This window comes from Eurosta solidaginis, unplaced genomic scaffold, assembly GCF_040869045.1.
Source record: "Eurosta solidaginis isolate ZX-2024a unplaced genomic scaffold, ASM4086904v1 ctg00001086.1, whole genome shotgun sequence".
In the NCBI taxonomy this organism is placed as follows: domain Eukaryota; kingdom Metazoa; phylum Arthropoda; class Insecta; order Diptera; family Tephritidae; genus Eurosta; species Eurosta solidaginis.
Genome location: NW_027136923.1, coordinates 246767 through 390945, shown reverse-complemented (window position 1 = coordinate 390945; position 144179 = coordinate 246767). Strand labels below are relative to the sequence as shown.

General features: G+C 40.2%; 1 pseudogene; it reads right to left on the bottom strand.

Moving 5' to 3' along the window:
• Window positions 1–49371: 49371 nt before the first annotated feature.
• LOC137235809 (methionine--tRNA ligase, mitochondrial-like) lies at window positions 49372–131253 on the bottom strand (annotated as a pseudogene).
• Window positions 131254–144179: the final 12926 nt, after the last annotated feature.

The following is a 144179-nucleotide window of genomic DNA, read 5'->3' as shown; positions in this document are numbered from 1 at the left end:
GATTACTCCCTTTTAAAATACTCATTACCACCTTTCATTTGATACCCATATCGTACAAACACATTCTAGAGTCACCCTGGCCCACCCTAATGGCGATAACTCGAAAAGGCGTCCACCTATAGACCTAATGTCCACTCCCTCTTAAAATGCTCAGTAACACCTTTCGTTTGATACCCATATCGTACAAACATTCTAGAGTCACCCCTGACCCACCCTAATGGCGATATCTCGAAAAGGCGTCCACCTATAGACCTAATGTACACTCCCTCTTAAAATGCTCAGTAACACCTTTCGTTTGATACCCATATCATACAAACATTCTAGAGTCACCCCTGTCCCACCCTAATGGCGATATCTCGAAAAGGCGTCCACCTATAGACCTAATGCCCACTCCCTCTTAAAATGCTCAGTAACACCTTTCGTTTGATACCCATACCGTACAAACATTCTAGAGTCACCCTTGGTCCAGCTTTATGGCGATATCTCGAAAAGGCGTCCACCTATAGAACTAAGGATTACTCCCTTTTAAAATACTCATTACCACCTTTCATTTGATACCCATATCGTACAAACACGTTCTAGAGTCACCCTGGCCCACCCTAATGGCGATATCTCGAAAAGGCGTCCACCTATAGACCTAAAGCCCACTCCCTCTTAAAATGCTCAGTAACACCTTTCGTTTGATACCCATACCGTACAAACATTCTAGAGTCACCCTTGGTCCAGCTTTATGGCGATATCTCGAAAAGGCGTCCACCTATAGAACTAAGGATTACTCCCTTTTAAAATACTCATTACCACCTTTCATTTGATACCCATATCGTACAAACTCATTCTAGAGTCACCCTGGCCCACCCTAATGGCGATATCTCGAAAAGGCGTCCACCTATAGACCTAATGCCCACTCCCTCTTAAAATGCTCAGTAACACCTTTCGTTTGATACCCATATCGTACAAACATTCTAGAGTCACCCTTGGTCCACCTTTATGGCGATATCTCGAAAAGGCGTCCACCTATAGAACTAAGGATTACTCCCTTTTAAAATACTCCTTACCACCTTTCATTTGATACCCATATCGTACAAACACATTCTAGAGTCACCCCTGGCCCACCCTAATGACGATATCTCGAAAAGGCGTCCACCTATAGAACTAAGGATTACTCCCTTTTAAAATACTCCTTACCACCTTTCATTTGATACCCATATCGTACAAACACATTCTAGAGTCACCCCTGGCCCACCCTAATGACGATATCTCGAAAAGGCGTCCACCTATAGACCTCATGCCCACTCCCTCTTAAAATGCTCAGTAACACCTTTCGTTTGCTACCCATACCGTACAAACACTCTAGAGTCACCCCTGGCCCACCCTAATGGCGATATCTCGAAAAGGCGTCCACCTATAGACCTAATGCCCACTCCCTCTTAAAATGCTCAGTAACACCTTTCATTTGATTCCCATATCGTACAAACACATTCTAGAGACACCCCTGGTCCACCTTTATGGCGATATCTCGAAACGGCGTCCACCTATGGAACTAAGGATCACTCCTTTTCAAAATACTCATTAACAGCTTTCATTTGATACCCATATCGTACAAACACATTATAGAATCACCCCTGGTCCACCTTAATGGGGACATCTCGAAAAGGCGTCCACCGATAGACCTAAGGCCCACTCCCTCTTAAAATGCTCAGTAACACCTTTCATTTGATACCCATATCGTACAAACAAATTCTAGAGTCAGCCCTGGTCTACCTTTATGGCGATATCCCTAAATGGCGTTCATCCATAGAACTATGGCCTATTCTCTCTTAAAATACTCTTTAGTACCTTTCATTTGATACACATGTTATACAACCACATTCCAGGGTTACCCCAGATTGATTTTCCTTATTTTGTCTCCATAGCTCTCAACTGAGTATGTTATGTTCGGTTACACCCGAACTTAGCCTTCCTTACTTGTTTTTACCTTGGTATTATTATTTATTTATTATTTTTTTTTTTGTTCTGCGGAATTTTCGTTTGGTGCAAAATATTGAAATTGGAAAAACGCAACTCGTACATACTCATGAAATTTTAACCGAAGTATATATTCTGTACGTAGGTGTGGATAGGTATAAAACTGCAGCATTATCTCCATAGAAAATCTAATGAATACTTACACTGAATTAACCCTATATTGCTTTTAAATTTTCTAAACCTATATATATATATGAATTTCAATTTTATTCAATAATTATTTATTAATATATACCGTTTAATAAACCTATAAAGAATTCCCATATTTTGCAAACAACAAACTTTTTTGAATTTTTGAATTTTTTTATACTCAGTTGAGCAGAGCTCACAGAGTATATTAACTTTGATTGCATAACGGTTGGTTGTACAGGTATAAAGGAATCGAGATAGATATAGACTTCCATATATCAAAATCATCAGTATCGAAAAAAAATTCGATTGAGCCATGTCCGTCCGTCCGTCCGTCGGTCCGTCTGGCCGTTAACACGATAACTTGAGTAAATTTTGAGGTATCTTGATCAAATTTGGTATGTAGGTTCCTGGGCACTCATCTCAGATCGCTATTTAAAATGAACGATATCGGACAATAACCACGCCCACTTTTTCGATATCGAAAATTTCGAAAAATGGAAAAAGTGCGGTAATTCATTACCAAATACCCATTAAGCGATGAAACTTGGTAGGTGAGTTGAGCTTATGACGCAGAATAGAAAACTAGTAAAATTTTGGACAATGGGCGTGGCACCGCCCACTTTTAAATGAAGGTAATTTAGAAGTTTTGCAAGCTGTAATTTGGAAGCCGTTGAAGATATCATGATGAAGTTTGGCAGGAACGTTTCTCTTATTACTTTATGTCTGCTTAATAAAAATAAGCAAAATCGGAGAACGACCACGCCCATTTTTTAAAAAATTTTTTTTTAATTCAAATTTTAAAAGAAAAGTTAATATCTTTACAGCATATAAGTAAATTATGCCAAAATTCAACTCCAATAATGATATGGTGCAACAAAATACAAAAATAAAAGAAAATTTCAAAATGGGCGTGGCTCCGCCCTTTTTCATTTAATTTGTCTAGGATGCTTTTAATGCCATAAGTCGAACAAAAATTAACCAATCATTGTGAAATTTGGTAGAGGCTTAGCTCCTGGGACGATAACTGTTTTCTGTGAAAAAGGGCGAAATCGGTTGAAGCCACGCCCAGTTTTTATACACAGTCGGCCGTCTGTCCTTCCGCTCGGCCTTTAACACGATAACTTGAGCAAAAATCGATATATCTTTACTAAACTCAGTTCACGTACTTATCTGAGCTCACTTTGTATTGGTGTAAAAAATGGCCGAAATCCGGCTATGACCACGCCCACTTTTTCGATATCGAAAATTACGAAAAATGAAAAAAATGCCATAATTATATACCAAATACGAAAAAGGGAACGAAACATGGTAATTGTATTGGTCTATTGACGCAAAATATAACTTTAGAAAAAACTTGGTAAAATGGGTGTGACACCTACCATATTAAGTAGAATAAAATGAAAAAGTTTTGCAGGGCGAAATCAAAAGCCCTTGGAATCTTGGAAGGAATACTGTACTTGGTATTACATATATAAATAAATTAGCGGTACCCGACAGATGATGTTCTGGATCACACTGGGCCACATTTTGGTAGATATCTCGAAAACGCCTTCACATATACAACTAAGGGCCACTCCCTTTTAAAACCCTCCTTAATACCTTTAATTTGATACCCATATCGTACAAACGCATTCTAGAGTCACCCCTGGTCCACGTTTATGGCGATATCTCGAAAAGGCGTCCACATATAGAACCAAGGCCCACTCCTTTTTAAAATACTCATTAACACCTTTCATTTGATACCCATATCGTACGAAAAAATTCTAGAGTCACCCCTGGCCCACCTTTATGGCGATATTTCGAAAAGGCGTCCATTTGATACCCATATCGTACAAACAAATTCTAGAGTCACCCTTGGTCCTCGTTTATGGTGATATCTCGAAAAGGCGTCCACACATAGAACTAAGGCCCACTTCTTTTTAAAATACTCATTAACACCTTTCATTTGATACCCATATCGTACAAACTAATTCTAGAGTCGCCCCTGATCCACCTTTATGGCGATATTTCGAAAAGGCGTCCACCTATAGAACTAAGGCCCACGCCCTTTTAAAATACTCATTAACACCTTGCATTTGATACCCATATTGTACAAACGCATTCTAGAGTCACCCCTGGTCCACTTTTATAACGATATTCCGAAAAGGCGTCCACCTATAGAACTAAGGCCCACTCCCTTTTAAAACACTTATTAACACCTTTCGTTTGATACCCATATTGTACAAACGCATTCTACAGTCAACCCTGGTCCACTTTTATAACGATATTCCGAAAAGGCGTACACCTATAGAACTAAGGCCCACTCCCTTTTAAAATACTCATTAACACCTTTCATTTGATACCCATATAGTACAAACAAATTCTAGAGTTACCCCTGGTCCACCTTTATGGCGATATTTCGATAAGGCGTCCACCTATAGAACTAAGGCCCACTCCTTTTTAAAATACTCATTAACACCTTTCATTTGATACCCATATCATACAAACAAATTCTAGAGTCGCCCCTGGTCCACCTTTATGGCGATATTTCGAAAAGGCGTCCACCTATAGAACTAAGGCCCTCGTCCTTTTAAGATACTCATTAACACCTTTCATTTGATACCCATATCGTACAAACAAATTCTAGAGTCGCCCCTGGTCCACCTTTATGGCGATATTTCGAAAAGGCGTCCACCTATAGAACTAAGGCCCACGTCCTTTTAAGATACTCATTAACACCTTTCATTTGATACCCATATCGTCAAACAAATTCTAGAGTCACCCCTGGTCCACGTTTATGGCGATATCTCGAAAAGGCATCCACCTATAGAACTAAGGCCTACGGCCTTTTAAAATACTCATTAACACCTTTCATTTGATACCCATATCGTACAAACAAATTCTAGAGTCACCCCTGGTCCACGTTTATGGCGATATCTCGAAAAGGCATCCACCTATAGAACTAAGACCCACTCCCTTTTAAAATACTCATTAACACCTTTCATTTGATACCCATATCGTAAAACAAATTCTAGAGTCACCCCTGGTCCACGTTTATGGCGATATCTCGAAAAGGCATCCACCTATAGAACTAAGACCCACTCCCTTTTAAAATACTCATTAACACCTTTCACTTGATACCCATATTGTACAAACGCATTCTAGAGTGACCCCTGGTCCACTTTTATAACGATATTCCGAAAAGGGTCCACCTATAGAACTAAGACCCACTCCCTTTTAAAACACTTATTAACACCTTTCGTTTGATACCCATATTGTACAAACGCATTCTAGAGTCACCCCTGGTCCACTTTTATAACGATATTCCGAAAAGGCGTCCACCTATAGAACTAAGGCCCACTCCCTTTTAAAACACTTATTAACACCTTTCGTTTGATACCCATATTGTACAAACGCATTCTACAGTCAACCCTGGTCCACTTTTATAACGATATTCCGAAAAGGCGTACACCTATAGAACTAAGGCCCACTCCCTTTTAAAATACTCATTAACACCTTTCATTTGATACCCATATCGTACAAACAAATTCTACAGTCGCCCCTGGTCCACCTTTATGGCGATATTTCGAAAAGGCGTCCACCTATAGAACTAAGGCCCACGCCCTTTTAAAATACTCATTAACACCTTTCATTTGATACCCATATTGTACAAACGCATTCTAGAGTCACCCCTGGTCCACTTTTATAACGATATTCCGAAAAGGCGTCCACCTATAGAACTAAGGCCCACTCCCTTTTAAAACACTTATTAACACCTTTCGTTTGATACCCATATTGTACAAACGCATTCTACAGTCAACCCTGGTCCACTTTTATAACGATATTCCGAAAAGGCGGCCACCTATAGAACTAAGGCCCACGTCCTTTTAAGATACTCATTAACACCTTTCATTTGATACCCATATCGTACAAACAAATTCTAGAGTCACCCCTGGTCCACGTTTATGGCGATATCTCGAAAAGTCATCCACCTATAGAACTAAGGCCTACGCCCTTTTAAAATACTCATTAACACCTTTCATTTGATACCCATATCGTACAAACAAATTCTAGAGTCGCCCCTGGTCCACCTTTATGGCGATATTTCGAAAAGGCGTCCACCTATAGAACTAAGGCCCACGTCCTTTTAAGATACTCATTAACACCTTTCATTTGATACCCATATCGTACAAACAAATTCTAGAGTCACCCCTGGTCCACGTTTATGGCGATATCTCGAAAAGTCATCCACCTATAGAACTAAGGCCTACGCCCTTTTAAAATACTCATTAACACCTTTCATTTGATACCCATATCGTACAAACAAATTCTAGAGTCACCCCTGGTCCACGTTTATGGCGATATCTCGAAAAGGCATCCACCTATAGAACTAAGACCCACTCCCTTTTAAAATACTCATTAACACCTTTCACTTGATACCCATATTGTACAAACGCATTCTAGAGTGACCCCTGGTCCACTTTTATAACGATATTCCGAAAAGGGTCCACCTATAGAACTAAGACCCACTCCCTTTTAAAACACTTATTAACACCTTTCGTTTGATACCCATATTGTACAAACAAATTCTAGAGTCACCCCTGGTCCATCTTTATGGCGATATCTCGAAACGGCGTCCATCTATAGAACTAAGGCCCATTCCCTTTTAAAATAGTCATTACCACCTTTCATTTGATACCCATATCGTACAAAATAAATTCTAGAGTCACCCTTGGTCCACCTTTATGGCGATATCTCGAAATGCGTCCACCTATAGAACTTAGGTCCACTCCCTTTTAAAATTATCATTAACACATTTAATTTGATACCCATATCGTACAAACAAATTCTAGAGTCAGGCCTGGTCCACCTTTATGGCGATATCCCTAAATAGCGTCCATCTATAGAACTATGGCCCACTTCCTCTTAAAATACTCTTTAATACCTTCCATTTGATACACATGTCATACAAACACATTCCAGGGTTACCCTAGGTTCTTTTTACAACATGGTGATTTTCCCTTACTTTGTCTCCACAGCTCTCAACTGAGTATGTAATGTTCGGTTACACCCGAACTTAGCCTTCCTTACTTGTTTGGAGTTTTTTTTTGCAAAGTTTACGATTTTCGTCGCGGTCGTGTATGGATGCACAGGAAGGTCGCGAGGAAGAATTGAGGTTGGGATTAGGAATTATTTCTGGGGATAAAAGAGTTACCAGGAGTAGAACCAGAGCCCTCGAAAATCAAGTAGTAGGGTCAATACTCACCCAAATAGATACCGGGATTAGGTACCCGGTAGATTTTGTTCCTACCAATTATTTCAGTCGTTGTGCTAATAGAATTTTTGGTGTAGCGGAGACAGCAGCAGATCTTCCTTTAGGTTTCAATATAACGAACCAGTTGGGCATTAACACCTCTGATAGCACGTTAAGTTTTTCAAAAAAACTAGATAAGGCTTTGGAAATGTCAACAGACGCACATACCGAGGAATTAGGAGGGGCTACAGGTAGCACTCCGCCAGTAAACAATCAAGAGACCGTACCGCCACCCGCAGCACCGGCCTCCCAATCCGAGCGCATAGAGCAGTTGACGCGAATCATGCAAACCATGATCCAGCATGACAAAGTGATAGCGGAAGGAATGGAGGAGCTAAGGAAGATGAGGGCGGATATGTCACATCTGAGCAACAGAGTTGCTGATATGGAACAATCCATGCGTTTACCCGCAGCTCCAGCAGCGCTAGCCTCAACGTCAACGCCCGGTCATCACAAGCAGCATACAAACGAGGATAATCATAGGGACCAGTCAAATAGATCAGGCGGTTTTAGTTACAGAAAAAAAATTGATTTAGAAAAATGGCATCTAAAATTCGATGGCACTAACAAAACCATGACAGTCGAAAGTTTTATTTTCCTCGTTGAAAGGATACGAGCCCAATACCAGCTTTCATACGAGCAGTTGTTAGCTGATTTTCATTGCTTAGTAAGCGGGGTAGCACTAAAATGGTATTGGCAAATATTAGAAGTAATGCAGATAATGTGAATTTCGGATATGAAAATCTGAAGGCAGAACTTTTGACGCAGTTCAAATCTTCAGAATCGGATTACGAGGTAATAAAAGAAATTATGGAAAGAAAACAGGCGCATCAAGAAACATTTGAAGATTTTTATGTGGATGTTCACGATCTGACTTTCAGGTTAAAGAAGAAACTCCCGGAAGAAGAGCTAGTACAAATCATCAAGGGAAATTTAAAACCTTATTTGGCCAATTTGACATTTTCTTCTAGGATAAATACCTTAGCCGAACTCAAATCCGAATGTAAGCGCGCGGAAAAACTAATAAAGGAAAATCGGGCTAGAAGTAAAATAGTTAGTGAGGTAGAAGTTTACGGGGCGAGCGGTGATATCGTTCAAAACTTAGAGGTAGAGGCTTTAGGCAGAGAGAATAGGAGCAAGCCAGTCACATCCCCACCAGTGCCTGGTGCCGGAGCTCAATATGTGTCACCCAAACCTCATCCCACTCCTGTTAACCCCAACCCTCAAATGTCTCACTCCCCTAGTGATAGTGACAGTCGAGTGTTTTGTCCGTCCCCTTTCCACCTGATGTTGTGTTTTGTTTGCGGAATGCCGGTGGATTTCTTTGTAAAAAATCCGGAAAGCGACAAAAGATACTAGATGTAAGTCTTCATTTCATAATATGAAATGTTTTGTTTGTGGTCGTGACGAGTCCTTTTGTGTTATTAAATCTGAGACGGGAAACCAGGCGCTGGCATGGAGAATCGGCAACCCTGGCCAGGAGCAAAAGTACCCGGAAATGTGAATAGTGTAAGAGAAATTATCACTGGGGTCAAGATTTTGAAGTGGGTGCATATAAAGAAGATATATTTGAAAGGGCGAAAACAAGTAGAAGTACAGGGAGAAGTTTATATGAACGAAAACCATTATATGAAGAAGCAAGAAAACGGATTTTTTGGAAGAAATAGAAACTAAGAGAAAGAATAGGAATTTTAGAAAAATAAAGGAAATGCGAGAAAAACAACGTACGTTGAAAAGAATACGTAAAAAGGTCATTGCAACCATAGTCACATTGAAAGGCACCAACAGATTTTTTGCTAGAGCTGTTATCGGAAGTCAGGAAGCACTAGCTCTATTAAACTCAGGGCGCTGTGCAAGCTATCTTGGGAAAGGCGGGATGAAATTCCTGGATGGAAAAGAAACTGATTGTTGTTCCTTTATCCGGTCAGAATGTTTGTACAGTCAATGGTGGTGTAACGGAGGTAGTGGGTGCAATCACCCTGCCAGTAACGTGGGATGGCACAACGGAAAACTTAGAGTTTCTTATAGTACCAGAGTTGACCCAAGAAGTTTACCTAGGAATTGATATCTGGCCGAAAATGGCGTCAGACATGCAGAAATGTGTTAAGGAATGTAGCGTTTGCAAAACCACCAAAACACAAAACAACTTTCGTAAGCCACCAATGGGAAAGCAACAGATAACTGAGCGACCTTTCCAACGTCTATATGTCGGTTTTATGGGACCATATCCTCGTACAAAGGATGGAAATGTGTTTGTTTTTGTATGTTTAGATCACTTTAGTAAATTTGTGTTCCTTAAACCCATGCAACGTGCCACTGCTGGTAAGGTAGTGCAGTATCTTGAAAGGGAGGTGTTCCACATATTCGGAGTACCCGAATTTGTGCACTCCGATAATGGGAAACAATTTGTGTCTAGCTCTTCAGCACTTTCCTTGAAAAATACGGCACAAAGCACATACGTACGGCGTTCTACGCCCCTCAAGCGAATGCAGCAGAGCGCGTTAACCGGTCGGTGCTACAGATGATTAGGGCGTACATAGGGGAAAATCAGAAAAACTAGGATCAGCATGTAAGTGACGCGGCTTTTGCACTAAGAAGTGCGAAACATGCAGCCATAGATGAATCTCCGTATTATGCAGGTTTTTTTTGTAAAGGACATAGAATGCGATGTAAAAATAGGACCAGACAGAAACCAACTGATAAGAGATAAGGTGTTTTATGAACTAAAGAGAGCACACCAGGCCGGTGAAAAGGTCTGCAACACTCGTGCGAAAGATGTTAAGTTCAATGTCGGACAAGTGGTATAAAGACGCAACTTCAAACAGAGCTGTCAAGCTGATAACTATAACGCTAAGTTAGCGCCAAAGCACGTACAGTGCGTCGTCCTGCGAATAATCGTTATACGAATTAGGAGACCGCTCTGGGAAAAAGTTGGGGGTATACCATGCGAAGGATATATTTGTAGCTTAGTATTTTCTTTTTTTTAGAACGTTTTTAGCAATTGTCTGGCCTGTTGCTAATGGACCATTTGGATACATGATATTACACTTGGCAACTATTACTAGTTTATTGTTGGTAAATTGGCATGTTACATTTCAACAGGTTGATTACTTGTGGTTGTTGTTTGTTGTTGCTATATGTGTGTGTGTGTTTAGCATTAGAGCAAACCCAGTTATAGTCTAAGAAACGTATACCAAAAGAGAGGTTCAGTCAGAGAGTAGACTAAACAATTATCCAATTTTGTTTTTTTTTTGATGCCCGGCTTGGGGTCGTGGGACGAAGCTACACGTTGGGCAAGGTATTTTCAATTAAGAGGCTGCTAATATTTTTCACAAATGCTCCATGGGACGAGCACCATCGGTATTCGAGTATTTAGCCCATCAAAGGATGATACAAATATCTACAGATATCTGTATTGCCAGAAAAGAGTGTGAATGTGTGAGTGATGTTCGACCCAATTCGTGCCAAATTACGCGAGTTGGTTTATGCCAAATACTCGGTGATCATTGCGGGCAAGCTTACGGTCGCTAGTTGGGTCGCTTGCAGTCTGCGAAAGCAGAAAAATTCAGTTGAAAAATTATTGCAAGTGTGTGAAGTGGTAACCAATTCAATTTATTTAAGTGCGGGTGTATATAAAAGCGAGTGCGAAGTTCGCCAAAATAATTATAATTTTGTTAATATCTAATTTAATTAAAAACTTTATGCGACGGGTGTAAACCGAATAAATGTCGCAAACCCCAGTACCTAGTTTCGAAGAAAATATAAGATCTAGTTCCCGCCATAACTGAGGTAAGTCCGTGCTTTTATTATATCTATAAAGCCCTTAAGATATATGTATGTGAGTATGTATGCTTATAGCTATATATATACTCATGTACATACTTGGGCATAGCAAATTACTTATAAATTAAACAAGATGTAGGAAGAAAAGAAATTTGTAAAAGAATATTTTTGAGTGTACGCAGGCAGTGATGTGCATGGGTATATATACATATGTGCTATACCCAAGAAATTATTGTGGCCCATAAGTACATGTGGGTTTACAATTCTGTTGGGTATGGCTATATGCCTAAAGATATATGCAACGAGGTACATACAAAACAAAGAAAAAATGCTACATATACATATGTAATACATACATATTATGTATGCATTTACACTAGGTAAAAAAAAAAATTATATATATATATTGAAAACTTTACTTTATTTGGTCTTTTTCACCTTATATACCCATGTGTAATATATATACGCATGTAGGTATATATGTGTATAAAAGAAAAAATTTATGTCCAATATACGAAAAAAAAAAAATATATATATAATTATATACTTATACCTATATGTGTTCTAATGACCAACTACCCTTATTACATATTTTGCTTTTATTTTAATTTCAATTTTTCAAATTCGGAATTTATGATTGTTTAAAGGAAATCGCATTCCTAGGTTACGTTCCCATAATAACTAGGGTTGCTTTATTAATATCTTTTTTTTAATTCAAACCAACAAATGTTCAGGTTTACTTTTTTTACGTGCACCTGAGTATAACTTCAAATATTAAAAAAATATTCTCCTTAGCGCCTCTCTTTCTTCGCAATTGGTACCAGCTGGCGGAGGGACAAGGTAAGTGAGAAAGTTTTGTTTGTAACTTCTTTGTACTTTACATACATTTTTGTAGATGTTGATGACCTATGCACATGCATATGCATTATTGGTATTGAACCTTTTGCCTTTTTGTTGAAAACATTTTGTTTTTTTTTTCTCTTGCAATGTTTTTTTTTGCTTTGATCGTCAACAAAGTGAAAGCTGAGCAACTCGCAGGAGCGCGGTTAGCTAAACTCAAACACACATATTTGTGTACATCATAACATTTTTCTTATTAACGAGATAGTTTAGCTATATTAGCAAAGATACGTTAGGGTGTCTCGAAATTTTACAACTATGAAATTTTGTTCTGTAGAGTTATGATAATACTTTGATTGGGGATTAAGCATTTTAATGATTGATTAAATTGTAAATGAATATTAGTTGGGTCGATTTATTTATTAGGGTGGGTTGAAGATAGGAACTTGGCTAGCCAAAGTCATGGCTGAGTAGATTCCATTAGAGTTGGTGGTAGGTATTGGTTTTGGAGGATGAGATGGCGGTGAGGGCTGTGATAACGCTTTGACGGACGATTGACATGATAGGGAGTGCTACCTAAATTACCGGAGCCTAGTAGCACTCATGGATTCTATGCGGTTTGCAAGAAATGGGGTGGGCGGCTCCATCCGACAGGACGGTCCTCTTCCGCTCTATCTATAATTCTTTACCTTTTCTATTTTAGTCACAATTTTCTCCTTTCTTTTTGTTGTGTGGTAGGAAACAGGGCGGGTGGTCATGTGCTTCTCTGCTGCGTGTACGTACATATGTGTAGACATAATGATTGAATTATTGATGTGCATTCACGTCACTGCTTAGCATCGGCTTAGAGATGACAGTACCGTTAGTGTTGTTAATATTCGTTACACTGCCCTCCACCTAAGTCTGATCGTCCCGATCAGACAAATCTCTCGATCTAAACGCTGCCAGCCTTTCCAAATGGACCACTTTCATTTTGGTTCGTGGTTTACCGATGTTTTGTATCCGGTACACTACATCGTTGATCAGTTTTATAACTTTGTATGGGCCTTCCCAATTACACTGCAATTTTGGGGACAAACCTTTCTTTCGTTGTGGGTTGTACAACAGCACCAAATATCCTTCCTGAAAACCTTCCGAATTAATTGCTTTATCGTATCGGGCCTTCATCTTGTCACTCATAATCTTTGCTCGTTGTTGTTGTTGTTGTTGTAGCGATAAGGTTGCTCCCCGAAGGCTTTGGGGAGTGTTATCGATGTGATGGTCCTTTGCCGGATAAAGATGCGGTACGCTCCGGTACCACAACACCATTAAGGTGCTAGCCCGACCATCTCGGGAACGATATATGTGGCCACATTAAACCTTCAGGCCATTCCCCCCTCCCCACCCCCAAGTTCCATGAGGAACTTGTGGTCGCCAGAGCCTCGTCTGTTAGTGAAACAGGATTCGCCCCGGATAGGTGAGGTCGACAATTGGGTTCGGAGAAGCTATATATTGCGCTGGCAACCTGAAGGGTTGCGTTACACAACCCCTTGAATCTGGTATTTTAGTCGCCTCTTACGACAGGCATATCTACCGCGGGTATATTCTGATCCCCTAACCCGCTTGGGCTCGTTGTCTTATAAGATCGTGTATCTCTCTCATTTCTCTTAACATTTCTTTCCGCATCGGCATCTATCCCAAACTTCTAATCAGCAGGCAGTCGAAGTTCATTGCCAAAAATTACTTTTTCAGGGGTTTGGCCCGTTGTCTCATGCACTGCTGATCGGTAAGCCATCAAGAATAATGGTGTGCGGGTATCCCACTCCTTATGGTACTTGTCCACTACTTTCCTTAAGTGCTCCTCCAATGTTCTACCATACCATCAGACTGAGGATGCAATGCAGTTGTCCGTATTTTTCGAATGAACAATGATTTACGCATTTCCTGGAATACAGCTGATTCGACATTCCTGCCTTGGTCAAAATGTAACTCCATGGGTACACCATACCTTGCAACCCAATTGTTTATAAACACTTCGGCTATTGTTTCCGCTTCTTGATTTGGGATTGGGTATACCTCTGGTCAATGGCTGAAATAATCCATAACTACCAGTACATATTTGTTTACGCAGTTGCTAGTAGGAAATGTACCTGCGACATCCATAGCGATCCTTTCAAATGGCGCACCTGAGATATATGGCTTCATCTGACCATGACTTTGGGTTTTGGGCCCTTTCGTTCTGATGCAAACCGCGAGGTTCGCAATCCACTCAGTGACCGACTGACGGCAACCAATCCAATAGAATCTCTGTTTAATCTTTTCGAGCGTATTCGTGATTCCAAGATGACCTCCGCTTGGACCATTATACAGCTCGCTGTGCACGTCAGGAATCCTCTTTCTGGGAACAACTATCAGTTTCTTCTTGCATTGACCAGCCTCACTCTCCCATACTCGATGCAAGCAACCTGATATCAATTCTAAACTGTTCCACTGTGCCCAATATGACTTCGCAATGGGACTCTCTATTGACATCTCCTCTCTATTTGGTCTTTCGTTTCGTTCGAGCCCTTGCATAACATGTGACAGATCTGTATCTTCTAGCTGACACTTCCTTAGCTGTTCCTTGTCCCATTCCTCTGTACATGTTAAATTCATTAGCCGGACATCTATAATGTCTTCTTTAGCCTCGGCCTTTGAACAGTGCTTGCATTCCAAATTACATGGTCTTCGTGACATTGCATCGGCATTCCCATGGGTACTACATTTCCGATGCTCAATGGAAAAGCCATAGCTTTGTAGCCGCTCGATCCACCGTGCCAATTGTCCTTCTGGATTTCGGAACTGCAGAAGCCATTTCAACGCTGCGTGATCTGTCCTGACGCGGAATTGCTGGCCGTAGAGATATTTGTGAAAATGTTTAATGCACTCTACCAATGCCAACAGCTCTCTCCGTGTAACGCAATTGTTCCTCTCGGGTCTTCCAATCGAACGGCTGTAATATGCAACTACCTTCTCCTGTCCATCGACCAGTTGTGATAAAACGCCTCCTATAGCATATCCACTCGCATCTGTATCTAGAATAAAGGTTGCTCCTGGAATCGGATATGCCAACATTGGGGCAGTGCACAAACGCTCTTTCAATGTTTGGAAAGCCACTTCTTGCTCCTTCTTCCATTAAAAAGCTTTATTTTTTCTTGTAAGCTCATGGAGGTTATGGGTTATGCTGGAAAAGTTTGGTACAAATTGCCGGTAATATGTGCACAGCCCAAGGAAACTTCTTAATTCATGCAGGTTCTGTGGTCTAGGCCAATCCTTTACTGCCTCTATCTTTCCATTTGCTGTACGGGTTACGCTTGAAAAGTTTGGTACAAATCGCCGGAAATATGTGCACAGCCCAAAGAAACTTCTTAATTCATGCAAGTTCTGTGGTCTTGGCCAATACTTTACTGCCTCTATCTTTTCATTTGCTGTACGGATACCTTCTGTCGTTACCTTGTGACCCAAATAATTTACTTCCTTTTTAAACAGCGCACACGTTTTGGGACTTAGTTTTAGACCAGCGACAGCTATTCTCTGGAAAACTTCCTCCAAGTTTTTAAAATGTTCATCGAAGTTCTTGCCCAATACGATGATGTCGTCCAGGTATACCAAGCATGTTTTCCAGTGCGTCCTTTCAATACCTGATCCATGAGTCTCTCAAAAGTAGCTGGTGCATTACATAGTCCAAAAGACATTACTCTAAATTGGCAAAGACCATCTCCGATGCTGAAAGCTGTTTTTTCTTTGTCTTCCACATTCACCTCCACTTGCCAGTTGCCACTGTTCAAGTCCAGTGTGGAAAACCATTTCGTACCAGAGAGCGAGACCAGAGTGTCGTCAATTCTTGGCACTGGGTAGCTATCCTTTTTCGTGACGTTGTTCATCTTGCGGTAGTCCACGCAAAACCTCATTTTCCAATCCTTCTTCTTCACAAGTACCACAGGTGAGTTCTATGGACTAGCTAATGGTTCGACGACGCCGCTGTCGCTCATTTATTGTACGATTTTACTCACAACTTCCCGTTTTGCCAGTGGAACACTACGAGGAGCTTGATGTATCGGCCTCGTGTCTCCAGTGTCAATTTGATGTTTCGCAACATTGGTGCGGCCCGGTTTGGAACTATCCTGATCAAATATGTTTGCGTACTTTAGGAGCAGTTGCTTTGCATAATTTTCCTCTAGACCCTCCGTCCTTGCCGTGATGTCATTTGAAAGATCAGTATTACTAGATGAAACGTTTTTCTGGAGCTGTTCACAGTTAATAACTACTTCAGCCTCTTGAAATCTTCCCAAAATAGCTCCTTTGGTCAGTTTGAGTGGTGACTTGAACTCATTGAGTACTCTTACCGGAATACGTCCATCTTGTTTTGTCACAGCCAGGGTTTTTCCTACAAGTATGTTCGGTGCAGATTTGTTTGCTGCTTCGACAACCCACAATTTGTTTGTCCCGCAATCTCGATCAACCTTTGCCCAGATTACTGCTTCGGATTTTGGTGGTATTTGCTGACTCTCTTCCACCAGCACTCGTTTACTGCTGTAGCCTCTCTCGTAGCCGAAATTAAGTGGCACATCCAGGTTCTTATATCGCATCATCTTGCTTTGCATATCGATCTTGATGCCTTGGTCGATTAAGAAGTCCACTCCAATTATGATTTCATCAACAATCTCTGCCACTATAAAATTGTGTAGTACCGTGACGTTCCCGATTGCTACTTCTCCAATTACCTGGGTGTCCTCTCCCGTGGCTGTGCGTAATCTTGCTCCAAGCAATGGTCTTATCTTCTTGTTGACTAAATCTGATCGAATGATGGAATGGGATGCACCCGTATCTACAGTCAGTAAATGTTCCTTTCCATCCACATGCCCTCCTATAGTAAGATTGCTTGACCTTCTTCCAATTTGCGAGATAGAGATTATGGGGCATTCAATTGAGGGCGCCAGCTGTCGCCCCTTGCGGCTGACTCGCCTTAGTTTAACGAATGAGTGGATTTGGATATCTGCTCATCTCCTTCAGCTCTGCGTTTACGGCCACCCACATTGCTGGAACTGTTAGGATTGGTACTGCAATAACGTGCAATGTGTCCTGGCTTTCCACATTTAAAGCATTTGACGGCACCATCGTTTTTCTGCTGCGTTCCTTTTAATGCTTCCAAAATTGTGTCTACCCAGTCTGGCCTTTCTACTTCCACACGATGGGCTTTGTACGCTGGCATACTCAAAAGTGAGGCAGTTTACTAAGTCAGTGCTTGGGATACCGTCTCTGCGAATGTGGATTTTTGGTTTGCATATGTCGTTCGCTTCGTTTCTACGTCCCGTATGCCATTTATAAAACTCTGGATTTTTACCCTCTCGGTGTATTCCACGGGTGCGTCCGCATTTGCCAAATGAGCCAACCTTTCAACATCCGAAGTAAACCCTTGGAAAGTCTCATTAGCTTTTTGGTAACCGTTTTGCAACTCTATTTGGTGTATCTGCTTCCTGTGTTCGCTTCCGTATCGCCTCTCTTCAGCACTCATCAATGTTTCGTAGTTGTTCCGCTCCTCCTCGGGAATAGTCTGTAGGATTTCAGCAGCAGATCCTTTCAATGCCTCGAATAGTGCAGCAACTTTATCTTCAGCACTCCAGTTGCTCACTGCTGCGGGCTTCTCAAACTGAATCTTAAACACCTGGAAAGGAACAGAGCCGTCAAAAGATGGAGTTTTTACCTTCGTATTGCTTGCTGAAAGAACTGGACGATTCAGTTGCAACACCCGTATACAACCTCTCAAAGCTTCTATCTCGGCATCCATTTTGTCCTCGAGCTGTACAATTTTTGTATTCTGTGCTTCTAACTGCGAAGACATTTGTGCCACCTGCAAAGATAAGCGCTCCTCTTGTGCTTCCATCTTGGATGTAATCTGTGTCGACATTTTTTAAATACGCGTTTCTTGTGCTTCAATCTTAGATGTTATATCTGACGAAATTTCTGCAATACGACATTTCTGCAATACGTGTCTTCTGTTCTTCCATTTGTGATGTTATATTTGTCTTTTGTTCTGCCAGTTGAGATATTATATTTGTCTTTTATTCTTCCGGTTGGGATGATATTTGCGACGACATTGATGTTACTGTCGATGTTTGTGCAGATATTGCAGCCAATATCATGTTCAAGTCTGTGCTAGTAACTGTCTGCGATGTTTCATTTTTCTATTCAATTTTTGTTGTCTCCTCGCCATCAAGAGGAAAGACATACTCTCCCACGTTAATTCCTTCTGCTTCCATTGCCTCTCGTAGTCGTGCTTGAAGTTCATTTTAATGCCGCTTGTATTCAATCCACAGCTCTCCAACTCCTTCTCCAGCTGCTGGATCATCAATTCACTCCACTTTGCCATGTCCAAGTTGTATTCGAAGAATTTATTCAACAATTCCCCTTCTGACACATTTACTTGCAAATCCTCTTATTTGCAACCTTCTGCCAAGTTCGAATCACTAAACTGTAGAATAAATAACTCCAATATTTAATAATGCAAAATGGCCTTTATTAAAGTACTTCACAATAAATAACTCTACTATTGCCCGACAGATTGCGTGCTTAATCAAAACTGATTGTAGCGCCTCTATTGTTGAGGCCTTTTATACTCTTTGATTTCCTCGTTGCATCTTCTAGGCGCTTCTGTTCTAGAATCTACTAGTTGGTTATCTGTTATAATTATAACTACAGATGTACGTGTATAGCTCTCGTATGCGCGTGTGTTTGTGAGCGACACTTCCACAATTAGAATTGCATATCTCAGATAATATATCTGCATGTGTTTATGCGCTGCTTCTCTGCTGTGTGTACGTACATATGTGTAGACATAATGATTGAATTATTGATGTGCATTCACGTCACTGCTTAGCATCGGCTTAGAGATGACAGTACCCTTAGTGTTGCTAATATTCGTTACAATACTATATATGTAGCGAATGATCCAGAGCCAAAGCTCAATTTATTTATTGTTAACATTGGTATCCCAATACATTTCAGTAGCAATGCAAAAACTATGAATGAGCGACCTAGCGGTAAATAAAATCGTATGATTTCTATCATTGCTTAGTTATAACACATTTACATACATTGTGATACATTATGATTTCTACTCCCGCTCAGTGGCCGTAATTTATATACAACATATAATCATTTCCAATATGTGAAAGGGTTGCCACATGTCTCCCCTTGTGTTTTTTTTTTTTTAATTCTAAAAAATTACATTTCATGCTTAGGAAATAAGATATCATTATTTAAAAAAAAAGTATGCATTATCAGCGAAATGTACACGCCTCGTGGGTTAAACTGTTCTTGTTGATGTGTCTGGCTCGTCCGTCGATACCTCATATACGGGCTTAAGTCTGTTCACTGAGACTGGGGTTCGCTGTCCTTGCACTTCAATATAAAAATGTTTATCGTGGCGTGATAGGACACGATACGGGCCGTTATATGGTGCGCTTAATGATGGGCCTATTTGTCCTTGACGTACCAGAACATGTGTGCAGGTATTTAGCTCTCTGAAACGAAAAATTGACCTCTTGCCGTGGTGCGACATTTCGGTCGGGGTTAAATTACGAAAATGTTGTTGTAAGTTATGAATTAAACCATGTATTGATTGATTTGTCCCAGTTTTCAGAAATTCCCCTGGAATTCGAATTGGTTGACCATACACTAATTCGGCCGGTGTTGTTGAAATATCATTTTTCCATGAGGCTCTTAGTTCCATGAGAACTATTGGAAGCGAATAATACCAAGAATCTTGGTGACACAGCAGCGCTGAGTTAAGCTGCCTGTGCAAGCGCTCAACGAGCCCATTGCCTTGTGGGTGGTACGGAGTGGTCCTGGGGGATGGATGCAGAAAAACTGAGCAAGCTATTTGAACAAAGCCGATTCGAATAGGCCTCCACCATCTGAGGTGATTCGAAGAGGAACCCCATATCTCGCAATCCAGTGGTAAAATAAGGCGCGTACAATTGTTTCTGTGTTTCCGTTCTCGAGTGGAATTGCTTCGGGGAAATGAGTGAAACGGTCTAAGATCGTAAGACACTGGCGGAATCCTTTGGAAGGGGGTAATGAAATTAGGTCAATATGGATATGCTCGAAACGCTGTGTTGGCAGTTGGATTTTGTTTCGCTGGCAATCGATGCATATCCGCGCCCACATGCGGCAATCTTTATTGACAGCAGGCCAAACGTATCTACTTGTGACTAGCTTTTGTGAACAGCGTACTCCAGGGTGAGCAAGAAATGGTAGTGAGTCGAACACTGCCCTTCTTAGCGATGCAGAAACGAATGGGCGCACTGTACCCCAAGAATTGTCGCAGCACATGCTTGACTTTGTGTTCCGGAAATGTAAGTTTCTGAAGACGGAGCGCAGAGCTTGGCGAATTACTGAGCTGTTGAAGCTCTGTGTCGCTGACTTGAGCTGCTGCTAGTTGCTGAGGCGTAACTGGTGTTGAAATGGCATCAACGCGTGAGAGGGCATCTGCCACAATGTTATTTTGTCCACTTACGTGTTTTATTTCTGTTGTTAATTGGCTTATCCACTCAATTTTTCGAAACTGTCATGGCGACGTACGTTCAGGTCGCTGTTTGAATATATGCTGGAGTGGCTTGTGGTCCGTGTAGATGCTAATATGCCTACCTTCAAACATATGTCTAAAATACTTCACTGCTTCGTATATCGCGTGAAGCTCCCTATCGTAGGTGGAAAGCTTGCATATGGATTCGGGCAGCATTCGACTAAAAAATGCAAGGGGCTGCCAACAATTATTAATACGCTGCTGTAAAACTGCCCCTATTGCGGAGTTGGATGTGTCTGTGAAAATGGCTATGTCTGCTTCCATACTAGGGTGAGCTAGTTCAGCGCACGTCGCTAAGGCTTGTTTAGAACGTTCGAAGGCATCTACGAGCTCTTTTGTCCATTGGATTTAGTGTGTACTTCTGATATTGGGACCGGAAAGTTATTTATTAAGTGGATCAAGAAGCTCAGTGGCATTCTCTATAAATTTTCGGTAAAAATTTACCATACCGATATAACCACGAAGTTTCCTAACCGTCACTGGTGCGAAAGGTCTCTTATGGCGCTGGTCTTTTCAGGCAATGGCTTAATTCCCCGGCTTGTTATATAGTGACCGAGAAACCTTACTTCGTTTGCGCCGAATACTGACTTTGAGGTGTTAGTTACTAAACCGTAATATTGGAGACGTTGAAATAGCACTTTAAGGTGCTCAAAGTGCTGACGTTCATCTACTGAAGCGATTAAAAGATCGTCGATATACACAAACACGAATGGAAGATCACGGGTGACTTTGTCAATGAAACGCCGGAAACTTTGCGCGGAATTCCTTATACCAAATGTCATAAAAGGAAATTTGTATAATCCAAACGGAGTGATTATAGCAGTTTTCTTAATGACATCGCCAGCGACAGGTATTTGGTTAATGCTCGCACTAAGTCTATAGTGGAAAAAAATTTTGTTTCACACAGATTGGCTGCGAAGTCTTCGAGGTATCTCACGGGATATCGATCGGCGATTTTGCGGTCATTGATACGACGATAGTCTCCGCAAGGTCGTGACTCTCCCAACATTTTGTGGCTAAGTGCAGTGGTGAGGACCAAGGGCTGTCTGAAGGACGCGCGATACCTAATTGCACCATCTTGGCGAACTCTTCCTTAGCAATCTTTAGTTTATGCGGCGCGAGTCGTCGCGCTTTTCTCGACACCGGAGGATCATTTGTAGTCCTGATATGATGCACTGTTTTATGCTTCGCTAATTTAAAAGCTCCGTCTGGCTTGGTTATAGAAGGGAATTGTTGTTGAAGTGACAGGTATGGTGATTCGCCACAAATCTCTTTAATATAAGTGCTCTGCGAGGCGCGCTTCATTTGACCATTGGAAATGATTCCCGAATTTTCGTCACTAATTCGACTATGTTTCAAGTCAACTACTATGCCGAAATGGCTAACGAAATCGGCCCCAATTATAGGCTTTGAAACGTCAGCGATAATAAAACGCCAGGTGAAATAGCGGCGCAAACCAAAATCGAGCGGGAGCATGTGGTGGCCATATGTTTCTATGTTTGATCCTGACGCTGAGTACAACTGATAGCCAACTGGGGATAGATTAGGTTTAATACGATACCGTGGAAATATCGAAACATCCGCACCGGTATCTACTAGAAATTTTGTCCCGGAGATGCGATCTATAACAAAAAGGCGGCGCCATGTTATGGCCGGAGAGTCTTTTACCGCCTCTAATGACTCCCCTGAGCGTTTCCCGAATACCTACATCCTGGTGTGCAGCGCTGTGCTTCGTTGCCAAACTTTTTGTGGTATCTGCAGATTCGGTCGACTAAGCAACGCGTACGGCTACGCGATGAATCACGTTTGTTGTTGAAATATGTATTTTGCCGCATGTGTTTGCTTGGCCTTCGGATGTTTAAAGCTTCAATCTGTTTACGCAATTCGTCGATTTCTGTCCGCAATGATTGTTCTTCGGATATGTTCGCAATAGTGTGGTTGACATTCGGCATCACCTCATTTATTTTGTCAGCTAGTCGGCTGAGATCTTCCAACGAGGCGTTGGGCTGTGCTGCTAGACATGCGCGCATTTGAGTGGGGAGCTGTGACTGCTACCTTGCTTTAAGAACATTGTCGGCAATGTCCGGACAAGTCTACGCAAGTGGCGTAGAAATTGCGAGGGAGTGCGATATCCGATTTCTTCACCATTCACTTGGCATCTTTGGACTTTGTTAAACGTTCGATGAGATTTTGTTTTAAAGTTGTGTATGGCGTGGTTGGTGGTGGTCGAAAAATGATGTCTTCAACCTCTGTTGCCGATTGTGTGTCACTAAGCGAAACCGCATGAAGAAATTGGTCATCTTCGCTGGTTATAGATCGAATTCGAAATTGGGATTCTAGTTGTGCGAACCACAATGCTGGGTGCTTCGATGAAAATGGAGGTGTGCGTATGATAGTACTTCCAGAAATGTGTTAAGATGTTGGTGTTTGTGGTGGAGCACATGTGACAGGAGACTCGTTATCGTTCGCCATTATGTGTGACTTTGTGTCTTAAATTAGCTACACAATTATTAAAACGCCCAAGATAAACGCCGATAATTATAAAATTTTATATAACGATTTTATTTAATTATTATTGAAAAGAGCAAAATAATTGCATTTATTTATAAAATTTTATATAGCGATGTTTAACTTTTATTGCGGAGTTGTGAACGTGTACAACTTAACTCGGGGTCAACAATGTAGCGAATGATCCAGAGCCAAAGCTCAATTTATTTATTGTTAACACTGGTATTCCAATACATTTCAGTAGCAATGCAAAAACTATGACTGATCGACCTAGCGGTAAATAAAATCGAATGATTTCTATCATTGCTTAGTTATAATACATTTACATACATTGTGATAAATTATGATTTCTACTCCCGCTCAGTAGCCGTAATTTATATACTACATATAATCATTTCTCATATGTGAAAGGGTTGCAAGATATATACCACCGATCTCTATGATTTTTTCACACAACAATAAATGCTATATACGTAAGCAACTGATGAAATTTGAAGCTTATAGCTATTAAAATGGGGCAGATATTGCGAAAAGTTTCTTATATGAACAATCGGTTGTATGAGATATATACTGTATATACCACCGATCTCTATAATTTTTTTAGAAAACAATGTATGCTATATACGTAAGCATTTGGTGAAATTTGGAGCTTCTAGCTCTTAAAATGGGGCAGTAATTACGAAAAGTTTCTTATCTGAACAAATGGGGCTGAAATTGCGAATATATATATATATGTATATATATTATATATATACCACCATATATATACTATATATACCACCGATCTCTGTGATTTCTTTAGACAACAATATATGCTATATACGCAAGCATTCGTTGAAATTTGAAGCCTCTAGCTCTTAAAACGGGGCAGTAATTATGAAAAGTTTCTTATCTGAACAATCAGTTGTGGGGGATATATACTATATATAGACCGACCTCATCCATTTTTTCAGACAACAATGTGTGCAATATACGAAAGCATATGGTGATGTTTGAAGCTTCAATCTGATAAATTGAGGAAGATATGACAAAAATCCTTTTTTTCTGAAAAATCGGTTGTATGGAGGATATATGATATAGTGGTCCGATCCGGCCTGTTCCGACAAATGTCTAATCGGACACCTAAATACACCCGCTGATGTTTGAAGCTTCAATCTGATAAATTGAGGAAGATATGACAAAAATCGGAACCTAAATACACCCGCTCACCAAATTTTATCAAGATATCTCAAAAATTGAGGGACTAGTTTGCATACAAACAGACAGACGGACAGACGGACATGGCTAAATCAAATCAGCTCTTCATCCTGATTATTTCGGTATACTTAGTGGTGGGTCTATCTATTTCCCTTTAAGGACTTACAATTTTGGGATTAGACTTTTGTCGGAACCGGCTGGATCGGACCACTATAGCATACATCCTCCATACAACCGATTTTTCAGAAAAAGAGGATTTTTGTCATATCTTCCTCAATTTATCAGAGACTGGGACTGGAGTAAAATACATACCACCCTCTGGGACAGGCAATAAGGGATGCAGAGGAATGAGAAGGAATTGAGAGAAGAGAAAAGGGAGAAGGAGATTGAGAAAGAGATAGAATGAGACGAAGATGGAGATAGATGAAGCGAAAAAGACGGAGGGAGGAGTGAATAAATGACTATGAAAAGTGAAGGGGGGGTGAGGGCAGAGTCAGATGGAAAAAGCTTATTAAAATGTATGCAGGTTGGCCAAGTTTAAGGCAGGACAACGTCTGCCGGGTCTTCTTGTATATATATTACTTACTTACTTAATTGGCGCTTAACCGCCTAAATGGTTATGGCCGTCCAACAAGGAGCGCCAGTCGCTCCTTCGCTCCGCCAACTGGTTACACCAAGGGAGTTTAAATCTTTTCCCACCTGGTCCTTCCAACGGAGTGGGGGCCGTCCTCTACCTCTGCTTCCATAGGCGGGTTCCGATAGAAACACTTTCTTGGCCGGAGCATCATCTTTCATTCGCATAACATGGCCTAGCCAGCGCAACCGCTGCGCTTTAATTCGCTGGCATATGTTGATGTCTGCGTATAGCTCGTACAGCTCATCATTATATCTTCTTCGGTACTCGCCATCGCCAACGCGTAGAGGTCCATAAATCTTTCGAAGAACTTTTCTCGCAAACACTCCCAAAGCCGCTTCATCTGCTGTTGTCATAGTCCATGCTTCTGCCCCATATAGCAGGACGGGTATGATAAGTGACTTGTAGAGTATGATTTTCGTTCGCCGAGAGAGGACTTTACTTTTCAATTTCCTACCTATACCAAAGTAGCATTTATTGGCAAGATTGATTCTTCGCTGGATTTCAGTGCTGATTTTGTTGCTAGTGTTGATGCTGGTTCCCAAATAAACGAAGTCTTTTACTATTTCGAAATTATGGCTGCCAAAAGTAGCGTGGTTGCCAAGGCGCATATGCGCTGACTCTTTGCTCGATGACAGCTGGTACTTCGTTTTGTCCTCATTCACCATCAAACCCATCTTTACCGCTTCATTTCCAGTTTGGAGTAAGCTTAACTTACAGCGCGGGTGTTTAGGCCGATGATATCAATTTCATCAGCATATGCCAGTAATGCACGCTTTTATAGTATATTGTTCCAGTGCGGTCAAGTTCTGCAGCTAGTATAATTTTCTCCAGCATCAAATTAAAGAAATCGCACGATAGGGGGTCACCCTGTCTTAAACCTCGTTTAGTTTCGAACGGCTCGGAGAGCTCCTTCCCAATTCTGACTGAGCTGATGGTCTTGCTCAACGTCGTTTTGCACAGCCGTATCATTGCACATTGCCTTAAGTTCTGCTTTCCTTTCACTCTACGAATAATGATTTCATCATAACTAGTCAGTGTATACAGTCTTATAACATAAATGGCGCCCAAGCGTGGGGCCTGATAGAAGAAAGGCAACCCTTGTTTGCTTTTAGTTATTCTTGGCTCCACATGTATGAATTCTCCCTTAGAATCAATTAGTCTGCCCTCTTTACATTTTTTATATTTCAACACTTTTTTTATTTTTTTTATTTTTGCTTATAGTTGTGTTTAAGTAATTCTTTTTTAATGGATGTGAGGACTTCTTGATGGAATTAATGATCCTACTGGCTATAAGCCAAAAGATGCGTACCTCATTAAAGAACCGTATTCAGAAAATTATTTAAGCACTGCTTTTCTTTTGGACTAGTACAAAATTACGCAATATACTTCTTGGAAATTTGATCATTAAGGCTTTATTATGCCAGTTGACTTACCAGAGGTTCACGTGCTACTTACCAAAAGAAATTGAAAGACAATTTTTCGAATATTAAGTACATCTCGAACTCGTTGGAGAGATGCCAGTCCTGATTATAACATTTTTAGATTTCTCTTTTTTTATACATACGTTCAGAAAATGTTCTGGAGCATGTGATTTTAAATAAAATAAACCACAACCGATTTTTTTAAAATTTTTTTTTTGAAACGTTGCATGCCACAACACAATATGATTCCGATTCCAAACTAAACTTCATGCCACGTTACCACCACAGGGACTCCCACGGTCTCAAACCGAATTATTTTGAAGAATTTTTTTTTTCGCTACATTAAATAAGAAAATTTATGATTTGTAAATAATTTTTGTTTGTGAATGCGAATATAATCTTTATAATATTATATTAATATGCCATTACGTCATAGCGCCGAACACGTACCCCTGCATGCTGGTTGTTTTGTTTGTCGAAAGTCGTTTGCCAATCGGGACAACGTTCTCACTACCGCGTGTGATCACCGTTTCCATAGGAGGTGCTTGTTGTCGTGGCTTAAAAATAATTCTTCCTGCCCACTGTGTAGAGCTCCTTGCCGCAGTAGGGAGTTTAGCCAGAATACAGGAGTTAATACTAGGTCAGTGACTATGTTTCAGGGGAGCTCGGGTAATACTAGTGGGAGTGGAAACCTCCAAAAGTCCAATAGGGAAGAGCAGCATGAGCTGCAACAAAGAGCTGAAAATGCCAGTAGCTTGTCAATTGAAGGAGCACATGGTGATGACGTCCCACCAGCAAATGATGACGAATCTCGGATTAGAAACATGGTTTCAGCTATTATATCAGCTAGATCAGAGACTGTCCTTGAAGGCTTAGAAAATCGTGTAGCTCAAATCATAGAGTGAAGGATAGAAAGCTCTCTGTCCTCCCTTTTAGAAAGAATGAACTTTAATCCTGTACCACCTGTAGTTAACGACCTTAATCAGCCGGCTAATGTTTCTACGGCTCAACACCCTGCAAATAGGTCTACACCAGTCTGGCCTAGAGATGCACCCCATCGCTAAACCAAAGTAACACATATTTTCATAACCCGATTGATCAAATGCGACTGAGTGAACCGTCACTGTTCCTTACACAGGTAGGATATCACAGTTAATATCTAGTTGGGATGTGAAGTTTGATGGCACATCAAGATAACCAGTAGATAGCTTTTTATCCCGAATAGAGTTACTAGTGATCGACACTCTGAACGGCAATTTTAATGTCCTTTGCGAACATGTGCAAAGTTTATTTATTAATGAGGCCAAAGATTGGTATTGGCGCTATCGTAGGTCAGTTGAACGCGTGACCTGGCCAGCGCTATGCCAAGCTTTGAGGACAAATTTTCAACTCCATAAAAGTGATTTCGAGATAAAAGAATTAGTCCGCGCTCGAAAGCAAGGTCAGCACGAATGCTTCGACGATTATCGCAATGCCATTTTAAAAATTGCGGAACCCCTCGAAACCCCGCTTACAGAGGCAGAATTACTTGAAATTATGAAGCACAATTTGCGACCACGTATTAGGCAACAACTTTTATTGATCCCCATTCACTCTGTAGCAGAATTGCGAAAACTTTGTTTAAAAGGTGAGAGCCTGGCAAATGAGATTGCTAAAGTTACGCCTTTGTCCCAAAATAATAGCTCAAGACCGATGCCAAGACGACAAGTTCATGAAGCTTATCTTGAGCAAGATTATAATAACGGTGAGGTAGAAAAAAATGATTTTGCTGAAGTAGATGTAGTTTCTCAGGCAGCTATGAAGCTAAAACCTGGTTGTTGGAACTGTAATAAAGAGGGTCATAGGTACTTTGACTGCCTTGAGGAACGTACGGTGTTTTGCTACGGTTGTGGCGCCCCAAATACATACCGCCCTAAATGCCCGAAATGTAGTCCGGGAAACTACAAACCGAGCGAAGAATCCCGACAGATACCTCGCAACGACAACAAACGAGAGACAACAACAATAAAACAAAGATAAGTATTCAACATCGAACTAGCTGCGTAGCATCAAGTATGCACACTGGTGATACCAAATCTTACGTAGATCCTGTGAGAAAGCAAATTATTCCTTATGAAGAACGTTTAAAAAGATACAATGAGGTGAGAAATAGAATATTTAATTCCGACCATGATCGATATGAAAGTCCTAGCCGCTCGTCATTGCGTATGAAAAATTGTTGGAAAAAAGTAAAAACGAATCAAAGAAAACTTAGAACATTTATTTGTTCACTCCAGCAGAAAGAAAATGATTTGCCACCGTATGCAAAAGTAAGGCTGTTAGAAAGCGACCAATTAGGCCTTTTAGGTAGCGGGGCGCAAGTCTCTTGCTTAGGAGGTTTGTTAGCCGAAGAAATTTCCAAGCAACCACTTCGAAATCACAAAATTTCAATATGCACATCTGATGGAAAACAACAATTAGTTTTCGGTACCATAGACCTCTCAGTGAAGTACAAAAATAAAACAGAGATTATAACATTTTTCGTTGTGCCCAGTATGTCACAAGATTTGATATTGGGAATCGACTTTTGGCTTAAATTCCAAATCGCCCCCCATATTATATCTGAAATTTCACTTAACCAAAATTGTAATATTGACGAAAATGCAGTTTCTTTGAATATTGAACAACAGTAGCAATTAAATTTAATCAAAACCAGATTTCCTAGTTTCGAAAAAGAAGGCTTAGGAAAAAAGTCCTTAATAGAATATGAGATACAACTCGAACCCAATGTCCGTCCGATAAAGCAGCGCTATTTTCCGATTTCACAAGCTGTCGAGAAGCTCGTACATGCTGAAATTGATGAAATGATTAAGTTAGGTGTAATCGAAGAAGCTCCAAACAGTCAGTGGTCCAGTCCGGTCGTGCTTGTGAAAAAGCCAGGAAAAGTCCGTCTGTGTCTAGATTCAAGAAAAGTTAACAGCGTTACCGTTAAGGACGCATATCCCCTCCCACACATTGATGGGATTCTTAGTAGAATACCCAAGGCAGAATTTATAAGTTCACTAGACTTACGGCGTGCCTTTTGGCAAATTCCCCTTGCCGAACAGTCCCGAGATTACACCTGTTTCACAGTCCCAAATCGCCCGCTTTACCGATACCGCGACATGCCTTTCGGTCCTTGTAATTCCCCACAAGCACTTTGTCGCTTGATGGATCGCGTAATCCCACCCAAGTTAAGAAACCAAGTTTTCGTCTACTTAGACGACCTACTAATTGTGTCCGAAAGTTTTGAAACACACATGTCCATTTTAGCTGAAATTGCTCTATGTCTAAGGAAAGCTGGCATGACTATTAACGTCAACAAAAGCAAGTTCTGTATTGAGGAAGTGAAATATTTGGGATATATTGTGGGCAATGGAACAATGCGTACTGACCCCGAAAAGATTGCAGCTGTTATTGAATACCCGGTTCCTGCAAATGTCAAACAAGTTAGGAGATTTTTAGGAATGGCGGGCTGGTATCGCCGTTTTATAGATAAATTTGCTGCATTGGCAAGCCCACTTACAAATTTATTAAAGAAAGGGAAAGGATTTAACTGAAACAGCGAAGCCCAGCAAGCTTTCGACACACTGAAAAAACAGCTTTGCGCAGCACCAGTATTGGCTAGCCCAGATTATAATAAACCGTTTATAATTCAGTGCGACGCGAGTAAGTTAGGAGTTGGAGCAGTGCTGATCCAAAAGAATGATGAAAATGTTGAGGTACCAATAGCATATTACTCTCAAAAGTTGAATAAAGCCCAAAGTAACTATAGTGCTACTGAGCTCGAATGTCTAGCAGCTCTGCTTAGTTTAAAGAAATTTAGAGCTTATGTTGAAGGGCAAAAGTTCACTATAGTTACTGACCATGCTAGCTTGCAGTGGCTTATGCGACAAACAGATCTATCCAGCCTACTAGCACGTTGGTCTTTGAAACTGCAAGGATTCAAATTCAATATCGAACATAGGAAAGGTTCCCTTAATGTAGTGCCCGATTGCCTGTCACGACAAAATTTTGAGGAAGTAGCTGAAGTCTGTGAGATTGAGGTCCGTCCGTTAGTTGATTTACAGTCGTCCGAGTTTTTGTCCGGAGACTACCAAAAGTTGTTAAGTCAAGTCCGTCAAAATGAGAGCCGTTTGCCTGATGTACAGGTAATCGACAACCTGGTTTATAAAAGAACCGAACACCCCGATGGCAATCTTGAAAGGGAATCATTTAATTGGAAGCTTTGGATTCCCAAATCCCTAGTTCCAGGTGTCATCGAAAACGCACATTGTCCACCAAATAAATGTCATGGTGGGATTGCGAAAACATTGGAGCGATTACGCAATAATTTGTATTGGCCAAATATGAAAGTTGATGTCAAAGATTATGTTAGCCGATGCGAAACATGTAAGCAAAGCAAATCGCCCAATTTTACGCTAAGACCACCAATGTCCGCACAGTACACGGTACAAAGACCCTTTCAGAAGTTATATGTTGACTTTCTTGGACCTTACCCAAGATCCAAGCAGGGAAACATAGGCATATTCATAGTTTTAGACCATTTAACAAAGTTTCCCCTCTTAAAAACTGTCAAAAAGTTCAATACTTCCTCCATTTGTGACTATTTGCGTGATAATGTTTTTAATATTTTCGGAACTCCCGAAACTGTAATGAGTGATAATTGAAAGCAATTTAGATCCTCGCAATTTAACACCTTGTTGTCGGCCCGTGGAATTAGACATGTTTATACCGCTTTGTATAGTCCGCAAGCCAATGCAAGCGAGCATGTAACCCGCTCTATAATCTTACCTCAAAAACGATCAAACACACTGGGATAGAAATATTTCAGAAATTGCTGAAGCTCTCATCACCAAACTATTAGAGTATCCCCTTATTTTGCACTGTTTGGACAGCAGATGATATCGCACGCTGGCGACTATGCGCTACTACGGAAATTGGAGACTTTGGACGATACCATACTCGAAAGAAGCGATAATCTCAAATTAATACAGAAGAAAGTTACAGAAAATATTTCAAAAGCGTTTGAGGATTCTTCGAAACGTTACAATCTTCGTAGCAACGATAAAATCTTTGAGATCGGTGACCATGTTTTCAGGCGAAATTTCATCTTAAGCGATGCATCGAAGAAGTTTTCGGCCAAACTAGCTCCAAAGTTTATCAAATGTAAAGTTCTTGCGCGAAAAGGTAATTGTATGTACGAGTTGGAAGATATTGGTACGGGTAGAAGGAAAATTTATCATCGTAAAGATATTAGAGACAACAATTAGACCACACCGTACCAGCAATCTAGGTGGGGGGATGTGTACCGTCGTATATGGCCAAAAACAGCTTATGCTTTTCTGTTTGTTGCTGCGGTTAAAAACATGTTTTTTGATACTTTTTTTCTCCTGCCACCACTGTCTGTAGCTCAATATCTGCAGTAACCCATAAACGTCAAAATAAGAAAAAAAACATATGATAACGTACTACGTTATCGACACACCTGGTTGTCATGCTGGCGTGGTTCCATTTCCGCCAGCAAATATCTTCCTTTTCCCTTGGAGATTTCAGATGGACAACACCGAAAAACAAAGTGCTGCTTTAATACGAAAAGTAAGTTCGGTCGGGTGATATTTCTATGTAAAGTGATTTTCTTTAATAATACAAGAAAATATTAAAATCAGTGCGCGTTTTTTTTTACAACATAGTAAAGCAAAATTCATCATTCAACTTTACTTTGGGCTGGAGCCCACTAGCGTACATAGGTACATACAGTTTAACTTGGTGGGTGCTTTAGTTTTTTTTAAATAAAGATCCCTAAATTCATTAAAATAAATAAGTTAAAGTCCATATCCCCTTTTCTAAAACCGCGTTGTGCGTGTTTTCTTTATTTCTTCAGATTTCAATAGCAATTTTTCATACGACATACATTTGTCATAAATCCACGTGGGTTGCTTGTGCGAATCACAAGCACCCCTTAATACACCTCGTTAAATAATCATCCAAGAGAAATAAGATAAATACCCACAAAAATGCAATAAAAGCCCGCCTAAACCCACAGAAATCTTCACCAAGACGGTACTAGCAAAGAACCTGTACACTTTATCAACAGTGATGGTTGGAATCTCCTAAGTATTCAAAATTTTACTTCAACTTAAAATATAAACATATATGTATATGGAATTTTAAATATGCGAAATCATAAATTTATGATAACCTAAAATATCCACCCATATGTATATGAATACATAAATATGCAAACCACTAAAACTTAGCTTCACCTAAAATATAAACGTAGTTCCTAATCACATGGATTTATAAATATTCGATACCTTAAAGTTTAACTTAACCTAAAATATAACCTTGATTCGTAATCATATCAACACTTAAAATTTGCAAAATTTTAAAATTTTCTTAACTCAAAATATTTATTTAGAAATAATTTATGCATATGCATGCATAAATAGGTATGTATACATATAAACGTTCTTTTTTTGATAAGAGAAAAGAAAATAAAAGAGAATACTTACATTGAGTGTAGGCGAAACAAAAACAAGAAAAGGAATAGAAGCTTTAAAACTATATTGAATTATAACTAGTAAACTTAATAATATTTAATCGAGGATTAGTTATAAATAGTTGGTAAGGGCGATTCAATTTCATACGCACTGTACAAATTCCTTAAATAGAAATTTTCATTCATAGAAAGTATTACTATTAAATAGTAAATGTAACTTACCTACCTCAATATTGTTGCTGTTAGTGTCAAAAGAATAAAAAAAAAAAAAAACATATGATCTAAAACATGTGCCAATCAAAAGTGGGTCAAATCTTAAGCATACATGTTTGAGAGATTATGGTGCAACTTGGTTTGATCCTGATATTGAGAGTAGGTTTTGTTTCCTGTAAGTACACATTTATATACCTACAATTCCAATACATCAAGTAAGGGTTACCTTCATTTGCAAAAAAAACAAAAAAAAGAACAAAAAAATATATGAGTAATGTTTAAGCTATTAGCATACATGTTTGAGAGATTATGGTGCAACTTGGTTTGATCCTGATATTGAGAGTAGGTTTTGTTTCCTGTAAGTACACATTTATATACCTACAATTCCAATACATCAAGTAAGGGTTACCTTCATTTGCAAAAAAAAAAAACAAAAAAAAGAACAAAAAAATATATGAGTAATGTTTAAGCTATTAGTTTAAAACTTTGTTTGTTTATTTGGCTATAGAATGAAGCCAAAATTAGGGAATCTCCGAATTTATAGATTTTCCATTATATGAATGGAGCAGGGACCACAAGTTAGAAGGCCTTCGACACTATGTAGGTTCATATAAAACTGCGAAATAAATTAAACCTTTTTGATTCCCTAATTTTCTTCCTTGTAACCAAATAAGTGATTTGGCTACATGAATTTTTGGTAATTATAATCTTTTTATTATAATCTTAAAAGAAATCATAACTATAAAAATGTACATACATAAGCACGTACATATGTGTATAAGTATACGCAGTTGATAATTATTTCTTTATTTTCATTAGTTTTTTTTTTACCTTTTCGTTACTCCTTATACACATTCTTGTGTGCACATATTTACGCGCATATATACATATATTTATGTAACGTTGCTTGTAATTCACAAAATCGTCAAGTTAAAGAGAGAGTAACTCAGGTTCTACTTAAATTTAAATTAATAGAAATTTTATATGTATGCAAATTAAATTGTTTTGATTTTCAGACTCCCTATAAAAATAGTTAAGATTAGAGTGAATAAGGCTAAGGATGTAAACTTTTGATTTAAATAATAATTTGTTCGAATGGGTAACTGATTATTTTATATTTGGTTTGAGGCAAACGGGATGTCGGTGGTAACGCGTTGGTGCATGGTGTGACTTAAGTGCACTTTATGGGCTGGGGCCTTAGCAACAACAAAAAGGCCATTGGTAGGGTGGGTGTGGAGGCAGCCAGCAAACGTGTGTAAACGAGCTGCCAGGCATGAATGGTACGTTTGGGTAAGTCATATTGGCGAATTGTGGCAAACACGATGGTTCTGTTTTTATTTCAGTTTGATAGTAATCCCAGTGTGCAAATATAATTATTGTTGTATATGGACACTGACTGGGAAAAGCAGGGCTGTGTAGTGATCGCGTTTTCGAATACCACGGAACTGAAGCTCCGGGCCTAAACGCCAGTGCACACATCGTGATCATTGCACATTGCCTTAAGTTCTGCTTTCCTTTCACTGTACGAATTATGATTTAATCATAACTAGTCAGTGTATACAGTCTTATAACACTTTCTTTGTTTCTTCTTGAATTTTAATATTTCTCTCTTCACTTACGTTAATGGAATGTACCATATCATTAATCCCTTCAATTTCGTCTTCTGGTTTATTTTGCTTTGAATAGCTTTGAGAAAACCTATCAGCTAAGTATAAATATTTACCTGGTAGAAAGTTAAAGTTTAGGTTGTACTTTTCTAACTTCAGCTTCATTCTTTGTAACTTAGCTGAGGGTATTTTTGAATAATCTTTTTTCATAATTCCTAGTAAGGGCTTATGGTCTGTGATCACTTCAATGTGACGACCATATACATATATATGAATGAAATTTCTGGCATGCAAATACAACTGCCAACATTTCCTTTTCTATCTGTGCATATCGTGTTTCTGCATCTGTGAGACTCCTAGAAGCGAAGCAGATAGGTATTCTGTTCTGCATAAGAACGCTGTCTATACCATCTTTTGATGCGTCCGTTTGTATAATTATTTATATTTTGTCTCTAATATTAAAGGGCTTTAATGTTGGAGCATTCAAGATAAATTTTTTTATTATATCTAAACATATATCATGTACCGGCATCCATTGAAAAACTACGTCCTTTTTCATAAGCGCTCTTAGTGGACTACTTACTTCAGACAAGTTGGGTATAACTCTCTCAAATAATTTATAAAACCATTAGTCTTTGTAAATTTTTTTGGTTTTCGGCGTTCAAAAATCCTCAATGCCTTTCAATCTTTTAGCATCATGGCTGATACGATCAGTGGATATGAGGTGCCCTAAAAATCTAACTTACTTTTGTTTGTATTGGAGCTTTTCTTTATTAAATTTAACACTTCTTTCTCGAGCCCTTTGCAAAACTAACTGAAGAGTTTTATCATCTTATTCCTCATTCTCTGCGGATCTGAGGATATCATCGATATAAACGATCACATTCAGCAAAAAAGAAATCCCTACTTTAAAGAAGAAATCCTTAGATTTCAAGGAAACTTATGTAAATGACGAAGTTCTGAACCTCTAGAATACTATGAGCAAGGCCTAGAAGTGTAATAAAATAAGGTAAAGTAAGTTTCGAGTGATGCCGTTATTCGGCATCAAGAAAATAAATGAATGTCTTTATTAAAATGTTTTCGGTCTATTTATACTGAAACATTACAAACAAATTCTTATGTATTACTTATTTACTATGTTGCTTATTTACTTTGATTCTAAGCCTAACAGCAGCAAGTAGCCAAACTTGTGCATGCACATTCACAAACATATGCATATAGTTGCGAAGCGTGAGAACTTGCTGGTGCACCCGAATAAGCAAACTCAACAACAAGTTTAGTTGGTTGCATTTTGTTTACGTTATCAGTAGACAGCTCAAAAGCCACGCGTGCTAATTGTTTTGTAAGTATACTTGTATGTATGAATGCATTTATTTGGCTACATTACATCGCCGTTTTCAAAAATAAACACGTTAGGGATTCTATTACATTTAATTGCTTTTGAGTTTATGACTTATATTTCTTTTTTCTTTTTGTTCCTTGGTGTCAAGTGATTTCAAAATTTTGAGTTTGTTTACTTCATTTTCAAGTGAACTATTAAATATTTTACTTTTGTCAAATTTATGTTTGTACATTCATTCATGCGGTGCATTTTTCTTTTTATTACTTTGCTGTGGTACATTTAGCTTGAGGATTAGGTTAATGATTTTATTCCAATGGATAAACTTATTTATATTACTTATAATTTTCTGAATTATTGGTTTGTATAATAAAAATTTATGAGTGAGTAGAACAAACATTTAGTAAGAATGAAATGATTTAAGTATATTTTTGTGTATTAATATTTTCTTATTTTCATTGCTTATAGTGTACTTATTATTTTTATCTGTATTTTCTACCTTATAAAGAATTATACTAACATTATTGTTTTTATCTATATTTATTACTCTAAGGGGCCCTTTATACCTACTATCTAACTTATGACCTGCTTCATTTCTGACTAACACTAAATCTCCTATATTTATTTCCTTATATTGAATATTTCTATGGTAGTTAATTTTTTGTTTTTCGTTAGATTCCTGTACTAATTTCCTAGCTTTTTGCTGTGCTAACTGTAACCTATACTTAATTTCCTTATCATAAGCCTCATGATTATATACTGGGCTGATTACGTTTTCTTTTAAAAATTCGTAAGTCAGAGGTGTCTTTCCAAAGACCAATTCAAAAGGACAATAGCTGTGGACTGTTGAAGGTGTTGTATTGTAACAATACGAAAAATATTTAAGGTAGGTACTCATCCCAATCGTCTTTGTCAAGGGATATGTAGGAAAGCACATATTCATTGAATGTTCTATGGTTGCGTTCGACAGTACCTAAAGTTTGATGGTGGTAAGGTGGTGAGGTTTTATGCTCTATTTTTAGGAGATTGCATAATTCCTCAAATAAACTATTTTTGTATTCGGTTCCAATATCCGTTATAACTGTTTCCATACAACCATAAATCAGAATGAAATATTCGAATACAGCCTTAGCAACTGCTACAGCATGTTTGCTTTGGACGGGCACTGTGTCCAAATATTTGGTTAGATCACATATAATAGTAACCGCATATTCATTTCCATGTTTCGATTTTGGTAATGGTCCTATTTTATCAATTTGTACTATATCGACAGCCTTTGGTGTTGTCTCCGTTATAGTCATTCGTTCTTTCAGGTGTTTATTGGTTTTACTTTTATTGCAATGAATGCAATTTTTGATATACTTTCTTATATAATTTTTCGTATTATTTCAGTAATATTTTTGTCTTATTTTGCTTGAAGTACGATTTATTCCTGGGTGGCCGCCAAAAATAGGATCGTTGTGATATTTATGAAGAATTTCTTTAATTTCTTTGTTATTTGTCACATGCCTAACCTCCGGAGTTAATGCTATAATTAAATTTTTGAGAACTTTGGTACCAATTTCTTATTATGTGTCTACCCGGGTATAATTATTCTTAAACAATTCTTCTCCTAAGGACAACTGTATTTTTCCAATTCTCAAATTGCCGGCTTCTTTCATAAGCCTGGAGAATTGACCTAAGTCAATCTTCGCCTCAAAAATTTGATTTTTTATATTAATTTCGCTACAAATTTTCTTTTTTGAAACATAATTTCGGAGGATTGAAAACGAGCTGGACTAGTCTGTTTACTTCACATTTATTTAGCGCTTCATATATTATTGGGTTCTCTTCGTGACTTTTATTTCTTCATTTTTACTACTGGAATCTTTATTGTTATAATTTTTATCAGTTTCCGATCTTGTCGTAACTTTTAATATTTTATACGCTTCTACCGATATTTGTTTTAGGTCTTTAATATTTATGCGTGGTAATGCATCGGCTACATAGTTTTTTTTACCTGCGATATACTCCACCTCGAAATCATATTCTTCCAAATCTATTCTCATTCTAGTCAATTTTGATGAAGGGTTTTACATTGAAAATAAAAATGATAAGGGTCTGTGGCCTGTTTGACCAACAACTTTCTACCGTAGACGTATGGTCTGAAATATGTTATAGCCCAATGAATGGCCGCTAATTCTTTCTTAATTATTGCCTTATTAGTTTCTCCTTTAACTTCTCCTTTGATCTTGATGCAAAGGCAATTGCCAATTGTTTTCCTTCATAATCTTCGCTTAATACTGCTCCGCAAGCATCAGTTGTTATACAAAACTGTTTATTGAAATCGGGATATTGAAGGTTATTAACGCAGCCTTCAAATAGTCAAAGGATTTTATGTAATCTTCTGTCCAGTCGAAAACTACATTTTTCTTGCAAATTCTTGTTATTATTCTAGAGTATTCTGCAAAATTTGGAATAAATCTTCTGTAATAATTGCAAAATGCGACGAATCTTTTCGCCTCATCCGCATTTTAAGGGGTTGGGAAATTTTTAACAGTTTCAAATTTATTGGCGTCTGGCAAAATTCCTTTGCGTGTGCACTTATGAACAAGGTAACTTACTTCTTGGTTGAAAAATAAACATTTATCTGGATGTAATTTTAAATTATATCTTCTACAACTTGCGAAAACATCTCGTAAGTTTTTAATCAAATGATTTTCGGAGCATCCCGATACGACTAAATCGTCCATGTATAGAAATGCTTGTGAAGGTTTTAAGCCTGCAAATGCTAATGTCATCATTCTCTGGAATGATTTCGATGCTACTTTAGGGCCATACTGTAATATTTTAAAACGATAAGTACCGCTATCTTCTGTAAATAATGTGATGTCTCTTGATTCTTCGTTGAGTTCAATCTGGTGAAATCCACACATTAAATCTAAGCATGAAAAGTATTTAGCTCTTCCTAATTGATCTAGTATGTCGTCAGTTCATGGCAATGTGAATTTATCTGCCGTTAGTTTTTTATTTACCTGTCTGTAATCTACAACCATTCTCCATCTTTTTTCTCGGTTATTCGGTAGTGATTTTTTCGGTACTAATAAAATTGGACTATTGAATTCCGAAATTGAGGTTTCTATTATGTCGTCTTTAATTAATTTGCTTACTTGTTTGCTAATTTCACTTTTATGAGCTTCCGGTATTCTATAATTTTTTACGTAAACCGGATTATTGTCCTTCATATGAAGTTTTTGTTTGTAAAAATTATTGGTTGTAATTGGTTCTGTTTCCAACGAAAAAATGTCAATGAATTCTGCACATAATGCATTAAGTGATTTATTTGCAAATTGTGGAAAATTTTTATTCAATCTTTCTAATTTTTTTTTACTGTTCTGCTCATTTTCTATATTATTTTTAACTATTGTATAATCATTTACATTTTCTGTATGGATATTAAAATCTCGAAGTGTTGCATTTTTATCTGTTGTATTTATAATTCTAACAAATGTTTGTTGTGAATTTGCTAGTGTGTTTGCGATAAAAATGCCTTCGGCTAGTTCTTGTTGTGGAATTAGTAAATCGGAATTGTTATTTTCTATGTGAAGTTGTCGAACTACTTCTGATCTTGCGGGAATTGAAATACTATTGATTGTTGGTTTATTAGTCATCTGAATTATTATATTTTCTGGATAATCATATGGTCTCAATATTAGAATGTCTCATTCTTTGTGATAATCTAAACTGCAATTATATTTTTTAATGAAATCTAAGCCTAATATTCCATCACATGGAATCGGAAAATTGTCTTCCACTACATGAAATTTGTGTTTAATCAATAGATAATCATCCCTTAAGTCTGCTTTAACCGTGCCAATAGTGCTTGTTATACCTTGACCAATTCCTCTTAAATCGGTTGTTTGAGATTTATTAATTGTGACATTATTGTCAATTTGACCTTTTTTTATAATTGAAATATCCGCTCCTGTATCTATTAGGAGGGTTGAAATAGAATTATCCAGTGTTGTTTTGGAAGATATGTAGCTATTAAGGTGTAAATTGAAGATATATAATTTTTTATTTATTGAGGTGGAGTTTGTTGGTTTTCCAGCTGTGTACTATTTCGGACATTTCTGGTATTATTGCGGGCATTTCCTCGCGATCCGAAATTTCGACCAGACCTTTGGTTATTTTGTCTGTTATTATTATTATTTTTATAGGTGTTGAAAGAACGTCTATAATTTCCTCTATAATAATTGTTTTCGTAACTCCTGCGGAAGTTGCCTCGGAAATGATTTTGTTGGCAAATATGTAGCAGTGATTTTGGATTTCCAGTTACTTCTGTGCAACTGTTAGTACATTTTGATACCGCTTCTTTCATTGAGGTGAATGTTCCAGCTTGCATAATTGTTTTTACCTTGTCGTTGGACCAGTTTTTACACATAGCTTTCACAGCTGATTGTGTAGCATACTTGGTTGCCCACTCTGGTGTTATTCCGTCAGATATGTAAGCGCCTTCCCACGATTTTGTGAGCTTTTCAATTTCAGCAGTGTATTGATTTTCAGTTTTACTGCGTTGTTGGATGTTAAGGAGCTTTACTGTTAAAACTTATACTGATTCACCCTTGATTTTTGACATCAATCTTTGTTTTATTTCCTGAATGGAATATTCAGTGCTTATTATATTTCTAGCTGTCCCTATTAGTTTTGTGTTTATCATGGATACCGCGATAGCCTCGTGATTATCCTTGATTTGCTCGAGGATATCAAGGGCATCCAGAAAACTGGATAAGTTTTCAGATTTTCCATCGAAATCTGGTAAGATCGATGATGCAGTTTTAATGAATTCTACGTTTGTCTGTGGCATTTTGTCGCTTTCTGTTTGCGAATCTTTATCAGTAATTTAAATTTTTAGGGTTTCCCCTAAATTGGGTAATAGGCAATAGGACAGCAAAATTTATTTCTATTTCTTTTTCAAATGACGTTGGGACCAATGCCTCAACGTTGTATCTACTCAGTGAGGATACCAATTTATCCCTGATACTGGAAAACATTTGTTGTGCTTCTAGCTGATGTTTAGCTGTCAACTTCCTATACACCCTTTGTGTGGTCTTTCCTATATTGTTCAACGACTGTAATATTGTCGTGAGGTGTTTCAACACAGTAAATCTTAGTATGGTTGTATTTTTATTAATACACTTATAAGATTTTTCCGCCAAAGTCTTCTCTTCCACAAGTGTGTCCAGAATGGTTTCCCATTTGTCCATTGAGGTATATATTTGTCCCTTAGATCCAGACCTTGTCTAGACCATCTGCTCGGCTCATGTATTTTTTCTTTAAAAATTTTTTATGAGCTGAGTATAATTTTAGAAACAAATTGAGGCAAGTGCAAATTGTTAATATTACCAACAAGATTTTGATAAATTATAATGCCTCACTATGGTCAACTACCTGAATGGAATTAATTACATTCGTATTAGGCTCTTCCACTTTGGATTCTTTACTTCCCATTTCAAAATAACAATTGCAAAAATTTTCTTTTATTTGTTTATTTATGGTGCCTTTTATGGGGGTGTTTGCGCCTTGCACTCACCGGCGTCACCCCAAACCGTCGACTCGTAGGTGTTTTTACACCCTCCCTCCCTCATGTAGGGGCGGAGTCTCCTCGCGGTGGCACCTGGTAACGCTTCAGCGGCTAATTCGAGCGGCGACCTCTTTTCTCACTCCCCTTAAAACCTTTTTCCCTTCTTCCTTTTCCTTTTTCTCTCTCCCTTCTCCTTAAATAGGCTGGATCAAGGTGTTATACGACCCGTGTCGAGGATCAGCCTGGCTGGGGGCCCATAAATAGCCCAGTCGTTAACGGAGTGCATCGAATACCGGGCGACCTTCGATGCTATTAAGCCTTACCCGGACATCGCGGATCTCTGTCCGGGTGGACCTTTCCCCTTCTCCGCTACTCGTGGGTTTATAGTATGGAGGACAAATTTTTAAAAAATTGTAAGGAGGGCGACTCTCCAAAGAAGAAGTCGTTAGGAGCTTGCTCCGCAAAGGCTACGGCTCAGCCGGGCCTAGAATTAGCTGAGAGAACTCCTCAGAGGTTCGCTGCTGCAGCGGCAGATAGGCAGAAAAGGGCCGAGAGTTTATCCGGTTCGAGCAGTCCGATGGCCAGTACCTCTCATGGAGAGGGTACTGACCGGGAGGTCATCAGTGCCACTACCGCCCCTCCCTTGAGCCCCACCAGCAAGCCCTCCACCCAGCCACAAGCGTCTGGTGGGTCAACTGCTGGGGGCCTCAGGGTGAGGGGAGAGGTCAGCTATAGGGCCGGGGGCCAATCTAGGCAGGAAAGGGCTGAGGTAAAATCCAAAGTCGGTACCTCTCGGGGAGGGGCCACCGATCGGGAGGCCCTTGGGGCGGCTGCCGCCCATCTCGTAGCCACCAGCACGGCTGCCACTCAGCGTCAAGCGTCTGGCGGGTTGGCTGCTGGGGGCTTCAGGGGTGTGGGGGGCCGGCTCCAGGGTCAAGGGAGTCAAAAAGCCCAGTCATCAGGACAAGCGCTGGGCTGCCCGGATCCTGCGTAGGAATACCTCCTCGCCGGTTAGGGAGGGGGAAGTTTCAACGGAGGACTGGGCGAAGGTTAAGCGTGATCTTGCTTGGGCGAAGCAAATATTGCCGGAGTTCAGGTCGGACTGGGTCGAGAGCGATGAAGCCTCGAAGCGCCAGCGGTCTTTAGATGAAACCAACCCTACGGCGCCGAAAAGGGCCAAGGTGCAGGGAGGCTGGACTCGGTCTTTCGCCGAAATAGCCAAGGATCGGCAGATCATTGGTGTTATGGACGAGAGCAGCGAAGATGGCAGGATCCCGAAACAGCAGTGGAAATGGATTGAGGCAGCGCTCGCTACTGTGGCCGTTAAGGTCAAAAAAGATAACCCTGGTCCGCCGCCTTCTTATACCGATGCGGGGTGGTTCCAGGGCAATATAAAACTAATTGCGTGTGACGACGCCAGGTCGGCGAAGCTTTATAAAGCCGCCGTTTCGCTGATAGGGGAGGTGTATCCGGGCGCGCGCCTCAAGGTAGTGGAGGCGTGTGACATCCCCTCACGACCAAGGGTGCGAGCCTGGGTTCTAGTGACGCCAACGGACCCCGATGATATCCTGGAACTGCTCCAGGAGTACAACCCGGGTCTACCGACCCAAAACTGGAAGGTGGTTAACGTGGAGAAGACTGAACAGGCCACGATGCAGATAGTCCTGCTGCTCGACAGCGCAAGCGTCGAAGCGTTGAAAAGGCGGGATTTCATGGTAAGCTACGGCTTCAAAAATATAAGCCTTAAGGTTTATAAGGCTGACGTCGAAGCCTTGGTAAACCTTGCATCTCGTACGGAGGTGGCTGAACTCCCCCCATTGAAGACGAGATGGTGGTAGACGAGGGCGAAGAAGCTGGTGGCTATGCTTCGGCAAGTTCGAGCGGAAGCTTGGCTCTCAGAGGGTTGTACTCTGAGGGTCAGCTTCTGGAGGATGGCGATTCCGACGCGACGCTCACGGAGGAGAGCACAATCTAGCAGTGATCCGGGTCCTCCAAATAAACCTGCATCACTGCAAAGCAGCATCAGCTGCACTCCTACTGCACCTGTCTTCAGGTGTGGTAGACATCGTTCTAGTCCAGGAGCCGTGGATCACTGGCAATATGATCTGTGGCCTGCGGACACCAGCGTGTGAGCTTTATAGCGCTCAGGAAAAGGGTAAGCCTCGCACATGTATATTTGCTAAGTCTACTCTTAATGTTTTTCTTCTACCCAACTATAGCGATGGGGATTTGACAGGGGTCAGCGTCGAGGGGCTAGGGAGGAGCTTTTAACTTGCCTCCTTCTACCTAGCGCACGATCACCAAAGCTCATTACCACCGGATAATTTCAAGGAGTTAGTGAGAGCGGCAAATCCACGAAACGACTTTATGTTGCTCGAAGGCGGCGCCAATGCTTATCACGCCCAGTGGGGCAGCAGAGATACAAATGACCGAGGTGAGTCTTTATTCAACTATCTGTTAGGCACTAACCTGAGTATATGTAATAGGGGAAATGATCCCACTTTTATTACGAGGAACCGCAAAGAGGTCCTTGACATAACACTGGTCACAGACTCTTTCAGTGACCTTATCGTTTCATGGAGGGTTCTAAAGGAGCACTCCTTTTCTGACCATAGATATATAAGTTTTTCTATATCGCAGGCGCACGCAAGTCCTAAGTATATACAAAATATTAGAAGAACTAACTGGGGCTACTATAAGAAGATTGTAGGTAAAAAGCTATCTGAGGAGGTAGGAGTCCCAGAAAGCGAGGAGGAGCTGGACGTGTTTGTAAACAATGTCAGTCAAAATTGCAGGAATGCTTTAGATAGGGCTTGCCCGGCTAAAAAGGTTTTGGAAACTCACAAACCACCATGATGGTCGTCTGATCTTGATAAACTTAGAAAGTCATGTAGGGCGGCCTTTAATAAAGCAAAGCATGATGGACATGAATCCTCATGGGCTGCTTATAAAGCGAAGATAAATATATATAAAAAAGCAATCCGGAATGGAAAGCGATCCTCCTGGAGGGATTTCTGCGGCAGGATTGAATCCGCATCGGCGGCCTCCCGGTTAAGGAAGGTGCTATCGAAATCTCCAACTCAGCTAAGTTACGTCCAAAAGCCGGATGGGCACTGGACGGACTCCAGCGCTAATGGATACGCACTTCCCAGCAGGAACGGGCGTGTCTTCAAGTATTTTCAGCGGAGGGTCACCTAATGATCAGCTGATAAGCGAACTCACAGATGATAAAAGGATAGATTGGGCTTTACAGACCTTCAAGCCCTACAAATCGCCGGGGCCGGATGGAATTTTTCCGGCTCAGCTCCAGTATACTGCCGAACTTATATGGCCCTGGATTAAAGGAATGTTTATAGGCTGTCTTAGGCAAAATTACGTACCAGTATCGTGGAGGGAAGTCAACGTGGTCTTTATCCCCAAGGCAGGGAAACCCTCCCACTCTAAACCAAATGATTATAGGCCTATAAGCTTATCTTCTTTTCTGCTTAAAGCGCTTGAAAGACTTCTAGAGGACCACATCAGGAGGAGGATTGAGCCTTCGCTTCTTTCGCAAACACAGCATGCCTATACTAAGGGCAGGTCAACTGACACGGCCTTGCACTCACTGATATCCGCTATCGAAAGGTCACTAGACCTCAAAGAATACAAATTGGTGGCATTTCTAGATATAGCGGGTCCTTTCAACAACGTTCTCCCTGAGTCCATCACCTCGGCGCTGACCGATCTGGGGGTGGACGCGTGCCAGGTGGAGTTTATATACAATCTGCTTACGCGTAGGCAGATTAGAACTGAGCTAGGTAGATGAGTGATCCGCAGACCGGTCGGCAGAGGCACTCCGCAGGGAGGTGTTCTCTTCCCGCTACTTTGGGTGTTTACCGTCAACCAACTACTCCGCCTCATGGAATCGGAAGGTCACCAAGTGATCGCGTATGCAGATGACATCTGCGTCACCATGCGGGGGAAATTTCCGCAAACTCTTTGCAACCTAATGGAATGGGCACTATCCAAAATCTCGCACTGGGACACAGCCACAGGCTTGGAAGTCAACCCGGACAAAACCGAGCTTGTCCTCTTCACGAGGAGGTATAAGGTGCCAAATCTAATACCGCCAAGAATTGGGGGTACGTTTTTAGCGTTTAGCGATCGAGTCAAGTATTTGGGAATAATTCTGGATAGGAAGCTATTATGGAGTGACCATATAGTGGAGCGATGCAAGAAGGCAGAAGCAGCGCTGTTCACCTGCAAGAGGGTAATTGGCACCTCCTGGGGATTTTCCCCCAAGGTGACATACTGGATTTATACAGCCATTGTGCGCCCGATTCTTCTTTATGGTGCCTTGGTCTGGTGGCCTGCACTAGCTAAAACTACCTATCTTAAGACGCTTCAAAAGGTGCAACGGAGAAGGTGGGAGCAGGCTTTTTTTCGCCGGATCTGGGTCTAGAGGTCTGTTTTCGCCTACCAAATCACTGCAGTGTTTACCAAGCGGAAATGCTGGCAATACACAGGGCTGTGAACCATCTCGGGTCTATGCCTAAGGATGGTAAACGGGTGTTTATTTTCTCTGACAGCCAGGCCGCATTAAAGGCCCTGGACTCATTCGTCGACAACGCAAAGTCGGTCACTGAATGCCGCAGATCTCTTAATGAGATGGCTCAGCACTTCAGTATCGGCCTTATATGGGTACCTGGGCACAGGGATATTGAAGGCAATTGCAGAGCAGACGAGCTGGCCAGAAGAGGCACCACCGACCATATCCTTCGGGGAAATGATTCGGTAGGCATACCCATAGCCACTTTCAGGCTTCGTGTGAGCACAAGCACTTTAAGAATCGCAAATGGACTATGGTCAGCCATATCTTCGTGTGAGACATCCAGGCAAACCTGGCCCTCATATGACAAGGGGCGCACAGAACCGCTTCTGATTTTAAACAAATCAGCTCTATCTTCCCTGATAAGGGTTCTAACAGGGCATTGCTTAATAGGCACGCACGGTGCTAGAATGGGGGTAGCGACCTTCGGCTATTGTCGCAGCTGCAGATGTACAGAAGAGGAAGAGAGCGTCCAGCACCTTCTCTGTCACTGTCTAGCGCTTAGTAGGCGTAGGATGGCTATCCTCGGTAAACCTTTTCTACATGACCTGGCTGAGGTCTCTTACTATGAAGTAAAGGCTCTGGAAAAATTTATAATTTCCACGAGGTGGTTTGACCCGCTTTAGGCAGGGTAGGGGTCCTTTTTTGAGACCGTACAGGGTATTACAATGGGCCCATTGGTGGCCTAAGGAGGGAGCTTGTTACCATAGTGTTCAGCTCAGCCCTTGCAACCTAACCTAACCTATGCTTTATACTGAGATGGGTTGGTTCGTCCCCTGAATTTAACTTCGAACCTCCACATTTCTTCACCTGTGGTTAGTATTGGTACTATTACATTTTCTAAGGTGGGTTCCGTAGGCATGTCAATCAGTTTCCACCATTTCTTAAGCCAAACTAATGAATTCTCCGCTTCTTGTAATTTCCTTAATGATACAAGACCTTTCTCAAAACTCTTACTCTCGTACTCTAAATTATCAAAGGGGCGGTTGATGATAGAAAAAACTGTTTTTTTTTTTTTTGTATGCCTTTGATTTTTCTTATCTCGTGTTTCAAACGAATTTTTTCCTCCGTCTTTGTAGTTAAATTAATTTTCTGACACAAGATCGTTACTGCTTTTCTAAGGCTGAATCTTTTCTTCCCCTCTTTCTTTTGCTCCTAGTAGGCTTGGGAATCTTAGGTTCCTCTACCTTTGGTTTTATTCTGGGCCTATATTCCTCTATTGTAATTGCCTTAGGGCCCCGTTTTATTTTCTCTGCAGATTCTATTCCTACCGCCTCTTTTTCTTCTAATATTACTAACTTGTTTTCTTCTTCTATTAATCTACCACAATTCAAGAATATTGTGTCAAATTCCTCCTGATTACTAATGATGGTCATTTAAAAAAAATGTTCTTTAATTTATTGGCAAAAATCTACTTTTTGCCCTTAAACTTGCAGCCGTTAGGTATTAAAAATACTTAAATAAAAAATAACTTAACTAATGACAAATTTTTTCTTAGCTGGTCCTCGTTCTCTGGCTTCTTATGCCACGATCTTGTTTTATTCCACTCCGTTTTTTGCGGTTTCTCAGTTGTCTGCGATGTCTTTAGCTCTATTCACAGTTTTCAACTCTTATTAACTCCTCTTATAACTCCTTGTTTGCAAGATCCTGTTTTCCTGTCCTCCGTTATGCGTATTTTTGGGGTTTCATAGATGTCTGCGATGTCTTGCTCGCAGTTTTCAGTCCTTATTGGTTCTGCCTATTCATACCTTCATATTTTCACGGCTTTCGCGTAGCGTTTACGTCTAGGAGTCTTGTGTTACATGAATTTTCGCTGCTTTGCGCGAGCTTCCCTTACGTCATCGTAGTTGTTACGGTTTTTTACCGTTTCACTGAAGTTTTCATTCCACTTTTAATACTAGAATGTTTGCCTATATTTCAAGCAGCAGAAGAAGGATTTATAATGAATCTGCCGGTTTAATTCAGCAGCTCAAGATTGGCAGGATTGCCCTTTTAATACTAGGATATCTGCCTATATTTCAAGCAGCTGACGAAGGATTTATTATGAGTGTGCCGGTTTAATTCAGCAGCTCAAAACTGGCAGGATCGCCATGTAATAAAATAAGGTAAAGTAAGTTTCGAGTGATGCCGTTATTCGGCATCAAGAAAATAAATGAATGCCTTTATTAAAATATTTTCGTTCTATTTATACTGAAATATTACAAACAAATTCTTATATATTATTTATTTACTATGTTGCTTATTTACTTTGATTCTAAGCCTAACAAGAGCATGTAGCCAAACGTGCGCATGCACATTCACACACACATGCATATAGTTGCGAAGCGTGAGAACTTGCTGATGCACCCGAATACGCAAGCTCAGCAACAATTTTAGTTGGTTGAATTTTGTTTACGTTATCAGTGAGCAGCCCAAAAGCCACGCGTGCTAAGTGTTTTGTAATTATACATGTATGTATGAATGCATTTATTCTGGCTACATTACAGGAGCTCCACTAAGAGTAGTTCCTTTCTTCTATGAAATACTTATTTATGTGTTATTGTTTTTAAGGTACTCTTTGATCATTCATCTAATATTATGGTCTCGACCTAGTATCTTCGAAGCTCAGGAAGATTATACTTAGGGATTCTGCTCTATGAGGACCCCGATAGATGTGAATGGAAGCTGGTCGAAAAGCATTACGGAATCTTTTACGGGTCTATTGGACTATCATTATCTAGATATTCCTGTGTTAAGAAAGCCACCTCCCTGTTGGTTTCATTAACTTTTTTAAGTCCTTCAATTCTCCGGGTCTCAACAACATAATGTCAGCAGGCCACTGAGCCGAAAAACGATCACGGTGGAGTGAAGGACACATTTGGGACGTCCATGTTGTAAATAAGGTCGCCGATAATGTCAGGTTTCGCGAGACGAAAAAACTGGAGAGGCAGTTCTATTCGTCCTCCACCAGCCAAATAACCTCCGTGTAATTCTCAGCCTTATCTTCCTCCCCTTTCCCCTCTCGAATACTCACAGAGAAACAATGTATATGCTCGGTTTATATTTTTATTGTGTTACGAATATATTAAAAACATGCTTTATTTTTATTAAAATTTTTATTTTAAACAGAATTAAGTTCCGCATCTTCAGTAACCGCAACACAATCACCACCACTGACATCTACCCCTTCTACACCGCAGCCCTCGTCCAACCCACCGTCGCCACTACTAGGCTCGTCTGCGATCGAACCTGAAAAAAAAATATTGTAAGTGTTCACACGAAAGTCAATGAGATATTTGAGGCGGTGTCAGTGGAAATAACTAATTACATGAAAAAAAGTGAAGAAAACGAAAACAAATTCATGAAAATTGAGGAAGAGAAGGCCAACGCATTGAAAGAAATAGGCCAAGACAATAAAGAACTCAAAAACGGCATATTAGCATTTTTAAATAAAAAAATTGAATATCACATACATTTCTGAATATTAATGTCATCAACATACAGCACAAAAAAATAATAAATAAAATATGTACGTACTAAAATAATTGCATAGTCATCGTCTTATTTGTTCCGCAGATGGATCATTGTCGCCCATCACAACATTAACCGCGGTCTTTCATAACTTCCTCCTACTTCTTGGAACCTCTCCAGCTACAAGTCATTTATTTTATCGTTCATTTCATTTAAGAAGTTATGAATGACGCAGTATGCCCTAATGATAATAGCTGTTGTACCAATTCTTTTGTCTAAACCTTTTCCAATTCGACGGAATCGTCCTTTTAGCTGGCCAAAGCCATTTTCAGACACCCTTCTACATTTTTAAAGATTATAATTAAAAAGCTTTTGCGTTTCAGTTAGCGCCATGGAAAAAGAGTACGGCTTCATCAGAGAGGAGGAAAATCGGAACGCAGAGTCTCCAATGATGCCTATTGGCATATTTACGGCACTTATTTCCTTTTTACTTGCGGCCAGTAGTTCATTTTCTTCCATTACTTTCTTCATTAAAGAGGCATTATAAATATGTGAGAGAACCGATGTTCACATATAAAAAACGATATCTAAATTTAAATATAACATAATTAGCACCAATTCATGGCAAGAACTATAGCATAATGTACCTACCTGTAATCCACTACAGCTAATAATATAATGGAATACCATTCTTAGTAGTTGTAATAATTGACTGCATCTTCTGGATTTGGTTTTATTTCGATGTGACACCCATCTGGGTAAAAATGGTTATTCCCGCAACCCGTTTCGAAAGTGGTATCGCAGTTCGCCAATTTGTGTCCGACTTCTGCAAATTTTTTAGGAAGCTGCAGAGGGTTTCGAAGCTGGTACGATGCATGCGGAAGTGTGTCTTAAAAAAATTGTCGTCGTTGCAGTCACAAGTGACTTCCTAGAAAGATGAGGGCCGTCCCTATAATAAAAAGAATTACCTATAGCGGGACAGTGTGTTATAAACTATTAGCAGACCTGGCAGACGTTGTTCTGCCCTAAATTTGGCCCATCTGCATTTTTTAATAAGCTTTTTCCGTCTAACTCTGCCCTCCCCGACCCCTCTTCATTTTTTCCTGATCCTTTTATTCAGTCCTCCTTCCGTCTTTTTCGCTTCATCTATCTCCATATTGGTCTCTTTCTATTTCCTTCTCAGTATCCCTCTACTTCTCCCTTTTCTCTTCTCTCACCTTCTTCTCATTCTTCTTCATCCCTCATTGCCTGTCCCAGAGGGTGGTATGTATTTTGTTCCAGTCCCAGTCCCAGTCCCACTCCGAGTCTCAGTCCCGTTCCTCGTTCTAATCCCAGTTCCAGTCCGTCTCTGGTTAACTTCCCGGAAAAAAGGATCGTAAATACTAATATAGGCAAATTTATATACCAAATTTCCAAATTTTTAATTTTTTCTAAAAAAAAATCATAACTCAAGAATGGCTAAACCGATTTGGGATTTCAAAATCAACTAACCATCACCTCTCCTTCCTGTATCTTTCCTAAAAATTTCATGGCAATCTTTCTATCCGTTCTCGAGTTATGGAGTGACAATCAAAATGTACACTTCTTTTTATATTATAAACTATAAATTGACTTACCAATTTCCAGAGGGATCGCCGAGAGGCTTTCGTTGCCATTAACCCGTAAAAGTACATCTTCTGTCGTCTCAGATGCTGCAAAATTAAAAAATTCTTCTCCTTTCGTTTTCTTTGCAAAGCAAAGGCGTAGGGTCGTAACTTGCTTGCAACGATTGAAAAGCTTGCATACTTGCAGTATATGCAAAGAATATTTCTTTTAAATAATTATTTTCCTGCATTGTACCATTTCTTTTCTAAACCAATTAAATATTATTATTTTGACATTTCATCCCTCATACTAATCAAGGAGATACTTCTGTGTGAAAGCAAAAAATTTACGATTTCCTTAGAAGGTGAAATGAGATCATTAAGTTCTGTGTGAAAACAGTATAAGCATTCGTTGAAATTTGAAGCCTCTAGCTCTCAAAATGGGGTAGTAATTACGAAAAGTTTCTTATCTGAACAATCGGTTGTGGGGGATATATACTATATATAGACCGATCTCATCCATTTTTTTTCAGACAAAAATATGTGCACTTCCTGCCAAATATTCTCTGTGTAGCCACTGACCATCCGTTTAAATGTGGGCTAATGTGAGAAGGCGACAACCTGGCTAGGTCAGTCTGACATACTCGTTTAAGGGCTAGTTGAATGTTTTCAACGGCTACGTCTATCCACCATAAGGTGCGGCTGCAATCGGGCGTTTGTCTTGGATCAGGCGGCTCGCTATATAAACGTAAATAATATTTTCATCCCCGATAAGTGGTATGTGCGCCACGTCAAACCACACTCCAATTAAAAACTCAATAAAGGGTTGTGTAGCGCAATCCTCTCAAAGGGTTGCCAGCGCAATATATAGGATTTCCAACCCAACTGTCAACCTCACCTACCCGCGGTGAATCCTGTTTGATTAACAGACAATGCTCTGGCGACCCCAAGCTCCTCATGGAACTAGAGGGGGGGGAAGGAGGGATGGCCTGAAAGTTTAATGTGGTCATATAAATCGTTTCCGAGATGGTCGGGCTAGTACCTTAATAGCGATCCGGATCTATATCCGGAAAAGGACCATTAACATCGACCACACTCCCCAAAGCCTTCGGGGAGTGTCTTTATCGTTAATACAACAACAACAACATAAAGCCTATTATTAGAAGACAACCCTTAACTAATAACGACCATGACAAAGCAAGACGCTTTTTCAGGAAGAAAAAAGCAGACGCAGAAAGGCGTGAGTGAATTTACCAAAAGACTCAGGGACAGACGGAAGGTTTTTAGTCCGAAACAGACTACTGTAAAAAAGAAAACGGCGACCTTGTAACCGATGCCCAGAGAGTACTTAGGTTATGAAGGGAATACTTCTCTTCTCTCTTAATGGAGACAGCGGTGTATCGCGCAGGGATAATGACAAAGCCAGAATGGCAATAACCAGATTAAAAACAACTAGGCCGCAGCCGCTGGTGGATTGCCTTTGGAGCTATTCAAATACGGCGGCGAGGAGTTGGAAAGTCGTATGCATCAGCTTCCTTCCAAAATATGGTCGGATTTGTGCAAGCCCGACGTTTGGAATCTAAATACTCGGTGCCCGTCCACAAGAAAAGGGATCCTGCAAACTGCGCCAACTATTGCGGAACAACCTTTTTAATACGGTATATAATGTTCCGTCAAATTTATTTTGCGAACAATTGTAGCCCACCGTAAATCGGCAGATTGGACCTTATCATTGCGGCTTGAGACCTGGTAAATCTACCGAAGACCAGATTTTCACAATGCCCCAAATCTTGGAATAAAAACCAGAGAAACAAAATCGACACACATCACCTCTTCGTAGATTAAAGCCACCTTCGACAGCAGGAAAGGAGCTTTCTATATGCCGCTATATCTGAATTTGGTTTCCCTGTAAAACTTATATGGATGTGTAAAATGACGTTGAGCGGCATCATCAGCTCAGAAAGAATTGGGACGGACCTCTCCGAGGCGTTCGAAACCAAGCGAGGTTTCAGGCAGGGTGATCCTCTATCGTGTTCCTTAAATTGATGCTGGAGAAAATTATACTGGCTGCAGATCTTAATCGCTCTGGTACAATATTCTAAAAAAACGTGCAATTACTGGCGTATGCTGATGATACTGATATTATCGGCCTGAGCACCCGAGTAAGTTCTGCTTACTGCAAACTAGAAAAAGAAGCGGTAAAGATGGGTTTGATGTTGAATGAGGACAAAATGAAGTACCTACTGTCATAGAGCAAAGAGTGAGCGCATTTCCACCTTGGAAACCACGATTCTGTTTGCAGCCCTAATTTCGAAATAGTAAAAGTATTCGTTTATTTGGGCAGACAATTGAAAAGACAAACGAAAATCATGCTTTACAAATAACTTAACGTACCCGTCTTGATATAAGGTTCAGAAGCGTAGACCATAACAACATCAGATGAAGCGGCTCTGGGATTGTTCGACAGAAAAGTTCTTCGAAATATTTATGGCCCTCTACGCATAGGGAAGTACCGAACACGATGAAGTGATGAGCTGTACGAGCTTTAGGCAGACATCAACATAGTCCAGCGAATTAAAACGCAGCAGCTACGCTGGTTGGGGAATGTTATGCGAATGAAAGACGACGCCACGGCTAAGAAAGTATTTTTATCGCACCCCGCCTGTGGAAGCAGAGGAAGAGGGCGGCCACTACTTCGCTGGAAGGATCAGGTGGACAAAGATTTAGATTCCCTTGGTGTGACCAATTGGCGCCAGTTGGCAGAGCGAAGGAACGACTGGCGCGCCTTGTTGGACGGCCGTAACCGTTTAAACTTTTCAGCGCCAATTAATTATCGACGACCAAATTATAAATAAAGATAGCAAAAGCGCCATTTCCGGAGCTCGTTATTACGAGAGCGTTCCACCTCTTTAATTTTGTGCCGTATGTGGGTGTGAAAAATCAAAGTTAAGGAACAACAAAAATTCCTTGATTTTGTGATAACATTGAGTTATGTGAAATATTAGACGAAATTTATTAGTGTTATAACAATGTGCGAAAAGTTTTGGCCTTTCAAAAGCTGCTGGGATGAATTGCGCAATTAATGGTTCCCAATGATACCTTAACCACATCCCACAAGGGGTTTTGCTAGGTTAGCTAGTAAAAGCGGGATATTTGCTAATTTTATTTTTTTTTTGCAAAAATGTTCATCCTATGTTTGGAATACCAAATCCTTACCCGTAGTTTTCGATTGCTAGCATTGCATTTTTGCAGATAAACTCTTATTTTATTTCAAAATTTGGCACAATTGTCAATGTAACGATCGGTTAAAATTATGTTTTTTTAACTTTTTAGCATTTGTCGTAAGGAGGCATCATCTGAATCGTAACGCATATTGTGAAGAGCCCAAAAAGTTCAGGACTTTTTGAATCCTCACAACACACATATTTTTCATATAAATCTATATATTTTCGAAACAATGAATTATTTTAATAATTATGTACATATAAAATGAATTATCAATCATAAAAACATTCATACATATTTACATACATGCATGCAAATTGAATTTATAATAATTGCACTCAATTTATATAGATACTTTCATTTTGTATGCAAAGGCATGGCAATGGACAAAGGAAAAGGTATTAGCATACAAGCGTGTGCATAAATTAATAGAGTTAGACTACTTTTCGTACTTAATATAATTTTAGTACTTAACTTTGTGTAATTGTTATTGTAAAATTACCGACTGCTTGCTCTCAGCTTTATAGACGTTTGCAAAGGAGAACTTGTTGATAGTGAATTGTTTTTGGAAATAACAGTCGGCCTGCGTACGGAAAGCTTATAAAAGGGGCAGTGGCGTAACTACACCATCTGGGCCCCGTGGCAAATTCTTTTAATGGGACCCTATAAAAATCGTCTCTTTGTACTCAGTTTAATTTTAGTAAACTTCGAGATCTTCAGCGTACTCAATTACACGTTCTATATGTTCCACTAATGGCCATAGGCCTCCTCTCTTAGGCACGAGAGAATGGTCTGGAGTCCATGATAGCTCAATGCGGAGTCCTGAATTCATTTACAATGAAATAAAAATAACAATTTTATTTCAATAAGATATTTTTTAAGAAAAATTTTTTTTCGAGATTTATGTTCCGCAAAAATGTCTATAGCATCATTAAAGTTTAAAGATCGGGCTATAGAATTTTCAATAGACAGAATAGGCAAGTTTCATAACCTGTCTTATCTCAAAGAGCTTCTTGAGTAGGTTTTTATCAATTTTAGTTTTGAAAACGATCGTTCTTTGTCTTTCTCTGTCTGTTTTATGTATCTCAACAAACTATTTTTTTAATAGATCAGTGTAATTTAAAACTCTTAAAGTGGAAGGCTGCAAAACACAGGAATTCGAAATAATTTCATTCATTGGAATGAAATGCGATTTCAGTTGGTTTATAATGATGTCCAATACTCGATAAAATATGTTCACTTTGAACAAACTTTCCTGATCCTGGAGACGTTCATCTTCGCAAAGCTCATCAAAAAGCCGTTTTACCATCCTCTGGCGAGTTCTAGAAAATTCAGCGGTGATGGATCATTTTTCTGCTATACTAGCTGCAGAACTTAACCGCACAGGAACAATATATGTAACGACAGCCTGTCTCCATACTGGCTTAAATGAGTGGCAGAGTGTATATGCGTCTATGTGTTTGTGTGTTTGGTGTCCAGGTCCGTACCTTAGCCGCAATGCTGCCAGTAAAATAATATTAACATAATAACATTAACATTAACAACATTGTACCTATAGTGAACACAATGTTACCACGGAAGTAAGATGTTGCGCTTGGCATCATGTTGTTATAATAAGTAAAATTTCACCATGTTGCTAACAACCTAGCAGCCTTGACGAATGATATGTAACTATGTGTTTGTTCTGTTCGGTATTATGTATGCGGATGTGTATTTGTACAAGGCTATGAGCGTGTGAATGCATCAGTGCGAGCGGTCAAGGCACGAACCAAATGTATCTGTGTAGGTGTTCGTTTGGTGGAGCGGTAAGCGTATGGATGTATGAGTGCATGATTGTATAGATGGAAAATACGGGAAAGCCGAAAAGAAGGTTTAGCTTGTATAGGTAGGAATTTTCCGTTTTCTGGGTAACGTTCCTTACCACGGCGGTGGCTATAAGAAGGGGAAAACTGAGTCAACGGGCCAAAGTCTTGTTTTAACAGTGTCCAGTGCAAGTCTAGTGGTGATATTCAAAAGTGAAGTGCGCGCTTTTAAACGAAAGTGGAAAAAAAAAAGTTAACAAAGTTTGCAGTGCGCGAATTTAATCGCATTTTTGAAAGTTTGTGCGCGTCGAAAGTTTCCGCGGTACGTGCAAAGAGCTGGAAGCAGTTTTCTGTCAATAAATTCTGCAAGAGGTAAGAACACATATTCCTTTTTTTTTCAGGCATGCTTGACTGGAGCTGGGTCATCCACCTGGCCTACCTCCCAAGCGAGCCAAAAGAAAACTTGCATTGTCATTTACGCTCCTACATACAAATATAGGTATGTAGATGAGTATATGACTATGCAGACAGAAAATCCATAGGCAACTGTGTATAGGTACATGTACATAAATACGCTTTTACCTCTGAATTTTCTAAAGAGATTTTCTTTTTTTTGCATTTAATTGCAGCGCATGATTGATTTTTCTGGGGAGAGGGTCCACTGGGCACGGTTCTTGGCGGTGTACCGCCCAAAAACAAATACATTATTCTTGGCGAAATACCGCCCGGCAACAACAACCACGCACTACACTACACTTTTAATTTGGTGGCGCACACCACAACAACAACCACAACAGCGTTTTTTTATATTGGCGGCATAACGCTCAACAACAACCACAACAGCGTTTTTTTATATTGGCGGCATAACGCTCAACAACAACTACAACATTTTTGTCATATCGGCGGCGCAACACCAACCACAACCGGTAGTTAGTCTCTATATTGGCGATATACGGAAGCAACAACCACAACAACAATTTTTTTATATATTGGCGGCGAAACGCCCAACGACAACTATATCACATTGGCGACATACCGCTCAACACCAATTATACCATCTCCACTACGTTGGCGACGCAACACCAACAACAACAACATCACACTGGTGACATTCCGGCCAAAAACAATTGCCACGCTTCTACAAGCACTACATTCGAGTTAATTTGTTGCATGCGCACACCACAACAACAACTGCAAAAGCACAATAGAATTAGCAACATCGACAGCCCTTTTCACCGGCGGCATTGAGACGCAACCACAACAACAGCCCGTCAACACATATGACTTTTGGCAAAACGACACAAAACAAAAACACAAGTAACAACAAACACCTGCAGAGGGAGGAGCTTTTCCGGCATTACATCAGATAACATTATTATTTTTATATACATATTTTGTTTCATATTATTACCATTATCATGCAAACATTTTCATAAGGGGGCATAAGTAGTTGGTAGGAAACGAGCAAACGGGGCACTCTATTTCCGGGGCCGAGCATTTCTTTGTCGCGCATATAAAGGCTGAGTTTATTTAACTCCATACTTCAGGAGTTAATGGTGGCACTTTTGCCTCCATCACCTTTTTTTTATCTTCGTTTCTTCATTTTCTTTTTTTTTGTTTTTCTACTTTAGTTTGACATTTAATTTTTCGTTGTATTTTCATCCCCACTTTCTACCATATACACATTTTTCCTTTGCATACGGTTTCTGCTACCTATGGTAGCACCAAATTGGGATTTTCATATTTTCGAATTTTTGCCATTTATTTTTTTTTATTTTTGGTACTTACTTCTAGTATCATTGGCAAAATAAATTGCCACATCACACCCGGAGGGCGTATATACACAGTGCGCCTTCAGCACCAAGAACATTTTTTTCTTTGATTACACATTTTGATTTCTTTTAATTTTTTTTTGCGTTTTACCATCACGCGGGCTGCTCCGATACTACCAAAGCACTCATTATCAAAGATCACCAGCGAGTGATCTTGGCTGAGTGTTTGAGTGTGATCATAGGTATATATGTATGTTTTTGACTCTGCTATTTCAGCGAATTCAGCACATCCACTCAACTACACCGGCGCCGTTGGAGTACGAGTATATGGGTGAGTGAAAATTGAGCATAAGATTTTTCCTAATACACCTGTTTAGTTGTATGTACATGTGTTAGCACAGATTCCTGCTCTTGCAAAAATAGAACAGGAATTAGCAAATCAGAAAGATAAAAAAACAGATTGCATCGAACATATGTACATGCATGAAAAACGTCACAAACGTACATTTGCACTTACATACATACCTTTTGTTTTCATAAACATATGAATTCTTTTGCCTTGATGACCTACTTTTGCATTGTACATATTTGATCATATGTTTACTTGAGCGGTTGCGGTAGGTCAGAGATTAGGGTACTTGGATTTTTTTACTTATTCGCCCTCTTATTTTATTTTATTTGAATTTGTAATTTTAGGGTTTAGAATTAGGTCCTAGTAATAATATGGCATTAGGGTGGCCCTAAAAGTTTAATTTTTTTATTTCAGTTCGGACACCTTGTCTATTAGCCATAAGTATCTTGTATTGTATGGAATCTGAAATTCATCTACTTCTTCCTGTATTCCCTTCAATTTAAAAAGTTAGCTAGTAATAAGATTCAGTATTATATTTGAGCATTTTTTTTACTTTGAGTAAATAGAAGCTTTACAAATTGATACTAGTTAGCCTTTTGGAAGTCTTGGCAAATTATTTTGTAGTACATTTTGATTTTAAAGTTTTGTTGAAATTATTGAACTGGTAGTAGGATATTAGTTAGTAATTTGGAAGCAAAAAAAAAAAAAAAAAATTTTTGTAAATAAATCTTAAGAAGTATGTTTGGATGAAATTTTAATAGTTTCAATAATGCAGGGCTAAGTCAAATCTTGGTGTTGGTGCTGCGCTTGTGCGTGGCAAGGTAAGGTGAAGGTGAGTGGTAAAGAAAAATGACCAATTGACAGACGGACAGACTAGTGTCAGGCTTGGGGGCACTGTAAGGTAAACAGGAGTCAGCACAGTGCCCACGGTGCAGTGCAAGTTGCACTGCAGAGGGAGGGTAGACTCCACCTGACAGGACAGGCCTTCACCTTTTTCTGCCCCTCATGCTTTCCCCTCTATAACTTTGCCCCTCACGTCTATTTCTATCTATTTCAGCTTTCCTTTGTAATCACATGCAGGTATGAACCTTTTTTGTTCATGTGGCTGCGGGTGAGGTCGGTGGTGCAATACCCCGCCCAAGACGACGAGCTAGCCTGGGCCCGCAAGCATACCTGCTTGCCGCCGCTCCTCACCACCCAAACAGTCAGCCACGTAACATATACTATAAAAGCGTGCAATTACTGGCATATGCTGATGACATTGATATCATTGGCCTAAACACCCGCGCTGTTAGTTCTGCTTACTCCAAACTGGAAAAAGAAGCGGTAAAGATGGGTTTGATGGTAAATGAGGACAAAACGAAGTACCTGCTGTCATCGAGCAAAGAGTCAGCGCATATGCGCCTTGGCAACCACGCTACTGTTGGCAGCCATAATTTCGAAATAGTAAAAGACTTCGTTTATTTGGGAACCAGCATCAACACTAGCAACAACATCAGCACTGAAATCCAGCGAAGAATCAATCTTGCCAATAAATGCTGGACTAGGTAGGCAATTTAAAAGTAAAGTCCTCTCTCGGCCAACGAAAATCATACTCTACAAGTCACTTATCGTACCCGTCCTGCTATATGGGGCAGAAGCATGGACCATGACAACAGCAGATGAAGCGGCTTTGGGAGTGTTCGAGAGAAAAGTTCTTCGAAAGATTTATGGACCTCTACGCGTTGGCGATGGCGAGTACCGAAGAAGATTTAATTATGAGCTGTACGAGCTATACGCAGACATCAACATAGTCCAGCGAATTAAAACGCAGCGGCTGCGCTGGCTAGGCCATGTTATGCGAATGAAAGATGATGCTCCGGCCAAGAAAGTGTTTCTATCGGAACCCGCCTATGGAAGCAGAGGTAGAGGGCGGCCCCCACTCCGTTGGAAGGACCAGGTGTAAAACGATTTAAACTCCCTTGGTGTGACCGATTGGCGCCGGTTGGCGAAGCGAAGGAGCGACTGGCCCGCCTTGTTGGACGGCCATAACCGTTTAGACGATTAAGCGCCAATTAAGTAAGTAGGTAAGTATTCGCTTCCATTTTGAAATTTTCAAATTCATGCCGATGCCTTTCCAATTCTTCTAGACAAATTTTCAAACGTTTTAAGGCATTTTAAAAATCGGTGGCTTTAGATTGAAGTGCTTTAGAAGCTGCGTCGATAGCAAGTAGGATCTTGCAATGGAAAACCAATAACATAACAAAATTGTAGCTTTCGATCTTCTTATTAAGTGAAACAGCTTTATTTCTTTCACCTGATTTGCAATTTAACAGAAAATATTCGTTAGCGCATTTTGGACTTCAGAAGGGTTTAATGCTTTTAATATTTTTGAAGTTGAAGACACTCTTTATTAGATAAATATTTCATCAATTGATATTATGCCCAAAAAATTATAAATTTGTTGAATTGTTTCAAAAAAAATTTGCACATCAATAACCTCTCTCACGTGTAACGTGTACATCTCTAAAAATTAATTAACATCTTTTTGTTTAGTTTGGTTGAAATGCTTAACGATTAACTTGAAACTGTATTTTGGTCTTTAGTTGTCTCACTTTGGGTTTTTAAGCAGAAATTAATATTAATATTAATTATAAAAATATACTTTTAAAATATAATACTCAGGGAAAATGTAAAAAAATATTTTTGAGCTCGCGGCCTCTTGCCCGTGGCATTTTGCCAGCCTATTGTTACGCCACTGAAAAGGGGAGACAAATACCAATTAACGATCAACCACCCACCTGAGTGCTTCTACTTCATTTGGGTTTAGTTTTATATTCGGCCGTAGGATTCTACTCCAGCCGACCGTAGAGACGAGCAGATGAACTGTACCTCCGCCAACTCAGAGAAATAGAGTAGGGTAACTCCTAAGGCTTTTGGAATTGGCAAACATACAAAATTATAATTTAAATTTGAAAAAAAAAAAACAAACTATTTACAGAAACCCTGGACGGCCCGAGCACACCCCAGCACTGATGCAGTGCGTCACATTTTGGCACCCGAGCAGGTTAATAGTAAAAATACATAGAGATATTTTAAACCAAGAGGATAACTAAGAAAGTCGAACAAGGATATAAAATGGTAAAGGTCTCGTGGGTGTACTCCCTCCCCGAGAGGAGCTGGTCAATTACAGCGCGGAGTTTGGTATCGATGAATCTGGAACGGTGGATGACCTACAAAAGCAACTGGCAGCATTTTTAGAGACAGAAAAAGAAAACGAGAACAGATCAACGGAGTTTCCAATTCGGCACAAATAATGAAGCAGCAGGTGGTGCATTCAATCCCTTCGATGGAAGGAAATCACCAATACATGTAATATAACCACTAAAATAGCAGCCAGGTATATACGCCACAACAAGTGACCACGTAGGGAAGTGAGGAGTAAAATATAGTGACACCAAAGAGCTCAACATTTAAGAGCATAGCGATATACAGAACATACAGTTTTGCTATTGGACACAAACCGGCACAATCCTAGTAAACAAATACTTGATCTAGGGCCGCCTGCAAGAGAAATAAGGCAACATTATGATGAGATCCGCCAGCAAAAGGAGGCCCTAGGCAAAATCCAAACAGAATCGGTAAACGCCTTTTTCAAGACGCGCTCAGGGAATCTGGTTATCAATATACAATACCCTACTATTGCAGAAGCACGCTACCAAGGGACACACGAGTCACCCTCGCCCAACTTCGTTCTGAATACTGTAACAGGTTAAACTCTTACTTGTCCGGAATCAACCCCGACATACGTAATGTATGCCATGCATGCGATGTGTCCTTACATAACACCAACCATCTTTTCAATTGTAATGCGGAAACCTGCTGAAACTGCCAGTTTGCTGGACTTCCGTTAGAGGATTTTGATGACAATTTGTGAGTGCTCGCACCCATTGGATTGGGTGAAGCAATTTTAACGCAACAACTACAACAACATCCCTGTCCCATCTAGAAAGATCTATCCCAAATATTTCAACCTAATAGGGTCCAAAGTTCGTTCGAAGCATCATGTCCCTGTGTTATCGGGAAGTTCTTTAATATTCGAAAGCAAAATTTCAAAGCTCGGACTAATTTTATTGAATATTCACGGTTAAAGGAACCTGACTTCACTGGAAAATTTTTCCCATCATGTTGCGTAGTCTTGGGGCTCTGAATTATCTTCTAATAGCATATATATACCTAGGGCTTTAACTGTTACGATTTATTAAATCCCATATTTTAACCTGCACTGTCTACACTGTAGTGATATTTCCCGATTTATTTTTTCATTTGGAAAACTATAAAGCGGGACCAGATGCACAGTGTTTGTGAAGTCTTTCAGCAACAAAAAAAAAGTGAATACTTTCGAACTAAACACATACATTTTCACATGTTCTACAAAGCAAACATATATGAATATCCCATTTTGTATATTACTCACGTTTGGCAATGCAAACCTTAACTTACAAATTTTCAAAAAACATCTGTCATCTATGAATTTAAAAACTACCATAAAATATTTTCCAACTAAAGAATTGCATGATATTTAACTTGTATGTTGCCATACAATATTGTAATAATTGAAGATTAAACGAAGGTTAAACTTAAATCTCCTGCACTTCTCGTCTTAATTGTGTATGAGAAGAATTTCAAGATTTGACGTTAAATCCTTTCATCTTGCTCTACTGGAAGTTACTCAAATAGCGGTATCAAAATTTCACATATTGTAAATGGACTTTAAAGTTTCAGGTCTCAGGGCTATCGGGAAGCTCCTGAACATCGAAAGAAATATTTCCAAGTTCAGAATTTTTTTTCGTCATATTGTGTTTTCATGGAATTCTGAAGCATGTTTTCAGTTTCAAGAATCTAGGTCTATGGGAAGTAACTCAAATAGCGGTCATAAAACATGCTGTAAATTGACCTCCTAAATATCTCGATGCCTGTCCCATCTAGAAAACTCTTTTATCCTAAACATCAAAGCCTTGGAAGGCTCAAATCTTCGTCTATAGTTCCACATCTCTGAGTTATGTAATAAATAGTCTAAGATAAAGGGGGATGATGATTTTTGAGCTGCGGGGAGTAGGTCTACCGTGACCCGTCTAAGGCTACCAAACAGTGGTTGGGGGTCCGTGACCTTTCCTCACAACTTCGTAACATTACATTTTTTATTACAGAGTCCCTATTTATTTAATAGTTTACAAAAACAAATTTATTTATTTAGCGAGAACGGTTTAGCGGCCATCTGGTGCAATCACTATAATCGAAATTATCAACTGAAAAGAGTATTATTTAACTGGATGAACACCAATAAAGACGAATAGCGGCTTTCTCCCATTCTTGTCGCACAGTGGACACAAATGTGTATTTGCATCATGGCCTCTCTATCCACCCTACCATGATCCGTCGGTGGCTTATAACATTTTTGACAAACTCCCAAAAAAAGGGAGACAACTTACGCACTCACATAGTTACCACCACCTGCAAAGAAAATTAGCACCGCATAATTACCTCTGATAGGGTTCTACATATTTTATTATTGATAAGAACTTATTCCTAAGAAACTTATTTCGACAATTTTTAAATTCAAATTATTATCTATGTTGGCACAATTCGATTACTTTTTCAATTAATATCATTCTTCTTTCAAGCTTATACGGCTATTAGTAGGCTAAATTAATGTATACGTGCTACTCTATTCATGCATGTTTACATTAACTTCTTGTTAATATTAACCCTATTCCTACGTCTAACATACGGATTGTTTTAGAAAGCGGCCTACACAAGTATGTATATACATACACGCCTATTCTACCTATTTTTTTTGTTTGCGGGAGGCCTGAAAAATGCCTAATGCACCGCATTTGCTGCCGTCGCAGCAACCGTGTGTCCGTAGATTAAAAAACAGCCCCGTTTTGGAACGGTCGCTCACCCCGGTACCACTTTCGCACTACTTCAGGGTGGCGTTCCATATTTATCATTTTTTAAGAGCCTATTGTTGCCCCAGCGTTCAGGTTCCCGCTATTTGCTCTAAGTGTCGATTTAATAGCCACTGCTTCGCCTGCGCATTTCGCTGCGCTCCCTCTCAGCGTCCATCAGGTGTGCAATGGCTATAAATGCCATTTTGCTCACTGCAGTCTAGCATTCCTTCCTGTTGTACATTTGTGATACTAAATTTCTCGTGGCACATTCCTCACCAAAACTCTATGCCAGGTGAGTCTTTCATCGTGAAAACGGAGGCAGCGAAACATGACGTGTTCTGCGTTTTCTAACTCCGTGGTACATATTGGGCAAACGTCTATCTTACGCTTCCATAAATTCTCTTTGAAACCGCCCAACGCCCTTTTCTCGAGGCCTCCCACTGTTCTTGCCACTTAGCTATTGTTTGCATCCTTGCTCTTTTCTTGACTTCTTTAGATGGTCGCTCGATATTAGTGTTACACAAATCGGCCATTTTGCTTGCCAGTAAATCCGCTGGGATTTTCCGGGTTGGGACCACGATCGCGTCGTCGGACACCGTCCGATTAGCACTTGCTATTCTTATAGCTGCAAGTCGGTATGCTACTAATATATCTTTTTGATGGGCCCGTTTAGATCCGTACCACACTGGTGCTGCGTATAGTATTATCGAGCTGGTTACTGTGGACAATAGATGACGGGTAGCTTCGCTCGGACCACCAACTTTAGGTATTATTCGCATAAGTGCTCCATTAACTTTGGCAATTTTCCCTCGCACCGCTCTGAAGTGCTTTTTGAAAGTTAACTTAGAGTCAACATCACTCCTAAGTATTTTAGGGGATCCTTTGAAGTGATTTGATGATCCCCAACAGTGAAGACTAACTCGTTCGCCGACCGTTCGAGCTTACTAATACCACTTCTATCTTTTGGCTAGCCAACTCCAGTCCCGTATTGGTCAGCCATTCCTTTACTCTTCCTTCGGTGTCATTATATAATGCTTGAAACAGGTCCAGTTTCTTGGCCAGTACTACCACTGGAATATCATCAGGATATCCAACAATTTGCGTTTTGTTTTTTGGTAGATCAATATTTGGCACCCCGTCATATACTACGTTTCCACCAAACCCAAACTCCGTGTTTGCCTAATTCATACGGCGGCTAAAACATGCCAAAAAATATAGAGAGGTATCGAAATACAGGCTTTAACCTCATGCTATGGCCGGAGCTCGCAAAGATATGGTCAAACCAGGCATCGGCAAATTGGAAATGCAGATGTGTTAGTGAGAGCGCGATAATCGCGCACATCACTTGATGCATCGCTTTGCTTAGTTCATTCGCATATTAGCAAGCAACAAGTCAAGATCGTTTGTTATTATATTTTTAATGCGCACAATGGGAAGCAATAGGTTTATACAATTAAATACATTGTATTTGCGCAAAAGGGTTGGTCAACATTAAATATATTTCGCTTGTGCGCATTGAAAAAATTAACAAACGATCTTTGCTTGTTGCTTGCTAATAACATTCGTCAACATTGCGAGCGACGGACACAATCGATGATGCTGCGCCAAATGCTCAGTGACTACTACACTGAAGAGAATAAGAATACGTGTGAATTGAGTGTGCACAATTGTGCCACTAAATGCCGATGCCTGGTGTAAATTGTATTCATATGGAGAGGAAAAGTTTTGCTACATATCAGAGAGCTCTTTGCTCTTATATTTGCAGATCCACCGATGAAAGCGCTTCCACGTGTGTGTATGTTGTTTCTGTTTGTTTTCCTAAAATTTTTTCTCCGCGCAAAAATATTAAGAAATAAATTAAAAGCTATTTTTGGGTTGTTTGTATCCCAACTTTTTGGTATTTTATTGGGACATTTACCATCCGTCCTGTTCTGGGGTCATCCAAGAGGATTGAAATGGAAAAGTTAATATATATATATTTTTTTTTATCGGCGTTGATATAACAACCTTCAGAAAACAGAATAGTAAAAAGCATGGACGAGAAAGCTCTTACACCAGAACAGGGGTATCGCTGATAACTTCTTTCACTTTTAATAGGTACACAAAGATGGGTCGTATTAAGATAACAGACACACTATACCAAACAACAATATTATATATTAAATAATTGATACCTCATTTGTTACCGCAAAAAAAAATTATAGCTGCGTCCGGTTCCGAGAAAAGTGAGTTTTTTCTGGGTTAAGTCTCAAACCAGCAGGCACTTCGTAAAATCCCGACGTACAGCTTCCGAACGACTTGATTAGTTTATATTATATGTATTGGCAATTTATTACCGCAAAAAAAATGTATAGCTGCGTCTTTTTTCGAGAAAAGTGAGTGTCTGCTAGGTTGAGTTTCAAGCCAGCAAACACTTCGTTAAAACCCGACGTACAGCTTTCGAACAAATTTAATAGTTTATATTACATTTGTTGGCAATTTATTACCGCAAAAAAAAATTTATAGCTGCGTCCGGTTCCGAAAAAAGTGAGTGTCTGCTTGGTTAAGTTTCAAGCCAGCAAACACTTCGCTACAACCCCCCATTAGTTTAACATCATTTCTGCTCAAAACCTTTGAGAGGCTGATAGATGTGTACATAAAGTCCAACGTGGATGAAAAGCTGCTCTCCACAACACAGCATGCGTACACCAAAGGCAAGTCGGTAGACAACGCATTGCATAGGGTGGTAATTAGCATAGAGAAATCCCTGGAATATAAGGAGTATGCTCTAGGAGTATTCTTGGACACTGTCGGGGCTTTCAATAATGTTTCTAAATTGGCGATTATGGATGGCCTTAATTACATTGAAGTACATCCCGCCTTAATCATATAGATCGGCTGCATGTTAAATTGCAGGAAGATTACATCACAATGGAGATTGTACGAGGCCACGAAATCAGTGGACCTGTGCTGTGGACGCTGGTCATCAACCAACTGCTCAGGCGATTCGATGAGGGACCCGTAAAACTTACAGCTTACGCAGATGACGGTGTAATTGTCATAAGCGGAAAGTGCCGTCCAACAATTAGTTCTTTTATGGATCGGGTGCTTCGGGATATTCATAACAGGACATCTAATGTCGGGTTGAAAACCAATGCGGAGAAGACGGATATGGTCTTGTTTACAAAGAGGTACAAGGTCCCAATTCGGACCAGGCCTAAGTTAGAAGGGGTGACCTTACAGGAGAAACCTTGCACAAAATATCTAGGAATCATCCTAGACAGTCCGCTGTCATGGAAGCTCAACATGGAGGAGAGGGTAAAGAAGGCCTCAACGGCACTCTATGCATGTAAAAGAATGCTGGGGTGTACGTGGGGCTTATCGCCCTCTCTTTCTCATTGGAGTTTTACAGCGATTGTAAGCCCTATTCTATACTATGGAGTTCTGGTTTGGTGGAAAGCTACAAAAAAAACAACATACCTCAACAAATTAGCGGAGGTATGCAGACTATCGATGCTTAGCATTACGGGAGCCCTGAAAACAACCCGGGCGGCTGCACTGTATGCCATTCAGGCTCTGTGCCTCTTGGCAGCTTGAGCGCCGATCATATTGCCATAGTAGTATAGCGTCATCAATCACAAGACGAACGGACTACCTGATTCCCTATCTGCGCTTCGAGGGAGATCTTAAGGCCACAATAGAGGAGGACGGTTGGCGCAAGGGTGCGCAAATGGCGGACGAGGCGATACATATGTACACAGATGGTTCCAAAGTAGTGGAAGGAGTAGGGTCTGCGGTATACTGTGCTGATCCGGAAATAAGCAGATCCTACAGGCTGCCGGATTACTGTAGCGTTTTCCAAGCGGAAATATTAGCAGTAACCAAAGCAGTAGAAACCGTGGAAGAGAATAGCTTAAGCTGCAACAGTGTTAACTTTTATATTGACAGTCAAGCAGCATATAAGGCAATAATCTCGCCAAGCACAGCATCTAAATGTGTGTTAGATTGCAAGCAGTCTCTGGAGAGAATCGGGACAAGGAGAAGCATACATCTATATTGGGTCCCAGGGCATATGGGAATAGATGGGAACGAAAAAGCGGATGAACTAGCTAAAAAGGGCGCATCCCTTTAAGCCTGCTCCGTAGACGTCCCAATTAGATTGGCGATATTAAGCGAAGGCGAGAGGTGCATATGATGGACCAAGCGGGAAAGGCGTGGGTTCATTTGGGGGGCTGTAGAGTGTCGAAGATTATGTGTAGGTCTTACAACCTTAGACTAACAAAATTGCTTCTATCATTAAAGAGAGAGGACTGTAGACTCATGCCGGTTATTCTGACTGGACACTGCCTTCTGGCGTCACATGCTTTTAAATTTGGCTTGGCCAGTGATAGCAGATGTAGAAAGTGCGGGTTGGAGGAGGAAACGATCGAGCATGTTCTGTGCTCGTGCCCTGCACTTGCCAGGCTAAGACTCCAGCTATTAGGAGGGATAAAGCTATCAGATTTAGAAGCAGCAAGTGGCTTAAATCCTAGGTAGCTTCTAGTATTTGCCAAAAGGATGGAGTTAATTTATACCATAGGTCCTGGTTTTTAATAGGGTTTTTCAGTTTGGTCGTTAAAACAAACTTCTGGTAACACTACGGACTCAATCAGTCTATGTGAGGTTCTCATGGATCGGCTAGTTCAACCTAACCTAACCTAACCGGTTCCGAGAAAATTGAGTGTCTGCTAGGTTAATTCTCAATACAGCAGAAACGTAGTGAAAACACGACGTAGAGTTTCCGACCGACTTCAATAGTTTATATTACATTTATTGGCAATTTATTATAGCTGCGTCCTGTTCCGAGAAAATTGAGTTCTGCTAGGTTAAGTCTGAAACCAGCAGACACGTCGTGAAAACACGACGCACAGCTTCCGAACGACTTGAATAATTAGTATTACATTTATTGGCAATTATTACCGCAAAAAATTTATAGCTGCGTTCGGTTCCGAGAAAATTGAGTCTCTGCTAAGTTAAGCATCAAGCCAGCAGACCCTTCGTGAAAACCCGACGTACAGCTTCCGAACGACTTGAATAGTTCATATTACAGTTGTTGGAAATTTATTATCGCAAAAAAAATTTAGAGCTGCGTCCGGTTCCGAGAAAAGTGAGTGTCTGCTAGGCTAAGCCTCAAGCAAGCAGACACTTCGTGAAAATCCGACGTACAGCTTCCGAACGACTTGAATAGTTAATATTACATTTATTGGCAATTTATTACCGCAAAAAAATTTATAGCTGCGTCCGGTTCCGAGAAAATTGAGTGTCTGCTAGGTTAAGTCTCACGCCAGCAGAGATTTCGTGAAAACCCGACGTACAGCTTAGGAACGACTTGAATAGTTTACATTTAATTTATTGGCAATTTATTAACGAAAACAAAATTTATAGCTTCGTCTGGTTCGGAGAAAAGTTATATTTAAACCAGCAGGCACTATGTGAAAACCCGGCGTACAACCTCCGAACGACTTGATAAGTTTATATTACATTTATTCCCACAAGGAAAAATTTATAGCTGCGTCCCAATCCGAGAATAGTGAGTGTCTGCTAGGTTAAGTCTCAAGCCAGCAGACACTTCGTGAAAACCCAACGTACAGCTTCCGAACGACTTGAATAGTTTGTATTACATTTACTGGCAATTTACTCCGCAAACGAAATTTATAGTTGCGTCTGGTTCCAAGGAAAGTGATATTTAATTCAGCAGACACTTCGTGAAAACACGAGGTATAGCTTCCGAACGTCTTGAATAGTTAATATTACATTTATTGGCAATTTATTACCGCAAAAAAATTTATAGCTTCGTCGGGTGCCGAGAAAAGTGAGCGTCTGCTAGCTTAAGTCTCCAGCCAGCAGACACTTCGTGAAAACACGAGGTATAGCTTCCGAACGTCTTGAATAGTTAATATTACATTTATTGGCAATTTATTACCGCAAAAAAATTTATAGCTTCGTCGGGTGCCGAGAAAAGTGAGCGTCTGCTAGCTTAAGTCTGAAGCCAGCAGACACTTCGTGAAAATCCGACGTACAGCCTCCGAACGACTTGAATAGTTAATATTACAGTTGTTTGAAATTTATTATCGCAAAAAAAATTTAGAGCTGCGTCCGGTTCCGAGAAAAGTGAGTGTCTGCTAGGCTAAGCCTCAAGCCAGCAGACACTTCGTGAAAACCCGACGTACAGCTTCCGAACGACTTGAGTAGTTAACATTACATTTATTGGCAATTTATTACCGCAAAAAAATTTATAGCTGCGTCCGGTTCCGAGAAAATTGAGTGTCTGCTAGGTTAAGTCTCACGCCAGCAGAGATTTCGTGAAAACCCGACGTACAGCTTCCGAACGACTTCAATAGTATATATTACATTTATTGGCATTTTATTACCGCAAACAAAATTTACATCTGCGTCTGGTTCGGAGAAAAGTGATATTTAAGCCATAAAACACTTCGTGAAAACACGACGTACAGCTTCCTGACGACTTGAGTAGTTAATATTACACTTATTGGCAATTTATTACCGCAAAAAAATGTATAGCTGCGACGGGTTCCGAGAAAAGCGAGTGTCTGCTAGCTTAAGTCTCAAGACAGCAGACACTTCGTGAAAACAAGGCGTACAGCTTCCGACCGACTTGAATAGTTAATACTTCGTTTATTGGCAATGTATTACCGAAAAAAAAAAATTTATAACTGCCTACGGTTCCGAGAAAAGTGAGTGTCTGCTGGCTTAATTCTCAAACCAGCAGACACTTCGTGAAAACACGACATACAGCTTCCGAACGACTTGAATAGTTAATATTTCATTTATTGGCAATTTATTATCGAAAACAAAAATTTATAACTGCGTCCGGTTCCGAGAAAAGTGATAGTCTGCTGGCTTAAGTCTCAAGCAAGCAGACTTCTTGAAAACACGACGTACAGCTTCCGAACGGCTTGAATAGTTAATATTTCATTTATTGGCAATTTATTACCCAAAACAAATTTATAACTTCGTCCGGTTACGAGAAAAGTGAGTGTCTGCTAGCTTAAGTCTCAAGCCAGCATACACTTCGTGAAAAAGCGACGTACAGGTACCGAACGACCTGAATAGTTAATATTTCATTTATTCGCAATTTATTACCGAAAAAAAATGTATAACTGTGTCCGGTTCCGAGAAAAGTGAGTGTCTGCTAGCTTAAGTCCGAACGACTTGAATAGTTAGTATTACATTTATTGGAAATTTATTATCGCAAAAAAAATTTATAGCTGCGTCCGGTTCCAAGAAAAGTGAGTGTCTGCTAGGTTAAGCCTCAAGCCGAACGACTTGAATAGTTAATACTTCATTTATTGGCAATTTATTATCGAAAAAAAAATTTATAACTGCGTCCGGTTCCGAGAAAAGTGATAGTCTGCTGGGTTAAGTCTCAAGCAAGCAGACACTTCGTGAAAACACGACGTACAGCTTCCGAACGACTTGAATAGTTAATATTACATTTATTGGCAATTTATTACCACAAAAAAAATTTATAGCTGCGACGGGTTCCGAGAAAATTGATATCTAAGCCAGCATACACTTCGTGAAAACGCGACGTACAGCTTCCGAACGACCTGAATAGTTAATATTTCATTTATTCGCAATTTATTACCGAAAAAAAATGTATAACTATGTCCGGTTCCGAGAAAAGTGAGTGTCTGCTAGCTTAAGTCCGAACGACTTGAATAGTTAATATTACATTTATTGGAAATTTATTATCGCAAAAAAATTTATAGCTGCGTCCTCTAGCTTAAGTCCGAACGACTTGAATAGTTAATATTACATTTATTGGAAATTTATTATCGCAAAAAAAATTTATAGCTGCGTCCGGTTCCAAGAAAAGTGAGTGCCTGCTAGGTTAAGCCTCAAGTCGAACGACTTGAATAGTTAATACTTCATTTATTAGCAATTTATTATCGAAAAAAAAATGTATAACTGCGTCCGGTTCCGAGAAAAGTGAGTGTCTGATAGGTTAAGCCTCAAGCCAGCAGACACTTCGTGAAAACCCGACGTACAGCTTCCGAACGTCTTGGATAGTATATATTACATTTATTGTCATTCTATTACCGTAAACAAAATTTACATCTGCGTCTGGTTCCGAGAAAAGTGATATTTACGCCATCAGACACTTCGTGAAAACACGACGTACAGCTTCCGAACGACTTGAATAGTTAATATTACATTTATTGGCAATTTATTACCACAAAAAATAAAAAAAATTTATAGCTGCGTCCGATTCCGAGAAAATTGAGTGTCTGCTGGCTTAAGTCTCAAGCCCGCAGACACTTCCGGAAAACACGACGTACAGCTTCAAAACGACAAGAATAGGTAATATTATACTTATTGGCAATGTATCACCGCAAAAAAAGTAATAGCTGCGTCCGGTTCCCAGAAGAGTCAGTGTCTGCTAGGTTAAGTCTCAAGCCAGCCGACACTTCGTGAAAACCCGATGTACAGCATCCGAACGACTTGATAAGTTTATATTACATTTATTGGCAATTTATTACCGTAATCAAAATTTATAGCTGCGTCTGGTTCCGAAAAAAGTGATATTTAGGCCATCAGACATTTCGTGAAAACACGACGTACAGCTTCCGAATGACTTGATTAGTTTACATTACATTTATTGGCAATTTATTATCGCAAACAAAACTTATAGCTGCATATGGTTCCGAGAAAAGTAATATCTAAGCCAGCAGGCACTTCGTGAAAACCCGACGTACAGCCTCCGAACGACTTGTTAAGTTTATATTACATTTATTACCACAAAAAAAAATTTATAGCTACGTCCGATTCCGAGAATAGTGAGTGTCTGCTAGGTTAAGTCTCAAGCCAGCAGACACTCCGTTAAAATCCGACGTACAGCTTCCGAACGACTTGAATATTTTATATTACATTTATTGGCAATTTACTCCGCACACGAAATTTATAGTTGCGTCTTGTTCCAAGGAAAGTGATATTTAATCCAGCAGACACTTCGTGAAAACACGACGTACATCTTCCGAACGACTTGAATAGTTTATATTAAATTTATTGGCAATTTACTACCGCAAAAAAAATTTATAGCTGCGTCAGGTTCCGAGAAAAGTCAGTGTCTGCTAGGTTAAGTCTCAAGCCAGCAGACACTTCGTGAAAACCCGACGTACAGCTTCCGAACGACTTGGATAGTATATATTACATTTATTGTCATTTTATTACCGCAAACAAAATTTACATCTGCGTCTGGTTCCGAGAAAAGTGATATTTAAGCCATCAGACACTTCGTGAAAACACGACGTACAGCTTCCGGACGACTTGAATAGTTAATATTTCATGTATTGGCAATTTATTACCGCAAAGAAATTGATAGCTGCGTCCGGTTCCTAGAAAAGTGAGTGTGTGCTAGGTTAATTCTCAAGCCAGCAGACACTTCGTAAAAACCCGACGTACAGCTTCCGAACGACTTGAATAGTATATATTTCATTTATTGGCAATTTACTACCGTAAACAAAATTTACAGCTGCGTCTGGTTCCGAGTAAAGTGATACTTAAGCCATCAGACACTTCGTGAAAACACGACGCACAGCTTCCGAACGACTTGAATAGTTAATATTACATTTATTAGCAATTTATTACCGCAAAAAAATGTATAGCTGCGTCGGGTTCCGAGAAAAGTGAGTGTGTGCTAGCTTAAGTCTCAAGCCAGCAGACACTTCGTGAAAACCCGACGTACAGTCTCCGAACGACTTGTATAGTTAATATTACATTTACTGGAAATTTATTATGGCACAAAAAGTGTAAAGCTGCGTCCGGTTCCGAGAAAAGTGAGTGTCTGCTAGGTTAAACCTCATGCCAGCAGATACTTCGTGAAAACCCGACGTACAACTTCCGAAAGACTTAATAAGTTTATATTACATTTTTTGGCAATTTATTACCGCAAAAAAAATTGTATAACTGCGTCCGATCCCGAGAAAAGTTAGTGTCTGCTAGGTTAAGTCTCAATCCAGCAGACACTTTGTGAAAACCCGACTTACAGCTTCCGAACGACTTGAGTAGGTAATATTACATGTACTGGCAATTTGTTACCGCACAAAAAATATATATAGCTGCTTCCGGTTCCGAGAAAATTGAGTGTCGGCTAGCTTAAATCTCAAGCCAGCAGACACTTCGTGAAAACACGACGTACAGCTTCCCAACTACATGAATAGTTAGTTTTACATTAACGGCAATTTACTACCGCAAAAAAATTTATAATATGATAATTTTGATTGAGCTTTAGGCCAGATTATTGAATAAAAAAAAAAAAAAAAATTTATAGCTACGTCCGGTTCCTAGAAAATTCAGTGTCTGCTAGGTTAAGTCACAAGCCAACAGACACTTCGTAAAAACCCGACGTACAGCTTCCGAACGACTTGAATAGGTAATATTACATGTATTGGCAATTTGTTACCGCACAAAAAAGATATATAGCTGCTTTCGGTTCCGAGAAAATTGAGTGTGGGCTAGCTTAAATCTCAAGCCAGCAGACACTTCGTGAAAACACGACGTACAGCTTCCCAACTACATGAATAGTTAGTTTTACATTTATCGGCAATTTACTACCGTAAACAAATTAATAGCTGCGTCCGGTTCTTAGAAAAGTGAGTGTGTGCTAGATTAAGTCTCAATCCAGCAGACACTTCGTAAAAACTTGACGTACAGCTTCCGAACGACTTGAATAGTATATATTTCATTTATTGGCAATTTACTACCGTAAACAAAATTTACAGCTGCGTCTGGTTTCGAGAAAAGTGATATTTAAGCCATCAGACACTTCGTGAGAACACGACGTACAGCTTCCGAACGACTTGAATAGTTTATATTACACTTATTGGCAATTTATTACCGCAAAAAAATTGATAACTGCGTCCGATTCCGAGAAAACTCATTGTCTGCTAGGTTAAGTCTCAAGCCAGAAGACACTTCGTGAAAACAAGGCGTACAGCTTCCGAACGACTTGAATAGTTAATATTTCATTTATTGGCTCAAGCCAGCAGACACTTCGTGAAAACCCGACGTACAGCCTCCGAACGACTTGAATAGTTAATATTACATAGTTAATATTACAAAACCCGACGTACAGCTTCCGAACGACTTGAATAGTTTATATTACATTTACTGGCAATTTATTACCGCAAAAAAAATTCATAGCTGCGTTTGGTTCCGAGAAAAGTAATACTTAAGCCAGCAGACACGTCGTGAAAACCCGACGTTCAGCTTCCGAACGATTTGAATAGTTTATATTACATTTCTTGGAAATTTATTACCGCAAAAAAAGTTCATAGCTGCGTCTGGTTCCGAGAAAAGTAATACTTATGCCAGCAGGCACGTCGTGAAAACCCGACGTACAGCTTCCGAACGACTTGAATAGTTTATATTACATTTAAACAGGTCCTGGTTTTTAATAGGGTTTTTCAGTTTGGGCATTAAAACAAACTTCTGGTAACACTACGGACTCAATCAGTCTATGTGAGGTTCTCATGGATCGGCGAGTTCAACCTAACCTAACCTAACCGGTTCCGAGAAAATTGAGTGTCTGCTAGGTTAATTCTCAATCCAGCAGAAACGTAGTGAAAACACGACGTAGAGTTTCCGACCGACTTCAATAGTTTATATTACATTTATTGGCAATTTATTACCGCAAACAAAATTCATAGCTTCGTCTGGTAATACTTAAGTCAGCAGACACGTCATGAAAACCCGACGTTCAGCTTCCGAACGATTTGAATAGTTTATATTACATTTCTTGGCAATTTATTACCGCAAAAAAAATTCATAGCTGCGTCTGGTTCCGAGAAAAGTAATACTTAAGCCAGCAGGCACGTCGTGAAAACACGACGCACAACTTCCGAACGACTTGAATAATTAGTATTACATTTATTGGCAATTATTACCGCAAAAAATTTATAGCTGCGTTCGGTTCCGAGAAAATTGAGTCTCTGCTAAATTAAGCATCACGCCAGCAGACACTTCGTGAAAGAACGACGTACAGCTTAGGAACGACTTGAATAGTTTACATTTAATTTATTGGCAATTTATTAACGAAAAAAAAATTTATAGCTTCGTCTGGTTCCGAGAAAAGTTATATTTAAACCAGCAGGCACTTTGTGAAAACCCGGCGTACAACCTCCGAACGACTTGATAAGTTTATATTACATTTATTACCACAAAGAAAAATGTATAGCTGCGTCCCAATCCGAGAATAGTGAGTGTCTGCTAGGTTAAGTCTCAAGCCAGCAGACACTTCGTGAAAACCCAACGTACAGCTTCCGAACGACTTGAATAGTTTGTATTACATTTACTGGCAATTTACTCCGCAAACGAAATTTATAGTTGCGTCTGGTTCCGAGGAAAGTGATATTTAATCCAGCAGACACTTCGTGAAAACACGTGGTATAGCTTCCGAACGTCTTGAATAGTTAATATTACATTTATTGGCAATTTATTACCGCAAAAAAATTTATAGCTTCGTCGGGTGCCGAGAAAAGTGAGTGTCTGCTAGCTTAAGTCTCCAGCCAGCAGACACTTCGTGAAAACACGACGTACGGCTTCCGAACGACTTGAATAGTTAATATTACATTTATTGGCAATTTATTACTGCAAAAAAATGTATAGCTGCGTCGGGTTCCGAGAAAAGTGAGTGCCTGCTAACCTAAGTCTGAAGCCAGCAGACACTTCGTGAAAACCCGACGTACAGCCTCCGAACGACTTGAGTAGTTAATATTACATTTGTTGGAAATTTATTATCGCAAAAAAATTTAGAGCTGCGTCCGGTTCCAAAAAAGTGAGTGTCTGCTAGGCTAAGCCTCAAGCCAGCAGACACTTCGTGAAAACCCGACGTACAGCTTCCGAACGACTTGAATAGTTAATATTACATTTATTGGCAATTTATTACCGCAAAAAAAATTGTATAACTGCGTCCGATCCCGAGAAAAGTCGTTGTCTGCTAGGTTAAGTCTCAATCCAGCAGACACTTTGTGAAAACACGACTTACAGCTTCCGAACGACTTGAATAGGTAATATTACATGTATTGGCAATTTGTTACCGCACAAAAAAGTTATATAGCTGCTTCCGGTTCTGAGAAAATTGAGTGTCGGCTAGCTTAAATCTCAAGCCAGCAGACACTTCGTGAAAACCCGACGTACAGCCTCCGAACGACTTGAATAGTTAATATTACATTTACTGGAAATTTATTATGGCACAAAAAGTGTATAGCTGCGTTCGGTTCCGAGAAAAGTGAGTGTCTGCTAGGTTAAACCTCATGCCAGCAGACACTTCGTGAAAACCCGACGTACAGCTTCCGAAAGACTTAATAGGTTTATATTACATTTTTTGGCAATTTATTACCGCAAAAAAAATTGTATAACTGCGTCCGATCCCGAGAAAAGTCAGTGTCTGCTAGGTTAAGTCTTAATCCAGCAGACACTTTGTGAAAACACGACTTACAGCTTCCGAACGACTTGAATAGGTAATATTACATGTATTGACAATTTGTTACCGGACAAAAAAGATATATAGCTGCTTCCGGTTCCGAGAAAATTTAGTGTCGGCTAGCTTAAATCTCAAGCCAGTAGACGCTTCGTGAAAACACGACGTACAGCTTCCCAACTACATGAATAGTTAGTTTTACATTTATCGGCACTTTACTACCGCAAAGAAATTAATAGCTGCGTCCGGTTCCTAGAAAAGTGAGTGTGTGCTAGGTTAAGTCTCAAGCCAGCAGATACTTCGTAAAAGCCGACGTACAGCTTCCGAACGACTTGAATAGTATATATTTCATTTATTGGCAATTTACTACCGTAAACAAAATTTACAGCTGCGTCTGGTTCCGAGAAAAGTTATATTTAAGCCATCAGACACTTCGTGAGAACACGACGTACAGCTTCCGAACGACTTGAATAGTTTATATTACACTTATTGGCAATTTATTACCGCAAAAAATTGATAACTGCGTCCGATTCCGAGAAAACTCAGTGTCTGCTAGGTTAAGTCTCAAGCCAGAAGACACTTCGTGAAAACAAGGCGTACAGCTTCCGAACGACTTGAATAGTTAATATTTCATTTATTGGCTCAAGCCAGCAGACACTTCGTGAAAACCCGACGTACAGCCTCCGAACGACTTGAATAGTTAATATTACATAGTTAATATTACAAAACCCGACGTACAGCTTCCGAACGACTTGAATAGTTTATATTACATTTACTGGCAATTTATTACAGCAAAAAAATTCATAGCTGCGTTTGGTTCCGAGAAAAGTAATCCTTAAGCCAGCAGGCACGTCGTGAAAACCCAACGTACAGCTTCCGAACGACTTGAACAGTTTATATTACATTTATTGGCAATTTATTATCGCGAAAAAATTTATAGCTGCGTTCGGTTCCGAGAAAAGTCAGTGGCTGCTAGGTTAAGTCTCAAGCCAGCAGACACTTCGTGAAAACAAGGCTTACAGCTTCTGAACAACTTGGATAGTTAATATTTCATTTATTGGCAATTTATTACCGAAAAAAAATTTATAACTGCGTTCGGTTCCGAGAAAAGTGATTGTCTGCTAGCTTAAGTCTCAAGTCGTGCAGCTTCTTAACGACTTCAATAGTTAATATTACATTTATTGGCAATTTATTACCGCAAACAAAATTCATAGCTTCGTCTGGTAATACTTAAGTCAGCAGACACGTCATGAAAACCCGACGTTCAGCTTCCGAACGATTTGAATAGTTTATATTACATTTCTTGGCAATTTATTACCGCAAAAAAAATTCATAGCTGCGTCTGATTCCGAGAAAAGTATTACTTAAGCCAGCAGGCACGTCGTGAAAACCCGACGTACAGCTTCCGAACGACTTGAATAGTTTATATTACATTTATTGGCAATTTACTACCGCAAAAAAAATTTATAGCTGCGTCTGGTCCCTAGAAAAGTGAGTGTCTGCTAGGTTAAGTCTCAAGCCAGCAGACACTTCCGGAAAACACGACGTACATCTTCCGAACGACTTGAATAGTTAATATTACATTTGCTAGCAATTTATGACCGCAAAAAAAATTATAGCTTCGTCGGGTTCCGAGAAAAGTGAGTGTCTTCTAGCTTAAGTCTCAAGCCAGCAGACACTTCGTGAAAACAAGACGTACAGCTTCCGAACGACTTGAATAGTTAATATTACATTTATTGGCAATTTATTACCGCAAAGAAATTAATAGCTGCGTCCGGTTCCTAGAAAAGTGAGTGTCTGCTAGGTTAAGTCTCAAGCCAGCAGACACTTCGTAAAAAGCCGACGTACAGCTTCCGAACGACTTGAATAGTATATATTTCATTTATTGGCAATTTACTACCATAAACAAAATTTACAGCTGCGTCTGGTTCCGAGAAAAGTGATATTTAAGCCATCAGACACTTCGTGAAAACACGAAGTACAGCTTCCGAACGACTTGAATAGTTAATATTACAAAATTTATAGCTGCGTCGGGTTCCGAGAAAAGTGAGTGTGTGCTAGCTTAAGACTCAAACCAGCAGACACTTCGTGAAAACCCGACGTACAGCCTCCGAACGACTTGAATAGTTAATATTACATTTACTGGAAATTTATTATGGCACAAAAAATGTATAGCTGCGTCCGGTTCCGAGAAAATTGAGTGTCTGCTAGGTTAAGCCTCATGCCAGCAGACACTTCGTGAAAACCCGACGTACAGCTTCCGAAAGACTTAATAAGTTTATATTACATTTTTTGGTAATTTAATACCGCAAAAAAAATTTTATAACTGCGTCCGATCCCGAGAAAAGTCAGTGTCTGCGAGGTTAAGTCTCAATCCAGCAGACACTTCGTGAGAACACGACGTACAGCTTCCGAACGAATTGAATAGTTTATATTACACTTATTGGCAATTTATTACCACAAAAAAATTGATAACTGCGTCCGATTCCGAGAAAACTCAGTGTCTGCTAGGTTAAGTCTCAAGCCAGAAGACACTTCGTGAAAACATGGCGTACAGCTTCCGAACGACTTGAATATTTAATATTTCATTTATTGGCAATTTATTACCGAAAAAAAAATTTAAAACTGCATCCTGTTCCGAGAAAAGTGAGTGTCTGCTAGGTTAAGCCTCATGCCAGCAGACACTTCGTGGAAACACGACGTGCAGCCTCGGAACGACTTGAATAGTTAATATTACATTTATTAGCAATTTATTACCGCAAACAAAATTTACATCTGCGTCTGGTTCCGAGAAAAGTGATATTTAAGCCAGCAGACACGTCGTGAAAGCACGACGTACATCTTCCTATCGACTTGAATAGTTAATATTACATTTATTGGCAATTTATTACCACAAAAAAAATGTATAACTGCGTTCGATTCCGAGAAAAGTCAGTGTCTGTTAGGCTAAGTCTCAAGCCAGCAGAAACTTTGTGAAAACACGACTTACAGCTTCCGAACGACTTGAATAGGTAATATTACATGTATTGGCAATTTGATACCGCACAAACAAGATATATAGCTGCTTCCGGTTCCGAGAAAATTGAGTGTCGGCTAGCTTAAATCTCAAGCCAGCAGACACTTCATGAAAACACGACGTACAGCTTCCCAATTACATGAATAGTTAGTTTTACATTTATCGGCAATTTACTACCGCAAAAAATTTATAGCTGCGTCCGGTTCCTAGAAAATTCAGTGTCTGCTAGGTTAAGTCACAAGCCAGCAGACACTTCGTGAGAACAAGGCTTACAGCTTCCGAACGACTTGGATAGTTAATATTTCATTTATTGGCAACGACGTACAGCCTCCGAACGACTTGAGTAGTTAATATTACATTTATTGGAAATTTATTATCGCAAAAAAAAATGTATAGCTACGTCAGGTGCCGAGAAAAGTGAGTGTCTGCTAGGTTAAGCCTCAAGCCAGCAGACATTTCGTGAAAACCCGACGTGCAGCCTCGGAACGACTTGAATAGTTAATATTACTTTTATTGGCAATTTATTACCGCAAAAAAATTTATAGCTGCGTTCGGTTCCGTGAGAAGTCAGTGTCTGTTAGGCTAAGTCTCAAGCCAGCAGAAACTTTGTGAAAACACGACTTACAGCTTCCGAACGACTTGAATAGGTAATATTACATGTATTGGCAATTTGTTACCGCACAAAAAAAAAGATTTAAAACTGCGTCCTGTTCCGAGAGAATTGAGTGTCTGCTAGTTTAAGACTAAAGCCAGCAGACATTTCGTGAAAACACGACGTACAGCTTCCGAACGACAAGAATAGGTAATATTATATTTATTAACAAAAAAGTAATACTTAAGTCAGCAGACACGTCGTGAAAACCCTACGTACAGCTTCCGAACGACTTGAATAGTTTATATTACATTTGTTGGCAATTTATTACCGCAAATAAATTTATAGCTGCGTTCGGTTCCGTGAAAAGTCAGTGTCTGCTAGGTTAAGTCTCAAGCCAGCAGACACTTCGTGAAGACAAGGCTTACAGCTTCTGAACGACTTGGGTAGGTAATATTTCATTTATTGGCAATTTATTACCGCAAAAAAATGTATAACTGCGTTCGGTTCCGAGAAAAGTGATTATCTGCTAGGTTAAGTCTCAAGTCGTGCAGCTTCTTAACGAATTGAATAGTTAATATTACATTTATTGGCAATTTATTACAGCAAACAAAATTCATAGCTTCGTCTGGTAATACTTAAGTCAGCAGACACGTCATGAAAACCCGACGTTCAGCTTCCGAACGATTTGAATAGTTTATATTACATTTCTTGGCAATTTATTACCGCAAACAAAATTTACATCTGCGTCTGGTTCCGAGAAAAGTGATATTTAAGCCAGCAGATACGTCGTGAAAGCACGACGTACATCTTCCTATCGACTTGAATAGTTAATATTACATTTATTGGCAATTTATTACAACAAAAAAAATGTATAACTGCGTTCGATTCCGAGAAAAGTCAGTGTCTGTTAGGCTAAGTCTCAAGCCAGCAGAAACTTTGTGAAAACACGACTTACAGCTTCCGAACGACTTGAATAGGTAATATTACATGTATTGGCAATTTGTTACCGCACAAAAAAGATATATAGCTGCTTCCGGTTCCAAGAAAATTGAGTGTCGGCTAGCTTAAATCTCAAGCCAGCAGACACTTCGTGAAAACACGACGTACAGCTTCCCAACTACATGAATAGATAGTTTTACATTTATCGGCAATTTACTACCGCAAAAAAATTTATAGCTGCGTCCGGTTCCTAGAAAATTCAGTGTCTGCTGGTTAATTCACAAGCCAGCAGACACTTCGTGAGAACAAGGCTTACAGCTTCCGAACGACTTGGATAGTTAATATTTCATTTATTGGCAACGACGTACAGCCTCCGAACGACTTGAGTAGTTAATATTACATTTATTGGAAATTTATTATCGCAAAAAAAAATGTATAGCTACGTCAGGTGCCGAGAAAAGTGAGTGTCTGCTAGGTTAAGCCTCAAGCCAGCAGACACTTCGTGAAAACCCGACGTGCAGCCTCGGAACGACTTGAATAGTTAATATTACTTTTATTGGCAATTTATTACCGCAAAAAAATTTATAGCTGCGTCGGGTTCGGAGAAAAGTGAGTGTCTGCAAGCTTAAGTCTCAAGCCAACAGACGCTTCGTGAAAACACGACGTACAGCTTCCGAACGACTTGAATAGGTAATATTACATTTATTGGCAATTTATTACCGCAAAAAAAAAAGATTTAAAACTGCGTCCTGTTCCGAGAGAATTGAGTGTCTGCTAGTTTAAGTCTAAAGCCAGCAGACACTTCGTGAAAACACGACGTACAGCTTCCGAACGACAAGAATAGGTAATATTATATTTATTAACAAAAAAGTAATACTTAAGTCAGCAGACACGTCGTGAAAACCCGACGTACAGCTTCCGAACGACTTGAATAGTTTATATTACATTTGTTGGCAATTTATTACCGCAAAAAAATTTATAGCTGCGTTTGGTTCCGAGAAAAGTAATACTTAAGCCAGCAGGCACGTCGTGAAAACCCGACGTACAGCTTCCGAACGACTTGAATAGTTTATATTACATTTATTGGCAATTTATTACCGCAAAAAATTTATAGCTGCGTTCGGTTCCGTGAAAAGTCAGTGTCTGCTAGGTTAAGTCTCAAGCCAGCAGACACTTCGTGAAAACAAGGCTTACAGCTTCTGAACGACTTGGGTAGGTAATATTTCATTTATTGGCAATTTATTACCGAAAAAAAAATTTATAACTGCGTTCGGTTCCGAGAAAAGTGATTATATGCTAGGTTAAGTCTCAAGTCGTGCAGTTTCTTAACGACTTGAATAGTTAATATTACATTTATTGGCAATTTATTACCGCAAACAAAATTCATAGCTTCGTCTGGTAATACTTAAGTCAGCAGACACGTCATGAAAACCCGACGTTCAGCTTCCGAACGATTTGAAAAGTTTTTATATCATTTCTTGGCAATTTATTAACGCAAAAAAAAATTCATAGCTGCGTCTGGTTCCGAGAAAAGTAATACTTAAGCCAGCAGGCACGTCGTGAAAACCCGACGTACAGCTTCCGAACGACTTGAATAGTATATATTACATTTATACAGGTCCTGGTTTTTAATAGGGTTTTTCAGTTTGGTCGTTAAAACAAACTTCTGGTAACACTACGGACTCAGTCAGTCTATGTGAGGTTCTCATGGATCGGCGAGTTCAACCTAACCTAACCTAACCGGTTCCGAGAAAATTGAGTGTCTGCTAGGTTAATTCTCAATCCAGCAGAAACGTAGTGAAAACACGACGTAGAGTTTCCGACCGACTTCAATAGTTTATATTACATTTATTGGCAATTTATTATAGCTGCGTTCGGTTCCGAGAAAATTGAGTCTCTGCTAAGTTAAGCACCAAGCCAGCAGACACTTCGTGAAAGAACGACGTACAGCTTAGGAACGACTTGAATAGTTTACATTTAATTTATTGGCAATTTATTAACGAAAACAAAATTTATAGCTTCGTCTGGTTCCGAGAAAAGTTATATTTAAACCAGCAGGCACTTTGTTAAAACCCGGCGTACAACCTCCGAACGACTTGATAAGTTTATATTACATTTATTACCACAAAGAAAAACTTATAGCTGCGTCCCAATCCGAGAATAGTGAGTGTCTGCTAGGTTAAGTCTCAAGCCAGCAGAGACTTCGTGAAAACCCAACGTACAGCTTCCGAACGACTTTTATAGTTGCGTCTGGTTCCGAGGAAAGTGATATTTAATCCAGCAGACACTTCGTGAAAACACGAGGTATAGCTTCCGAACGTCTTGAATAGTTAATATTACATTTATTGGCAATTTATTACCGCAAAAAAATTTATAGCTTCGTCGGGTGCCGAGAAAAGTGGGTGCCTGCTAGCCTAAGTCTGAAGCCAGCAGACACTTCGTGAAAACCCGACGTACAGCCTCCGAACGACTTGAATAGTTAATATTACATTTGTTGGAAATTTATTATCGCAAAAAAAATTTTGAGCTGCGTCCGGTTCCGAGAAAAGTGAGTGTCTGCTAGGCTAAGCCTCAAGCCAGCAGACACTTCGTGAAAACCCGACGTACAGCTTCCGAACGACTTGAATAGTTAATATTACATTTATTGGCAATTTATTACCGCAAAAAATTTATAGCTGCGTCCGGTTCCGAGAAAAGTGAGTGCCTGCTAGCCTAAGTCTCCAGCCAGCAGACACTTCGTGAAAACACGACGTACAGCTTCCGAACGACTTGAATAGTTAATATTACATTTATTGGCAATTTATTACTGCAAAAAAATGTATAGCTGCGTCGGGTTCCGAGAAAAGTGAGTGCCTGCTAGCCTAAAGGCTCCATTACTGATACTTAGCATAGACTTGACTTGACTTGGCGTAAACTTGGCAACTTAGCCACGATTATACTCCACTTGGCGCATACAATATGGCATCATAATCAGGTTTGAAATTTGCTTTTAAATAAATGTCAATTAGTATGACAAAATGTCAAAATGACATGGAAACAAACAAATGGCATCTCAAAATGTAAACGTCACTTAGAACTTACATAGAAAATCAAAATTCAACAGACTTCTAAGTCAAGTTAAGTGTTGCCAAGTTTTGAGTAATCAGTAACATGCACTGTTCATTTAACAGAACTGTAAGTGACAGTTCTCAAGTCAAGTCAAGTCTATGCTAAGTATCAGTAATGGAGCCTTAAGTCTGAAGCCAGCAGACACTTCGTGAAAACCCGACGTACAGCCTCCGAACGACTTGAATAGTTAATATTACATTTGTTGGAAACTTATTATCGCAAAAAAAATTTAGAGCTGCGTCCGGTTCCGAGAAAAGTGAGTGTCTGCTAGGCTAAGCCTCAAGCCAGCAGACACTTCGTGAAAACCCGACGTACAGCTTCCGAACGACTTGAATAGTTAATATTACATTTATTGACAATTTATTACCGCAAAAAAATTTATAGCTGCGTCCGGTTCCGAGAAAATTGAGTGTCTGCTAGGTTAAGTCTCACGCCAGCAGAGATTTCGTGAAAACCCGACGTACAGCTTCCGAACGACTTCAATAGTATTTATTACATTTATTGGCATTTTATTACCGCAAACAAAATTTACATCTGCGTCTGGTTCGGAGAAAAGTGATACTTAAGCCATCAAACACTTCGTGAAAACACGACGTACAGCTTCCGGACGACTTGAGTAGTTAATATTACACTTATTGGCAATTTATTACCGCAAAAAAATGTATAGCTGCGACGGGTTCCGAGAAAAGCGAGTGTCTGCTAGCTTAAGTCTCAAGCCAGCAGACACTTCGTGAAAACAAGGCGTACAGCTTCCGACCGACTTGAATAGTTAATACTTCGTTTATTGGCGATGTATTACCGAAAAAAAAAAATTTATAACTGCGTACGGTTCCGAGAAAAGTGATAGTCTGCTGGCTTAAGTCTCAAGCAAGCAGACACTTCGTGAAAACACGACGTACAGCTTCCGAACGACTTGAATAGTTAATATTACATTTATTACCACGAAAAAAATGTATAGCTGCGACGGGTTCCGAGAAAATTGATATCTAAGCCAGCATACACTTCGTGAAAACGCAACGTACAGCTTCCGAACGACCTGAATAGTTAATTTTCATTTATTCGCAATTTATTACCGAAAAAAAAAATGTATAACTATGTTCGGTTCCGAGAAAAGTGAGTGTCTGCTAGCTTATGTCCGAACGACTTGAATAGTTAATATTACATTTATTGGAAATTTATTATCGCAAAAAAAATTTATAGCTGCGTCCGCTAGCTTAAGTCCGAACGACTTGAATAGTTAATATTACATTTATTGGAAATTTATTATCGCAAAAAAAATTTATAGCTGCGTCCGGTTCCAAGAAAAGTGAGTGCCTGCTAGGTTAAGCCTCAAGCCGAACGACTTGAATAGTTAATACTTCATTTATTGGCAATTTATTATCGAAAAAAAAAAATTATAACTGCGTCCGGTTCCGAGAAAAGTGAGTGTCTGCTAGGTTAAGCCTCAAGCCAGCAGACACTTCGTGAAAACCCGACGTACAGCTTCCGAACGACTTGGATAGTATATATTACATTTATTGTCATTTTATTACCGCAAACAAAATTTACATGTGCGTCTGGTTCCGAGAAAAGTAATATTTACGCCATCAGAAACTTCGTGAAAACACGACGTACAGCTTCCGAAGGACTTGAATAGTTAATATTACATTTAGTGGCAATTTATTACCACAAAAAAAAAAAAAATTTATAGCTGCGTCCGATTCCGAGAAAATTGAGTGTCTGCTGGCTTAAGCCTCAAGCCCGCAGACATTTCCGGAAAACACGACGTACAGCTTCAAAACGACAAGGATAGGTAATATTATACTTATTGGCAATGTATCACCGCAAAAAAAGTAATAGCTGCATCGGGTTCCCAGAAGAGTCAGTGTCTGCTAGGTTAAGTCTCAAGCCAGCCGACACTTCGTGAAAACCCGATGTACAGCATCCGAACGACTTGATAAGTTTATATTACATTTATTGGCAATTTATTACCGTAATCAAAATTTATAGTTGCGTCTGGTTCCGAAAAAAGTGATATTTAGGCCATCAGACACTTCGTGAAAACACGAAGTACAGCTTCCGAATTACTTGATTAGTTTACATTACATTTATTGGCAATTTATTACCGCAAACAAAACTTATAGCTGCGTATGGTTCCGAGAAAAGTAATATCTAAGCCAGCAAACACTTCGTGAAAACCCGACGTACAGCTTCCGAACGACTTGATAAGTTTATATTACATTGATTACCACAAAAAAAAATTTATAGCTACGTCCGATTCCGAGAATAGTGAGTGTCTGCTAGGTTAAGTCTCAAGCCAGCAGACACTTCGTTAAAATCCGACGTACAGCTTCCGAACGACTTGAATATTTTATATTACATTTATTGGCAATTTACTCCGCACACGAAATTTATAGTTGCGTCTTGTTCCAAGGAAAGTGATATTTAATCCAGCAGACACTTCGTGAAAACACGACGTACATCTTCCGAACGACTTGAATAGTTTATATTAAATTTATTGGCAATTTACTACCGCAAAAAAAATTTATAGCTGCGTCAGGTTCCGAGAAAATTGAGTGTCTGCTAGGTTAAGTCTCAAGCCAGCAGACACTTCGTGAAAACCCGACGTACAGCTTCCGAACGACTTGGATAGTATATGTTACATTTATTGCCATTTTATTACCGCAAACAAAATTTACATCTGCGTCTGGTTCCGAGAAAAGTGATATTTAAGCCATCAGACACTTCGTGAAAACACGACGTACAGCTTCCGAACGACTTGAGTAGTTAATATTACATTTATTGGCAATTTATTACCGCACAAAAAATTTATAGCTGCGTCCGGTTCCAAGAAAAGTGAGTGTCTGCTAGGTTAAGTCTCAAGCCAGCAGACACTTCGTGAAAACCCGACGTACAGTTTCCGAACGACTTGGATAGTATATATTACATTTATTGGCATTTTATTACCGCAAACAAAATTTACATCTGCGTCTGGTTCCGAGAAAAGTGATATTTAAGCCATCAGACACTTCGTGAAAACACGAGGTACAGCTTCCGAACGACTTGAATAGTTAATATTACATTTATTAGCAATTTTTTACCGCAAAAAAATTTATAGCTGCGTCCGGTTCCGAGAAATGTGAGTGTCTGCTAGGTTAAGTCTCACGATAGCAGGCATTTCGTGAAAACCCGACGTACAGCTTCCGAACGACTTGAATAATTTATATTACATTTATTGTCATTTTATTACCGCAAACAAAATTTACATCTGCGTCTGGTTCCGAGAAAAGTGATATTTAAGCTATCAGACACTTCGTGAAAACACGACGTACAGCTTCCGAACGACTTGAATAGTTAACATTACATTTATTGGCAATTTATTACCGCAAAAATTTATAGCTGCGACGGGTTTCCGAGAAAAGCGAGTGTCTGCTAGCTTAAGTCTCAAGCCAGCATACACTTCGTGAAAACAAGGCGTACAACTTCCGAACGACTTGAATAGTTAGAATTTCGTTTATTGGCATTTTGTTACCGAAAAAAAAAATGTATAACTGCGTACGGTTCCGAGAAAAGTGAGTGTGTGCTGGCTTAAGTCTCAAGCCAGCAGACACTTCGTGAAAACACGACGTACAGCTTCCGAACGACTTGAATAGTTAATATTTCATTTAATGGCAATTTATTACCGCAAAGAAATTGAAAGCTGCGTCCGGTTCCTAGAAAAGTGAGTGTGTGCTAGGTTAATTCTCAAGCCAGCAGACACTTCGTAAAAACCCGACGTACAGCTTCCGAACGACTTGAACAGTATATATTTCATTTATTGGCAATTTACTACCGTAAACAAAATTTACAGCTGCGTCTGGTTCCGAGAAAAGTGATATTTAAGCCATCAGACACTTCGTGAAAACACGACGCACAGCTTCCGAACGACTTGAATAGTTAATATTACATTTATTGGCAATTTATTACCGCAAAAAAATGTATAGCTGCATCGGGTTCCGAGAAAAGTGAGTGTGTGCTAGCTTAAGTCTCAAGCCAGCAGACACTTCGTGAAAATCCGACGTACAGCCTCCGAACGACTTGAATAGTTAATATTACATTTACTGGAAATTTATTATGGCACAAAAAGTGTATAGCTGCGTCCGGTTCCGAGAAAAGTGAGTGTATGCTAGGTTAAACCTCATGCCAGCAGATACTTCGTGAAAACCCGACGTACAACTTCCGAAAGACTTAATAAGTTTATATTAAATTTTTGGCAATTTATTACCGCAAAAAAAATTGTATAACTGCGTCCGATCCCGAGAAAAGTTAGTGTCTGCTAGGTTAAGTCTCCATCCAGCAAACACTTTGTGAAAACACGACTTACAGCTTCCGAACGACTTGAATAGGTAATATTACATGTATTGGCAATTTGTTACCGCACAAAAAAGATATATAGCTGCTTCCGGTTCCGAGAAAATTGAATGTCGGCTAGCTTAAATCTCAAGCCAGCAGACACTTCGTGAAAACACGACGTACAGCTTCCCAACTACATGAATAGTTAGTTTTACATTAACGGCAATTTACTACCGCAAAAAAATTTATAGCTGCGTCCGGTTCCTAGAAAATTCAGTGTCTGCTAGGTTAAGTCACAAGCCAGCAGACACTTCGTAAAAACCCGACGTACAGCTTCCGAACGACTTGAATAGTTAATATTACATTTATTGGCAATTTATTACCGCAAAAAATTTATAGCTGCGTCCGGTTCCGAGAAAAGTGAGTGCCTGCTAGCCTAAGTCTCCAGCCAGCAGACACTTCGTGAAAACACGACGTACAGCTTCCGAACGACTTGAATAGTTAATATTACATTTATTGGCAATTTATTACTGCAAAAAAAATGTATAGCTGCGTCGGGTTCCGAGAAAAGTGAGTGCCTGCTAGCCTAAAGGCTCCATTACTGATACTTAGCATAGACTTGACTTGACTTGGCGTAAACTTGGCAACTTAGCCACGATTATACTCCACTTGGCGCATACAATATGGCATCATAATCAGGTTTGAAATTTGCTTTTAAATAAATGTCAATTAGTATGACAAAATGTCAAAATGACATGGAAACAAACAAATGGCATCTCAAAATGTAAACGTCACTTAGAACTTACATAGAAAATCAAAATTCAACAGACTTCTAAGTCAAGTTAAGTGTTGCCAAGTTTTGAGTAATCAGTAACATGCACTGTTCATTTAACAGAACTGTAAGTGACAGTTCTCAAGTCAAGTCAAGTCTATGCTAAGTATCAGTAATGGAGCCTTAAGTCTGAAGCCAGCAGACACTTCGTGAAAACCCGACGTACAGCCTCCGAACGACTTGAATAGTTAATATTACATTTGTTGGAAACTTATTATCGCAAAAAAAATTTAGAGCTGCGTCCGGTTCCGAGAAAAGTGAGTGTCTGCTAGGCTAAGCCTCAAGCCAGCAGACACTTCGTGAAAACCCGACGTACAGCTTCCGAACGACTTGAATAGTTAATATTACATTTATTGACAATTTATTACCGCAAAAAAATTTATAGCTGCGTCCGGTTCCGAGAAAATTGAGTGTCTGCTAGGTTAAGTCTCACGCCAGCAGAGATTTCGTGAAAACCCGACGTACAGCTTCCGAACGACTTCAATAGTATTTATTACATTTATTGGCATTTTATTACCGCAAACAAAATTTACATCTGCGTCTGGTTCGGAGAAAAGTGATACTTAAGCCATCAAACACTTCGTGAAAACACGACGTACAGCTTCCGGACGACTTGAGTAGTTAATATTACACTTATTGGCAATTTATTACCGCAAAAAAATGTATAGCTGCGACGGGTTCCGAGAAAAGCGAGTGTCTGCTAGCTTAAGTCTCAAGCCAGCAGACACTTCGTGAAAACAAGGCGTACAGCTTCCGACCGACTTGAATAGTTAATACTTCGTTTATTGGCGATGTATTACCGAAAAAAAAAAATTTATAACTGCGTACGGTTCCGAGAAAAGTGATAGTCTGCTGGCTTAAGTCTCAAGCAAGCAGACACTTCGTGAAAACACGACGTACAGCTTCCGAACGACTTGAATAGTTAATATTACATTTATTACCACGAAAAAAATGTATAGCTGCGACGGGTTCCGAGAAAATTGATATCTAAGCCAGCATACACTTCGTGAAAACGCAACGTACAGCTTCCGAACGACCTGAATAGTTAATTTTCATTTATTCGCAATTTATTACCGAAAAAAAAAATGTATAACTATGTTCGGTTCCGAGAAAAGTGAGTGTCTGCTAGCTTATGTCCGAACGACTTGAATAGTTAATATTACATTTATTGGAAATTTATTATCGCAAAAAAAATTTATAGCTGCGTCCGCTAGCTTAAGTCCGAACGACTTGAATAGTTAATATTACATTTATTGGAAATTTATTATCGCAAAAAAAATTTATAGCTGCGTCCGGTTCCAAGAAAAGTGAGTGCCTGCTAGGTTAAGCCTCAAGCCGAACGACTTGAATAGTTAATACTTCATTTATTGGCAATTTATTATCGAAAAAAAAAAATTATAACTGCGTCCGGTTCCGAGAAAAGTGAGTGTCTGCTAGGTTAAGCCTCAAGCCAGCAGACACTTCGTGAAAACCCGACGTACAGCTTCCGAACGACTTGGATAGTATATATTACATTTATTGTCATTTTATTACCGCAAACAAAATTTACATGTGCGTCTGGTTCCGAGAAAAGTAATATTTACGCCATCAGAAACTTCGTGAAAACACGACGTACAGCTTCCGAAGGACTTGAATAGTTAATATTACATTTAGTGGCAATTTATTACCACAAAAAAAAAAAAAATTTATAGCTGCGTCCGATTCCGAGAAAATTGAGTGTCTGCTGGCTTAAGCCTCAAGCCCGCAGACATTTCCGGAAAACACGACGTACAGCTTCAAAACGACAAGGATAGGTAATATTATACTTATTGGCAATGTATCACCGCAAAAAAAGTAATAGCTGCATCGGGTTCCCAGAAGAGTCAGTGTCTGCTAGGTTAAGTCTCAAGCCAGCCGACACTTCGTGAAAACCCGATGTACAGCATCCGAACGACTTGATAAGTTTATATTACATTTATTGGCAATTTATTACCGTAATCAAAATTTATAGTTGCGTCTGGTTCCGAAAAAAGTGATATTTAGGCCATCAGACACTTCGTGAAAACACGAAGTACAGCTTCCGAATTACTTGATTAGTTTACATTACATTTATTGGCAATTTATTACCGCAAACAAAACTTATAGCTGCGTATGGTTCCGAGAAAAGTAATATCTAAGCCAGCAAACACTTCGTGAAAACCCGACGTACAGCTTCCGAACGACTTGATAAGTTTATATTACATTGATTACCACAAAAAAAAATTTATAGCTACGTCCGATTCCGAGAATAGTGAGTGTCTGCTAGGTTAAGTCTCAAGCCAGCAGACACTTCGTTAAAATCCGACGTACAGCTTCCGAACGACTTGAATATTTTATATTACATTTATTGGCAATTTACTCCGCACACGAAATTTATAGTTGCGTCTTGTTCCAAGGAAAGTGATATTTAATCCAGCAGACACTTCGTGAAAACACGACGTACATCTTCCGAACGACTTGAATAGTTTATATTAAATTTATTGGCAATTTACTACCGCAAAAAAAATTTATAGCTGCGTCAGGTTCCGAGAAAATTGAGTGTCTGCTAGGTTAAGTCTCAAGCCAGCAGACACTTCGTGAAAACCCGACGTACAGCTTCCGAACGACTTGGATAGTATATGTTACATTTATTGCCATTTTATTACCGCAAACAAAATTTACATCTGCGTCTGGTTCCGAGAAAAGTGATATTTAAGCCATCAGACACTTCGTGAAAACACGACGTACAGCTTCCGAACGACTTGAGTAGTTAATATTACATTTATTGGCAATTTATTACCGCACAAAAAATTTATAGCTGCGTCCGGTTCCAAGAAAAGTGAGTGTCTGCTAGGTTAAGTCTCAAGCCAGCAGACACTTCGTGAAAACCCGACGTACAGTTTCCGAACGACTTGGATAGTATATATTACATTTATTGGCATTTTATTACCGCAAACAAAATTTACATCTGCGTCTGGTTCCGAGAAAAGTGATATTTAAGCCATCAGACACTTCGTGAAAACACGAGGTACAGCTTCCGAACGACTTGAATAGTTAATATTACATTTATTAGCAATTTTTTACCGCAAAAAAATTTATAGCTGCGTCCGGTTCCGAGAAATGTGAGTGTCTGCTAGGTTAAGTCTCACGATAGCAGGCATTTCGTGAAAACCCGACGTACAGCTTCCGAACGACTTGAATAATTTATATTACATTTATTGTCATTTTATTACCGCAAACAAAATTTACATCTGCGTCTGGTTCCGAGAAAAGTGATATTTAAGCTATCAGACACTTCGTGAAAACACGACGTACAGCTTCCGAACGACTTGAATAGTTAACATTACATTTATTGGCAATTTATTACCGCAAAAATTTATAGCTGCGACGGGTTTCCGAGAAAAGCGAGTGTCTGCTAGCTTAAGTCTCAAGCCAGCATACACTTCGTGAAAACAAGGCGTACAACTTCCGAACGACTTGAATAGTTAGAATTTCGTTTATTGGCATTTTGTTACCGAAAAAAAAAATGTATAACTGCGTACGGTTCCGAGAAAAGTGAGTGTGTGCTGGCTTAAGTCTCAAGCCAGCAGACACTTCGTGAAAACACGACGTACAGCTTCCGAACGACTTGAATAGTTAATATTTCATTTAATGGCAATTTATTACCGCAAAGAAATTGAAAGCTGCGTCCGGTTCCTAGAAAAGTGAGTGTGTGCTAGGTTAATTCTCAAGCCAGCAGACACTTCGTAAAAACCCGACGTACAGCTTCCGAACGACTTGAACAGTATATATTTCATTTATTGGCAATTTACTACCGTAAACAAAATTTACAGCTGCGTCTGGTTCCGAGAAAAGTGATATTTAAGCCATCAGACACTTCGTGAAAACACGACGCACAGCTTCCGAACGACTTGAATAGTTAATATTACATTTATTGGCAATTTATTACCGCAAAAAAATGTATAGCTGCATCGGGTTCCGAGAAAAGTGAGTGTGTGCTAGCTTAAGTCTCAAGCCAGCAGACACTTCGTGAAAATCCGACGTACAGCCTCCGAACGACTTGAATAGTTAATATTACATTTACTGGAAATTTATTATGGCACAAAAAGTGTATAGCTGCGTCCGGTTCCGAGAAAAGTGAGTGTATGCTAGGTTAAACCTCATGCCAGCAGATACTTCGTGAAAACCCGACGTACAACTTCCGAAAGACTTAATAAGTTTATATTAAATTTTTGGCAATTTATTACCGCAAAAAAAATTGTATAACTGCGTCCGATCCCGAGAAAAGTTAGTGTCTGCTAGGTTAAGTCTCCATCCAGCAAACACTTTGTGAAAACACGACTTACAGCTTCCGAACGACTTGAATAGGTAATATTACATGTATTGGCAATTTGTTACCGCACAAAAAAGATATATAGCTGCTTCCGGTTCCGAGAAAATTGAATGTCGGCTAGCTTAAATCTCAAGCCAGCAGACACTTCGTGAAAACACGACGTACAGCTTCCCAACTACATGAATAGTTAGTTTTACATTAACGGCAATTTACTACCGCAAAAAAATTTATAGCTGCGTCCGGTTCCTAGAAAATTCAGTGTCTGCTAGGTTAAGTCACAAGCCAGCAGACACTTCGTAAAAACCCGACGTACAGCTTCCGAACGACTTGAATAGGTAATATTACATGTATTGGCAATTTGTTACCGCACAAAAAAGATATATAGCTGCTTCTGGTTCCGAGAAAATTGAGTGTCGGCTAGCTTAAATCTCAAGCCAGCAGACACTTCGTGAAAACACGACGTACAGCTTCCCAACTACATGAATAGTTAGTTTTACATTTATCGGCAATTTACTACCGTAAACAAATTAATAGCTGCGTCCGGTTCTTAGAAAAGTGAGTGTGTGCTAGGTTAAGTCTCAATCCAGCAGACACTTCGTAAAAACCTGACGTACAGCTTCCGAACGACTTGAATAGTATATATTTCATTTATTGGCAATTTACTACCGTAAACAAAATTTACAGCTGCGTCTGGTTCCGAGAAAAGTGATATTTAAGCCATCAGACACTTCGTGAGTACACAACGTACAGCTTCCGAACGACTTGAATAGTTTATATTACACTTATTGGCAATTTATTACCGCAAAAAAATTGATAACTGCGTCCGATTCCGAGAAAACTCAGTGCCTGCTAGGTTAAGTCTCAAGCCAGAAGACACTTCGTGAAAACAAGGCGTACAGCTTCCGAACGACTTGAATAGTTAATATTTCATTTATTGGCAATTTATTACCGAAAAAAAAAAATTTAAAACTGCGTCCTGTTCCGAGAAAATTGAGTGTCTGCTAGCTTAAGCCTCAAGCCAGCAGACACTTCGTGAAAACCCGACGTACAGCCTCCGAACGACTTGAATAGTTAATATTACAATTACTGGAAATTTATAATGGCACAAAAAATGTATAGCTGCGTCAGGTGCCGAGAAAAGGGAGTGCAGCCTCGGAAAGACTTGAATAGTTAATATTACATTTATTGGCAATTTATTACCGCAAAAAAATTTATAGCTGCGTCCGGTTCCGAGAAAATTGAGTTTCTGCTAGGTTAAGTCTCACGCCAGCAGACATTTCGTGAAAACCCGACGTACAGCTTCCGAACGACTTGAATAGTATATATTACATTTATTGGCATTTTATTACCGCAAACAAAATTTACATCTGCGTCTGGTTCCGAGAAAAGTGATATTTAAGCCAGCAGACACGTCGTGAAAGCACGACGTACATCTTCCTATCGACTTGGACTGTTAATATTATATTTATTGGCAATTTATTACTACAAAAAAAAATGTATAACTGCGTCCGATTCCGAGAAAAGTCAGTGTCTGTTAGGCTAAGTCTCAAGCCAGCAGACACTTTGTGAAAACACGACTTACAGCTTCCGAACGACTTGAATAGGTAATATTACTTGTATTGGCAATTTGTTACCGCACAAAAAAGATATATAGCTGCTTCCGGTTCCGAGAAAATTGAGTGTCGGCTAGCTTAAATCTCAAGCCAGCAGACACTTCGTGAAAACACGACGTACAGCTTCCCATCTACATGAATAGTTAGTTTTACATTTATCGGCAATTTACTACCGCAAAAAAAATTTATAGCTGCGTCCGGTTCCTAGAAAATTCAGTGTCTGCTAGGTTAAGTCACAAGCCAGCAGACACTTCGTAAAAACCCGACGTACAGCTTTCGAACGACTTGAATAGTATATATTTCATTTATTGGCAATTTACTACCGTAAACAAAATTTACAGCTGCGTCTGGTTCCGAGAAAAGTGATATTTAAGCCATAAGACACTTCGTGAAAACACGACGTACAGCTTCCCAACTACATGAATAGTTAGTTTTACATTTATCGGCAATTTACTACCGCAAAAAAATTTATAGCTGCGTCCGGTTCCTAGAAAATTCAGTGTCTGCTAGGTTAAGTCACAGGCCAGCAGACACTTCTTAAAAACCCGGCGTACAGCTTCCGAACGACTTGAATAGTATATATTTCATTTATTGGCAATTTACTACCGTAAACAAAATTTAAAACTGCGTCCTGTTCCGAGAAAATTGAGTGTCTGCTAGCTTAAGTCTCAAGCCAGCAGACACTTCGTGAAAACCCGACGTACAGCCTCCGAACGACTTAAATAGTTAATATTACATTTACTGGAAATTTATTGTGGCACAAAAAGTGTATAGCTGCGTCCGGTTCCGAGAAAAGTGAGTGTCTGCTAGGTTAAACCTCATGCCAGCAAACACTTCGTGAAAACCCGACGTACAGCTTCCGAAAGACTTAATAAATTTATATTACATTTTTTGGCAAATTATTATCGCAAAAAAATTGTATAACTGCGTCCGATCCCGAGAAAAGTCAGTGTCTGCTATGTTAAGTCTCAATCCAACAGACACTTTGTGAAAATACGACTTACAGCTTCCGAACGACTTGAATAGGTAATATTACATGTATTGGCAATTTGTTACCGCACAAAAAAGATATATAGCTGCTTCCGGTTCCGAGAAAATTGAGTTTCGACTAGCTTAAACCTCAAGCCAGCAGACACTTCGTGAAAACACGACGTACAGCTTCCCAACTACATGAATAGTTAGTTTTACATTTATCGGCAATTTACTACCGCAAAAAAATTTATAGCTGCGTCCGGTTCTTAGAAAATTCAGTGTCTGCTAGCTTAAGTCACAAGCCAGCAGACACTTCGTAAAAACCCGACGTACAGCTTCCGAACGACTTGAATAGTTAATATTACATTTATTGGCAATTTATTACCGCAAAAAAAATTGTATAACTGCGTCCGATCCCGAGAAAAGTCAGTGTGTGCTAGGTTAAGTCTCAATCCAGCAGACACTTTGTGAAAACACGACTTACAGCTTCCGAACGACTTGAATAGGTAATATTACATGTATTGGCAATTTGTTACCGCACAAAAAGTTATATAGCTGCTTCCGGTTCCGAGAAAATTGAGTGTAGGCTAGCTTAAATCTCAAGCCAGCAGACACTTCGTGAAAACCCGACGTACAGCCTCCGAACGACTTGAATAGTTAATATTACATTTACTGGAAATTTATTATGGCACAAAAAGTGTATAGCTGCGTCCGGTTCCGAGAAAAGTGAGTGTCTGCTAGGTTAAACCTCATGCTAGCAGACACTTCATGAAAACCCGACGTACAGCTTCCGAAAGACTTAATAGGTTTATATTACATTTTTTGGCAATTTATTTCCGCAAAAAAAATTGTATAACTGCGTCCGATCCCGAGAAAAGTCAGTGTCTGCTAGGTTAAGTCTCAATCCAGCAGACACTTTGTGAAAACACGACTTACAGCTTCCGAACGACTTGAATAGGTAATATTACATGTATTGACAACTTGTTACCGCACAAAAAAGATATATAGCTGCTTCCGGTTCCGAGAAAATTTAGTGTCGGCTAGCTTAAATCTCAAGCCAGTAGACACTTCGTGAAAACACGACGTACAGCTTCCCAACTACATGAATAGTTAGTTTTACATTTATCGGCAATTTACTACCGCAAAGAAATTAATAGCTGCGTCCGGTTCCTAGAAAAGTGAGTGTCTCCTAGGTTAAGTCTCAAGCCAGCAGACACTTCCGGAAAACACGACGTACAGCTTCCGAACGACTTGAATAGTTAATATTACATTTGCTGGCAATTTATGACCGCAAAAAAAATTATAGCTTCGTCGGGTTCCGAGAAAAGTGAGTGTCTTCTAGCTTAAGTCTCAAGCCAGCAGACACTTCGTGAAAACAAGACGTACAGCTTCCGAACGACTTGAATAGTTAATATTACATTTATTGGCAATTTATTACCGCAAACAAAATTCATAGCTTCGTCTGGTAATACTTAAGTCAGCAGACACGTCATGAAAACCCGACGTTCAGCTTCCGAACGATTTGAATAGTTTATATTACATTTCTTGGCAATTTATTACCGCAAAAAAATTCATAGCTGCGTCTGGTTCCGAGAAAAGTAATACTTAAGCCAGCAGGCACGTTGTGAAAACCCGAGGTACAGCTTCCGAAAGACTTAATAAGTTTATATTACATTTTTTGGTAATTTATTACCGCAAAAAAAATTGTATAACTGCGTCCGATCCCGAGAAAAGTCAGTGTCTGCTAGGTTAAGTCTCAATCCAGCAGACACTTCGTGAGAACACGACGTACAGCTTCCGAACAACTTGAATAGTTTATATTACACTTATTGGCAATTTATTACAAAAAAAAATTGATAACTGCGTCCGATTCCGAGAAAACTCAGTGTCTGCTAGGTTAAGTCTCAAGCCAGAAGACACTTCATGAAAACATGGCGTACAGCTTCCGAACGACTTGAATATTTAATATTTCATTTATTGGCAATTTATTACCGAAAAAAAAAATTTAAAACTGCGTCCTGTTCCGAGAAAAGTGAGTGTCTGCTAGGTTAAGCCTCATGCCAGCAGACACTTCGTGGAAAACCGACGTGCAGCCTCGGAACGACTTGAATAGTTAATATTACATTTATTAGCAATTTATTACCACAAACAAAATTTACATCTGCGTCTGGTTCCGAGAAAAGTGATATTTAAGCCAGCAGACACGTCGTGAAAGCACGACGTACATCTTCCTATCGACGTGAATAGTTAATATTACATTTATTGGCAATTTATTACCACAAAAAAAAAAATGTATAACTGCGTTCGATTCCGAGAAAAGTCAGTGTCTGTTAGGCTAAGTCTCAAGCCAGCAGAAACTTTGTGAAAACACGACTTACAGCTTCCGAACGACTTGAATAGGTAATATTACATGTATTGGCAATTTGTTACCGCACAAAAAAGATATATAGCTGCTTCCGGTTCCGAGAAAATTGAGTGTCGGCTAGCTTAAATCTCAAGCCAGCAGACACTTCGTGAAAACACGACGTACAGCTTCCCAACTACATGAATAGTTAGTTTTACATTTATCGGCAATTTACTACCGCACAAAAATTTATAACTGCGTCCGGTTCCTAGAAAATTCAGTGCCTGCTAGGTTAAGTCACAAGCCAGCAGACACTTCGTGAGAACAAGGCTTACAGCTTCCGAACGACTTGGATAGTTAATATTTCATTTATTGGCAACGACGTACAGCTTCCGAACGACTTGAGTAGTTAATATTTCATTTATTGGAAATTTAGGATAGGATAGGATAGGATAGGTTAGGTGGTAGCTTCCCTGATAAGGATAGCTCACTTGGACAACACGAAGGTCCGTTGTGATACCACATACACCAAAAATAACGGTGACCTAGATCCAGCTACTTAGAGAATCGTTGGGTAGCAACGATAAAGCTCCGAATGATACCGATCTCAACTTTGGATATATCCTCGGGAGATCCAAGTGAGTCGCGACCGAAGTACTTTCGCCTAATTCTGGCAAAAGCTGGACAATCAAGCATAAAGTGATTTGTTGATTCCACCTCATCATCCTCCATACAGCTGCAGCAGGATGGAGTTTCCAGTATATTGAGACGTACCGCATGGATACCCATGGGACAGTGCCCTGTCAAAACCCCAATGACCATTGATAGGTGAGCCTTAGTGAACCCAATTATTTCAGCAGACCTCCTGCCATCCACTTTCGGCCAGAAAGATCTTGCTACCCTGCAAGACGTGGTATCCGCCCAACGTTTGCTGAGCTGATTCGAGGCCCAGCTATGGAGGAGCAATCCACAGGTGGCCAGCGGGATCCCGAAGTCCCTACAGCCATCTTCATCCGGTTCAGTTGTACCGATGCGGGCTAAGAGATCCGCTTGACAGTTACCCGGGATATCACTATGGCCCGGGACCCAGATAATCTTAATTGTAAAATAATTCGATGCAATCGCAAGCGAGGTCAGGCACTCCCAGACCACCCTCGATCGCACTGTAGTTGAGCTCAAGGCCTTGATAGCCGATTGGCTATCAGAGTAGATGTTAAATTCCCTAACCGTGGTAGCACTGGATAGCATTCCATCCACCGCATCCTTAATCGCAGCAATTTCCGCTTGGAATACACTGCAGTGATCAGCCAACTTAAACTTGCGGCTTAAATTTAGCTCTTGACAAAAGACCCCCCCACCAACCTTTCCATCCAGCTTTGACCCATCCGTGAACAAGTTAACCGGTCCCATGCCCCAGATAATTCCTCTTCCCCAATCCTCTCTCTCTGGAATAACTGGGGTGAAGGTTGTATAGGGAGCTGTTATCGGAAATTTATTATCGCAAAAAAAAATGTATAGCTACGTCAGGTGCCGAGAAAAGTGAGTGTCTGCTAGGTTAAGCCTCAAGCCAGCAGACACTTCGCGAAAACCCGACGTGCAGCCTCGGAACGACTTGAATAGTTAATATTACTTTTATTGGCAATTTATTACCGCAAAAAATTTATAGCTGCGTCGGGTTCGGAGAAAAGTGACTGTCTGCAAGCTTAAGTCTCAAGCCAACAGACGCTTCGTGAAAACACGACGTACAGCTTCCGAACGATTTGAATAGGTAATATACATTTATTGGCAATTTATTACCGCAAAAAAAAAAGATTTAAAACTGCGTCCTGTTCCGAGAGAATTGAGTGTCTGCTAGTTTAACTCTCAAGCCAGCAGACACTTCGTGAAAACACGACGTACAGCTTCCGAACGACAAGAATAGGTAATATTATATTTATTAACAAAAAAGTAATACTTAAGTCAGCAGACACGTCGTGAAAACCCGACGTACAGCTTCCGAACGACTTGAATAGTTTATATTACATTTGTTGGCAATTTATTACAGCAAAAAATGTATAGCTGCGTCCGGTTCCGAGAAAAGTGAGTGTCTGCTGGCTTAAGTCTCAAGCCAGCAGACACTTCGTGAAAACACGACTTACAGCTTCCGAACGACTTGAATAGGTAATATTACATGTATTGGCAATTTGTTACCGCACAAAAAAGATATATAGCTGCTTCCGGTTCCGAGAAAATTGAGTGTCGGCTAGCTTAAATCTCAAGCCAGCAGACACTTCGTGAAAACACGACGTACAGCTTCCCAACTACATGAATAGTTAGTTTTACATTTATCGGCAATTTACTACCGCACAAAAATTTATAGCTGCGTCCGGTTCCTAGAAAATTGAGTGTCTGCTAGGTTAAGTCTCAAGCCAGAAGACACTTCGTGAAAACATGGCGTACAGCTTCCGAACGACTTGAATATTTAATATTTCATTTATTGGCAATTATTACCGAAAAAAAAATTTAAAACTGCGTCCTGTTCCGAGAAAAGTGAGTGTCTGCTAGGTTAAGCCTCATGCCAGCAGACACTTCGTTGAAACCCGACGTGCAGCCTCGGAACGACTTCAATAGTTAATATTACATTTATTAGCAATTTATTACCGCAAACAAAATTTACATCTGCGTCTGGTTCCGAGAAAAGTGATATTTAAGCCAACAGACACGTCGTGAAAGCACGACGGACATCTTCCTATCGACTTGAATAGTTAATATTACATTTATTGGCAATTTATTACCACAAAAAAAATGTATAACTGCGTCCGATTCCGAGAAAAGTCAGTGCCTGTTAGGTTAAGTCTCAATCGAGCAGACACTTCGTGAAAACCCGACGTACAGCCTCCGAACGACTTGAATAGTTAATATTACATTTACTGGAAATTTATTATGGCACAAAAAATGTATAGCTATGTCAGGTGCCGAGAAAAGTGAGTGTCTGCTAGGTTAAGCCTCAAGCCAGCAGACACTTCGTGAAAACCCGACGTGCAGCCTCGGAACGACTTGAATAGTTAATATTACATTTACTGGAAATTTATTATGGCACAAAAAATGTATAGCTATGTCAGGTGCCGAGAAAAGTGAGTGTCTGCTAGGTTAAGCCTCAAGCCAGCAGACACTTCGTGAAAACCCGACGTGCAGCCTCGGAACGACTTGAATAGTTAATATTACTTTTATTGGCAATTTATTACCGCAAATAAATTTATAGCTGCGTCGGGTTTGGAGAAAAGTGAGTGTCTGCAAGCTTAAGTCTCAAGCCAACAGACGCTTCGTGAAAACACGACGTACAGCTTCCGAACGACTTGAATAGGTAATATGACATTTATTGGCAATTTATTACCGCAAAAAAAAGATTTAAAACTGCGTCTTGTTCCGAGAGAATTGAGTGTCTGCTAGTTTAAGTCTCAAGCCAGCAGACACTTCGTGAAAACACGACGTACAGCTTCCGAACGACAAGAATAGGTAATATTATATTTATTAACAAAAAAGTAATACTTAAGTCAGCAGACACGTCGTGAAAACCCGACGTACAGCTTCCGAACGACTTGAATAGTTTATATTACATTTGTTGGCAATTTATTACCGCAAAAAAATTTATAGCTGCGTTTGGTTCCGAGAAAAGTAATACTTAAGCCAGCAGGCACGTCGTGAAAATCCGACGTACAGCTTCCGAACGACTTGAATAGTTTATATTACATTTATTGGCAATTTATTACCGCAAAAAAATTTATAGCTGCGTTCGGTTCCTTGAAAAGTCAGTGTCTGCTAGGTTAAGTCTCAAGCCAGCAGACACTTCGTGAAAACAAGGCTTACAGATTCTGAACGACTTGGGTAGTTAATATTTCATTTATTAGCAATTTATTACCGCAAACAAAATTCATAGCTTCGTCTGGTAATACTTAAGTCAGCAGACACGTCATGAAAACCCGACGTTCAGCTTCCGAACGATTTGAATAGTTTATATTACATTTCTTGGCAATTTATTACCGCAAAAAAAATTCATAGCTGCGTCTGGTTCCGAGAAAAGTAATACTTAAGCCAGCAGGCACGTCGTGAAAACCCGACGTACAGCTTCCGAACGACTTGAATAGTTTATATTACATTTATTGGCAATTTACTACCGCAAAAAAAATTTATAGTTGCGTCTGTTTCCGAGAAAAGTGAGTGTCTGCTGGCTTAAGCCTCAAGCCAGCAGACACTTCCGGAAAACACGACGTACAGCTTCAGAACGACTTGAATAGTATATATTTCATTTATTGGCAATTTACTACCGTAAACAAAATTTACAGCTGCGTCTGGTTCCGAGAAAAGTGATATTTAAGCCATCAGACACTTCGTGAAAGCACGACGTACATCTTCCTATCGACTTGAATAGTTAATATTACATTTATTGGCAATTTATTACCACAAAAAAAATGTATAACTGCGTCCGATTCCGAGAAAATTCAGTGTCTGTTAGGCTAAGTCTCAGGCCAGCAGAAACTTTGTGAAAACACGACTTACAACTTCCGAACGACTTGAATAGGTAATATTACATGTATTGGCAATTTGTTACCGCACAAAAAAGATATATAGCTGCTTCCGGCTCCGAGAAAATTGAGTGTCTGCTAGGTTAAGTCTCAAGCCAGAAGACACTTCGTGAAAACATGGCGTACAGCTTCCGAACGACTTGAATATTTAATATTTCATTTATTGGCAATTATTACCGAAAAAAAAATTTAAAACTGCGTCCTGTTCCGAGAAAAGTGAGTGTCTGCTAGGTTAAGCCTCATGCCAGCAGACATTTCGTTGAAACCCGACGTGCAGCCTCGGAACGACTTGAATAGTTAATATTACATTTATTAGCAATTTATTACCGCAAACAAAATTTACATCTGCGTCTGGTTCCGAGAAAAGTGATATTTAAGCCAACAGACACGTCGTGAAAGCACGACGTACATCTTCCTATCGACTTGAATAGTTAATATTACATTTATTGGCAATTTATTACCACAAAAAAAATGTATAACTGCGTCCGATTCCGAGAAAAGTCAGTGCCTGTTAGGGTAAGTCTCAAGCCAGCAGAAACTTTGTGAAAACCCGACGTACAGCCTCCGAACGACTTGAATAGTTAATATTACATTTACTGGAAATTGATTATAGCACAAAAAATGTTTAGCTGCGTCCGGTTCCGAGAAAAGTGAGTGTCTGCTAGGTTAAGCCTCATGCCAGCAGACACTTCGTGAAAACCCGACGTCCAGCTTCCGAAAGACTTAATAAGTTTATATTACATTTTTTGGTAATAACAATTTTTGTTGTTATATCGGCCTACTGATTTTAAGATCGCTGGTTCGAATCGAGCTCAAGGCCTAACAATAATTTTTTATCATTATTATTGTTATGATAAATTTTTTCTTAATTGAAAAAATTTTTAAATTAGAATAGAAGAAAGAAAAAATTTTAGACAACTGCCAAAGCTCGTTGTATAGATCCATTTCGGGAACTGCTAAATTCCTTCATCGGCAACGTTTAGGCACCGCTGCTATAACCATTCAACCATCACAGCGGTTTTTTGTTTGTCTTCATTAACCCTATTTCTATTCTGTTTCGTGCCAATTGATATTCACAACACTGCGACATCTGTTGCAGAATGGCTGTGAAAATTGGACTTGTTTGTTGGCAATGCTGCCATAGTGTCATATTTTATTGACACTTTTTTCCCCGCGCTCTGGGATGTTTTAACAATTTTTGTTGTTATATCGGCCTACTGATTTTAAGATCGAGGGTTCGAATCGAGCTCAGGGCCTAACAATAATTTTTTATCATTATTATTGTTATGATAAATTTTTTCTTAATTGAAAAAATTTTTAAATTAGAATAGAAGAAAGAAAAAATTTTAGACAACTGCCAAAGCTCGTTGTATAGATCCATTTCGGGAACTGCTAAAATTTTTTTCTTTCTTCTATTCTAATTTAAAAATTTTTTCAATTAAGAAAAAATTTATCATAACAATAATAATGATAAAAAATTATTGTTAGGCCTTGAGCTCGATTCGAACCCGCGATCTTAAAATCAGTAGGCCGATATAACAACAAAAATTGTTAATACATCCCAGAGCACGGGGAAAAAAGTGTCAATAAAATATGACACTATGGCAGCATTGCCAACAAACAAGTCCAATTTTCTTCTATTCTAATTTAAAAATTTTTTCGATTAAGAAAAAATTTATCATAACAATAATAATGATAAAAAATTTTTTGGTAATTTATTACCGCAAAAAAAATTGTATAACTGCGTCCGATCCCGAGAAAAGTCAGTGTCTGCTAGGTTAAGTCTCAATCCAGCAGACACTTCGTGAAAACCCGACGTGCAGCCTCGGAACGACTTGAATAGTTAATATTACTTTTATTGGCAATTTATTACCGCAAATAAATTTATAGCTGCGTCGGGTTTGGAGAAAAGTGAGTGTCTGCAAGCTTAAGTCTCAAGCCAACAGACGCTTCGTGAAAACACGACGTACAGCTTCCGAACGACTTGAATAGGTAATATGACATTTATTGGCAATTTATTACCGCAAAAAAAAAGATTTAAAACTGCGTCCTGTTCCGAGAGAATTGAGTGTCTGCTAGTTTAAGTCTCAAGTCGTGCTGCTTCTTAACGACTTGAATAGTTAATATTGCATTTATTGGCAATTTATTACCGCAAAAAAAATGTATAACTGCGTCCGATTCCGAGAAAAGTCAGTGTCTGTTAGGCTAAGTCTCAAGCCAGCAGACAATTTGTGAAAACACGACTTACAGCTTCCGAACGACTTGAATAGGTAATATTACATGTATTGGCAATTTGTTACCGCACAAAAAAGATATATAGCTGCTTCCGTTTCCGAGAAAATTGAGTGTCGGCTAGCTTAAATCTCAAGCCAGCAGACACTTCGTGAAAACACGACGTACAGCTTCCCAACTACATGAATAGTTAATATTACATTTACTGGAAGTTTATTATGGCACAAAAAATGTATAGCTGCGTCCGGTTCCGAGAAAAGTGTGTGTCTGCTAGGTTAAACCTCATGCCAGCAGACACTTCCTGAAAACCCGACGTACAGCTTCCGAAAGACATAATAAGTTTATATTACATTTTTTGGCATTTATTACCGCAAAACAATTTTATAACTGCGTCCGATCCCGAGAAAAGTCAGTGTAGCAAACACTTAAGCTTAAGTCTCAAGCCAGCAGCCACTTCGTTAAAACGCGATGTACAGCTTCCGAATGACTTGAATAGGTAATATTACAATCTGCGTCCGGTTCCGAGAAAATTGAGTGTCTGCTAGCTTAAGTCTCAAGTCGTACAGCTTCTTAACGACTTAAATAGTTAATATTACATTTATTGGCAATTTTATACCGCAAAAAAATGTATAGCTGCGTCCGGTTCCTAGAAAATTGAGTGCCGGCTAGCTTAGGTCTCAAGCCAGCAGATACTTCGTGAAAATACGACGTACAGCTTCCGAACTACATGACTAGTTAATTTTACATTTATCAGCAATTTACTACCGCAAGAAAATGTATAGCTGCGTCCGGTTCCGAGAAAAGTCAGTGTCTGCTAGGCTAAGTCTCAAGCCAGCAGACTCTTTGTGAAAACACGACTTACAGCTTCCGAACGACTTGAATAGGTAATATTACATGTATTGGCAATTTGTTACCGCACAAAAAAGATACATAGCTGCTTCCGATTCCGAGAAAATTGAGTGTCGGCTAGCAGACACTTCGTGAAAACACGACGTACAGCTTCCCAACTACATGGATAGTTAATTTTACATTTATCGGCATTTTACAACCGCAAAAAAATTTATAGCTGCGTCCGGTTCCTAGAAAATTCAGTGTCTGCTAGGTTAAGTCACAAGCTAGCAGACACTTCGTGGAAACACGACGTACAGCTTCCGAACGACTTGAATAAGTAATATTACATGTATTGGCAATTTATCACCGCCAGCTTCGTCGTGTTGCGAGAAAAGTGAGTGTCTGTTAGCTCAAGTCTCAAGCTAGCAGACACTTCGTGAAAACACGACGTAAAGCTTCCGAATGACTTGAATAGTTTATATTGCATTTATTGGAAATTTATTACCGCAAACAAAATTTATAGCTGCGTCTGGTTCCAAGAAAAGTGATATTTAAGCCATCAGACACTTCGTGAAAACACGACGTACAGCTTCCGAATGACTTGAATAGTTAATATTAAATTTACTGGCAATTTATTACTGCAAAAAAATTTATAGCTGCGTCGGGTTCCGAGAAAAGTGAGTTCCTGCTAGCTTAAGTCTGAAGGCAGCAGACACTTCGTGAAAACAAGACGTACAGCCTCCGAACCAATTGAATAATTAATATTACATTTATTGGCAATTTAATACCGCAAAAAAAAGTTATAGTTGCGTCCGGTTTCGAGAAAAGTGAGTGTCTGCTAGGTTAAGTCTCACGACAGCAGACACTTCGTGAAATCACGACGTACAGCTTCCGAACGACTTGAATAATTTTTATTACATTTATTGGCAATTTATTACCGGAGCAAAATTTATAGCTGCGTCCGGTTCCTAGAAAATTCAGTGTCTGCTAGGTTAAGTCACAAGCCAGGAGACACTTCGTGGAAACATGACATACAGCTTCCGAACGAATTGAATAGTTAATACTACATTTATTGGTAATTTATTACCGCAAACAAATTTATAGCTGCGTCCGGTTCCGAGAAAAGTGAGTGTCTGCTAGGTTAAATCTCAAGCCAGCAGACACTTCGTGAAAACCCGACGTACAGCTTCCGAACGACTTGAATAGTTTATATTACATTTATTGGCAATTTAATACCGCAAAAAAAAAGTTATAGCTGCGTCCGGTTTCGAGAAAAGTGAGTGTCTGCTAGGTTAAGTCTCAAGCCAGCAGACACTTCGTGAAAACAAGACGTACAGCTTCCGAACGACTTCAATAATTTTTATTACATTTATTGGCAATATATTACCGGAAAAAAAATTTATAGCTGCGACGGGTTCCAAGGCCCAAGTCAGCAGACAATTCGTGAAAACTCGACGAAGCTTCCGAACGACTTGAATAGTTTATATTACATTTATTGGCAATTTAATACCGCAAAAAAAATGTATAGCTGTGTCCGGTTCCAAGAAAAGTGAGCGTCTGCCAGGTTAAGTCTCAAGCCAGCAGACACTTCGTGAAAACCCAACGTACAGCTTCCAAACGATTTGATAAGTTTATATTACATTTATTGTCAATTTTTTACCGCAAACAAAATATATAGCTGCGTCTGGTTCGGAGAAAAGAGATATTTAAGCCAGGAGACACTTCGTGAAAACCCGACGTAGCTTCCGAACGACCTGAGTAGTTTATATTACAGTTATTGCCAATTTATTACCGCAAATAAAATGTATAGCTGCGTCTGGTTCCGAGAAAAGTGATATTTAAGCTAGCAGACACGTCGTGAAAGCACGGCGTACATCTTCCTATCGACTTGAATAGTTAATATTACATTTATTGGCAACTTATTACCGCACAAAAAATGTATAACTGCGTCTAGTTCCGAGAAAAGTGAGTGTCTGCTAGGTTAAATCTCAAGCCAGCAGACACTTCGTGAAAACCCGACGTACAGCTTCCGAAGGACTTGAATAGTTTATATTACATTTATTGGCAATTTAATACCGCAAAAAAAAGTTATAGCTGCGTCCGGTTTCGAGAAAAGTGAGTGTCTGCTAGGTTAAGTCTCAAGCCAGCAGACACTTCGTGAAAACACGACGTACAGCTTCCGAACGACTTGAATTTTTTTTATTACATTTATTGGCAATTTATTACCAGAAAAAAATGTGTAGCTGCGACGGGTTCCAAGTCAGCAGACATTTCGTGCAAACAAAATTTATAGCTGCGTCTGGTTCCGAGAAAAGTGATATTTAAGCCAGCAGACACTTCGTGAAAACCCAACATACAGCTTCCGAACGATTTGATAAGTTTATATTACATTTATTGGCAATTTTTTACCGCAAACAAAATATATAGCTGCGTCTGGTTCGGATAAAAGAGATATTTAAGCCAGGAGACACTTCGTGAAAACCCGACGTAGCTTCCGAACGACTTGAGTAGTTTATATTACATTTATTGGCAATTTATTACCGCAAATAAAATTTATAGCTGCGTCTGGTTCCGAGAAAAGTGATATTTAAGCCAGCAGACACGTCGTGAAAACACGACGTACAGTTTCCGAATGAATTGATAAGTGTATATAACATTTAATGGCAATTTATTACAGCAAAAAAATTTATAACTGCGTCCGGTTCCGAGAAAAGTCAGTGTCTGCTAGGCTAAGTCTCAAGCCAGCAGACAATTTGTGAAAACACGACTTACAGCTTCCGAATGAATTGATAAGTGTATATAACATTTAATGGCAATTTATTACAGCAAAAAAATTTATAACTGCGTCCGGTTCCGAGAAAAGTCAGTGTCTGCTAGGCTAAGTCTCAAGCCAGCAGACAATTTGTGAAAACACGACTTACAGCTTCCGAATGAATTGATAAGTGTATATAACATTTAATGGCAATTTATTACAGCAAAAAAATTTATAACTGCGTCCGATTCCGAGAAAAGTTAGTGTCTGCTAGGTTAAGTCTCAAGCCAGCAGACACTTCGTGAAAACACGACGTACAGTTTCCGAACGACTTGAATAGTTTATATTACATTTATTGGCAATTTATTACCGCCAAAAAAATTTATAGCTTCGTCGTGTTCCGAGAAAAGTGAGTGTCTGCTAGCTTAAGTCTCAAGCCAGCAGAAACTTCGTGAAAACACGACGTAAAGCTTCCGAACGACTTGAATAGTTTATATTGCATTTATTGGCAATTTATTACCGCAAACAAAATTTATAGCTGCGTCTGGTTCCAAGAAAAGTGATATTTAAGCCATCAGACACTTCGTGAAAACACGACGTACAGCTTCCGAACGACTTGAATAGTTAATATTACATTTACTGGCAATTTAGTGCTGCAAAAAAAATTTATAGTTGTGTCGGGTTCCGAGAAAAGGGAGAGTTTGCTAGCTTAAGTCTGAAGGCAGCAGACACTTGGTGAAAACAAGACGTACAGTCTCCGAACGATTTGAATAGTTTATATTGCATTTATTGGCAATTTACTACCACAAACAAAATTTATAGCTGCGTCTTGTTCCGAGAAAAGTGATATTTAAGCCAGCAGACACTTCGTGAAAACCCGACGTACAGCCTCCGAACGATTTGATAAGTTTATATTACATTTATTGGCAATTTTTTACCGCAAACAAAATATATAGCTGCGTCTGGTTCCGAGAAAAGTGATATTTAAGCTAGCAGACACGCCGTGAAAGCACGACGTACATCTTCCTATCGACTTGAATAATTTATATTACATTTATTGGCGATTTATTATCGCAAAAAAAATGTATAGCTGCATTCGGTTCCGGGAAGAGTCAGTGTCTGCTAGGTTAAGTCTCAAGCCAGCAGACAATTTGTGAAAACACGACTTACAGCTTCCGAATGAATTGATAAGTGTATATAACATTTAATGGCAATTTATTACAGCAAAAAAACTTATAACTGCGTCCGGTTCCGAGAAAAGTCAGTGTCTGCTAGGCTAAGTCTCAAGCCAGCAGACAATTTGTGAAAACACGACTTACAGCTTCCGAATGAATTGATAAGTGTATATAACATTTAATGGCAATTTATTACAGCAAAAAAATTTATAACTGCGTCCGGTTCCGAGAAAAGTCAGTGTCTGCTAGGCTAAGTCTCAAGCCGCAAAAAAAATGTATAGTTGCTTCGTGTTCCGAGAAAAAAATGAGTGTCTACTAGCTTAAGTCTCAAGCCAGCAGACACTTCGTGAAAGCACAACGTACAACTTCCGAAATTTGTTACCGCAAAAAAAGATGTATAGCTGCGTCCGGTTCCGAGAAAATTGAGTGTCTGCTAGCTTAAGTCTCAGACACTTCGCGAAAATACGAGCTACAGCTTCCGAACGACTTGAATAGTTAATATTACTTTTGTTGGCAATTTATTACCGCAAAAAAAAATTATAGCTGCGTCGTGTTCCGGGAAGAGTCAGTGTCTGCTAGGTTAAGTCTCAAGCCAGCAGACACTTTGTGAAAACACGACTTACAGCTTCCGAAATACTTCAATAGGTAATATTACATGTACTGGTAATTTGCTACCGCAAAAAAAGATTTATAGCTGCGTCCTGTTCCGAGAAAATTGAGTGTCGGCTAGCTTAAGTCTCAAGCCAGCAGACACTTCGTGAAAACACGACGTACAGCTTCCCCGCGACTTGAATAGTTTATATTACATTTATTGGCGATTTATTACCGCAAAAAAAATGTATAGCTGCGTTCGGTTCCGGGAAGAGTCAGTGTCTGCTAGGTTAAGTCTCAAGCCAGCAGACAATTTGTGAAAACACGACTTACAGCTTCCGAATGAATTGATAAGTGTATATAACATTTAATGGCAATTTATTACAGCAAAAAAATTTATAACTGCGTCCGGTTCCGAGAAAAGTCAGTGTCTGCTAGGCTAAGTCTCAAGCCGCAAAAAAAATGTATGGCTGCTTCGTGTTCCGAGAAAAAAATGAGTGTCTACTAGCTTAAGTCTCAAGCCAGCAGACACTTCGTCAAAGCACAACGTACAACTTCCGAAATTTGTTACCGCAAAAAAAAGATGTATAGCTGCGTCCGGTTCCGAGAAAATTTAGTGTCGGCTAGCTTAAGTCTCAAGCCAGCAGACACTTCGTGAAAACACGACTTACATCTTCCGAACGACTTCAATAGCTAATATTACATGTATTGGCAATTGGCTACCGCAAAAAAAAGATTTATAGCTGCATCGTGTTCCGAGAAAAGTGAGCGTCTGCTAGGTTAAGTCTCAAGCAAACAGACACTTCGTGAAAACACGACGTACAGCTTCCGAACGACTTGAATAGTTAAAACTACATTCATTGGCAATTTATTACCGCAAAAAAAATGTAGAGCTGCGTCGGGTTCCCAGGAAACACGTCGTGAAAACACGACGTGCAGCTTCCGAACGACTTGAATAGTTTATATGTATTACATTTATTGGCAATTTATTACCGCAAACAAAATTTATAGCTGCGTCTGGTTCCCAGAAAAGTGATATTTAAGCCAGTCAACACGTCGTGAAAACACGACGTACAGCTTCCGAACGACTTGAATAATTTTTATTACATTTATTGGAAATTTATTACCGAAAAAAAATTTATAGCTGCGACGGGTTCCCAGTCTCAAGTCAGCAGACATTTCGTGAAAACTCGACGAAGCTTCCGAACGACATGAATAGTTTATATTACATTTATTGGCAATTTATTACCGCAAAAAGAATGTATAGCTGCGTCCGGTTCCAAGAAAAGTGAGCGTCTTCTAGGTTAAGTCTCAAGCCAGAAGAAACTTCGTGAAAACCCGACGTACAGCTTCCGAACGACTTGAATAGGTAATATTATATGTATTGGCAATTTGTTACCACACAAAAAGATTTATAGCTGCGTCCGGTTCCGAGAAAATTGAGTGTCTGCTAGCATAAGTCTCAGACACTTTGTGAAAATACGACGTACAACTTCCGAACGACCTGAATAGTTAATATTGCATTTATTGGCAATTTATTACTGAAAAAAAATGTATAGCTGCGTCGGGTTCCGAGAAAAGTGAGTGTCTGCTAGCATAAGTCTCAGACACTTCGTGAAAATACGACGTACAGCTTCCGAACGACTTGAATAGTTAATATTGCAATTATTGGCAATTTGTTACTGCAAACAAAATTTGTAGCTGCGTCGGGTTCCAAGAAAAGTGATATTTAAGCCATCAGACACTTCATGAAAACACGACGTACAGCTTCCGAACGACTTGAATAGTTAATATTGCATTTATTGGCAATTTTTACTGTAAAAAAATTTATAGCTGCGTCGGGTTCCGAGAAAAGTGAGTGTCTGCTAGCTTAAGTCCCAAGCCAGCAGACACTTCGTGAAAACAAGACGTACAGCTTCCGAACGAATTGAATAATTAATATTACATTTATTGGCAATTTATTATCGCAAAAAAATTTATAGCTGCGTCCGGTTCCGAGAAAAGTGAGTGTCTACTAGCTTAAGTCCCAAGCCAGCAGACACTTCGTGAAAACACGACTTTCAGCTTCCGAACGACTTGAATAGTTAATATTACATCTATTGGCAATTTATTACCGCAAACAAAATGTATAGCTGCGTCTGGTTCCAAGAAAAGTGATATTTAAGCCATCAGACACTTCGTAAAAACACGACGCACAGCTTCCGAACGACTTGAATAGTAAATATTGCATTCATTTGCAATTTATTACTGCAAAAAAATTTATAGCTGCGTCGGGTTCCGAGAAAAGTTATATTTAAGACAGCAGACACGTCGTGAAAACACGACGTACAGCTTCCGAACGACTTGAATAGTTTATATGTATTACATTTATTGGCAATTTATTACCGCAAACAAAATTTATAGCGGCGTCTGGTTCCAAGAAAAGTGATATTTAAGCCATCAGACACTTCATGAAAACACGACGTACAGCTTCCGAACGACTTGAATAGTTAATATTACATTTATTGGCAATTTATTACCGAAAAAAAATGTATAACTGTGTCCGGTTCCGAGAAAAGTGAGTGTCTGCTAGGTTGAGTCTCAAGCAAACAGACATTTCGTGAAAACACGACGTACAGCTTCCTAACGACTTGAATAGTTTATATTACACTTACTGGCAATTTATTACCGAAAACAAAATTTATAGCTACGTCTGGTTCCGAGAAAAGTGATACTTAAGCCAGCAGATACTTCGTGAAAACCCGACGTGCAACCTCGGACCGACTTGAATAGTTAATATTACTTTTATTGGCAATTTATTACCTCAAAAAAATGTATAGCTTAGTCCGGTTCCGAGAAAAGTGAGTGTCTGTTAGGTTAAGACTCTAGCAAGCAGACACTTCGTGAAAACACGAGGTACAACTTCCGAATGACTTGAATAGTTAATATTACACATATTGGCAATTTATTACCGCAAAAAAAAATTTATAGCTGCGTCCGGTTCCGAGAAAAGTGAGTGTTTGCTAGGTTAAGTCTCAAGCCAGCAGACACTTCGTGAAAACCCGACGTACAGCTTCCGAACGACCTGAATAGTTTATATTACATTTAATATTCCCACTGGCGTTGCTACAAAGGACAGTCTGAATATTGCGGCTTTCCACGCGAACGAAGAGAAGCTAATATTTTGTGCAAAGGAATTGTGTATGAAATCTGCGTATGGCTCTCAGTCGAAGGAATTACGCTTAGGCTCGTATTCTTGCAGTTGAAATAAGCCCCAAAATAAAGTGACCTGGATCTATAGATCACCACAAGATACTTCCCTGAATTTCGTGCGAATAGCTGGGTACTTTGAAGGCACTTTTACGCAATAATAAAACGACAGCGAATTTTCACAATATGATAGTTTACTATTTTAATACTTTAAGCTAAACAAACTTATCAGAAATAAACAATTTATGTATCGCAAAATTTTACAATGGAAAGGGCGGAGCACAATCTCGCGGATGATCTATGTAAACACTCGCGATTCCTTTTTTTCATAATGGCAAGCTGAAAGCATACGATGCTGACTTTATTTCAAGATGACTACAATAATAATAATAAGTTTTTCGATGACCAAAAGGTGGTGGTTTTTTGACAATTGGTGGAATTTCGCGGTGGAGGCTGCCACACGTCCGTGAGGAGTCCCAATGGGAAATTTAAAGTTAAATACAATGCATTGATTTTAGGGGATAATTCGATATAATACAATTAAATAATCGAATATAATACAAGATACGGGTTAAAAATAAATTAATAGATATACGTATGTGAAAGGGGGAGATGGGGCGGGTGGAAGCCTATGCCGCGTAAACATCCTGGCCCGCCTAGGCGTACTAAGCACCTAAAGTATGTTGCAGCTCGGTCAACGCCCTAACTGCTTCCTTAATGGGGAGTTTTCCCACTTTGCTGTTGTACGTGGCGGTGCGAAAACTGGTTGCGGTGCAACGGATGGTACGGCCTCCTACGCTAGGTCGCAGGTTTGGATGCATGGGTTGTGCGCGCCCATTAGACTGTTGACGGCGACGAGCAGTGCGATGTTGAACGGCATGATCGTAACAGCGCTACTCCGGATGACGTGGTTGCGAACGAGCTGCCTGTTTTGATGATACGACGTACGGCGGCTGGCGGCCTCCGGTTTCCCGGTGTAGCAGTGTATAATGAGGATGCCCGCAGACCCGACAGCGTTCGGTGGAAGTGCACTCGTTGGTGCGGTGGGACAGTGCCAAACAATTGAGAAAATACTGATGTGCCTTTGCGATGCGGCTGCATAGTTGAGTAGACAGGGCACCCCAGGAGGGCGTGATGCCGCATGCACAATCGGCACTTTCGATAATCTGGCGCTACCGCTTTACGTTTCGAGCGGGCCGCGGGCACAACCACTTGCGATGACAACGAGCGTTGTGGTGTTGGAACTGGAGGCCGCTGACGACCCATCTGTCGAAAGAGAGCATATAGATGTATGTTAGTTTTACGCCTGAGAAGACGCTTCGAGTTAGCGAATGCCTGCGAGAGACACTGGATGATTCAGTTGTGTTCTAAGATGGTGTCGATAGTTAAGCTTAGTGGACTGTAGTTGGTTCGGGAGATGATAGGGAATCATTGGGATCTGAGTGGGGCTCCGGTGGTGGCAGGAAGCACAATTTTGTTAGCGGCCTGGTGAGAACACCGTTTTGAGTGCGTACGTAGACCACTCGCACGTGTCCGTCTCTGCCAGGATGAGTGCTCTTCACTCTACCTAGACGCCATTCGGTGGGGGGTAAGTTGTCTTCCTTAATGACGACTAGATCGCCGATTTTAGGGGGAGGTTGAGCGGTTTGCCATCGATAACGCTTGTGCAACTCCATGAGATAATCATTCTTCCAGCGCTTGCTGAATTGTTGATGTAAAACTTTCAACCGTTCCCAACGGTTGATCATAGAGAGGTGTTCATAGTTCGGTTCGGGAGGGCGAGAAGGGGCGCGCCTCGGAGAAAGTGGCCAGGTGTGAGGGCGGTGAGATCCGCTGGGTCCTGAGAAAGCGGGGAGATGGGATGAGAATTGAGTACGGCCTCTATACGAATTAGTAAAGTCGAGAATTCTTCAAAGGTGAAGCTGTGTGTTCCGGCGACCTTTTTAAAATGGGTTTTAAAGCTTTTGACGACAGATTCCAATAATCCGCCCATGTGAGGTGCGCCGGGGGGTATACATTTCCACTCGATGCCTTGTGGCGCGTACTTTTGGACAATATCTGTCGAGACTTCGTTGAGGAAGGTGACGAACTTTACTTCGGTAGCTCGCTTAGCACCAATGAATGTTGTGCCGTTGTCGCTCATCATTTCTTTCGGGTACCCTCGACGGCCTATAAACCGGGCGAAGGCAGCGAGAAAAGCCTTACTGGTGAGATTCTGGTGAACACAATTCCAGATGGATCGCCTTGGTGGTGAAGCAAATGAAAACGGCCACATAGCCTTTTACGAGGGTTAGAGATCGGAGCATCGAAGCTTTTATTTGAAACGGGCCGGCGAAGTCTACGCCAGTAGTAATGAAGGGGGCGCGAATGTACATCGTTCGGGGGGTAAAGCTGCCATTATTTGGGATTGCGTTTGTCGCTTGTGGGTGGTGCAGACTTTACATTGGAAAATGCATTTTTTCAGCTGAGGTTTGAGTCAGGAAGTATAGAATTCCTGCCTCCTGGCTTGTTGCAGGAGGCGGAGGCCCGCACGGAGGAAGCTCTCGTGTAGAAACCTTATATAGAGGGCAGTAAATCGAGCCTTTTCGAGAAGAATGATGGGATGATACTCATTGTAGGTCATGTCGGTGTTTACTAATCTTCCGTTAGTATGAACAATATTTCTGGCCGTTGTAGTGTTAGCCAGTCCTCGGGGGGGTCGGGAAAGCCACTCTGGACCATTCCACCATAGCGATGAGAGAAACTTGAGAAAGCTGAAAAGAAAGAAGAAAGCTCAGGAGACAGGGAATATCGCGTGCGCCTGCCACCGTGTGATACGGACGTTTTCAAAGGAGATTACCTTTCTTGGCCTTCATTTAGAGACATGTTCACAGCTATATATATACGTAACAAAAACCTCGAAGCAGTAGAAAAATTATATTATTTAAACCAAAAGACTCAAAGTGAGGCCAAAGAGATAGTTGGGCGATGTCCTTTAACGAAAGACGGTTTCGAAACAGCGTGGAAAAATCTTTGTAATAGATACGAAAATAAACGTATCTTAGTAAACGCCCAATTAAAAATTCTTTTTAGTTTGAAAGCAGTTGAGAGTGAATGCGGTAGCTCTATAAAGAAACTGCAACGTGAAATAAATAATTGCATCTCGGCGCTCCAATGTCATCATATAGACATATCAAACTGGGATGCAATTATAACATATCTATGCTCCACAAAACTGCCACAAACCACACTGGCACTCTGGGAACAAACAATTGAATACAAAACGAAAATTTCAAAATGGGCCGATATGGATATATTCTTATCCAATCGTTTCCAAACCCCAGAAATCGTGACTGATCTGAGAGGGGATACAGTTTCCAAAATCTCAAAGCCACAAGTATCTCGTTCGACAACAAATACATCTGCTAAAAAATTAGGGTCCTATCAGGCAAGTGCAAGTGTAGCCAAACCTACGTGCCTGATGTGCAAAAGTCCTGCACATCGAATTTCAAAGTGTGAAAAGTTCTTGCGTTTAACACCCAATAAACGGTTTGAACAAATTAAGAGCAGCCGTGGATGTATAAACTGCCTTTCTGCTGGCCATTCGGCAACAAAGTGCACCAGTCAAATGAACTGTGCCACATGTCATTTAAGACATCATACGCTGCTTCATATTTCGAATCAGCCAAAACCAACAAATACTTCACACACTATCGGAGCATCTACCTCAAGGGAAGCTCAAATACGACGCAATGCTGAAAGGGAAAATGCTCCGATTAATAATGTGAACTCATGTTTTGCTAATACAAATAAAGGGATATTACTAGGGACAGCTCAGGTTAATATTCATTTTAATGGTGTTGACTATTCGGCGAGAGCCCCAATAGACTCGGGATCTGAATGTTCATTCATTAGCAAGAAACTAAAGCGCAGAATTAATCTGCCATCCAAACACCTGCATGCCCAAGTTTCGGGCAACAATAATACAATGTCTGCACAAGTAAAAGAAGCGTGCAACATACAACTGCGGTCACCAACCGACCCATTAATCGAGATCAATACGGTCATGCTGGTTTTACCACAATTGACAGGGAATCTTCCAACTTGCCAAATAAACGCAATAACTAGGCAAGCATTCCCTGACTTAGTACTGGCTGACAAACGATTCTTTGTTAATGAGCCAGTCGATCCAATTCTGGGCGGAGACATATACCCCCAAATTATGTTAGGCGGTATTGGGAAAGATGTGCTAAACACATTAATAGCACAGAAAACGGTGTTCGGCTGGATTTTGACAGGCCGGACAGATGCGGTTGATACAAATAAGACCCTGGTTTCATATTTTAACGAGGTCACTTTAGACAAACAACTGGCGGCTTTCTGGGAGATAGAGGAAATTCCAAAGAAGTGGAGCATCAATAACGATGACACTTACTTACTGCGAGCTATACAAATCCACAACAGTTCGGAACAACGATGGCAAATACATAGTCTCCTTACCCTTTAGGAAAGAGTTTAACTTAGGCCCCTCATTAAGAAGTGCGTGCTCTCAATTCTATCGCAATGAGACACGACTTGCGAAAAACCCAGTCCTTCAAACGGAAAACAATAGACTTGTATCCGAATATGAAACCATAGGGCACATGAAACAAATAGGCAATATTTCGCCAGACTCAAACGACTGTTACTTCCTACCTCACCATGCTGTAAAGGAGGGAAGTACAACGACAAAAGTCAGAGTCGTATTTAATGCATCTTGTCCTACCACTAATGGCAAAAGTCTAAATGATGCCTTATATCCAGGTCCGATTCTTCAATCCGACCTGACAATCCTTATACTACGTTGGCGACTGTTCAAATACGTATTTAACAGCGACATAGAAAAAATGTACCGCCAAATATGGGTTAATGAAAATCAAACAAAATACCAGCGAATCATAATTCGCAAATGCCCCAAAAACCCAATTAACATTTATGAATTGAAAACGATAACTTTTGGGGTTAATTGTGCTCCGTATCTTGCCATTCGATCGCTGCACCAACTAGCTGATGACGTGGAGACATCGCATCCAATGGCAGCAGATATCCTGCGAAATTGCATGTACGTTGATAACGTACTCGCCGGTGGACACAGCATCGAAATTGCAATCAAGGCAAGGGACGAAATATCATCGGCATTGCAATCGGCAGGTTTCCCATTGCGAAAATGGACGTCCAACTGCAAGAAAATCCTACAGGGTATACCGAAGCAACACCTATTAAGCGAGGATTTTCTTGAGTTTGAAGACACCAGCATGGTAAAAGCACTCGGTATCAGGTGGAACGCCCATTCCGACTACTTCTACTTCACAGCGAAACCCTTTGGCAATAACCATGCCGTAACAAAAAGGCCAAATTTTCTGCGATCGCAAAATTTTCGACCCTCTTAGATGGCTGGCACCAGTCGTAATTGTAGCCAAAATAATAATGCAATATATTTGGTTGGAAGGGACAGGCTGGGATGAAGATGTGTCTGAAACTACTCTACATCGGTGGCAATCATTCAAGCCTGACTACGAAAAGATCAACGATATACGCATAGCGCGATGGGTTCACTACACATTGAAGGACAATGTCGAAATTCATGGATTCAGCGATGCCTCGGAAAAGCATATGCCGCCACTGTTTTTATGAGGGTACAAACGAAGGATCAAGTCTTCACCAACTTGCTGATGGCCAAGACGAGAGTAGCCCTGGCCAAAACTATATTATTGCCACGACTGGAACTCTGCGGCGCAGTCTTACTTGCAGAAATCATAGAGTCGGCCATAGAAAATATGCAACTTTCCAATATTAAAGTAACCCTTTGGACAGATTCGACGATAGTACTGGCATGGATCCGAAAGCCACCATGTTCGTGGTCAACGTTTGTGGCACATCGAATAACGAAAATCATCGACAAAGTTGGAGACAAATTATGGCGGCACGTAGACTCCGCGTCAAACCCTGCAGATTTGGCGAGCAGAGGCCTTCTCGCTTCGGATCTAATCGACAATTCTTTGTGGTGGCAGAACCTTCTTGGTTACAAGAAGACAACGGAAATTGGCCAACACAAGAAGAAGATAACAATACGAATATCGATGAAAAGAGGGTGAAAGTTCATGCAAGTTCAGTCGAAAATAACTTTGATATTCTGGAGAGGTTTTCCGATCTACCAAGGGCTTTGCGGGTTATATCCTATATTCTTCGGTTTGTCCAGAATACGCACCCAACAACTAAAGCCTCCTTTAAAACGGATTATCATTTGATAGCCTCTGACGAAATAGAAAAAACAATACGAAGGTTGATAACAGTATGTCAAAGGCAACATTATCAAAAACAGTACACAAATTTGAAGTCAGGAAAACTAATACATGGCAAGAGTGAGATTTTAACCCTGAATCCATATATAGACGAAGAAGGCATCATTCGAACTGGGGGGCAAACTGGGGCATCCAAAGATATGTCTCATAACGAAAGTCATCCCATCATCCTTCCTTACACTTGCAGGTTATCCAGACTTATAGTTCAATCCTCTCATGAGACCAACCTGCATGGAGGGAACCAGCTGACGCTACGTCATATCCGCACTCAGTACTGCATCCCATGCGTTAAAGTCATGATAAGGTCGGTTATCCACAACTGTAAGGTCTGTACCATTTACAGGAAGCGGACACAAACGCAACTTATGGGGATTCTTCCGAAAAAGCGCACCACCTTTACTAGGGCCTTCACCAACACTGGGGTAGAATTCGCGGGACCATTCGATATAAAATCCTACCGAGGGAGGGGATGTCGAATTTCACGCTTCCCAAGGAAGTCGGTTCTATGTACCGGAGCGACTCGGGATTTTTCCCGACCAAGGACTGTCATTTCAGTGTGACCCCATTTAATTTGTTTCGTCCCTCCCACAAATTGTCATCCTCCCAGCAGCTTCTTGCAGCAGGACTGCTACATATTCTCTTGCTCCGGGAAGGTATCGAACCCAATCCGGGTCCGTCTCCTGACCCCGGTCCTGAGAAATGGTTTTGCTGCATTTGCCAGAAAAGAATCTTTTTAGGACGGTCATAATCTGTTCAGTGTGTCTCGTGCAAGGGATGGTTGCATCGGACAGGTTGTTTTGGGCTTGATCCCAAAACCCGACGTCCACGTAACTTTTATAAATCTTTTGTGGCTCCTTGCTGCTCACGCCCAAGGGCGTCCCGTAGTCTACGCCTAAGCGTATCCCCACTACCTTCCAGCAGCTTCGCTGCTCAGCAAGCCACAACAAGTACCCGCTGCTGCTCGCGCCCCACGGCGCCACCAACTCAAACAGCTGATACCACTCACAACTACTACCTTCGTAGTAGAGCTGGTAGCAATGCTGAGCATCAGCCCCTGCCCCGTCTTCTTCCCCCCCCCCCCCCCCCCCCCCCCTCTTTTCTGGCAGAAATCGTGCAGGCCAGGGAAACAGACTCTTAGTCCCTGCCTCCGTTTGCACCGTCTGCCAGCACAGAATATATAGGTTTGCGACATCCGCTCAATGCAGCTCCTGCCTTGGGTGGTGCCACTTTCCTAGATGTTCTGGTCTCCGCGACGGCAACCCCTCGACGGGTTTCATCGCGCCATGTTGCCAGGTGGCAAACCCAAATCATCCGGGTACCCCAATGCTTGCCCAAGGGCGCCCAGTCCCAAGGCCACAACAGCAATTGCGTCCTGGCCTTCCACAACCTAGGCGTAGTCACCCCTCATGCACTTCAGAATTCTGCAGTTCACCTGTAATGGACTAACTGGGAAGATTACGGAGATAGTCGATTTCATGAAGCGGCACAACATCCGCATTGCTGCGATTCAAGAGACTAAACTCACAGCAAGATCTGCATTGCAGACCTGCTCTGGTTATAATGTCCCCAGGAAAGACCGCGAGAGCGGAAATGGAGGCGGCCTCGCGTTTATTATACACCACTCTGTGCAATATCATATATTTGATCCTGGCATCGACCGCAGTGACAATGTCTTAGAACGTCAAGGCCTATCTGTCCGGTCAGGCGATGCAAATCTAGAAATCATCAACATCTACATGCCTCCTGTCACCTGTTGCCCCAGTGGATACCGCCCTAATATCGAGGCCTTACTCACTGGCAACAATCGCATTATCTTAGGCGATTTCAATGCCCATCACGACCTATGGCATTCAAACTTGCGGGCGGACAGTAGGGGTGAGATGTTGGCGGATCAAATAGACGAAACGACGTTCTGCACAATAAACGGAGACGCCCCACACGTATGGTAGGAAGCTGTCATAGCTCGCCAGATATCTCAATCGTGAGCGCAGAACTCGTAAACTGCGTCAACTGGCAGCCGATGGTAACATTGGCATCCGACCACCTGCCCATACTTATTTCGTTCGAGCGTACCGCCGACTTCATCGTCACCGAAAAACGCACTTTCATAAACTTCAAAAAAGGAAAGTGGGAAGAATATAAATCTGCAATAGACAGCAGCTTTGCTGCCCTCCCTATCCCGACTGATGCCCGCCAAGGGGAGCGTGCCTTCCGTAAGGTCATTGAATCCGCCTTGGCACATTTCATTCCCGCCGGGAGAATTCCCGAAATCCGCGCCCACTTCCCGGCGGAGGCCGCGAGCTTAGCGAGGGAACGCGACCTTATAAGACAGCTTGATCCAGGCGACCCCCAAATAAGGGATATAAACCAACGCATCAGATCGCTTGTGGACGAACACAAGCGGGCGAAATGGGAAGGGCACCTAAGAGGTTGTAACCTCTCTACCTGTGTAGGTAAACTTTGATCCACCGTAAAGTCCCTATCGAATCCGACTAAGCACAAAGACAAAGTTTCCATCGCCTTTGGCGATAAGGTGCTGTCGGATGCGAAAAAATGCGCGAGCGCTTTCTGCCGACAATATATAATGCATCCTACGGTCGACAAAGATAGACGGAGAGCCAATAGACACGCACATAAACACAAACTCAGCGCGTCACCAATTACCATCACCGCTAGAGAGGTTGAGGACGCCATTGGTCGCGCTAAACCATCCAAAGCAGTGGGCCTAGACGGCATAGCCATGCCGATGCTTAAAAACCTAGGGAAAGAGGGTTTCAAATATTTAGCGCATGTCTTCAACCTGTCTCTTTCCACCTTTGTCATACCCGAGAAATGGAAAATGGCCAAGGTGGTCCCGCTGCTAAAGCCTGGGAAACCAGCTCACGTAGGTGAGTCATATCGTCCGATATCTCTCCTATCGCCAGTGGCAAAGACGCTTGAAGCCATTTTGCTCCCTTATTTCCAAGCACATTTGCAGCTAGCCCCTCATCAGCATGGCTTCAGAAAACTTCATAGCACTACCTCCGCGCTAAATGTCATTGGCACCCAGATAAATTGCGGTTTGAATCAATATCCCCACCATAGAACAGTACTCGTAGCGTTAGACCTATCAAAAGCTTTTGATACGGTCAACCATGGCTCGTTACTGCAAGACCTGGAAGGGTCTACCCTTCCCCCATGTCTTAAAAGGTGGACCGCAAATTATCTGGGTGGTCGGCAGGCATCGGTGCAATTCAGAAACGAAACATCAAAACAAAGGAGAATTAAACAAGGGGTGCCACAGGGTGGTGTCCTATCCCCGCTTTTGTTTAATTTCTACATATCTAAGCTACCTACACCACCGGAAGGAGTCACAATCGTTTCCTACGCCGATGACTGCACAATAATGGCCACAGGCCCAGGCCCAAAGATCGATGAGCTATGCAATAAAATAAACGGCTACCTCCCTGATCTCTCCAGTTTTTCGCCTCGCGAAACCTGGCATTATCCCCAACTAAATCTTCCGCGACCTTATTTACAACATGGACGTCCCAAATGTCGACCATTTTGCACATCCACGTCGATGGCACTACGCTACCGACTGTCCTACACCCCAAAATCTTGGGTGACGTTTGATCAGGATCTACATTTTGGTGCGCACGCAACCGCAATTGTTCCAAGAATTCAGAGCCGTAATAAAGTCCTCAAATCCCTTGCTGGCAGTATCTGGGGAAAAGATAAAGAAACGCTCTTGACCACATACAAAGCAATTAGCCAGCCGATTACGTGCTACGCGTCACCCATATGGTCGCCAAGCCTATAAACCACCCACTGGAAGAAACTACAGGCCTGCCAAAATACTGCTCTCAGAATCGCCACGGGCTGTCTTCTTATGTCCCCAGAACACCATCTGCATAATGAGGCGAGAATACTCCCCATCAGGGAGAGAAATGAGATGCTGACCAAACAGTTTCTGTTGAATACCCAGAAACCTGGGCATCCCAACAGACATCTGATTGACGAACCAGCACCGCCTAGGGGCCTAAGGAGTCATCTCCGTAAGCATTTTGAGGAAATACGGCACCTGAGAACCCAGCCGTATGAAGCGGAAAAACACAAGCAGGTCCTTGGTGAACTCCATAGACAGGCGTCGGACCTTTATGTCGGGAATTGCCCGGTGAATCCAGTACTTGAAGAAAAATATCCAGAACTCGCAGAAGAGGAACGCATACTCCCCAGGGAAACGCGTGTCACTCTTGCTCAACTTCGTTCTGGATACTGTAACAGGTTAAACTCTTACTTATCCAGAATCAACCCCGACATACAAAATGTATGCCCTGCTTGCAATGTGTCCCCACATGACACCAACCATCTCTTTAATTGTAATGTGGAACCAACGCCTCTAACACCCCTTTCCTTATGGTCCACCCCTGTTGAAACGGCAAGTTTCCTTGGACTCCCGTTAGAGGATATTGATGACAATTTGTGATCGGTCGCGGCTATTAGGTGGGGCGAGCATTGCTACAACAACAACAACATGTCGAATTTCAAAAGGATATGTTTGCCTGTTTGTCTGCTTTTCGACGAAAGCCATCCATCTAGAAGCGACAAACGACCTTAGTACCGGGTCCTTCCTAGCTGCCTTCGCAAGATTTGTATCCAGACGAGGCTGTCCGAAAAACGTTTACTCCGACAATGGTACTAACTTTGTCGGAGCTTCGCGATCTTTACGATCCGAGTTTAAAGCATTTCTGCGTGAAGCAAGAGACGGAACTTTGAATAAATATAGCCATCACACTTTAGAATGGCATTTTATACCGCCAAGCGCTCCTCACATGGGGGGTTTGTGGGAAGCGGGGGTAAAAAGTTTTAAGACCCATTTTAAGAAGATCGCGTCCGATCATAAATATACCTTTGAGGAGTTTACTACCCTCCTATGTCGAATTGAGGCCTGCCTTAACTCTAGGCCCCTCAGTCCCTCATCCAATGACCCCTCCGACCTGGATCAGCTTACTCCAGGCCACTTTCTCGTGGGTGGACATCTTTTAACTCCACCTGAACCGATTTTAGTGAAAACCCTGCCTCAATTGTAAACCGATGGCAAAAGATGAAAGCCCTTCATCAAACCTTTTGCAAGAGATGGAAATCGGAATACCTCACCGAAATCCAGAAACGGTATAAGTGGAAACATCCACAGTCCAACTTAAAACCCGGGGATCTAGTCGTCATTAAGGAGGATAACCTACAACCGAACGAGTGGAGAATGGGGAGAATCGTCAGCACATACCCAGGTTCCGATAACCGTGTTCGTGTTGTTTATGCCAATACAATGAAAGGACAAATTACGAGACCAATCGCGAAATTGGTACTACTTCCGCACAACGACAAAGAAAATGAACTTTAATAGTATACATTCCACGATCCCAAATAACCCAGCCCTCGTTCACCCCGAACGAGGCCAACACACAAATAACTCAGCTCTCGTTCACCCCGAACGAGGCCAACACACCGATAACCCAGCTCTCGTTCCCCTGAACGAGGCCAACATACCCTAACGCAGATTCATCATCTGCCACCGAATCCGCACTTAAATCAGCAACTACACCCCCATATATTATATCCCATATGAACTAAACTTCCAAATTTAAAGGTATTTTCGAGTAAGAAACTAATGTATCGTCGGGAGGAAAATGTACCTTAAATGTGATAATTCTTAAATAACCACTTATGATTCATATTTCTAACGTTTACTGGGTATAACACAAATTATTTGCAAAAAGTTTCGATATATGATAGCGTCTACAGATTACATTTTCAGGGGTTTCATCCACGGAATCATCGGCTTTCTGAATTGTATTAGATGGAAAATATTCCATTTTTTAATGCGTGTATTTTAGCGTAGTTTGTAATCAAACAAAATCGTTCAGACTCTTTAAATTTGGAATCGAGCACCTCTACCAAATCAAAGAAATGTATAGGTTCCAAATCGCATATGGATGTGTTTGCCAATAACACGGCAGTTTTATATGGAAATGTTTCTGCAATGCTCTAGTAGTCAATAATAGTACTATTAAATTTGAATGTGCCAATCATTCGTCCAAATTTCTTTTCGTATTCCAATATTTGTAACAAATCATAAAAGCTCGTATGACTTTCCGCAACTGTTTTCTCGCTTTTTAAAAATGGCACATATTTTTTTTTTTTAAGTTTGTCCAGCATATAGTAATCTACAAGGTATGCCACCTGTTTTAAACGTTCCAGATTTAGAAGTTCAAGAGAACCCGTTTTTCATACTAACTATACTCGTATTACTTTAAAACCCATGTAATCCAAAACAACTGGCAGTGGTTATATTGACACTAGCATCTGCCTTTTTATAATTACCGCTGAACATACTTTCAAAAACAGTGGAAATGCCGGAGGGTATAAGTTTATGAGCTCTAACAGGTTTGGCATTTACTCCTTCAACAATAATAAAACTGCAATCAACTAGTTATGAATCTTAGGTTATCCCAATCTTCAATGTTAGACTGTGCTGAAGTTCCATTTGAAAATGGGTTTAGACTCCGGGCATAAGCATTTTGGCATTTTGGCATAAAACACCGACAACACCTATAAACAAATTACAGTCTTATCTGACTACAACAACAACGACCAGTATTCACCTCAAAAGTTTTCAGATATTCCACCCTCGGTGGGTATTACTTATGTCTTCAGAAGTACATACATATGTCGTTTATAAAGCATTCATCGGCACTGATAAGCTGGCACTATATCTACCATATGTAAGGGGGCGTTTCATTGCTACCTATAATACGCGTTTTCCCTTTAACTTGAGTGCTTCTTCATCCGATTATTTCTTTTTCGATTTTCGGTTAAATGTATTACTAGAAGATACAAAAAAAAAATCATCTAGTGGTCAATCCTTCTTCTAAGATTTTAATAACTCATTCGAGTATGGAAGTCTTGATATGACAGGGGTCTACAAATACAATGCAAAGCAGCCTAATGTTTCAAAAACATGCCTATATGTAGGTTGGAGAAGTCCACTAATTTCCTTTAAGGAGTAGTTAAGCGTAAGCCGCACATGATCCGGGTTATCCTCAGCTAATCAAGCTAAACCGTTTAAAAAAAAAAAAATTAACCATGGCTAACCTAATCGGAAGGATATGCTCTCTGCGTAATAGGGCAATGTATCAGGGTCTAACACTCACATTCTTCACTTAATTATCGTAACTAATCAATACTCATATAATAATGTGAAAATCATTCATACGTACGTGTAAATATCCCTTGGTTTATTGCCTAAAACGTGTATAGGGTCAGTCGGAAGCTAGGAGAGGTTTGATTCCAGATTTCAACCGCGCATATAAAATGATTATTTGCAGTTATTTAGTCCCTTGTTATGATTAACCGCCAAGCCTTTGCAAACAGAAAGGTTGAGGTCCCGGTATAAATGTATTCCAAGGAAAATATAAAGGACGGATGCTTAGCTTACCCGTATCATTGATATGAAAAGAGCCATTCGATGCTTGGACACCAGCATCGTGGTATCAGAGTTGCCCCTCCAACTTAAGCATTGGCCAACCAACGCTCCTTTCCAGCGGTTGGCCGATAAAACCACTAATTTTAATGGGTCCGCCAGCAGTGTATATTCGGTTGCTTATTCGCCCAACGCATCAGCTATTATCCTATTTTGCATATGCCAGCCAGTCAATAACTTTATGCTTTGGCTTTTAACTTCCTCAACGACTTCTTTGCCGCATTTTCTTCTCCGGAAACGTTGCCAAGTTTCTAATTAAGCAGGTGTCCAGCACCATGTCGACATTATAACACCCGAACCAAAACGCATAATAAATGCAGCTGCAACAAAGCAATGCCTGGACGGTTTTCATTTCACAATGTTACTCAGCTGAAATACGACAGATTATAAATTGGCGCACTCTCTGTCCACACTTGCGTGTGCCTAAACTCCGTCCAGTGACAAGCAAGGGATGCCAGTATAAATTTCAATCTAAATAGCGTACAGAATCCTATTCGTACACTAACCAAATGTATTTTGTAACTTGCTGACGTTGGTTTGATATCGTCAGCGGAATATTTTAGACCAAAAACATAATCATGCCACGTATAGCAAAATATCCGCCTACCAATACAGCGCCACACAGTGGACACAACAAAAAGCTAGCCGCATGAATGATTTAAGTAGCCAACAAAGCAAATACCTACTGTTCTATTGCCATCCACCTCACTTAGCGCCATGGTGGTGATAGTGAGTAATAATGGTAGCGACCAAATAAAAATAAAACCCCTTTTGTCAATACGATTTTTGTATGCAAATTGCCCAGCACGATACTTGGCTTCGCGGCCATCCCTCTCCATTTTTTAACGCCCATCCATATAGGAAAATAGGTGAGACGACTGAGAAGAAGCCGACATGGAAAGATTGTCCAGTTGGTTTGTTCACTAAGCTTATGCTTCACTCAAACCGTTTTCTTTTTGCTAATTTCTTACATAAATGTTTTGAGTGTTATTTTAACTTTAAGCACTTAGCGGAGAATTCTGTTGCACACAAAGTGCTTACATACATATATATATATATATAAGTATATGCGTATTGTTGTGCTTTAATATCTTATTTAAACTTACTTCCATCGCTATGCGCCACACCCTCACGCAACAGGAAATACCTCAAGCCCTCCATTGTGTAAGTTTTAGCTGCCTAAACCGGATTGACGACATTTAGTTTACTTTTTGACATCTTTTGTCCATCCACTGTGCAATGAGAATGAACAAAAAGTTGTTGTGGTGGTTCCAATCCTGCTGCAATAAGAAATGCAGGCCAATAAATACCATGAAACTTTAAAATGTCCTTGCCGATCACTTGCACATTTGGTGGCCAAAACTTGCGATAAGCTTCGTCTGAATATCCAACAGAAGTGAGATAATTGATAAGCGCATCTAACCAAACATAAACGGTTTGTGTTTCATCGTCAGGAACAGGAATAGCCCAATGCACTCGATTCGAAGGACGTGAAACAGAGACATCAGGCAATGCCTCACTTAACATGTCTAATAGTATTTTTTCAAACTTGGCAGGACGTCTATGACCACCCTGCTTCACCCAATAGCGAACATCATCTTGGAATTGCGATAAACGGAACATATAGTTTTTCTCCCCAGTCCACTCAACCGGATGACCAGAATCAAGCGATAAACGTGCGCCCGTTTGCGTGTCCAAACGTAGCTGTGATTCTGTTAAGAAAGTTTCATCTGAAACACAACACCAACCCCTGTATGCAGCAGAGTAAATGTGGCCGCGCGATTTTTAAGTGTGCCAAAAATGCGCTACAGCCTTCTTGTGGCGCTCTTCAGTAGTACGTATAAAATCTGTGTTTCCTATACTCGCTTCGACGAATACATGACGATATAGCGCAGATATATACTCGCAATATTGTGCAACTGGCACGGTTTGAGCCGCTGCTGCTTGTTGGATTTTTGTACCATGTTCATCAGTGCCAGTACAGAGATGAACTGTCTTTTTGGGGTCAAGCAAACGTTCATAGCGGCATAGCGCATCTGTTATGACAGCCGAATATAGATGTCATATGTGTGGAGCGGCGTTAACGTAGAAAATCGGAGTTGTGGCGTAAAAATTGTTGTTGGTTTGAATACAATAGCATCGCAAAGCATTTAGTTTATTTAAAAGCATTAGTTGTTTTTGTTACAGCAGAGATTTTATTTCCTTTTAAACCACTGATACATTATTTTCCGGTAGTGGCTTACACGCATCTGAAAATGCAAAAGAAAAATTGATCAATGAAAAGAAAGAAATAAGGTTAAAATTAGCAAAATTTACTACATGAACAGCAAATTGTACGTGGAATGCCGCCATCAGTGGCAAGGCTCAAAATTTTCATAAATGGGCATTCGCTTGTTTAAAACATACTGATGTGAATGTTGATTGTACTAATAATACCTGAAAATAGAAAGAGAAATGAATTAACATTACATATTACAATTATCAATCAACTAGCTTCCTTACTCACCGCGTGTTTTATATCAATGATATTTTTTTTTTCATTCAGGAAATGGAAAAGCGTAGCAGATGTCAAAATCTCTACATTTAATTTCTGACTTTCAATGATTATTGCAATATAAACATTAGGCCTCATGCGCAATCATCTCGCGCACTACACGTCATGCACTCCATGCCGCACGACATATGGCGCACAACACGACAAGTCCGCACTGCATATCCCGATCAATCATTCATTTGGTCGAGACTCAAAAAATATATACGTAATTCCACGAATTTCAACATTATCGACAATACACGTCGAAAATAATGTTGAATGGTGGAAGTGCAACTCTGTAACACCTTTACAGTCAGCTTTCGAACCATTCCGTGTGGTTGCAGGCCACTTGTTGTGAAATCAAAGTTCACCACAAATCTAAAATAAAATTTGGAAATACGTCGGCGATATCTACCGACACAAATCAAATTATAAAACGTACCAAAGGCGCTAACGCACCAGCCACATCGCATGAATGCGTGCGCAATCCGTTTTTTCTTCGTTTCTTTGCGCGCATAAGAATCTACTTATGGCCTTTAATTTTTTATTTCAATTAAATTTTATTTCAATAAAATGTTTTTTTTTTCTTCTGCGAAAATATATTAGAGATACTTTTTTGTTTACGCCACCCAAGCAACATTACGCCAACCTCAATTTGGGCATGATCAATGATACCAATATTCTTTCAGATCATGACCCGCTACCAAACGTTATTGGCCAAGCCAGAGGGAGGCGCAAAGCGTTTCGACGTTGCTTGCCAGCTCTGCGGCAGGGATAATAGCCTTAGGATCTGTGCCGAATACCGTAAAAAATACCCAGAAGAGAAGTTGCGGGCAGTACTTCTGCATAAGTACTGTCCAAACTGTCTGTCGCCCTTTCACCGCGTGGACAAATGTAACAGCAAGTATCGCTGCAAGAGGTGCCAAGAGAAGCACCACACCACGCTTCATTTAGATGAGCGTCGACCGGTATGCGACGAGACGACCACAAACGGCGAAGACAACACGTCCGACGACGCGTTGTCAATAAACCTCTCGGAGCCGGCTAAATCCTGGGCTCAGCAGGTGGAGGAAGAGGAAATGGAGGAAGAGAGAGCGAAAATGGAAGAAGAGCGAGCAAAAACAGAACTGAAACCGTCAACGAGCAGGAACGGGATGCGCAGTTTCCGACCGCTGGTGCAGCACGAACGAAGGGCGAAGGAAGTAAAGAAAGCTCGAAACCATCAAAATAATTGGCGGCGCCATGACGTCGGACTCCAACGAGGCCCCATCCAAACGCGAGAGACAGCAGCGGCGAAAACAATCGACGCCATACTCTCTTGAAGCCCAAAGTACAAGGACGCTAACGCGCGACACGCCGGAAGGTTTCCGGACAGGGCGGCTGCTCCAGGCTACTCCATCGCCAATCATGCGGCCTTTCGTAACCATTGCGCTGACGGCCATCGTACGAATTGAATCGCGTGGGCATTTGCACCTGGTTCGGGCCATTATTGATCCCTGCGCCACCAGCACGATCGTCGATGCGGAGCTGGTACGCTACTTACAATTGGAGCGCCAAGGACATGGACAATGCACACTCATACTGCGCGGCAAATTCGGAGCGTCGACGTGCATAACAACCCAAGCAGCCGTCGTCGAAAGCCATTACCGCTTGAGTCCACCGTCCAATGTGGACCCCAAGATTGCCGCGCCCTTCGAATTCATGCAGCTGGCGGATCCGCAATTCTACCGCTCATCACCAATACGGCTTACACTCGACGCTGACATTTACGCCGAAATGATGGTGAGCGGTACACCGGCATCAACAGTTGGCGGTCTCCTAACCAAACCGACCGTGTTTGGGTTGGTGGTCTCGGGAGCCTGCCAAAAATAAATATCCGACTTTCACGCCTCACACATGCGCCATCCTATATATATTTAAGTAAATATGCACGGAATTTAAAACCACGCACGTATATCTAATAACTTCTTTTCTTTTTCCACAGGAGAGCGAAACGTGAGGTCAACCATATGGCGTGCAGTGCTTGCAGTCCGCATCTGCACTGCCTTCTTTCGTTACAGCGCCTTACTCGACGTACGATCACGTGGCATCCCTTTTTATACTCAGTTGAGCAGAGCTCACAGAGTATATTAACTTTGATTGCATAGCGGTTGGTTGTACAGGTATAAAGGAATCGAGATAGATATAGACTTCCATATATCAAAATCATCAGTATCGAAAAAAAATTCGATTGAGCCATGTCCGTCCGTCCGTCTGTCCGTTAACACGATAACTTGAGTAAATTTTGAGGTATCTTGATGAAATTAGGTATGTATATTCCTGGGTACTCATCTCAGATCGCTATTTAAAATGAACGATATCGGACAATAACCACGCCCACTTTTTCGATATCGAAAATTTCGAAAAATCGAAAAAGTGCGATAATTCATTACCAAATACGCATTAAGCAATGAAACCTGGTAGATGAGTTGAGCTTATGACGCAGAAAAGAAAACTAGTAAAATTTTGGACAATGGGCGTGGCACCGCCCACTTTTAAATGAAGGTAATTTAGAAGTTTTGCAAGCTGTAATTTGGCAGTCGTTGAAGATATCATGATGAAATTTGGCAGGAACGTTACTCTTATTACTTTATGTCTGCTTAATAAAAACTAGCAAAATCGGAGAACGACCACGCCCACATTTTAAAAAATTTTTTTTTAAATTCAAATTTTAAAAGAAAAGTTAATATCTTTACAGCATATAAGTAAATTATGCCAACATTCAACTCCAGTAATGATATGGTGCAACAAAATACAAAAATAAAAGAAAATTTCAAAATGGGCGTGGCTCCGCCCTTTTTCATTTAATTTGTCTAGGATGCTTTTAATGCCATAAGTCGAACAAAAATAAACCAATCCTTGTGAAATTTGGTAGAGGCTTAGCTCCTAGGACGATAACTGTTTTCTGTTAAAATGGGCGAAATCGGTTGAAGCCACGCCCAGTTTTTATACACAGTCGACCGTCTGTCCTTCCGCTCGGCCGTTAACACGATAACTTGAACAAAAATCGATATATCTTTACTAAACTCAGTTCACGTACTTATCTGAACTCACTTTGTATTGGTGTAAAAAATGGCCGAAATCCGACTATGACTACGCCCACTTTTTTGATATCGAAAATTACGAAAAATGAAAAAAATGCCATAATTATATACCAAATACGAAAAAAGGAATGAAACATGGTAATTGTATTGGTCTATTGACGCAAAATATAACTTTAAAACAAAAATTGGTAAAATGGGTGTGACACCTCCCATATTAAGTAGAAGAAAATGAAAAAGTTTTGCAGGGCGAAATCAAAAGCCCTTGGAATCTTGGAAGGAATACTGTACGTGGTATTACATATATAAATAAATTAGCGGTACCCGACAGATGATGTTCTGGATCACCCTGGTCCACATTTTGGTAGATATCTCGAAAACGCCTTCACATATACAACTAAGGGCCACTCCCCTTTAAAACCCTCATTAATACCTTTAATTTGATACCCATATCGTACAAACACATTCTGGAGTCACCCCTGGTCCACGTTTATGGCGATATCTCGAAAAGGCGTTCACATATATAACTAAGGCCCACTCCTTTTTAAAAGACTCATTAACACCTTTCATTTGATACCCACATCGTACAAACAAATTCTAGAGTCACCCCTGGTCCACCTTCATGTCGATATCTCGAAAAGGCGTCCACCTATAGAACTAAGGCCCACGCCTTTTTAAAATACTTATTAACACCTTTCATTTGATTCCCATATCGTACAAAAAAATTCTAGAGTCACCCTGGCCCACCTTTATGGCGATATCTCGAAAAGGCGTCCACCTATAGAACTAAGGCCCACGGCCTTTTAAAATACTCATTAACACCTTTCATTTGATACCCATATCGTACAAACAAATTCTAGAGTCACCCCTGGTCCACCTTTATGGCGATATCTCGAAAAGGCGTCCACCTATAGAACTAAGGCCCACACCCTTTTAAAATACTCGTTAACACCTTTCATTTGATACCCATATCGTACACAAAAATTCTAGAGTCACTCCTGGCCCACCTTTATGGCGATATCTCTAAAGGGCATCCGCCTATAGAACTAAGGCCCACTCCCTTTTAAAATACTCATTAACACCTTTCATTTGATACCCATATCGTACACAAAAATTCTAGAGTCACCCCTGGCCCACCTTTATGGCGATATCTCGAAAGGGCATCCACCTATAGAACTAAGGCCCACTCCCTTTTAAAATACTCATTAACACCTTTCATTTGATACCCATATCGTACAAACGCATTCTAGAGTCACCCCTGGTCCACGTTTATGGCGATATCCCGAAAAGGTGTCCACCCATAGAACAAAGGCCCACTCCCTTTTAAAACATTTATTACACTTTTCGTTTGACACCCATATTGCACAAACGCATTCTAGAGTCAACCCAGGTCCACTTTTATAACGATATTCCGAAATGCGTCCACCTATAGAACTTAGGCCCACTCCCTTTTAAAATACTCATTAATACCTTTCATTTGATACCCATATAGTACAAACAAATTCTACAGTCACCCCTGGTCCACGTTTATGGCGATATCTCGAAAAGGCGTCCACATAAAGAACTAAGGACCACGCCCCCTTAAAATACTCATTAACACCTTTCATTTGATACTCATATCGTACAAACAAATTCTAGAGTCACCCCTGGTCCATCTTTATGGCGATATATCGAAAAGGCGTACATCTATAGAACTTAGGCCCAAGCCCTTTTAAAATTATCATTAACACATTTCATTTGATACCCATATCGTACAAACAAATTTTCGAGTCAGGCCTGGTCCACCTTTATGGCGATATCCCTAAATGGCGTCCATCTACAGATCTATGGCCCACTTCCTCTTAAAATACTCCTTAATACCTTCCATTTGATACATATGTCATACAAACACATTCCAGGGTTACCCTAGGTTCCTTTTACAACATGGTGATTTCCCTTACTTTGTCTCCACAGCTCTCAACTGAGTATGTAATGTTCGGTTACACCCGAACTTAGCCTTCCTTACTTGTTTATACTCAGTTGAGCAGAGCTCACAGAGTATATTAACTTTGATTGGATAACGGTTGGTTGTACAAGTATAAAGGAATCGAGATAGATATAGACTTCCATATATCAAAATCATCAGTATCGAAAAAAATTCGATTGAGCCATGTCCGTCCGTCCGTCTGCCCCTTAACACGATAACTTGAGTAAATTTCGAGGTATCTGATGAAATTTGATATGTAGGTTCCTGTGCACTCATCTCAGATCGCTATTTAAAATGAACGATATTGGACAATAACCACGCCCACTTTTTGATATCGAAAATTTCGAAAAATCGAAAAAGTGCGATAATTCATTACCAAATACGGATTAAGCGATGAAACTTGGTAGGTGAGTTGAACTTATGACGCAGAATAGAAAACTAGTAAAATTTTGGACAATGGGCGTGGTACCGCCTACTTTTAAAAGAAGGTAATTTAGAAGTTTTGCTAGCTGTTATTTGGCAGTCGTTGAAGATATCATGATGAAATTTGGCAGAACGTTACTCTTATTACTATATGTCTGCTTAGTAAAAATTAGCAAAATTGGAGAACGACCACGCCCACAAAAATAAAAGAAAATTTCAAAATGGGCGTGGCTTCGCCCTTTTTAATTTAATTTGTCTAGGATACTTTTTATGCCATAAGTCGAACAAAAATTTACCAATCCTTGTGAAATTTGGTAGAGGCGTAGATTCTAGGACGATAACTGTTTTCTGTGAAAAAGGACGAAATCGGTTGAAGCCGCGCCAAGTTTTTATACACAGTCGACCGTCTGTCCTTCCGCTCGGCCGTTAACACGATAACTTGAGCAAAAATCGATATATCTTTACTAAACTCAGTTCACGCACTTATCTGGACTCACTTTGTATTGGTGTAAAAAATGGCCGAAATCCGACTATGACCACGCCCACTTTTTTGATATCGAAAATTACGAAAAATGAAAAAATGCCATAATTATATACCAAATACGAAAAAAGGAATGAAACATGGTAATTGTATTGGTCTATTGACGCAAAATATAACTTTAGAAAAAACTTTGTAAAAGGGGTGTGACACCTACCATATTAAGTAGAAGAAAATGAAAAAGTTTTGCAGGGCGAAATCAAAAGCCCTTGAAATCTTGGAAGGAATACTGTTCGTGGTATTACATATATAAATAAATTAGCGGTACCCGACAGATGAAGTTCTGGATCACCCTGGTCCACATTTTGGTCGATATCTCGAAAACGCCTTCACATATACAACTAAGGGCCACTCCCTTTTAAAACCCTCATTAATACCTTTAATTTGATACCCATATCGTACAAACACATTCTAGAGTCACCCCTGGTCCACGTTTATGGCGATATCTCGAAAAGGCGTCCACATATAGAACTAAGGCCCACTCCTTTTTAAAATACTCATTAACACCTTTCATTTGATACCCATATCGTACAAAAAAATTCTAGAGTCACCCCTGGCCCACCTTTATAGCGATATCTCGAAAAGGCATCCACCTATGGAACTAAGGCCCACTCCCTTTTAAAATACTCATTAACACCTTTCATTTGATACCCATATCGTACAAACAAATTCTAGAGTCACCCCTGGTCCACCTTTATGGCGATATCTCGAACAGGCGTCCACCTATAGAACTAAGGCCCACGCTCTTTTAAAATACTCATTAACACCTTTAATTTGAAACCCATATCGTACAAACGAATTCTAGAGTCACCCCTGGTCCAACTTTATGGCGATATCTCGAAAAGGCGTCCACCTACAAAACTAAGGCCCAAGCCCTTTTAAAATACTCATTAACACCTTTCATTTGATACCCATATTGTACAAACGCATTCTAGAGTCACCCCTGGTCCACGTTAATGGCGATATCCCGAAAAGGCGTCCACCCATAGAACTAAGGCCCACTCCCTTTTAAAACACTTATTAGCACCTTTCGTTTGATACCCATATTGTACAAACGCATTCTAGAGTCAACCCTGGTCCACTTTCATAACGATATTTCGAAAAGGCGCCCACATATAGAACTAAGGCTCACTCCGTTTTAAAATACTCATTAACACCTTTCATTTGATACCCATATAGTACAAACAAATTCTAGAGTCACCCCTGGTCCACCTTTATGGCGATATCTCGAAAAGGCGTCCACATATAGAACTACGGCCCACGCCCTCTTAAAATACCCATTAATACCTTTCGTTTGACACCCATAGTGAACAAACGCATTCTAGAGTCACCCCTGGTCCCCTTTATGGCGATATCACGAAACGGCGTCCACCTATGGAAATAAGGATCACTCCCTTTTAAAATACTCATTAACACCTTTCATTTGATACCCATATCGTACAACCAAATTCTAGAGTCAACCCTGAAGAACTATGGCCCACTCCCTCTTAAATACTCTTTAATACCTTTCATTTGATACACATGTCATACAAACACATTCCTGGGTTACCCTCGGTTCATTTTCCTACATGGTTATTTTCCCTTATGTTGCCACCATAGCTCTCAACTGAGTATGTAATGTTCGGTTACACCCGAACTTAACCTTCCTTACTTGTTTTAATTTTTTCTTTGTTGCTTACGGTAAGGGGACCGGTATGTTTAGGCCACAGGCCTAAATATATCTCCTCTCCCTCGTAACATAATTTTCTTAGTTATTTTCCTTCGTTTACTACCACCCACATATGCTTGTGATCACTAATACAAACAGGCATGTGTGAGTGGTGGTACGCATGTATCTTAGATTTTTACCGCTGTGAGCCCGCGGTATAGCAACTTTGTTGCCGGGAAACCCAACGAAGAAGCTGTATCGCGGGTTCATCTTCTCATGTCGCAAAGAGGCTCGTCCTCTTTGAATCCAGCAGCCAGCAAAGGTACACGTAATCGCACGTTCACGTAAGTTGTAAATTTCCAAAAATATATTTAATAATTTCCTAAAATATATTTAATATTTTAACCTTTCACAACATTTGTTAAAATCTTCCCTAACACTTGTTGTATTTATATACATTGAATAAAAAAACACTGTGAATTCCTTTTTTATTAATACGAAATTTTTTGGTGTTTTTATTTTCTTCCCTTTTTTCGCCTTAACCATTCTTTAACAAATACGTGGGTGCGCGCCGTTGCCACCACGCATTTGTCCAAAGACGTACAGCTTCCAAACGACTTGAATAGGTAATATTACATTTATTGGCAATTTATTACTGCAAAAAAAGATTTATAGCTGCGTCCGGTTCCGAGAAAATTGAGTGTCTGCTAGGTTAAGTCTCAAGCCAGCACACACTTCGTGAAAACATGACGTACAGCTTCAGAACGACTTGATAAGTTTATATTACATTTATTGGCAATTTATTACCGCAAAAAAAATGTGTAGCTGGGTCGGGTTCCGAGAAAATTTAGAGTCTGCTAGCTTAAGTCTCAAGCCAGCAGAAACTTCGTGAAAGCACGACGTAAAGCTTCCGAACGACTTGACTAGGTAATATTACATTTATTGTCAATTAATTACCGCAAAAAAAAAGATTTATGGCTGCGTCCGGTTCCGAGAAAAGTCAGTGTCTGCTAGGTTAAGGCTCAAGAAAGCAGACACTTCGTGAAAACCCGACGTGCAGCCTCGGAACGACTTGAATAGTTAATATTACTTTTATTGGCAATTTACTACTGCAAAAAAAAAGGTATAGCTGCGTCGGGTTCCGAGAAAAGTTAGTGTCTGCCAGCTTAAGTCTCGAAGTCTCAAGCCAGCAGACACTTCGTGAAAACACGACGTACAACTTCCGAACAACTTGACAGGTAATATTATGTTTATTGGTAATTTGCTACCGCAAAGAAAAGATTTATAGCTGCGTCCGGTTCCGAGAAAATTGAGTGTCTGCTAGCTTAAGTCTCAGACACTTCGTGAAAATACGACGTACAGCTTCCGAACGACAAGAATAGGTAATATTACACTTATTTGCAATTTATTACAGCAAAAAAAATTTATAGCTGCGTTCGGTTTGGAGAAAAGTGAGTGTCTGCTAGCTTAAGTCTCAAGTCGTACAGCTTCTTAACGACTTGAATAGTTAATATTACATTTATTGGCAATTTATTACCGCAAAAAAATTTATAACTGCGTCCGGTTCCGAGAAAAGTGAGTGTTTGCTGGCTTAATTCTCAGGCCAGCAGACTTACTTGCTTACTTACTTACTTAATAGGCTCTTAACCGTCTAAACGGTTATGGCCGTCCAACAGGGCGCGCCAGTCGCTCCTTCGCTCTGCCAACCGGCGCCAATTGATCACACCAAGAGAGTTTAAATCGTTTTCCACCTGGTCCTTCCAACGGAGTGGGGGCCGCCCTCTACCTCTGCTTCCATAGGCGGGTTCCGATATACACACTTTCTTGGCCGGAGCATCATCTTTCATTCGCATAACATGGCCTGGACAGCGCAGCCGCTGCGTTTTAATTCGTTGGACTATGTGGATGTCTGCATATAGCTCGTACAGCTCATCATTAAGAAGAACTTTTTTCTCGAACACTCCCAAAGCCGCTTCCTCTGTTGTTGTCATGGTCCATGCTTCTGCCCCATATAGCAGGACGGGTACGATAAGTGACTTGTAGAGTATGATTTTAGTTCTCCGAGAGAGGACTTTACTTTTCAATTGCCTACCTAGTCCAAAGTAGCATTTATTGGCAAGATTTTTTCTTCGCTAGATTTAAATGCTGATGTTGTTGCTAGTGTTGATGCTGGTTCCCAAATAAACGAATTCTTTTACTATTTCGAAATTATGGCTGTCAACTGTAGCGTGGTTGCCAAGGCGCGTATGCGCTGACTCTTTGCTCGATGAAGCAGGTACTTCGTTTTGTCCTCATTCACCATCAAACCCACCTTTACCGCTTCTTTTTTTCAGTTTGGAGTAAGCAGAACTAATAGCGCGGGTGTTTAGGCCGATGATATCAATGTCATCAGCATATGCAGTAATTGCACGCTTTTATAGAATAATGTTCCAGTGCTGTTAAGTTCTGCAGCTAGTATAATTTTCTCCAGCATCAAATTAAAGAAATCGCATGATAGGGGGTCACCCTCTCTGAAACCTCTTTTAGTTTAGGCGGCTTTAAAATCGATGAAGTGGTGATGTGTGTCGATTTTCTTTTCACGGGTTTTTTCCAAGATTTGGGGCATTGTGAAAATCTGGTCGATGGTAGACTTACCAGGTCTGAAGCCGCACTGATAAGGTCCAATAAGCCGGTTCACGGTGGGCTTCAATCTTTCGCACTATACACTTGAAAGGACCTTATATTAAGAAGGCTTATTCCACAATGGTTGGTGCATTTTGCAGTATCCCCCTTCTTGTGGACTGGGCAAAGAACACAAGCCTGCAGACACTTCGTGAAAACCCGAAGTAAAGCTTCCGAACAAATTGTATGTATGTATGTAATTATTTAGCAGTGCTAGTCATGAATAGCATGAGCTATAAAAATTGAACATTATAATAATAAATTAGATTAATCAATTTAAATTAAATCTAACAGATATTAGTTTAATATTTATGTATGTAGATGTAAATCGTAAAACTAAAGAAAAGTAATTACTAAATATTAAAACACAGCAGTAGTGATGATAACCTTTGGCTGATTATAGATCGAATAGTATTTAACAAATAAAGAAAGAAGACACAGAGAAAGGAAAAGGGACTTAGAAATGAACATTTTAACAACAAACATTTGAGATCCAGTTTAAGAGTCGTTAAAAATGATTTTAGCTCTTTTTTGAAGTGCAGAGCTTTACTTAAGAGTCGAAGACTTGTAAGTAGGGAGTTCCAAACACGTATTGCAGTAACAAAGAATTGAAGTTCAGAGGTTAGCGTGCGGTATCTAATGTGCATATGAAGAAGCACCGATCTTGATGATTGCAGAAAAATAAGCTTACGAGATAGATAGTCAGGTTCCCTCGTGTGTATCAATTTATGGAAGAAGTACAGTGTTTTGACTTTTAAAAGATTTTCGAAAGAAATGTTTAGCAACCTCTCATCATGTTGTGATACGTGATCAAGTCTTTTCAACCCATAAACATATCTAGCAATGTTGTTGTAAACAACATTTAGTTTGTTCTTGCACACATAGTCACAGTCTGAGTAAATCACACAACCATGGAGTAGCGTAGGTATGAAGTACACTTTAGCCAAAAGTAGTCTTATGTGCAAAGGCGTGAAATACTGTGCTAACCATAGTGTACGAAGCATTCCATACACTTTTCCAACCGTTCTAAAAATATCGTCTTTCCATGTCAATGTTTTGTTAAAAATTACACCTAAGTATCTACGTTTTCTATAACGGAATTGTCAGGCACTACATTCTCTAAATCATTAGTGGGAAAAAACCTTCTAGGAATAACAATACATTTTGACTTATTCGGGTTTATACATAAGCCATTCATAGTAGCCCATGAAAATATTTTATTCAAATCGTGGTTTAAGTTACTTATGCACAAGCTAGTTTGATCACGAGGACAACACGTAAACAACTGCACGTCATCAGCGTATATATGAACGTTACAATACTTAAGGACATCGGGTAAGTCATTGATATACAGAACAATAACAGAGGACCCAGGATAGAGCCTTGAGGGACGCCTCTTAAGACATGTAGGAAGTCAGACTTTTTACCATCTATACATACTGCTTGAGTCGTATCACCAAGATATGATCTTATAAGGGCAACTGCATGACCAGAGAAGTTAAATACGTTTTCCAGCTTCCTACAGAGCAGAGTGTGGTCTACAGAATCAGAAGCTTTATAGTGGTCAAGAAGTGCTAAGAAGGCAATGTAACTTTCATCCACTCGCTCACGAATTTCTTCTGTCACAGATAATAGTGCCATTGTACAGCTCCGCTTTGACCTGAAGCCGGACTGACTGTCTGACAGGAGCTCGTATTCATGTACATATGATACGACTTGCCCATGTAGAATAGGTTCAACGACCTTAGAGAGGAAAGGGAGTATGGCTCTTGGTCGATACTCATTATTTTGTTTACGGATTGGAATAACTTTTGCAGCATTCCAGTATATTGGGAATACACCGGTCGTCAAAATTGAGTTGACCAAGTAAGTAATGTGGGGGAGGATTTTTGGAAGAATGACTTTTAAAAACTTTGAACATATACCATCAAGCCCCATTGCGTTAGACTTCATAGAAAGTATGGCTTGGACAACATCACAATTATCGACACAAACAAACTCAACATTAACATGCACGGAGTAGTTATCAATACACACATTGTCGGCTAAGTTTGGTAGTCTTATAAAAGTATTATTTATTTCGTTGATGTCAACATCAGGGGGATGAGACAGGTCACTTTTGGCTTACCAATTCCTATTTGTTCGATTTTGTTCCACTTTTCTTTTGTATTCAAAGCAGAACTAAACTTATACTTGAAATAATTTGCCAGCCTTGTTTGCAGTAAGCTGAGCTGTTTTAAAGCAGC